At 46.6% G+C, this 144,179-nt stretch overlaps 1 protein-coding gene and 2 non-coding genes across 12 annotated transcripts; all 3 read right to left on the bottom strand.

Moving 5' to 3' along the window:
* Positions 1-30,281: 30,281 nt before the first annotated feature.
* On the bottom strand, positions 30,282-143,427 carry UBAP2 (ubiquitin associated protein 2). 10 transcript variants are annotated; one of them, XM_044276281.1, is made up of 28 exons: positions 143,332-143,427; positions 112,147-112,280; positions 97,269-97,346; positions 95,272-95,382; positions 94,280-94,433; positions 94,125-94,202; positions 93,552-93,609; positions 93,365-93,468; positions 90,200-90,252; positions 77,503-77,570; positions 77,227-77,413; positions 76,907-77,108; positions 74,014-74,339; positions 70,984-71,153; positions 66,466-66,676; positions 63,110-63,149; positions 54,009-54,201; positions 53,766-53,832; positions 49,846-50,047; positions 48,583-48,674; positions 46,230-46,280; positions 45,316-45,394; positions 33,799-34,013; positions 33,367-33,466; positions 33,169-33,291; positions 32,449-32,516; positions 32,165-32,356; positions 30,282-31,028 (listed from the first exon to the last, which is right to left on the bottom strand). In XM_044276281.1, exons 2-28 carry the CDS (start codon positions 112,237-112,239, stop codon positions 30,933-30,935), a joined length of 3,411 nt encoding a protein of 1,136 aa, XP_044132216.1. In that variant the 5' UTR covers positions 112,240-112,280; positions 143,332-143,427; the 3' UTR covers positions 30,282-30,932. The 10 variants fall into 10 exon arrangements, with proteins under 10 accessions (XP_044132216.1, XP_044132215.1, XP_044132214.1 ...); XM_044276280.1 differs by lacking the exon at positions 143,332-143,427 and adding an exon at positions 143,147-143,249; XM_044276279.1 differs by lacking the exon at positions 143,332-143,427 and adding an exon at positions 143,090-143,190.
* On the bottom strand, positions 62,875-62,954 carry LOC122925319. The gene has a single exon (XR_006387622.1). It is a non-coding gene; the product is annotated as a small nucleolar RNA SNORD121A (small nucleolar RNA).
* LOC122925318 lies at positions 73,513-73,593 on the bottom strand. The gene has a single exon (XR_006387621.1). It is a non-coding gene; the product is annotated as a small nucleolar RNA SNORD121A (small nucleolar RNA).
* Positions 143,428-144,179: the final 752 nt, after the last annotated feature.

Here is a 144,179-nt window from a genome sequence, read left to right as displayed (position 1 = left end):
ATTGACGGTTTTAGGGTAGTTTAGGCCCCTTTGTTAGGTAGTTAGCGTCGGTTAGCGCCCAGCCCACCGCACCGCAGTCACTGATTCGCTGATTACATTGGTAACATTGGTTACATTGGTGATATCACTAATCAACATTGGTACTTTTATGGTATCTGTAAGTGATCAGAACTGATCACAATCAGATCTATAATAGTATTAGTGTCACCTTAGCTCGCCCTCCTCCCAAAACGCAGTGTTTGACCAATCAGGCCTGATAGGTCGCCCACACATGCGTTCACCCACGCCCGCCCCGCCGCAGTGACAAATTTTTTTATTTTTTTTATCACTGCACATTCACTTTACAAGCGCTGCGGCGATAAAAAAAAATCGGTTTTGATATTTTTATCAATCGCAGCGGCCTCTGGTACTTCGTTAGCCTCTCATTTGTAAGACAGGCTTGTTTTTTTCTTGGGTAGTCTCAGGGAATACCCCCTAAATTTAGTTGACCAAATGGCAAGTAAGGGGTATTCTTCTGAAGAGGCCTACAGGCTTCTGACCCAGTCAGATGAGGAATGGGAACCCTCATCTGATGAATCCAGCGGGTCAGAATACGAACCTGTAGAAAGCAGTGGCTCTCTGACCCAAAGTTCGGACGATAAGGTTGAGGTCCCTAATACCACCAGGCGTACCCGGCCTCGTGTTGCTAGACCACAGGTTGCGCAGGATCCGCTTCAAGGGCAGCAGAGTGGGGCTGGCGCTGTCGGATTACGTGGTGAGGCATACACCAGCAGCCCATCCTGGACCTAGTACCAGCACTGCCGTACAACATGGTGAAGTGGCGAGCACCAGAAGGGCAGTTGAAGGTGGCACGTGCAGTAGTTCCCCCGTCGCAGCCACCACACAGACAGGCACATAGAGCCCCTAGACTCCCTGAGGTGCTGGCAAACCCTGATTGGCAGCCCCCAACTTCAGCCGCACCAGTAGTTCCCCCTTCCACCGCCCAGTCTGGAGTTCGGGTTGAGACAGCTCAGATCGGATCGGCACTGGGGTTTTTTGAGCTGTTCTTGACTGCGGAGCTCTTGGACTTAGTCGTGGCAGAAACAAATCGGTATGCCATTCAATTTATAGCTGCCAACCCGGGAAGTTTCCGAATTTAAAACTTTTCTGGGCCTTCTCCTCAACATGGGCCTGACAAAAAAGCATGAATTGCGGTCATATTGGTCCACAAACCCAATTAATCACATGCGCATGTTCTTTGCTGCCATGGACACGATTTGAGACCATCCTACGTTTCCTGCACTTTAGTGACAACAGCACCTCTCGTCCCAGAGGCCACCCAGCTTTTGACCGGCTCCACAAAATTCGGCCCCTCATAGACCACCTCAACACCAAATTTGCAGATTTGTATACCCCTGAGTAAAACATCTGCATAGACGAGTCCCTTATACATTTTACCGGGCGCCTTGGCTTCAAACAATACATCCCAAGCAAGCCCGGTATGGGGTCAAATTGCATAAGCTCTGTGAAAGGGCCACAGGCTATACGCACAAATTTTGTGTCTATGAGGGTAAAGATCAGACCCTGGAGCCGGTCGGTTGCCCTGACTACCTGGGGAGCAGTGGGAAGACAGTCTGGGACTTGGTGTCACCCTTATTTGGCAAGGGGTACCATCTTTATGTGGACAATTTCTACACAAGTGTGCCCCTCTTCAGGCATTTGTTTACCTAGTCGCCGGGGCTTCCTCCAACGGCTAGTTACCACCCGTCTTGCAAGGGGGGAGAGGGCTGCCTTGTGTAACGAAGAACTGCACGCGGTGAAATGGAGAGACAAGCGTGACGTTTACATGCTCTCCTCCATTCACACAGACACGACAATTGAAATTGAACGAGCAACTGGAGTTATTGAAAAGCCCCTCTGTGTCCACAACTATAATTCGCTCATGGGAGGGGTGGACTTCAATGACTAGATGTTGGCTCCTTATTTACTTTCCCGCAGGACCAGACGCTGGTATAAGAAGGTGTCTGTATATTTGATTCAATTGGCTCTGTATAATAGTTTTGTTCTCTACAGTAAGGCTGGGAGAACAAGATCGTTCCTCAAATTTCAGGAAGAGATCATCGAGAACCTCCTGTATCCAGGAGGTTCCGTTGCCCCAACCACCAGTGTAGTGAGCCGTCTACACAAGCTACATTTCCCCAATGTCGTTGCTGGTACCTCAAACCAACCGCCACCCCGTAAAAAATGTGTCTGTAGCAGGAGTGGAATAAGGCTTGACACTCGCTATTTCTGTCCTGACTGCCCTGACCACCCTGCCCTATGCTTAGGGGAGTGTTTCCGGAAGTACCACACACAGGTACACTTAGCATAGGGATTGCGTCACACAGGACAGGCACACAGGGCTCTTAGGGCCCTTTCACACAGAGCTGCTGCAAACCTCTCCTTTCACCTGGGACAAAGTGCATAATGTACTTCGGCACATCTCTGGGCGATTTGCGCTTTGCACATTGTCCCATGGGGAAGGAGAGGTTTGTCCTATAAAGGTAAAAAAAGTTATGTTCTGTTCCAAAAGTTCAATAAAGTTTATAAAAGTTAATGTTTTGTTCAAATGTTATATATAAAGTTAATGTTAATAAATGTATTACGTTGCGGCCTGTTTTTTTTTTTTTTTACCTTCTAGGTGGACCAACCAATGAACCAGCTGCAGCACTGTTGTGCATTCTGACAGAAGCATTGCGCTGCTGTCAGATTACACAAAAGTCGGTGTATGCGGCGCTGCAAGACGAGCTGAGGGGGTTAATGTCGAGTAGGTGATCGCCAATAAGTCTCCTCAGTTCACGTCTGGTCTTAACTACATATTGCATACCACAGTGGCAGGTCAATAAATACACAACTCCCACTGATGTGCATCTGATGAAAGATCTGATGGAAAATCTTTCCTTAGTCACTTGGCTAGTAAAGAATGTCCCTTTCATAATATTGCCAGAGATGACACATGCTCCACATGGAAAGGTCCCAGTCAGTGTATTTTTTAGCCATGTATCGGGTGTTGGATGTAGGTAGATGCTATGGACCAGACGGTTGCATATATTTGAACTGCAACGGTATGTAATGGGGGGACGGTCTGACACTAAATTACCAATGTCCGGATCAGACTGTAGGATAGGTCAGTGTCTCTGGAGGAAAATAATTTCAGAACTTTTTCCACCTTTAATGTGACCTATAAACTGTACAACTTAATTTAAAAACAAAATGAATTCTTTTAGGTAGAGGGAAGAAAAAAATATAAAAATAAAATAATATGGTTGCATAAGTGTGCACCCCCCCCAAACTAATGCTTTGTTGAAGCACCTGTTGATTTTATTACAGAACTCAGTCTTTTGGGGTATGAGTCTATCAGCATGGCACATTTTGACTTGGCAAGATTTGCCCACTCTTCTTTGCATAAACACTCCAAATCTGTCAGATTGCGAGGGCATCTCCTGTGCACAGCCCTCTTCAGATCACCCCACAGATTTTCAATCGGATTCAGGTCTGGGCTCTGGCTGGGCCATTCCAAAACTTTAATCTCCTTCTGGTGAAGCCATTCCTTTGTTGATTTGGATGTATGCTTTGGGTCGTTGTCATGCTGAAAGATGGAGTTCCTCTTCATGTTCAGCTTTCTAGCAGAAGCCTGAAGGTTTTGTACCAATATTGACTGGTATTTGGAACTGTTCATAATTACCTCTAGCTTAAAGGGGTTCTGCACTTTCAATTAACTGATGATCTATCCTCTGGATAGATCATCAGCTTCTGATCGGCGGGGGTCCGACACCCGGGATCCCCGCCGATCAGCTGTTTGAGAAGGCAGCGGCGCTCCAGCAGCGCCGCGGCCTTCTCACTGTTTACCGCCGGGCTGCCCGCCCACTGACGTCACGACTTGTATCAACTAGAGTGGGCGCGGCTAAGCTCTGTTCACTTGAATGGAGCTTAGCCGCGCCCACTCTAGTTGATAAAAGTCGTGACGTCAGTGGGCGGGCGGCCCGGCGGTAAACAGTGAGAAGGCCGCGGCACAGCTGGAGCGCCGCTGCCTTCTCAAACAGCTGATCGGCAGGGGTCCCGGGTGTCGGACCCCCGCCGATCAGAAGCTGATGATCTATCCAGAGGATAGATCATCAGTTAATTGAAAGTGCAGAACCCCTTTAACTAAGGCCCCAGTTCCAGCTCAAGAAAAACAGCCCCTTGACATGATGCTGTACCACCACGCTTCACTGTGGGGATGGTGTTCTTTTGGTGATGTGCAGTGTTGTTTTTGCGCCAAACATATCTTTTGGAATTATGTCTAAAAAGTTCAACCCTGGTTTCATCAGACCATAACACCTTTTCCCACATGCTTTTGGGAGACTTCAGATGTGTTTTTGCTAAATGTAGCCTGGCTTGGATGTTTTTCATCGTAAGAAAAGGCTTACGTCTTGCCACTCTACCCGATAGCCCAGACATATGAGGAATACGGGAGATTGTTGTCACATGTACCACACAGCCAGTACTTGCCAGATATTCCTGCAGCTCCTTTAATGTTGATGTAGGCCTCTTGGTAGCCTCCTAGACCAGTTTTCTTCTCGTCTTCTCATACATTTTGGAGGGACGTCCAGTTCTTGGTAATGTCACTGTTGTGCTATATTTTCTCCACTTGATGATGACAGTCTTTACTGTGTTCCATGCTATATCTAATGCCTTGGAAATTCTTTTGTCCCTTTCTCCTGACTGATACCTTTTAACAATGAGATCCCTCTGATGCTTTGGAAGCTCTCTGTGGACCATGGCTTTTGCTGTGGAATGCGACTAAGAAAATTTCAGGAAAGACCAACTAGAGCAGCTGAACTTTATTTGGGGTTAATCAGAGGCACTTTAAATGATGTCAGGTGTATGCTGACTCCTATTTAACATGATTTTGAATGTGATTGCTTAATTGCTTAATTTCTCCAAATGAAAATGATATCATCGATGTAATGTCGCCATAGCACCAGATCTGTTCCCAGCCTGGGCAGGATGCGATCCTCCTCCCATTGAGCCATGAAAAGACCGGACCTGTCTCTGGAAGAATTTTTACGTGACATTAATACAAATAATATAAATGATAGGAACCTACATTTCACTAGCTCTACCAGCAAGACCCAGATAGAATATCTTGATTTACTAGTAATAACGAGTAACAGCAAATTGGTGTGTAGCACATATCACAAAACTGTGATGTGCAAAAGTTACATTCCATATACCAGTTGCCACCTTCCTAGGTGGCTCCTAAACATCCCCATCAGTTTAGGAGAATCAAGATAAACTGTTCGAACACTACACAGTTTGAATATGAAGCTACAGAATTGAGACATCGGTTTGTGATGAAACAATATCCCAACAAGGTGATAGATAGATCCCTAAACAAAGTTAGGGCCATGAATGGAGAGAGTTTTTTCACACCAGATTAGGAGAAAGAAGAAATACAATCTCAGAAGGACACCTGTCGTGTCATTCTACCGTTTAACGCACACTACAAATCAGTGGACAAAATTATCAGGAAACACTGGCATCACCTTTTAGGTGACAAAACCATTGGAGCCACACTAACAGATCCACAGATAGTGTACACCAGGGCACCCAATCTAGGCTTGAAGGTGGCACCCATGGTCAATAATAGGATCATGTGTAATGATTCGAATTGGCTCAGTTTTAAGGGGTTCTTCAGGTGCGGTAGATGCCGCAACTGGCAAATTACATCTTTCCTAAAAAAAAACTACATATATCCAAAACTCTTTCAAACTTGTGATAAAAGATGGCCTGACATGTGCCTCAATGGATGTGATATATCTTCTTGAAAGCCCTTGCCACAAACAGTATAAAGGCAGGACAAAGAGATGTTTAAAAATACGGGTCGCAGAACATATAGCCAATATCAAAAAAGGTTTTGAGTCTCATTCAGTGTCGAATCACTTCAAGAACTTTCAAAATAGTGATCCCTCCTTGTTGAAGTTCGTGGCTTTTGAGAAAGTTAAAAAACCATGGAGAGGCGGTAATCATATCGCAAATATGTCAAACTGAATCAAGGAGGATCTTTGAATTCAACACCATTATTCCATCGGGTCTAAACGAGTTTGAATCATTTGTTTTTTTGTAAGTCCTCTGGGGTGGGTGTCGGGTGGTAACGGGAGATTGAGTGTCAGGCTGTGTTACCAGCACCTCAATCTCCCCTTCCCGTCCGACCACCACCCCTCAACCTCCGATCAAATTGACACCGTCACAATACATTTTTCTATACATCTCTATATCCTACCTTGATATTGTTATACTGTAGTATTACATCTGCACCAGTTCAAGCAAGGAACACTAGGGTTCTTTCCCAGATAATAATGAGGGAAACGCATATAAAACGCACCAGAACGGCACTGCTGCGACACATGCGCATAAAATTTTTTTTTGATTATTCACACTTTTCCTAAACCATATATCTGGGCTAGCGAAGTAGACAAATTTAGACAAGAAGAAATCGCATCAGTGCAAGAAAAAATACTGATACTATATTATACATGCGACTTTCAGACACTGATTTTCCGCATGGTCTCTCCACACTGTATTCGTACTTATCTAGATCAGCGAAGGAACCACTTTCTAGATAGGACACAATAGCATTTATATTAAGGCACTATGGAAAATGCAAGAAACGCATTAGGGATACTTTTTAACCGCAGTAGCGTTTTTTGTCACACCTCTTATGTGATATTTTTTTTTTATATCGATGTGATTTTTTTTATTTATGTGATATATACTATTTTGTATGTATTTGATACATATCACACAGTCTACTTTTTACCTAGATTTTTATTTTGATCCATTGTAATATGTGAATTTGGACCGATGAGGCTCTCGTCCAGCCGTACTACAAACCCTCACGGGATACCGTCCTGAAAATCAACCAGTTTGGATTTTTTTTTTTCCAAAAAGAGAAACCCCCCTCATGATGAAGTCTTCTATAAAATGACACATATGACACTATGCTGCTGACCACTGAGGAAGGGGCAAGTTTAGGCCCCGAAACGCGTATGGTGTATCAGCAGCCACTACCACTATGTACAACTAATGGATTCCGCACAAATGAACCTCTGAATTTAAGCAATATATTTTCAGCTTTTTCACTCGCATTGTTCAAGCTTGCAAGCTAACAAAGGCACGCGCCCTAGCAGTGATATCAATCCGAGGCAGTCCAGCCTCTTCACGTACCTCATCAATCATGTGGATTCACTCCGATCACGTGACCTGGTACCAGGCTCGGACTGGCCCACAGGGGAATCCCCCGGTGGGCCCCTGAGCAAGATGGGCCCCTAGTCTCCCACCCCCTGCACTAGTGGCACATAATACAGTAGACTTACTGTACTACATACATATATTCAATGTACGGCACCTCAACCAGCCTATGTTCATATAAAAAACGTGTTAGATTATTTATTATACTTGAATGTATCCATATGGTGGGCCCCCAAAATAAATTTTACTAATGGGCCCTAGGTACCCCAGTCCGACACTGCCTGGTACGATCACGTGTAACATCGCGGAAGGTCCTAGAGACACAGCGGAAGAGACATCGCACGCCGACTGGGACCTCCAGTGAACCACTACCTGATGGAAGGTTTTCAGGAGGGGTAAAGTACATATGAAAATCTCTATACCTTAGCTGCCATCTAGTGTATACCTCCATGAAATGTCGATGTTGAAACAATGTATCTCCAGGAAACACTGCTGCTAAAATAACACTTGGCAATGCTGTTGGTATATAGCCTGTACTATGCATCTATTTCTTATCCAAGATTCACAGGGCTACCATTTGCAGCTGATGACCTGGATATTTTAGAGCCAATGATTAATCAAGACTCTTGATTCACTCTTATCTACCATCCAAACAGGACCCCAGGATACCTATAATTTGGACACAGCTCTATTGTACCTTCTGTTCAAACATAGGATCGCATAGTGAACATTTGAGGCTGATTTTATTTTATTTTATTTTGTGTGCAATATTTGTGGATTTTATTTGATGGTTCTATTGTATGTTTGTCTTTAAGGGTGACCCACTATTTCATAATTTTATCGTTATAGGGCCACACCGCCACAGTATTTTATCGATTTGCTTAATAAATTTTACATTTCTGTACCATCTGTTACCATTGTGTCCATCTGACACCAGCTAGTTGAGTGCCCCCTACCGTTTTATTCACATATCATTTCCTTTCATCTCGACCAGGGGTAGGTCGTAAGGGTTGTGCATCGAACCACTAGCTGATACAAGAGGCCCTGAGCCGCTGGTATATATTCATTTCCAACCAAGCCCACCTGCAGCTCCACAGATTGGATAACTGTATAATAGCGCTACCATTGGCTGGAGCATTGCTCTGGTGTCCCCTCCCTGACCTAGGAGGTGACATCGGCTGATGTAATCAGCCCCTGCCACCTCTAGCCAAGCCCCCCTGCAGCATCATACGATTGCCGGCGCTGCGATGGGCTGGTCTTCACCAACCAGTCATTCGCAGCGATCGGGGCTGCAGGGGGCGGAAAAATTCCTCCTTGCCTTCAGCTAAGATAGCTGCCTGCCGATTAGCGCAGCCATCTTATTTCGGTCACCGCGCGATGCGGTGCGGTAACTGGAGTTATCCATGACATACTATTACGTCAAGATGCGGGAGCGCACTGACTTTCATGACGTAATAGTACGTCATGTGTCGGGAAGGGGTTAATAATTTAGAAGAAAAGAAATCTACGAAGATGTGAATTCGAACACAAACTTATTTTTTTACGTGCCTGTTCTGGTTTCTTTTTGCGGCCCGTATGCGCGACTATTCACTTCATTGGGGTCGCAAAAAAACTGAAGTGACTCTGTGCATTCCATGTCTGCATGACCGTTCCATGGAAAAATAGAAATGTCTGCATTACGGACAAGGATAGGACTGTCCTGTTATGTGCCGGATGTTCCGTTCCTTAGAACGCACACAGCCAGTATCTGTGTTTTGTGTATCTGCAATTTAGGGACCGCAGAACAGGCAATGGCCGTGTGCATTAGCCCTTACACTTACCTTGCCAATCCCCCAGACATTCCCGATCCGATGCTTCCTTGGTTTCCCTACCAATATGCAGTATAGAAAATATGTAGGGGAGAATTTATCATGAGGGCGATATATGAAGTCAGTTTTGCTTGAGTCTGTGCTGGAATAATTTATCAAACGTCACACACTGTTTGTAAAAATGTTTGCATTTTTAAACACATTGCTATTGTCTAGAATTTTTTTTCAGTTTTCATATGCCCCCCCCCCCCCCTCGCCGAAGTGAAAGTTAAAAAAATAAGTGCCTTTTCTATCTAATTATTCCCACTTTCCCACCCCTTTTAAGAACTGTAGTAAGTGGTGTAAAAATGCAGAAAGTCACAACATTTTGGCACCAGTGACCCCAGGCACCCTGGATTTTAAAGCCAGAATTCTGGGGTGCAGAGCTTGATAAGTTTCTCCCATAGTATTTTTATTATTTTTTTAACATTGAAGTCGATGAACGATGTAGTCATAGGCATTTGTCAGAGGTGTATGTCGGAGGTGTGTAAGACCGTGAACCGGGGAGGGACCCCCAGGATACAGCGAAGTCATGGAATAAGGAAAGCGACACGGACACCAGCTCCTGATGCAAAAAACGGTAACTTTACTGAACAGTAGTATTAACAGAAATAACAATAATACAATGAAAACATCATGTCACATTCCTTTCTCTTGCCCCCAAATGAAACTGTTCATGTGCCCTGAATACGCTCAGCCTAGACGCTGGATTGGCCTTGTAGTGTAGCAACAGTGGAGTGTCCAGAATACCCTATACCCCAGGCTCAGAGTCACGGTACCAGCCCAAATGAAAAACCGTACCCAAAGCGGCGTACACAGCAGAGCCCGCAAGTCGATACTGTGCTGCAGGGTAACGGACCTGACCGATGGCGCACACGGCAGAGCCTATAAGTCAATAACCGTGCCGCTGAGTCACTGACCTGGGTATGTCCTGTGTTTACTGGTGGCTCCAGACTGACAGCAAGTCCTTACCTTTTGGGCTGTACAGCCTACCGGGCCCACAGGAAAGATACAGAAACTTTTCTTAATGTTACCACCCCTCTTCCATGACGATTGATGTTGGAGAAAAACATATTAAAACACAAAGGATTGCGTATTTTAGGTGGTCATTTATCACTGCGCTCTTCCCCTTTAACTGGGGCTGCTATACAGCCATAAGTAAAGGAAAACCAAAAAATAACACATCATAATAGGTCATTTTACATTTCAGCGAGTCACTCAGAAAGTCGAAAAAAGTCCTTTGAGGACATTGTCTCCATATGACTGGTTAGATACGCTTTGCTTTTCCAAAAGAAACCTTATCAGCTGGTAACATAGCTCCACCTAGTGCCCACAAGCTGAAATGTCATGTAAAAGGCATAAGTCAAACATTTAAAACCATATCCTGTAATGGTCACTCTGCCCTATTCACTGGAGGGTAACCAAGGGGAGCTTGTGTGTATAGTTTTCATCTTGTTTGGGCCATTGGGGAACAAGGGAAACCGTGGGTATAGGGAGTTGCCACAAGGAGGCGTTATCTCCTAGTGTGCAGGCACGACCACTGTTACTGAATTGGAGGGAGGTCGTGACCCTTGGATAAGAGCAGTGATGGAAAAATGAATCCAGCCATCAAAGGAAGCAATATGGACAATCACAATACATTAGTAAGTGGCTTGTATTAATCTAATTGCACGATGACTAGGGTAAGATGGTTGCTTTGCCTGGCAGGCAGCCATCTTAACAAAGGGCCTGTCACCACCAGATCTTTGAGACGTTCTGATAGACGTTCTTCAGTACCTCCTGCATGATCTTCTTTTGTTTTGCTTTAGTTTTGACATCTCTCCTCCCTCTCCCAGCTGTCATCTATTAGCAGTGATTGCCTCCATATATATCTCCTCCCCATACTGCCTTACCTTGCGGTTTATATTACATCCTGGATTGTGTTCTCTGCTGGAAGTTGCTACAGCTGGGTTTTCAGATAAGTCTATTTATGTATTTGTTGTTTTCCTGTTGGCTAGGTTCTAGGTGACCCTGACTCCCTCCGTATTAAGTGCAGGGAGCTGGTGGTCGTGTCCCCTCACTATTATAGGGTTTGCAGGTGTCATTCAGTCTAGGTACGTGGACATGCAACCTTCTATCACTGAGATCTTTGCATGGGCTGAGAAGACAGGGAGAGCTTCAGGGCTTTAATAGGGGTCACCCTTTTGTTCCTTAGTTTTGGATCAAGCCAGTCGGATCCTTATTTGTAACTTCTTGTTTTCTGTTACACCATCTGTGACAGGGCCCAGGCTAGGGCTGCAGCCCTTCGACTATTTTTGTAATCGAGTATTCTATTGATTAATCCAACGATTAATCGAGTACTCTAATAACAAAAAACTAATTAAAAGAATGTTTTTCTTTATAAAAACTCATCAGCCCCCCCCCCCCCGTGCCTTCAGCTGCCCCCATGCCATCAGGTTACCCCCTAGTGCCATCAGCTGCCCCCCAGTGTCATTAGCTTCCTCTCAGTGCCATTAGCTGCCCCTTGCCACCAGCTTGCCCCCCAGTGTCACCAGCTCGCCCTCCTAGCCATGTCCCCAGCACCAGTACTTACCTTTCCTGTAGGGGAGCCACTCCACAGCTCCTCCATCTTCTTCTCCGCGCACTGCACTGTCATCCTGACGTCACACAGCGTCGGGTCATAGTGTGCGCTTATGTGTACTATGACCTAACAATGTGTCAGGATACAGTGCAGCGCGGTGCGGGCCGGCGGGTGGCCACGGAGATGTGAGTAACAGCAAGCGCTTCACTACTACTCACTAGTCACATGACACAAACGAATCCTTGATGCAAAAAATTTGCATCGAGGATTTTTTCGTGTCGAGTTACTCGATTCAATCGAGTAATCGTTTCAGCCCTAGCCCAGACCCTAGACCCCCCCGGCAGCCCCAATCAGTGCACACCAGGCAATTGCAGCTCCCACACTGTAAAAACTAGTGACGGGGCTGCAGGAGGGTGTGAGAATAGCACCAATCACCCGTGAGGTTAGACAGCGGACACCGGTATTTGGTGTCCCCTGTGAACCCTGTGATTAGCTGGTATATTATCTCAGCCAATGGCAACTCTGGAGGAGCAGAGGGAACAGGAAGAATCCCTCTACATGACGCCATTTGCAGAGAGGCTTTTTTTTTTGCTCTTTGTGCTGTTGGTTAGCTTGCTGGGACTTGTGGTGCACACCATAGCGATTGTCTAGAACTGCTGCAGTGATCATCGATTTTGTTTGTTTGTTTGTCTGCCGCAGTTATAGATCTCTAATCCATACCGCTGTTGAAGTTGCTTTAATTAAAGCATTTAAGATAAACTCTGATGCTCCAAATCATGGTACTCCAAGGGGTTAATATCCACGCATGGTAGAGACAGACACTGACACACAGGTGGGTCAAAAATTATCTCTCTGTTTATTACAATGAGTAAAGCGGTTTTAAATCTTTAGAGGGGGAGTCCCCCTCTGAGGCTCATGCCATTATTTCATTGGCTAAGAAGGAAAAAATAGATAAGAAGAAGAGAGAACACTTGGAGTCTGCGCTTTGTGCACTATCTTACAAATTTTGGTATGTGAGTTAATGTAAAAATCTGTGCTTCGGCGCCATATTATATTGGTGTCTTACATTAATACTGCTTACGTCATATACAGTTGCAAGAAAAAGTATGTGAACCCTTTGGAATGACATGGATTTCTGCACAAATTGGTCATAAAATGTGATCTGATCTTCATCTAAGTCACAACAATAGACAATCACTGTCTGCTTAAACTAATAACACACAAATAATTAAATGTTACCATGTTTGTATTGAACACACCATGTAAACATTCACAGTGCAGGTGGAAAAAGTATGTGAACCCCTAGACTAATGACATCTCCAAGAGCTAATTGGAGTGAGGTGTCAGCCAACTGGAGTCCAATCAATGAGATGAGATTGGAGGTGTTGGTTACAGCTGCCCTGCCCTATAAAAAACACACACCAGTTCTGGGTTTGCTTTTCACAAGAAGCATTACCTGATGTGAATGATGCCTCGCACAAAAGAGCTCTCAGAAGACCTACAATTAAGAATTGTTGACTTGCATAAAGCAGGAAAGGGTTATAAAAGTATCTCCAAAAGCCTTTGTGTTCGTCAGTCCACGGTTAGACAAATTGTCTATAAATGGAGAACGTACAGCACTGCTGCTACTCTCCCTAGGAGTGGCCTTCCTGTAAAGATGACTGCAAGAGCACAGCGCAGACTGCTCAATGAGGTGAAGAAGAATCCTAGAGTGTCAGCTAAAGACTTACAAAAGTCTCTGGCATATGCTAACATCCCTGTTAGCGAATGTACGATACGTAAAACACTAAACAAGAATGGATTTAATGGGAGGATGCCACAGAGGAAGCCACTACTGTCCAAAAAAAACATTGCTGCATGTTTACAGTTTGCACAAGAGCAAGAGGATGTTCCACAGCAGTACTGGCAAAATATTCTGTGGACAGATGAAACCAAAGATTAGTTGTTTGGAAGAAACACATAACACTATGTGTGAAGAAAAAGAGGCACAGCACACCAACATCAAAACCTCATCCCAACTGTGAAGTATGGTGGTGGTGGCATCATGGTTTGGGACTTCTTTGCTGCGTCAGGGCCTGGACGGATTGCTATCATCGAAGGAAAAATGAATTCCCAAGTTTATCAAGACATTTTGCAGGAGAACTTAAGGCCATCTGTCCACCAGCTGAAGCTCAACATAAGATGGGTGTTGCAACAGGACAACGACCCAAAGCATAGAAGTAAATCAACAACAGAATGGCTTAAACTGTCACAACCAGACAGCTGAGAAGCTCTGACAGAGGCCTTTTAGAACCTCCTCCTTGAGTTTTCTTTGTTGTGGTATTCAGTTCCTCATCTCGTTAGCCTCTCTCAGCTGTCATGTAGTTGGACTGATTGCTTCCCTTTAAATTCCTCCCCATAATGCTTTACTGGGCGGCTTATACTTCTTCCTGGAGTGTGTGTGCATGCTGATCCTGTTTCCCAGTCTGCTACAAAGTTAAGTGCTGTACATTTATCTGTTATTTTCTGTTTGCTGGATCCCAGGTGACCCTGACTCCCTCCGTGTCTGGTGTAGGGAGCCGGTGGTCGTGTCCCCTCACTATTGTAGGGTGTTCAGGGGTTATATAGTCGAGGTACGTGGATATGCAACCATCCACCTTTGGGATCTTTGCATAGGCTGAGCAGCCAGGGAAAGTGCGAGGTCTTGTGCAGGGGTCTCCCTTTTCGTTCCTTAGCTTTAGATCCAGTGGGTCATATATGCATGTTGCTTTGTCTTGTTTCCTGTACACCGTCCGTGACATAAACAGAAGAAAATACGCCTTCTGGAGTGGCCCAGTCAGAGTCCTGACCTCAACCAGATTGAGATGCTGTGGCATGACCTCAAGAAAGCGATTCACAGCAGACATCCCAAGAATATTGCTGAAATTCACGTCTGATCTGCTACTACAGGAAAGGTTTGGTTGAAGTTATTGCTGCCAAAGGAGGTTCAACCAGTTATTAAATCCAAGGGTTCACATACTTTTTCCACCTGCACTGTGAATGCATGGTGTGTTCAATAAAAACATGGTAACATTTAATTATTTGTGTGTTATTAGTTTAGGCAGACTGTGATTGTCTATTGTTGTGACTTAGATGAGGATCAGATCACATTTTATGACCAATTTGTGCAGAAATCCATATCATTCCAAAGGGTTCACATACTTTTTCTTGCAACTGTATGACACTTCAAGGAGGTGCTTTTTTTATAGGCACTGCATATATATGTGAATCATCTAGCTAAATAATTGGCTCAAGCATTCTTCTACAGTCTATACATTCTTCTTCACAGGAACTCCCCCCCTTCCTCACTGCTGAGATACAGACAGCTCGGAGAAAAGGGGGGAGGGGAAGGCACTGCTTAGATAAGGAAGAAGCAGCTTAAAGTAACTACATAAGAAAATCAATCTAGTTACATAAAAAAATGAAAGAAAGATATTCACACTTCTCTATCAGTCCCCCTTGAATCTCATTATTTCCCTAAACCTAAACATCTATCCTAATGCTCCGACTCATCTTCACCAGCTTCCATGATAACCTATTCTTAATGAATAGGCTCCCATGACATTGGACTTAATCATGGGGAAGTCAGATGATCTATCCCTAATTTGCACTGACGTCATATGGGGGAAGACTGGACGTCATCAGTGCTCCAGATTTTTCTGGATCGAAGTCTTCCTACAACTTTCCCATTATCATCTCTGGTGTGGCCTCGTCAACTGCCTTGCTGAAAAATTTCTTTACACAGGGAATAACACAGGAGATAATTAGTACAAGCAAAATTAAAACCACGATGATGATGATGATACCAGTTTGCAAAAACATCTGCTTCCAATTTTTAAACCAGTTCTCTAGCCCTCCTGTCCACGAATTGTCTATACTCTTTTTAGTTCTTCAGATAGGGAGATCAATCCCTTTAAAGCATTCATGACCTGCCCATTGGGCCCTAGATTATCGGGTATGACAGTACAGCAGGATTCTCCTATCATTTTGCAAACTCCTTTTTTCGCCAGCAACATGTCCAAAGCCATCCTGTTCTGGAATGCCATAGTACTGGTGGGACCCAATTGTTCTATTATACCTTTTAGGGCATCCCGAGTGTAATTCACAAAGCGTTACTGGTTATAGTAGATATAATTTATCCAATCTTTACTTTTGTTTACTACGATTATTGGAAATATAGATTCGAATCCTTCTGCAAATTGATTCTGTGCCTTCAATTTATCAGGGACCCCCCTTGGGACTCCAATGGCATCTATATATACATCAGTGTCCAAACTACCACCTGGAATAGTCTCCCGCTTTTTCCTTGTCCCTATCTGCCCTTGGGATTTTGGAGACTGCTGTATATGACTTACGACCTTTTCCCAATCAGGGGTGTCAAAAATATGGGAGGGCATCAATACCATGGCTAATGACCATGGAACACTGACCATGCCATTCTACCTCAATTTTTGTTCTCAATTTCATGTCTGCACATATCCATATTATATCTCCTAGGCAGTGATGGCCTCTATCTCGAAACAAGTGTAGTTGCCCTTGTATATATTAATGCCAGTCATCATGGGGCCTTTATTAAGAAGAGGGTACTGGCTTTTCCATTGTTCGCACGCTATCTCATTAGATATGGAGTTGGTGTATAGGCCAAGGAAAAATGTGAAATGATCCAGAGGGAGATGCAGAGGAACCGTACCCAGGTGGGGCCTGGCTGCAGCACATGTGATGCATGCACTCCTATTGTCTTGGGCTGTAGTATATCTCACCCAGTCAAGCCACACTTTATGATCTGTAAACCCAGTTTCTGTGACTAAGATTTCTTTCACAGTGTAGGGTTTTCTTCCCTGCTGACTGCGAGCAAGGGGTAGCAGGGGATTTCCAGGGGTCAGAGTGGGGCCAGTGAACTTGCTTGCCAAATGCTTTAAGTATAACTGTCCCCAAGGTTTATACCCCCTATAGTTTGGGTATCTTCTGAGTGCATATATGAACAGGTCTGTCCATTGTGGGTTCTGCAATGTTAGGGTCACAGGGTAACATTTTTGGGAACCCTTGCAGGTTATAGCATTTGGATATGGCTGACAACTTCTAAGCCGGGTTTTCCCCCACATTCCAGTCAAATAGATGCATTCTTTGTAGTAGGTTCTTTCCCTGTTTGTCCTTACTTTTTAGGGCCTTCTCAGGCCTATACCCCCAATCTACCCCTGTGTTAGGGATGACATTCGACCAGGAGGAACAGTAAGCGTTACTTGTTTCAGTACCACAAACATAAAACTGGAACCGCTGATAATCCCACATCATCAAATCATAACATCTGCAATCAGCAATATCACAGTAATCAAAGTCATATACTTGGAGCTCTTTGGTAAAATTGACCCAGAAGACCAAAGGCTCTCTATCTGAATATAGTTCCCAATAATGACATTTAAGAGGAGGTTTTGGGCAACCATAATTCCAGAAGCATTTATCTGAGCTTACATCCTCCCCCCCCCCCCATATGATGCATAGAAGGAAGAAGGATATCATCCTTTTTCAGGAGGTGGGTTAGGATTCGTGATTCTTTTGCAGTGGGATGTGTGTATCCAAGTCTTCTTTCCCTCTAGTTTCACTGAGGTGGTGGTAGTGAGAAGCACTTGGTAAGGCCTCTCAAATCTGGGTTCCAGTGTCTTTCTGACATGTTTCTTTACCAGGACCCAGTCTCCGGGCTGCAACTTGTGGCTTCCAGAAATCTGTTCAGGATCTAGAATTAAAGAAAAAACTCGAAAATGTACATGAGTCAAATGTTTACATAGAGCAGTCACATAATCAGCTAGACAGTCATACTGAAATGCAAGCTCTTCTGTAAAATACTGTCCTACCTTAGGGTCACTGGCACATAGGATCTCAAAGGGGGATAGCTTCTCTTTCCCCTTTGGTGTATGATGTACACTGGCCAAGGCAATTGGGAGGGTTTCTGACCATGGTTTGCCAGTCTCTTGGGCCATCTTCAGCTTCTGTAGTTTCAGCGTGCCTCTCTTTCTTTCGACTTTTTCGCTGCTCTGTGGTTTGTATGGTGTATGAAAGGCCAAGTGCGTCTGCAGAGCTGTCCATATTTCCCGTGCGATGTCTGCAGTGAAAGCAGTCTCTTGATCACTCTCAATCACTTCAGGTTCCCATTTGTAAAGTCCCTGTTTTCCACATCCATAGCAGGTGATAGAGGCTCTCTGGGCCGAATCCTGAAATCTTCCTTTTCCCCTGGGCCCTTCCCAGCTAACCATAACAAGGTGAGCTCAAGGGGCTGTCTCAATGCTTTTTGCTATTAGTACGGGTGTTTCCAGGTTGACAGTCCGATACTCTGGGTGGGCAAATTTTAAGGCTTTTTGGATGGGTGGTTTTAACCCATCCATGAAGGCACTAGACAACATTCTTGCTTGCACTGCATCATTACGATTGAATCCTAGATCCCGGAACATCTGTTCCATCCTGTTAGCAAATTTTTCTACAGATTCATTTTTGTCCTGCTTCATGTCTTGTATCTGAGTAGCTTGATCAGCCAATTTTCCCCTTGCCCATTCCTCCTACTTCTGACTAAATTCCTCCCCTGACTCATATGTCCTTAGGTGTTCTTCTGATGCATACACTGGGAGGTTTAATTCTCGCTGCATGGTGGGCCAGAAAGAGTCCCCTGCTTTGATTTGTACCAGCCCAGACAAGTCTCTCCATGCAGCTGAATGTGTCTTCCTTATCTGCTCTATTGCTCTGTAGAAAGGCATAGGGTGCTGCTCTGGGTCCGGGAGTGAGTTCACCAAATTAGTGGCTTGGGTAGGATGAAATGTAACATATCTTCCTCTTGCTTTGTATTCCTCACTGGACTTGGCCGTTGAGGTCTGGACTAGTGTTGAGCAAACCCGAACTGTAAAGGATTTTTGGACCCCGGACCCGAACTTTTCAGTAAAGGTTCGGGTTCAGTGTTCGACGAGTTAATGGTGCTTTTTGCAAGGCTGCAGAGCAGCCAATCAACAAGCGTTTAACTCATGTGCCCTTAGAAGCCATCACAGCCATGCCTACTAATGGCATGGCTGTGATTGGCCAGTGCAGAATGTTACCCAGCCTCTATATAAGTTGGAGTCACGTAGCGCTGCACGTCACTGTTCTTATTAGTGTAGGCATAGGATGCAGATGCTGTGAGAGAGAGAATAAGAAATAATCTTTTATCAGAAGTGCTTGTTTAACTCAGCGATCTACAGCGATTTTGTTTTGGGGGTGCAGTGCACAATTTTTTTTACCCTGCCCTGAGCCCAGTGACACAGAAAAATATATTTTATCCATCTGTTTGTTAGGTGGGCATCGGCGGCCATTTTATGCAAGTTCAGTGCACCAGAACAGCATATGTGCTTCTGTGACAGTTATATACAAGCTTAAAATACTGCAATTATTCTGGGTTTAAAAAAACACCCATTTTTGGCAATACCCTACATCTGGGGCCTTTGATGCATTTGTCAGTGTGAAATACAAGCTTGAAATACTGCCATAATATTCTTAGTTTAAAAAAACACCAATTTTTGGCAATACCCTACATCTGGGGCCTTTGCTGCATTTGTCAGTGTGAAATACAAGCTTAAGATACTGCCATAATATTCTGGGTTTAAAAAAACACCAATTCTTGGCAATACCCTACATCTGAGGCCTTTGCAGCATTTTTTAGTGTGAAATACAAGCTTGAAATATTGCCATAATATTCTGGGTTTTAAAAAAAACACCCATTTTTGGCAATACCCTACATCTGGGGCCTTTGCTGCATCTGTCAGTGTGAAATACAAGCTTGAAATACTACAATAATATTCTGTAAAAAAACCCCACAAATTTTGGGCAAAATACTAAACTAGCGGCCTTTGCTGCATCTGTTAGTGTGAAATACAAGCTTGAAATACTGCAATAATATTATTTTATAAAAAAAACACTCATTTTGGGCAAAATACTAAATTTACGGCCTTTACTGCATCTGTCAGTGTGAAATACAAGCTTGAAATACTGCTGTTATATTCTCTTATTCAAAAAAACACCCATATTTGGAAATAACCTACATCTGGGGCCTTTGCTACTTCTGTCAGTGTGAAATACAAGCTTGAAATACTGCCATAATATTAGGAGTTTAAAAAAACACCCATTTTGGGCAAAATACTAAATTTACGGCCTTTGCTGCATCTGTTAGTGTGAAATACAAGCTTGAAATACTGCAATAATATTATTTTATAAAAAAAACACTCATTTTGGTCAAAATACTAAATTTGCGGCCTTTGCTGCATCTGTCAGTGTGAAATACAAGCGATAGATACTGCTGTTATATTCTGTTATTTAAAAAAAACACCCATTTTAAGCAAAATACTAAATTTTCGGCCTTTGCTGCATCTGTCAGTGTGAAATACAAGCTTGAAATACTGCTGTTATATTCTCTTATTAAAAAAACACCCATATTTGGAAATAACCTACATCTGGGGCCTTTGCTACTTCTGTCAGTGTGAAATACAAGCTTGAAATACTGCAATAATATTCTGTAAATAAAAAAACACCCATTTGGGGCAAAATACTAAATTTGCGGCCTTTTTCTGCATCTGTCAGTGTGAAATACAAGCGTTAGATACTGCTGATATATTCTGTTATTTAAAAAAAACTAAACTATTGTTGGCAAAATACAAATTTTCGGCCTTTGCTGCATCTGTCAGTGTGAAATATAAGCTTGACATACTGCAATAATATTCTGTTATTAAAAAGACACCCATTTTGGGCAAAATACTGAATTTGCCGCATTTGCTGCATCTGTCAGTGTGAAATACAAACTTGAAATACTGCAATAATATTCTGTTATTAAAAAAAACACCCATTTTGGGCAAAATACTACACTTGCAGCCATTGCTGCATCTCAGTGTGAAATACAAGCTTGAAATACTGCCATAATATTCTGGGTTAAAAAAAAAACACCCATTTTGGGCAAAATACTACATCTGAGGCCTTTGCTGCATCTGTCAGTGTGAAATACAAGCGTTAGATACTGTTGTTATATTCTGTTATTTAAAAAAAACACCTATTTTGGGCAACATACTAAATTTGCGGCATTTGCTGCAACTGTCAGTGTGAAATACAAGCTTGAAATACTACAATAATATTCTGTTATTAAAAAGACACCTATTTTGGTCAAAATACTAAATTTGCGCCATTTGCTCCATCTGTCAGTGTGAAATACAAGCTTGAAATACTGCCATAATATTCTGGGTTTAAAAAAACACAAATTTTTGGAAATACCCTACATCTGGGGCTTTTGCTGCATCTGTCAGTGTGAAATACAAGCTTGAGGTACTGCCGAAATATTCTGGGTTTAAAAAAAACACCCATTTTGGGCAAAATACTAAATTTACGGCCACTTCTATGCCTCCTTGAAAAACACTTCGGGCAATGATGGAAGAGGATGTGGCACAAGAGGAGGAAGAGGGAGCATTTCATAGCTTGAAATACTGCCATATTATTCTGCTAAAAAAACAAACCCCCATTTTGTGCAAAATACTAAATTTGCGGCCTTTGCTGTATCTGTCAGTGTGAAATATAAGCGTTAAGATACTGCAATAATATTCTGGGTTTAAAAAGAAAACAACACAAATTTTAGCAAATACCCTACATCTGTGGCCTTTGTTGCATGACCCTGATATGTTAGAGCTTCTGCGGATAGTGCGGGCAGTCTGTGCGCGCTTTCGGCGTTCTCACCCTGCTGATGCTCCCCTGTCAGCGCTGCAGCGTAACTTCAGTCTTCCCGCTCACCGCCTCATATGCGACGTGCCCACAAGGTGGAACTCCACCTTGCACATTCTGGCCAGACTGTGCAAGCAGCAGTAGGCGATAGTGGAGTTTCAGCTGCAGCATGCACGGGTGAGTCGCTCTGCGGAACAGCACCAGTTCACCACCAATGAGTGGCCCTTCATGCGAGACCTGTGTGCCTTGTTTCAAATACTCCACCAACATGGCCAGAGCCGATGACGCCGTTCTCAGCGTTACTATCTCACTTCTATGCCTTCTTGAAAAAACGCTTTTGATGGAAGAGGATGTGGCACAGGAGGAGGAAGAGGGAGCATTTCATAGGGTTTCAGGCCAGTCATTCACAATTGGCTCCGAGGGTGGATTTCTGCATCCACAAACGCCAGGTACACAATTGTCCAGCCAGGGCACAGTTCTGGAGGATGACGAGGATGAGATTGAGGAGGAGGAACAGTGTTCACAGCAGGGTGGCACCCAAACCAGCTCATGGCCATCACTGGTGCGTGGCTGGGGGGGATACAGAGGACACAGATGATGCACCTCCCACAGAGGAAAGCTTTTCGTTGCCTCTGGGCAGCCTGGCACAAATGAGCGATTACATGCTGCAGTGTCTCCGCACTGACAGCCGAGTTGCCCACATTCTAACTTGTGCTGATTACTGGGTGGCTACGCTGCTGGATCCCCGTCACAAGGACAATGTACCGTCCTTAATTCTGTCACTGTAGCGTGATCGTAAGATGTGTGAGTACAAGCGCACACTGGTAGACGCGCTGCTGGTGGCATTCCCACCTGACAGCGGGGGTACAGTGGAAGCAGAAGGCAAAGGAGGAGGAAGAGGTCGCCAACGCAGCTGGGGCACCACCAGCACCTCAGCTTTTCCACATTTCGGCCATGCTAACCCTGCCTTCTTTGTCAGCACGTCACAACAACCAGCACCACCAGCTGATATGGAACGTCTTAGCAGGAGGCAGCATTTTTTTTTTTTTTTTTTTAAAGAGTTTTATCTTTTATTATACTTTATAGTACAAAACTTTATATCAATATTACTTTGCGATGTTATAAAATTCATAAACCCGTCAATTAAATGACATTAATTTCCCTTCGCCAATCCCCCACCCGACCCCACTTTGCAGGAAGAAAAAAAAAAAAAAAAAAAAAAAATCCTTCATGGAGAGCCTACGGGGGAAAGAGGTTCTAATTAATTAACCCTATTCCAATCTTTCCAGAGTTTTTCCCATTTCAAGTAAGATCCTCTTTGTTTGTGCAGAATCATTTCATAAGTTTTCACCTTCTTGACCAGGCCCAACCATTTGTTGTACTCTGGTACAGAAGGGGAAAACCATAATCTAGTGATCAGGAGCCTAGCTAAAAACATAACCTTGATCAGCATTTGGCGTTTTATAGGCTGACAATTAAGCTCCGATAAATCTCCCAGGACCCATATCCTTGGTGACAAAGGGATAGAAATGTTAAGTTTGTGAGCCAGATTGTTTTGGACCAGGCTCCAGTATCTGCTCACCATGGGGCAGTCCCAGAACAGATGTAAATGGTCTGCCCCGGGATCGCCACAGCGTGGGCAATCGGAAGAGGCCCTAAGGCCTCTTTTATATAACCATGTGGGTGTCACATAAATTTTGTGCAAAATATTAAATTGTACAACAATGTGATTGAAATTGTGTGAAACCAACTTTAAACTATCCCCCATGTTCTCCCAACTTGGAGAACCCACCTCTGAAAGTAAGGAAGACCAGGCTCTCTGTCCTGGAGAAAGAACATCCAAACAAAAATTATTCATTAAGTGTTTATAGCAATGTGATATTTTAATTCTCGTGACAGTTTTCTTGCAAATTAAATCGTGTAGAAATAGAGGGGTATCAATAAAAAATTGGCTATCCGGTATGCAAGATAGTGCTGACCTCAGTTGGAAATATGGAAACCAAACCACCTCACCTAAATTTGCCCTTTGTTTTAGTTCCATGAGGGGCAATATTTGTCCCTCACTGACCACTTGGTGTAGATACTGAACATTTTTGTTCCTCCAATACTGGCAGCAATTTAAGTCATTTAAATTAAGGAGCTTAGAGTTGTGCCACAATGGGGTGCAAATAAGTGACGCCTTAACTCCACACCATCTCCTTATGGCCAACCAAGTCCTCATAGCCATTTTGCAGAACAGTGTATACCCACTCAGTATGTTTACTAGATAATCAGACTCCAATACAGTGAAGAAATCCGAGAATCCTGAGTCTTTCACCACTCTGCTGCAGAAAGGGCTATTTTCCCAGTCATTAAAAAGACATAATTGGGAGGAGGCAGCATTTGAGCAACATGGTGGAGCAGTATGTGTGCACACGCCTACACGTACTGAATGATGGGTCTGCCCCCTTCAACTTCTGGGCCTCCAAATTGGGCACATGGACTGAGCTTGCCCTTTACGCCTTGGAGGTGCTAGCCTGCCCTGCAGCCAGTGTATTGTCTGAATAGGTGTTTAGCACTGCAGGGGGCGTTATCACAGTCAAGCGCAGCCGCCTGTCCACAGCCAATGTGGACAAGCTCACGTTCATTAAAATGAACCAGGCATGGATCCCACAAGACTTGTCCGTACCTTGTGCAGAATAGACATGTATACCGGCCATTGTTATACTACAGCGCAATTGCTCATTGTTGTATTTTTGATATTTCCCACTCTTTTGGGGTGTACCCTAATTTAAAAAAATAAATTAAAACCAAAAACCAGTGTTGGCTACCTGGTCTTCCTCCACCGCCGCTTCCACCTACACCGCCACATCCACCGCCTCCTCAACCTCCTACTCCATATGGACCTCGTCCTCCTAGATCAAGATTATTATTTTTAATTTGTGCGTATTTTGTGTTATTTTAAGTCATATCCCTATCCACACTTGCCATGCTCTTAATCACATTTTGATACCATTTGCAGCCCTCTAGCCCTTTCCATGACTTTTTTACAGGCATTTTAGTGCTCCAAAGTTCGGGTCCCCATTGACTTCAGTGGAGTTGGGATTCGGGGTCAAGTTCGGGTCCCGAACTCGAACTTTTTCGTGAATTTCGGTCGAACCCGAACATCCAGGTGTCCGCTCAACTGTAGTCTGGACTTGTTGGGATAGGATATCTATTTGTCCTGACAGTTTGGCTACCATCAGATCCAGTTCCCTCTTTCTCTCTTGTCTTCCTCTCTCTCTCTGCCCTGGACATATCCTCTAATTTAGGTGGTTCATCATTTGTTGCCCCTGTACATTGTCTTCATCTTCTGATTTCTGTTCCTCCACTCTATAGGATTTTGCAGCTCCTGCTTTCTTTACTCCCCCCCCCCCCCCCCTCCTGCCCCCATCATGATTGACACTACTAGTTTCCCTATTTGGGGGAAACCGCATAGCTTGCTGTGCTACGCTATTTCCGTAGCTCTCATGCATGGCAATGAAAGCTGCTGGAGCACTCTGCTGTTTCCTGGCCGGGAGGTGATCAGGACTGTGTCTCATCTCACCACAAACCCCCCACCTTTATGGTGTCTTATTTTGGGTGGATGGCCCTCTTTAGGACACAGGACGTACAGGTACGCCCTGATGTCCTGGTACTTAAGGACACAGGGCATACCTGTACGCCCTGTGCACTTCCGATCACCGACTGCCGTGAGGCAAATCATTGAGCAGGCACCTCGGCTAAATGCGCGCAGGGGGGGGGGGGGGTGTCGTGACCCCCTCATGTCGGTGATCACCCATGTTGCGGGCGGGCGGCGGCATCGGGGCCCCATGGAGCTGTAGGGGGGATCCGATGGCATGGAAGACAGAAGTATTGGAATGCATTGTAAAGGATTAGACCCCCAAAAGTTAAAGTCCCAAAGTGGGACCAAAAATAAAGTGGAAAAAAAAAAGTGGAAAAAATAAAAAAGTTTCCCCCCAAAATATTAAAAGTTTCAAGTAAAAATAAACAAAAACGTCATTTTCCCCAAATAAAGTTAAAAAAAATTGGTAAGAAACAGGGGGGAAAAAAATTGACATATTAGGTATCGCGTAAACATATCACATGACCTAACCCCTCAGATGAACACCACAGAAAAAAAATAAAATGCTAAAGAAAACATTTTTTGTCACCTTACATCACAAAAAGTGTAATAGCAAGCAATCAAAAAGTCATATGCACCCCAAAATAGTGCCAGTCATCTCATCCCGCAAAAAATGAGACCCTACCTAAGATAATCGCCCAAAAACTTTAAAAACTATGGCTCTCAGAATATGGAGACACTAAAACATAATTTTTTGTTTTGTTTCAAAAATATTATTGTATAAAACTTACATAAATAAATAAAAAGTATACATATTAGGTATCGCCGCGTCCGTGACAACCTGCTCTATAAAAATACCACACAATCTAACCTGTCAGATGAATGTTGTAAATGACTAAAAAAACGTGCCAGCTATATCTTGTTACCTTGCCTCACAAAGAGTGTAATATAGAGCAACCAAAAATCATATGTACCCTAAACTAGTACCAACAAAACTTCCACCCTATATCCCGTAGTTTCTAAAATAGGGTCACTTTTTTGGAGTTTCTAATCTAGGGGTGCTTCAAATGGGACATGTTGTCAAAAAACCAGTCCAGCAAAATCTGCCTTCCAAAAACCATAAGGCATTCCTTTCCTTCTGCGCCCTGCCGTGTGCCCGTACGGCAGTTTACGACCACATATGGGGTGTTTCAGTACACTACAGAATCAGTGCCATAAATATTGAGTTTTGTTTGGCTGTTAACCCTTGCTTTGTAACTGGAAAAAAAAAATATAAAAATTGAAAATCTGCCAAAAAAAAGTGACATTTTGAAATTGTATCTCTATTTTCCATTAATTCTTGTGGAACACCTAAAGGGTTAACAACGTTTGTAAAATCTGTTTGGAGGGTGTAGTTTCTAGAATGGGGTCATTTTTAGGTGGTTCCTCTCAAAGAGGATGTTGTCCTTCCTTTTTGCCCTTTTCATGCTCAAGAATGCAGTCTCCATGATCTGGACGCTGTCCAGGTTCACCAGATTTACTTGTCTGTAATGGCATCATTCAATTCTTCCAGATGGCCCATGGATAGATTGGCAACCTCCAAAGCCACTATTACCTGGTGGCTCTGGCAGACTATTTCTGTGGCCCATCGCACCAAGGGCAAGGCAACTCCTCTCCGAGTCACTGCGCACTCCTCCACCAGGGAGGCTGGTGCTTCTTGGGCGATGGAAGCCGAGCATGCAGTTGTACTCACAACTCCCATTGACTCGGGTCTTCAACACCTGGCCCTTCCACAGCACAACACAAATAGATACCATGAGTGAGACAGCAGACCCTCTGTGCCAGTGCCTTGCAGGAGGTTCAGTTCTCTGTGACTTCTGCTTTAGGGTGGTGTAGTGGAAGGCACCTGAGATAAAAGTTAGGTAGTGGACAGTGGGACAAGAATAAGCCTGGCACTGCAATAGAAGAGCAAGATCCTTGTCCTGATCCTAGCTACCATGTGAAGCGCATTGAACTGTATACAGCAAAAGCACAGAGAACCATTGCCCCTCCGCAGTGGTTTCCACATCTGTGAGACACTGAATACAGATTCTAAGACATAAGGAGATTGCAGTAAACATGTAGGGGTTGCAGGAAGAGCTATTCCACCAAGAGCAATATGCACAACATATATTAAGGCCTTTTACACTAAGTGTTCATAGGAACCCTCATTAGCGATCAGGCAGTATAAATGTGCTGGCAATTACCCGATGAGCGAGCAAAATGCTCATTCATCGGATAATTGCATCATTCATGCAGTCACAAATATCACTGTTTGCCAGCAGAAGATGTAAACAGCATTTGCTGCCAGCAGACAAGTCTGTATAGAGATGAGATGGCATTAGCGATTGCTCTTCCCCATACTGTGGAGGAGATCACTGCAAGTAAATGCAGCAAACTCCTCCACTGATGAGCAGGTGCTTGCCAGTAAAGAACACTTCCTGCCTGATAATGGCCTGCAAAATTGGCCTGTGTAAAGGGGCCTTTAGGCAGTTTATGGTGGCGAGCTACCGTAAGGGGTGTACGACATCAACAGTCGACATTACCTGACCAATTTCTGTCATGTACCGTATCCAGTGTTAGGGAGATTACATCACCTGCGGAAGGAGGGTAAGGCTACTGCATGTACAGCATCCAGCGGTAGTGCAATTACTCCACCTGCGGAAAGGATGTGGAGGGTAAGACGCCAGTGTGTACCGTGTCCAGTGGTAGCACGATTACGCTGCCTGAGGAAGGGGGTAATTTGACGGGCTGTACAGTATCCATGGAATTGCAATGACTCAGTCTCTGATTGGGAGCAGGGGCGTACATAGAAATCATTGGGCCCCATAGCAAGAATCTTAATGGGGCCCCACTAACTCCGTCCACTTGCCCATCCCACCACCTGCCCTGGCTTCTCCCCTGCCATACCCCCAGCAGTTGCAGCCGTGTAGACATTAGGAGCTACTTTCACACTTGTGTTTCTATTTTCCGGTATTGAGATCCGTCATAGGGTCTCAATACCGGAAAAAAAAAACGCTTTTGATTGTCCCCATTCATTGTCTTAGGGCACTTTCCACTATAAGCAGCACACAGGCACAGCTATACCAGTGCCACCATAGCCCCCCTTACCTTATGAACAGTCAGAACCTCCTAATGCATACCTCAGCTGCTGCAGAACATAAAAAGCTTCGTTCACATCTGTGTTGGGGCCTCATACGTGGATCAAGTCATAAATGCTAGACACAATTTTATAGCCTGAAAGATGGAAACCTGACAGATCTCATCATAGTCAGCGGGATCCGTCGGGTGTTGTCGTCCATGAAGCGCCAGATCCGGAACTGCAGTGATTTTCGTTGATTTGCTCCTATGACGGCAGAACAGCGAACGTCACCAGCACAGAAGTGAAAGTAATACACACCTCAGCTGCTGCAGAACATTATAATAGTGACAAGGGAACTACAAGTCTCATCATCACCAGATTATTATTGGAAATTAGGGAGCAACACAGGGAGAGGTGAAAGTGGAGAGAACTACAATTTCCAGCATGTCCAGGCTGTTATGATCAGATACAAGTAGATATTACACAGAGTATAAGGCCGGGTTCATATCACCATTTAGTTTTCAGTTCTTCTGATCCGTCAGATGAACAGAAAAATAAAGAAAAAAAATTATCCTATATTTCAAGCATCAGTTCTGCACATTTGGCATCCGTTTATGCCATATCTGTTGGAGATCCGTTATTTTAGACAGAAAAAAGTCCTGCATGCAAAACTGAAAACTAAACTGTGATGAGAATCCAGCCTAAGAAAAGAGATCTACAACTCTCAGCATGTCCAGATTATAGGACATCATCTAGTTGTACCAGGTAAGAGCTTTAAAAAGAAATAACTATAACCCCCAGTATGGCCAGACTTATTATGGGGCATCAGTATACATTTAAAAGAGGTGGTATAGGAGAGAACTACAACTCCCAGCATTACCAGCCTGTACTAGGGCATACGTTTAAATTACATTGAGAAACATATAATACGACAAAACTACAACTCCCAGCTTTTCTAGGATGTTATGGGTTATCCCAGAACACCACTAACCTCTCCTCCAGGCACCACACAGAAGCTCCGCCCCCTCACAGTGATATGCCACAGGTCTTTCACCAGTCCTCTGCACTGGTCACATGATGATGACATCACCAAAGGTCCTTTAGACTTCTGCTGCTCTGCTATTCATTGGCTTCCTGCACTGGTCACATGGTTGATGACATCACCATAGGTCCTTTAGATTTCTGCTGCTCTGCTATTCATTGGCTTCCTGCACTGGTCACATGGTTGATGACATCACCAAAGGTCCTTCTCCACCTCTTACTTTCTCAGGTAGCCATACAAGTGTAATTAGTGGGCGGGGCCTATCCTCCACTGCAGGCCCCCTTCCCCCAGGGGCCCCATAGCAGCTGCGTGGTCTGCCTCTATTGGAGGTACGCCACTGTGTGACGGCACATATAGTATCCGGTGGAAGTGCAATAACAGTCTGTGGAAGGGGCAATGCGACAGGCTGTACAGTATTCTGTGGGAGTGGTATTACCCTGCCTTTGGAAGGGATAATGCACCAGCAGGTACCAAATCTAGTTTTAGTGCAATTACTCCACCTGGAAAGGGTTAACGTGACAGGATAAATATACAGAGGTGGTGTAATTACTCCACCTGTGGAAGGCGTGACCCAGCAGGGGTTCACTGGAACCCCACAGGCTGGAAGGTGCGGCGTAGTAGGCCACAAAGCCGGGACCTCTAGTAGGAGTAGGGCCAACGGGAAGGACTTCCGGCTGGAACGGAGTGCGAGAAGAACACAGGAGCATGGACCTCTGAATGGGGGCCCGAGGGAAGCCCACAGATGTGCCAGCCGGAGGGTGAATGCAGGTGCAATTCTTCTGTCCTATCTACCGGGGATGTTAGTGTGAGTAAAACCAAGGCCTGCAGAGCAGATGTCTGTCTTCTACGGACACTAAACTAAAACTGATTAGCTCAATGTACACTGTAGGTGAATAGCTGAGAGGAAGAGTTAACACTTTTTGTTTAGTGTCTGCCTTCTGTTGGCAGCATACATCTTTGCTGTGTCCCCCCAATAACACAAAGGAGAAATAAAATCTCATCAGACCAAGACTATGTGAAGGGCAATAAAAGGCCCTCAAGGAGACATCAGGAAGACGAGGATGAACTAAGAAGGAGGTGGCGTCCACTGTTCCCAAGTGCATTTCTATGAAAAGACCACGTGCAATGTTCATGTAGTGATCAATACCAGAATTAAACGTACAGAGGACTTGCAGATGATGCTTAGGTTTTATTAAAATAACAAAACAAAAAAAAAATTTATGTCATGATAGTGACGAACAGAACTGTATGGAGTCCACCATTCTTTAATATAAACATTCTGGTTGCAAATGATTATTTTTTTTTTAGTTGAGGAGAGATGAATAATAAAATAACTTGGGTGAAGGAGGGGCTGAAACGCAAATATGAGGCAGAAACTTAGCGATTCATCTTTTCTGTCAGAACAGTAACATTTATCAGACTTAAATAGGAGGGGCTTTTCAGTTTTTTTTTCTTTTAAAATGGCACTTTTCTTACAAACCAATGAGCTTAAAACAAAAAAATATATATTATATATTTTTGCACCGATGAGGATGTTAATTTGAATGCCCCCTAAAAAGAAAGAAAAAAAAAACCCTGCAAAATGCAGAAAAACACATTTAGGCTCTATTACATTTACAAATACATACATAAATATATTACATACACCAGCAAACCAAAAATAAAGCGGGTAAGTGTCGTGCTACGGACATGTTCGCAGACTGCTCCCGCACAGGTATTTTGGCTGATCACAGTTGTCTCTTCTGTAAAGTATTCAAATTAATGGTGGGGTCCAGGAATGCGCAGTAGCATACTCTTCTTCCGGGCTGCCATGAAACGCATCAGTTTGTCCAGTATGGGGAACTGGTGTAGGCTGTCTTGTTTGCCTGAGTCTTCTGCTGCATGGAGTTTGGTTGGCTTCGTTGACCGGATCCACCCTGATAATGAGGATAAAAGCAAAAGAACAGAATAAGATTAGAGGGAAGGTCAACCTTACTGCCTGGGCTTTCCCTACAACTCCTTGGCCCTGATTTGTCATGCCTTCGCTCCAGAATTCTGGCTTCAAAAAGTCGCAAAACTTTTACACCACCCACTCCAGTTTTGAAATATGGGTGGGAAGGTGGGCGTGTTCAGTGAAGTTATTGAGTTTCACTACATTAATCATTACTTTTTTAAATTTATTTTAGAGAAAGTAAATCGAAATATCACTCCAGTAGCAATTTAGAGTAGGAACACTAGACTAGCTTTTCTAGACAAAAGAAAAAAAAAACACTATAAAAAGCGCTCCCATGGTCCCAGCCACCAGAGAGGCCAGCGCTTTTACCTATAGTGTGCAAGCACTGCCACCGCTGCTGGATTGCTTGTAACCCCTGGAAACAAGCAGTGTATAATGTGATGGCAAAATTAATCAGGCCAGGAAAGGAGGCAATATGGACAATCACAATACATTAGCAAGTGCCTTGTAATCCCTGAGGATAGGTAATCAATCTGCAGAGCCTCTCCTGCTCTATAACATGCTGCCTGCAGATTGCAGTTCATTTTATGGCAACAGCTCCTCTTTAGGGCTCAAGCACATGAGCGTGTGCCCCATGCTGCGGATCGCAAATAAAAATCAGCAGTGCACTGGCATGGTGCACTCAGTTTGTGGATGTAGACCCATAGACTTCAATGAATCCATAATCCACAATGTAGAGTCTGCACCGCAAAAAACAAAACCATGTTCTATTTTTATTTTATTTTTTTGCAGTGCGGACAGACCGAAATTCCACAGATTTCGTAGTGCTTCCGATCCGTGCCTCTGCATCGGAAAGAGATAGGTGAAGTCCTAACTTTGGTTGTCTCTTGAGGATGCGCACCCATTTAAGTAAATGGATCTTCATTCATGATAAAGCGTGCACACGGCCAGTGCCCACATATTGGACCAGCCGTTTACGGTCTGCAATACGGGCAAGTACACTTGTGTGCATGAGCCCGTAAAGTGATATTTCTCCAGCAAACAGAAAAGAGATGTGTAGCAAGTACAAAAGCTCCCTGATCATCAGTTTTTTTTTGCAAAGTACTATGAAATTCTCACCTGTCCATCCTGCTGGAGATGGTGATGTAGCAGCTGAGAGTGAGGCTGTTGATGAGCAGGTAGAATATGCAAGAAAGGAGCTGGTGCATAACCTGCAGCAGCCCCAGGATTTAAGGGCCCAGTTGATCCAAGAGCAGAGGGGAGAGTGAAAGGCGGTGGTGTGGCCGCATGGAATCCCTGCTTGTCAAATGTCTGCCAGATACAATGGGATAATGGAATCAGTCTTCTGTTAACAACATGTCAATGGTGCACAGTTATCTACAGATCCCATAACCGATACACACCTGAGTCTTGTTATAGACGGAGCCACTGATATCGGGCACTCCGGTGTTACTGGAGCTCACAGACACACCTGTATCAGAGATAAACATGGTTAGTGCAAAAAAGTTTTGCCTGAAACCCTTCTTGCGCTCTAATCTAATAACTGTCGCAGGCAGCAGTTCCATTTGCTTTTTAATGTGGGTTATAGCAGATACATCAGTAGAAAATGAACTGAGATCTAAGCCATGAGTCAGTGAACAGGAAACCCCTATGATTCCTAGGATGCAGGGGTACTAGTTTTTCTTTATATTAGATCTCCTACATAATATATTACAAAATTAAAAAAACTCCACTCCATTTTGCACTTTGATTGTCACTTAAACATAAAATCCTTTTCTCTTCCGTTAACTAGGGAACACAAAGACCTTGGGACATTCCAAAGCGGTGGCCAGGGTAGGAAAAAGAATGTGCTCTGATAAAAGTGCGGTTAGCGGACTGCTGCCCGGAGAACCCAAGGCTGCATCAGCTGAAGCAAGAGTGTGCACTAGGGCTAAAACGATTACTCAATTGAATTGAGTAATTAGACACCAAAAAATCCTCAATGCAAATTTTTTGCAGCGAGGATTCATTTGTGTCATGTGACCACGGAGCAGGAGTGAAGCACTTGCTATTACTCACCGCTCCGTGGTCACTCGCCAATTTGTACCCCGCTGCACCCGGCTATGGTCACAACAATTACTAACCTTTGCCTGGTCCGGCACCTGCAGACTTGCTTTGTGCTTGCGCTGACGCACTGTAACCACCTTTGCTGTAATCGGCAGCCGTTGTTCCCTGGGCCAAGTCATCATAACCTGCAGGAAAATGGACTAAATCACACACACATGATGTGGAAGGATCTGTAAGAAACTGAAGCCAGGGCCAGATGACTGATAGATTGTTACCTGTACTGTAACTGTGCTGACCATACCCTCCGGCCTGCTGGAAAGGTGTAGATGCTGTGTTTAGATTAACCCCATGTTGCTTGGCTGATGCAGGAGGTACCTAAGTGAGGGGAATTATTTATTTATTTTAAGCAGTAAAATCCCCCCCCAGCAATCTTATTAAGGGGTGCCCTATATCCACAACCGCTGCTTGATTCTAATAAAGCTTTATGCAGTTATATAAACTATGGCAACAAATATGTCAAACTGAACCAGAGTTCGGGAAACAGTTTTTAACAGTAGAAATTAATTTTTGAAGTTATTACCCGAAGTCTCGCGAGACTTCGCGAAGTAACAACTCAGTACAGTATTCCAACAAAGTTTTATGCAAATTAACTTTGGATCTTTCATCAAAAGTCGATTCGCTCATCCCTATTGACAACCCATACTTACAAACATGGTAGGTCCATACTGAAAAGCACTTGGCACTCCTGGTACTCCAGCATAATAAGGTAATCCTGTGTAGCTGTAGCCAGGTGGGAGCGTTGCGTTCAGGAACTGCTGCTGTGCCGTATGGTGTGTTTGCGTCTGATTCTGCTGAGGTTGGGCTAACGTTGTGGCGGGCGCAGGAGAAGCAGAGTCACCACGGCCAAACTTTGCTACATCACCTTCAAAGGAAAAACCAACATCGCAAACAGAAAAAATAAAAATAAAATAAATGTATACTGCAACAGTTACTTGCATTAATACTAATAAAGGGGCATTTATACATTATTGTAAAGCAGCACCATTAGACCAAATGAAACAGTGGTGGACTAACACATTCTAAACAAAAAGACACTGGGAGAGATTTATCAAACTGGCTTAGTTGCCCATAGCAACCAATCAGAATCCACCTTTCATTTTCCAAACAAGCTGTGATAAATGAAATGTGGTATCTGATTGGTTGCTATGGACAACTAAGCCAGATCTCCCCCACTGGGTTGAGCCTCCCACTATCACCTACTAAGGGCTCATGCATCCGCAAAAAGAAAAAAGGGAGTTACTCAGTGTGCATTCCGTTTTCATATGTCCATTCTTTAAAAAATAAATAAATAGAACATGTCCTATACAATGTACAGCGCTGTACTTGGTAAGCTGTGAGAAGGCCGTGGCACTCACAGGAGCACCAGTGCGTTCTTAAACAACTGATCGGCGGGCACCGGTCAGATACAGATTACCTATCCTGAGATTGTTAGTTATAGTCACCCAAGGCGACTTAAAAAAAAAAAAAGTGAAAATAAAATAAAAATAAAGTTCAAATCATCCCCCTTTCCTTCAAATAAAAATACTTTAAAAATAAACATGGGCATCACCACATGCAAAAATGCCCATACAATTTAAATATAACAATATTAATGGCATACGGCAAATGCCGTAACGGTAAATAAAAACAGCCAAGTCGCCATTTTTTTGTCACTTCAACTCACCAATAATTTATTTTTTTTGTAAAAAGTGATCAAAAAGTTGCACACACTTCAAATTGGTATCTCTGAAAAGTACAGATCACCAGCAAAAAATGAGCTCTCACTCAGCCCCGTAAATATAACTACAAAAAAAAAAGTTATAGGGGGTCAGAATATGGTGATAAAGTGGTATTGTTGTGACCGTACTGACCTGGAGAATGAAGGTAACAGGTCAATTTTACCGCATAGTGTAACGTGTAAAAAAATAAATGAATAAATAAATAAAAACCTGTCAGAATTGTGTTTTTTCCCCAATACTACCCCATTTAGAAAAAAAATTCAGCTTCCCACAACATGGTATGCAATCGTAAATGGCGCCATTAGAATGTACAACTTGTCTCGCAAAAAATAAGCCCTCATAAGTTTATGTGAACGGAAAAACAAGATTTTTGTATAACTTACCAGTAAACCTGGTAACTTACCAGGAAACCTTGGGTATAGCTCAACTCCCTAGGAGGCATGACACCAAGTGAAAACTGTTAAGCCCCTCCTCCAGCAGCTATACCCTCAGCCTGGAAAGAGAGACTGCCAGTTGCGTGTCCAAGTAGTGAAAGAATGGCAATGACCAATCATGTAAAACCAAACAAGTCAACTACCCGACAGGGGCAACTAAACCGTAACGGTAAACCAGAACAATGGGTGGGTGCTGTGTCCCCCAAGGAAGAGCGAGAGAGATTTTACTGGCAAGTTATACAAAAATCTTGTTTTCTTGCCCAATTCCTTGGGGGACACAGGAAACCTTGGGACGTTCAAGAGCAGTCCAAGAAGAGAGGGACTACAGCCCAAGGCGAAAACCACCGGAGATATCAAGAAACCGCCACCTGGAAGACCAGGCGGCCCAAAGCAGCATCCGCCGATGCATAGGTGTTCACCCTGTAGAACTTGGTGAAGGTGTTCAAGGAAGACCAGGTGGCCGCCTTACACAGTGGTTCAGCCGAAGCCCGATGCCTCTGAGCCCAAGAGGCACCGACCGCTCTGGTAGAATGAGCGGTAACGCCAAAAGGCGTCTCCTTGCCCTTGACGCGGTAAGCCTCGGCAATAGCCATCTTGATGAAGCGGGCAATAGACACCCTGGATGCTGCCAACCCCTTGCGCGGACCCTTCAGAACCACAGAGTCCGTGCGCCGAAAAGGTCCAGTGACTTCCAGGTAAATCTTCAGGGCCCTAACAACATCAAGGCGGTGAAGCTCCCGTTCTCGAGGATGAGAAGGAGACGGACAAAGGGAAGGAAGGACGATGTCCTCATTGAGGTGAAAAGCGGAGACCACCTTCGGAAGGAAGGAATCGGACGGAGAACCGCCTTATCCTGGTGGAAGACCAAAAGGGGCTCAGTGCAAGAAAGTGCCGCCAATTCAGACACCCGTCGAAGGGAAGTGATGGCCACAAGGAAAATGACCTTGCAGGACAAAAGGCGAAGAGAAACCCTCCGCAAGGGCTCGAAGGGGGTAAACTGGAGTGGGCGAGCACAACATTAAGGTCCCAGGGTGTAATGGGAGGGCGATACGGGGGAACAGAGTGAGCGACTCCTTGGATAAAGTTTTTGACGGGTCCAAGAGGGGCCAGAGGACGCTGGAAGAGGATGGAAAGTGCAGAGACCTGACCCTTCAACGAGCTGAGACCCAGACCCAGGGTATGCCCTCTGACGCGATTTTTCGGAGAACCCGTGGTAGAAGAGGGAGGGGCGGAAACAAGTACAGGAGGGAAAAATCCGTCCACGGAAGAACGAGAGCGTCGGCGCCGTACGCCCTCAGGTCCTTGGACCTGGACAGGAAGGTGGGGAGCTTGTGGTTGAACCTGGAGGCCATGAGATCCACATCCGGATGACCCCAACGGAGGCAAATGGACTTGAACACGTCGGGATGCAGAGACCACTCGCCCGGGTCGATCGTCGTCTGACTGGACACGAACGGGACCGCCCCGAAGCAGGGGAGTCCAATGCCGGAGCGATAGGAGAATCGCCCTCAGTTCCAGAATGTTTATCGGCAGTTTGGACTCCGATGGAGACCAAGTGCCCTGGACGGAACGGGGAGGGAACCCCCTCCCCCCTGCCCAAACCTGCAGACTGGCATCGGCAGTAACCAACCAGGTCATCGGCAGAAGAAAGGATTTTCCCAGGAGGGGAGTCCGTAACCACCAAAGGAGGGAGGTCCGAACATGGGGGGTGGGGCAGACAGAATAGCAGTCTGGAAGATGCGGGAATGATATTGTGCGAAAGGAATTGCTTCCAAACAGGACACCATCTGTCCCAATACTCACATGCTGGACCGGAAGGACAGACAGCGGTGGAGAAGCAGGGTCCAAACCGAACAGTGAAGGAGCAGACGCTTTTCTGGTGGGAGCCGAACCTCCGCCGCTTCTGTATCCAGTAGCATCCCCAGAAAGACGAGGTGTCTGGATGGGGTAAGCGAGAACTTGGGAAGGTTGATTATCCAACCGAACCGCTCCAAGGTTTGCAGCGTGAGGTTCACGCTGGTGGACGTCTGGGAAAAGGAGGGCGCCTTGATGAGCAGATCGTCCAAGTAGGGAAGTAGAAAAACGCCCCTGGAGCGGAGCAAGGCCAGGACAGGGGCAAGGATCTTGGTGAACAGCCGAGGAGCCGTCGCCAGGCCGAAGGGGAGGGCGACAAATTGATAATGGTCGGTGCCCACCACAAAGCGAAGGAAACGCTGGTGACACCGAGCGATCGGGACGTGGAGGTAAGCATCCTGGATGTCGATAGACGACAGAAACTCCCCTTTTGCCAGAGAGGCCACCACAGACCTGAGGGACTCCTGGCGCAGCTCGACCCCGGGAGAAACAGAGGTCCAGGCGTCTGTTGTCCTTGTGAAAAAAATAATGAAAAGAAAAATAAGGAAAAAAGCAGCCCTGCAAGCAGGGAGTGTCTTGCCTCCCTGGACACTAAGCAAAAAACTGGCAGTCTCTCTCTCCAGGCTGAGGGTATAGCTACTGGAGGAGGGGCTTAACAGTTTTCACTTAGTCTCACGCCTCCTAGGGAGTTGAGCTATACCCAAAGCTTCCTGTGTCCCCCAAGGAATTGGGCGGAAAAAAATAAATAAAAAATAAAAAAAATAAAAAAAATGTGTTATGACTATGGGAAGGCGGGGAGTGAAAAACGAAAATGCAAAAATGGAAAATCTCAGGGTCCTTGTGACACACCGAGCACGAGTGCTTGGCTTGTGTTCTGGGGACTCTGAACTTTCCTTTATTCAAACAAATAACTGTCCCTTCTCTCTCATCCCCCACCACCAACCTCCAAACTTCTTAGTCCCTGGCCCCTGACCCAGAGGTGACCAAGATCACTGGCATCCAGGACACTTTATATAAACATGCCTGTATAGTGGACAGCTTCAAAGGGGTTTATTACAGGGGCACGCCAAGTTGCATTCTGGAGGGTGGGCGCAAGCTGCTCTCCACACCTGTCAGCGGGAAAATCCAAAAATCTTACTCCGGTCATAACTTGAAAAAGGAGATTTTTGTATAACTTACCAGTTAAATCTCTTTCTCGCTCTTCCTTGGGGGACACAGACCTTGGGTATAGCTCAGCTCCCTAGGAGGCGTGACACTAAGTAAAACTGTTAAGCCCCTCCTCCATCAGCTATACCCTCAGCCTGGAGATAGAGGCTACCAGTTGCGTGTCCAAGTAGTGAAAGGAAAACAACCAATAACAGGAACAACCAACCAGCAACCCAACGGGGCGCCAAACCATAACCCTGTAACCAAACACAGAAGGGTGGGTGCTGTGTCCCCCAAGGAAGAGCGAGAAAGAGATTTAACTGGTAAGTTATACAAAAATCTCCTTTTCTCGCCCATTTTCCTTGGGGGACACAGACCTTGGGACGTTCAAGAGCAGTCCAAGAAGGGAGGGACCACAAACCCAAGGCGGAACACCACCAGAGCATCAGAAAACCGCTGCCTGCAAAACCAGGCGGCCCAAAGCAGCATCCGCTGATGCATGCGTATGCACTCTATAGAACTTTGTGAAAGTGTGCAGAGAGGACCAAGTGGCTGCCTTGCACAACTGTTCAGCCGAGGCCCGATGCCTCTGCGCCCAGGAAGCACCGACTGCTCTGGTGGAATGAGCAGTGATGCCGAAAGGCGGAGCTCTGCCCTTGGCTCGATAAGCCTCAGACACCGCCAGTTTAATGAAACGGGCAATAGCCACCTTGGAGACCGCCAAACCCTTGCGCGAACCCTCCGGAACCAAAAACAGGGAGTCCGTGCGCCGAAAGGATCCGGTGACCTCCAAGTAAATCCTCAACGCCCTGACCACATCCAGACGGTGCAGTTCCCGTTCTCTGGGGTGGGAAGGAGAGGGACAGAGCGACGGAAGGACGATGTCCTCATTGATGTGAAAGGCGGAAACCACCTTTGGCAGGAAGGTCGGGACAGGCCGAAGCACAACCTTATCCTGGTGGAAGACCAGGAAAGGGTCGGAGCAAGAAAGAGCCGCTAACTCCGACACCCGTCGGAGAGACGTGATGGCCACAAGAAAGATGACCTTGCAGGACAGAAGACGAAGGGAGACTTCCCGTAAAGGCTCGAAGGGGGCGGATTGGAGCGCCGAGAGCACCACATTCAGGTCCCAGGAAGGAACTGGAGGGCGGTACGGCGGAACAGAGTGAGCCACCCCTTGTAAGAAGGTCTTAATGGGCCCTAGAGGGGCCAGGGGACGCTGGAGAAGAATAGACAGCGCCGAAATCTGTCCCTTCAGAGAACTGAGGCTCAGCCCCAGGTCCAGACCCGACTGGAGGAAGGACAGGAGTGTGGGAAGGGAGAATCGGAGAGGAGGGATGCTCCGGGACTCACAGAACCCCAGATAGGACCTCCAAACCCGATAGTAGATCCTAGAGGATACAGGCTTACGAGCACGGATCATGGTGCGGATTACGTCCGCGGAGAAACCCCGTCGCGTTAAGACGGCGGTCTCAATAGCCACGCCGTCAAACGTAGCGAGCCTAAATGCTCGTGGAAGATCGGTCCCTGAGAGAGAAGGTCTTCCCTGGAGGGCAGTGGCCACGGTGCGTCTGCCAACAGCAACATTAGGTCGGCGTACCAAGACCGGCGGGGCCAATCCGGGGCGATTAAAATCGCGGGAACGCCCTCTGCCGCGATCCTCCGAAGAACCCGTGGCAGGAGGGGAAAAGGAGGAAAGACGTACAGAAGGGAGAATTCGCGCCACGGAAGGACGAGCGCGTCGGCGCCGTATGCCTTCGGGTCCCGTGCCCTGGCCAGGTATAGGGGGACCTTGTGGTTGAATTTGGAAGCCATGAGGTCCACGTCGGGGCGACCCCAGCGAAGACAAAGGGCTTCGAACACCTCTGGGTGCAGGGACCATTCTCCCGGGTCGATGGTGGACCGGCTGAGGAAATCCGCCGCCCAGTTGTCCACCCCCGGGATGTAAATCGCAGATAAGGCCGGCACGTGCGTCTCCGCCCAGAGGAGAATGAGGGACACCTCTTGCATCGCTGCGAGTGCCTCCCTGATGGTTTATGTATGCCACAGCCGTGGCATTGTCCGATTGGATCCGAACAGGGTGGCCCTTCAGTAGATGGGTCCAGTGTCTGAGGGACAGAAAAATCGCCCTCAGTTCCAGAATATTGATTGGAAGTCTGGACTCCGATAGAGACCAAACGCCCTGGACGGACCGGGGAGGGAAAACCCCCCCCCACCCCCGTAAGCTGGCATCGGTGGTAATCACCAGCCAGTTCAGTGGGAGGAAGGACTTCCCCCTTAGAGGGATATGCAACCACCAGCTGAGGGAAGCCCGAGCCAGGGGAGGCAGAAGAAAGGTCCTGTCCAGACTCCCCGGTGATTTGTCCCAGGCCGACAGAATTGCCCTCTGAAAGGTGCGGGATCGGAATTGTGCGAACGGCACCGCTTCGAAACAGGCAACCATCTTTCCCAACAACCGCATGCTGGATCTGAGGGAAGGGCGGTGATGACGGAGGAGACTGTGAACCGACCCGCGAAGGGCCAGACGCTTGTCCGACGGGAGGCGGACCTCCGCCAACTCTGTATCCAGGAGCATCCCCAGGAAGATCAGCCGTCTGGAGGGGATAAGGGAAGACTTGGGGTGGTTGATAACCCAATCGAACCGCGTCAGGGTCTCCAGGGTGAGGTCCACACTGCCGGATGCCTGAGAGAAGGAGGGTGCCTTGACCAGGATGTCGTCCAAGTATGGGAGAAGAAAAACACTTCTTGAACGTAGAAGGGCCAAGACAGGGGCCAGGACCTTGGTGAACACCCGAGGAGCCGTCGCCAGACCAAAGGGAAGGGCGACGAATTGGAAGTGATCGTCCCCCACCGCGAAGCGCAGGAAGCGGTGATGACATGGAGCAACCGGAACGTGGAGGTATGCATCCTGAATGTCGATCGAAACCATGAAATCCCCTCTTTCCAGGGAGGCCACTGCGGACCTGAGAGACTCCATCCGGAATCTCTGTAGTCGGAGAAAACGGTTCAGGCGTTTTAGGTCCAAGATCGGTCGCACTGAGCCTTCCTTCTTGGGAACCACAAAGAGGTTCGAGTAGAACCCCCTGAACCTTTCCGTCGGAGGCACGGGGGCGACGACACCCTTGTCCATTAGAGAGCGAATAGCCGCGAAGAAGGCGGCCGCTCGTACGGGATCCCGCGGAGGACGGGATCGGAAGAAACGGTCTGGCGGAATGGACGCAAATTCGATCTTGTATCCGCAAGATACAATCTCGAGCGCCCATGCGTCTGAGATGTGGGCCCGCCATACGTTCCTGAACAGGAGAAGGCGGCCCCCCACCCGGGTGGGTGGGGGCGCACCTTCAGGCAGAGGGCTGCTGGCCTGTGGGAGCCCGTGCAGGCTGGGACTTGCGCCAGGTAGGTTGCGTCCGAAAAAACGGCTTCTTGCGCCTATCTTGGACTGGGCCAGAGGAAGAAGAACTGGCCGCGGGTCTAGACCCGGTGGTCTTGCGAAAGGACCGAAACCGGGACGAACCAGCGCGACCACGGGGGGCGCCCTTTGGCCTGGACTGGGGGAGGAGAGTACTCTTCCCACCCGTGGCCTCTGATATAAGTTCGTCCAGACGGGTCCCGAACAGGCGGGAACCCGTAAATGGTAGGCCGGCCAAAGAGCGTTTGGAAGCGGCGTCCGCCGCCCAAACCTTCAGCCAGAGTTCCCTCCTGACAGAAACTGCCAGGGCAGAGGAACGGGCAATGAGGGCACCCGCATCAAGGGAGGCCTCACAGACGAATTTTCCGGCCTGAACAATTAGTTGGGCTAAGGAGCGGAGGTCCTGAACAGGGACGTCCGACCCTAACTCCCGTTCCAGTTGCAAACCCCATTCAGAGACCGCTTTACCAACCCAGGCGGAGACAAAGACCGGTCTAAGGGCCGAACCAGAGGCAGTAAATATGGCCTTGGAGAGGGATTCCGTACGACGGTCCTCAACAGACTGGAGGGAAGATCCGTCCTGTACCGGAATAGTAGTGCTTTTGGACAGGCGAGCCACGGGAGGATCAACCTTAGGCGGGGATGTCCACGTGGTCACAGAATCCGCTGGAAAGGGATAGCAAATGTCCAGCTTTTTGGGTGTAATAAAGCGGACGTTAGGCCGGGTCCAAGCCTTGGATACCACAGAAGAAAAATCAGCGTGTATGGGAAAAACCTTGGAGGCCTGTCTGGGGCGGAGAAAGGACACGCCGGCCTGTTCGGAGCTGGGGGGGTCATCGTGTATCTGAAAGGTATCACGGATGCTAGCGATAAGATGCCCCACCGCGGACGCCAATTTGGACGGAAGCTCTGAGTCCATGTCCACGTCCGAATCCGCCAGTTCTCCCTCAGAAAGCGTATCCCTTTGAGAGGATAGACTCGACTGAGCTTGCACGCATGGCGGAGAGAGCGAAGCATCTGGAGAAGATGTGCGCTCAACCCTTGAACGTTTCTGAGTATGCCGGGCCCTGGAAGATTCGCTGGGAGGCAGGGAACCAGTGGGGGCGGCAGAAACGGTAGTCCCAGCGGGTGCGACAGGGATTGTGGCAGCCTGCGGGAGAGGCGGTCTATCCACGAGACGGCCCACTACGTGTGTAAGGCTTTCCACTGCCTGAGACAGAGACCTAGCCCAGTCAGGGGGTTCAGAGGCACCGGGGGTCGCAGCGGGAAGCGGGCCCTGCATCGGGGCCTGACATGCAAGGCAATGCGGCTCAGATTGTCCACGCGGAAAAAGTTCCTTACAAGCGGTACAGGCATGGTACCAGGGTTTGGGGGCACCCGTGGGATCTGACATGCTGAAAGGTGGTTGTACTCTAATACAGAGACCACAAAGGGTTATAGCAGCTATGACCAGGAGGGTTAGGAGAGGGTTAACTGTCCTACCAGTGCCTCAGAAGAACGTCAGGAGTAGAGATGGAGCAGATCAGCAGCAGCAGAGAGCAGCAACAGCAGTGAGCCAGCAGATAGCGCCCACAGAAGCCGAGCGATGTACACAGGAGTTTAGAGTCCCCCACCGTGTCTCAGCTTCCTGTCAGGAGTGAGGAAGCGCGGGAAATCTCAGCAGAATCGCGGGGAAAACAAGCTCCGCCCCCTCCAGCGCTTGCTCCGCCCCCAACAGGACGCGTGCGTAAGCCACGCCCCCTGCTGCCGAAAATGCTCTCAGGGCTAAGAAGAAGCCAGATGCCAGAAAATAAAGGGCCCGCAGGCCCCTGGAGTGCGGCGATTTGCCCAGGTGGGTGACCCTCTGCCACCAAGTCCCCTGTTTCGCCGAGAAACAAGCTCCACCGCGATCTGCCCATGTCGGGCATAAGCCCCGCCCCCCGATCGGAATGGAGCGGGCGGCAGCGGGAAGGGAGAGAGAATGCCGGGCTGAAGAAAGCAGCGTGGGGGGAACGGCGTGGAGGAAGGCGGCCCCCCTGCTGAGGATAACCTGAGGGGAGCTGGGGAGGGTCTGCTTGAGCGCTCAGAATAAGCGACCACGGGTGCCCCCCTTACCCAGAGGGGTAGGTGCTGCAAATAGGGACGGGGTATGGGCTGGAATAGCCATCTCACCGAACGACGTCTTCACCCTCAGTTCCTTCCAGCAGGGTCGCCCCTTCAGCCACTGGCACCGCAGTGGCAGGAAGCTGGTAGAGGGGCTTGGCGTGCGGGCGACCCCCTAGCTGGCGGGATGTAGGGGAGCCATTGCTGCCCAGATCCTCCTATTGCTTCTGTGGGGGAGGCAGCAGTGCAGATAAATTGGCACTGGCGCAGCTCAACCCCGGGAGAGCAGAGAGGTCCATGCGTCTCTGGTATCCCTAGGAAAAAGTAAAATAACAAAATTAGAAAAATAAAATATCAAGGAGAAAACAGCCCTGCAGTAGCAGGGAGTGTCTTGCCTCCTTGGACACTAAGCTAAAACTGGTAGCCTCTCTCCAGGCTGAGGGTATAGCTGATGGAGGAGGGGCTTAACAGTTTTACTTAGTGTCACGCCTCCTAGGGAGCTGAGCTATACCCAAGGTCTGTGTCCCCCAAGGAAAATGGGCGAGAAATACAGCTCAATAGATTGAGGTACACCATTTTAACAGACAGGAGGTGACGGTGCCGCACATGCCAAAAACCACCCACTTATGTTAAATCCTGGCTCAGAAAATCAGTTGCTCCGATTGGGGTCAAGTGGACACCCCTTGTTTGGTACCCCTGTGACCCCAATACTGAAAGCTAAAAAACAAGCCCACAATTATCGGGTGGGCATTCTCCTGTGTAGAGTTATGGGCAGAAATCTATTTTAGACCAGATGTCAGCGTGAATGACCGGTCATAAAAGTCACAGCCAACCCATATGGACAGAGCAGATTGCAACGGGTTCCCCATTTTGAGGCAAATCTGATTGAATGAGGATATGTGTCTTTCTGTCTTGCCTCAGGACCCGATAGCTAAAAGTCTCTGAGTAAAGTAGTTTTCTTTCATCCTTTTTATTTTAAAAACTGTTCTGTGTATATTTGCATGCTTCTGTTTTTTTTTTTTTTTTTATTACATCTTTCAATTTTTATTAAAAACAATTATTTAACCTAGCACGGGCAATATTTTGTCCATTAGAACTCTAAGTCCATTAGAGTTCCTAATTTTCAGCTATTTGTTTGCTTTAAAATGCGAATCTCAGAAGTTTAGTCGTTGTTAGAAAGAATCGGCAACAATTTGATCTCCCGTGCAATCTGGTAGATTGTAGGAAGCAGGGTGATCAAAGTCGTGTGTAGTGTCAGTACTTGTCCCGATTGACCGCTGGTACAGGATCCCGGTCTGATCAGGTACTGCGACCTGGGAAAAACGGGCAAGATCGTGACAGTCCTCTAAGGGTTAAAATTATGAGATATTGTTGTCTGCAACCAGGGGTAAAAAAAAAACCCGCTTGACTGGTCTATGCTCAAAGCAGAACCCAATAGTCTACACAACATACATTCTACTAATTGAAAGAATACGTCAGGACCAACAGATTATTCTGTATCTAGGCGTGCTGTCAACCAACCTGAGTATGGGTTGCTTGCAAGTCCTCCATCTCTTCCAGTAAGCGTTGCTGGGGCAGGGAATGTGATTCCATAGTAGTCCTACCAAAAACAAAATAGACAAATATTTAAAAGGGGTGCCAATCCAGTTAGATAACCGCTATTGGAGGTTGCTGGCGCCAAAAACACATTACATGATGTAGTAAACCAGGGGGCCCAGAAAAATCATGTGCTACAAGGTGATGCCAAGCCCGCCACAGTGAGAGCTGCTCTAACCCCTCAGTACTCCAAACTGGTGGAGGGTTCTTGAGGATGTCTATTTTCTATTGGTGCATGTTGAAAAGAGGCCTAACGAGATAACCCTCTGCAATCTTATTTAAAAAAGCAAGTTTTAGGCTACTTTCACACTAGAGTTCGAAGAATCCGGCAGGCAGTTCCGCCAACTGCCTGCCTGATCCAGAAATCCGTATGCAAACGGATATCATTTGTTTCCGGATGCGGATCAGTCTGACAAATGCATTGCAATACCGAATCCGTCTTTCTGGTGTAATCCGGAAAAACTGATCCAGTATTTATTTTTTTCACAGATTTAAAGTTCTGCGCATGCGCAGACTGGGAAACCAGATCCATTTTTCTGGAACACTTGGTACCGGATCCAGCATTAATACATTTCAATGGAAATTAATGCCAGATCCAGCAAATGCTCTGATGTTTTGGCCGGAGAATATACCGCAGCCCGTAAAAGGAACTGAACTGAAGACATCCTGATCAGATTGCTCTCCATTCAGAATGTATTGGGACAAAACTGAAGCCTTTTTTTCCGGTATTGAGCCCCTATGACTGAATTCAATAACGGAAAACTAACGCTAGTGTGAAAGTACCCTTACATAATTGAATTCTATTCTTGGAGTAAACTACACTCTACAACACTACTCACCATTGGCAATCTGGATTGAAGCATTTGGAGATCATCATATCCATAGATCTGCTTAAAAGTAACAAGACAGGGTTATAAATCAGTAATTAAATTTACATGCATTACTTATGACATTTACTAAATCGAGTGCAATGATGCTTTAAAGGCATTTTCTTTTCCCACAAAAAAAAACTAAACTAACAGCATAAATGCCATAAAGAAACCTGTGTATAAATTCAGCCTATAGGCATTCTACAACATGAATAAAATTAGTGGCAAACACTCACTGATCGCCAACTCCCAGTCCTGTCTTGCCATATAGGAGAAATCAAATCCACTTTGTCAGTCATTGGCTACGGCTACTTTCACACTAGTGCTTTTACGGATCCCTCATGGATCTGCAAAAACGCTTCAGTTACAATAATACAACCGCATGCATCTGCCATGAACGGATCCGGTTGTATTATATCTTCTATAGCCATGATGGATCTGTCATGACCACCATTGAAAGTCAAAGGGGACGGATCAGTTTTCTATTGTGTCAGAGAAAATTGATCCGTCGCCATTGATTTACATTGTGTGTCAGACTAATCCGTCTTGCTCCGCACCACATTACTGACAGAAAAACGCTGCTTGCATTTTGGTGCATTCCGTTTCTTCAGTTTAGTTTTGTCCTCCTCATTGACAATGAATGGGGACAAAACTGAAGAGTTTTCTTCCACTATTGAAATCTTATTACGGATCTCAATAGCGGAATAGAAAACACTTGTGTAAAAGTAGCCTAAGCAGGCATTCCTATGTGTTAAAAAAGGACCCGAAAGTAGATATCAAACACAGGCAGCGTTGGAAAAGGAGTGGTGGGGCTTGGTGAGGTGTGCATTTATTTTTTTTTTTTATTAAAAGACTATCAAGCACAGCAATACCTTTCAAACTACAGTAAATAATGTTATTGAGGCTAAATCAAAATCTCTAACTTATCTCTAGACTGAACTCTGCTATCATATTGTGCACTTGCCAAATGGCACTGTACTGCATTGAGAAGATTCGTTCTGCAGTCTTCTCAACCACAGGTCCAGTGTCCAGGTGCATAGAAAAAGACCAGGAGAGAGTATCAAGATAAGAATCTCAGAATTACGGTTTCCGCTTCAGCCTCGCCAACATTATTCACTGTGGACTGTAGTTTGAAATGCACTTCTGTTATGACCGATACCCTTTAAACCAATCTTAGCCCACTGACACGAATTTAGTCTCCGCTAGAAAACTGAAAAGTATATAAGAAATCTTCTGCGTCTCAGGAGCTCAACTAGGTCTCCCCCTTCTCCTCATCGCTGTACTGTGTCTGGTTGGACAAGGAGAACTGTTGCAGTAGAACAAAAAGTTGTGCCCCAGCACCCTCCTCAGTCCAGGATGGTGCAGATCAGCAGGATATAGATGGCAAACTGTCCGAAGGTATGTGTGCCCCAAATCTCCACCAGTACCTGACCGTTCTGGTCAGCTAATCTCCAACTAGGTCATTGTTAACCAAAATAGGTCCTTCATATTATAACTTTGATATCTCCAAGCACTCCATGACTTCAGGGACCTGATTTGCATAGAGTGAAAAGGCAGCAAGTCAAGGTCTCTATAACCAAAGCCAGTCCCTTCTCGCTTGACTGATGTCCCCCAGGACATTCAAGGAACCTCCTCGACTTTGGGGACCTAATTTACATGCAACAAGGAGGCATCAAAGGCAAGCTATTTTTATTTTATTTTATCATAATGAAGCACCATCAGTGAAGACAGTAGAACAGAAGACAATGTAGAACAGTCAGGTACTGGAGGTGGTTTGTTGGTCATATACAGTACTTCGACAGGCTTGAGTTACAGCTGGCCAGACATATTAGATTGTTCAGTCAATAACTCCTTACCCCTTCATGCACACAGGGGCAAGTGTCCTCAGGGGAGAAAGCCGGACACATTTTGCAGCAGATTATCACCCCATAAACAAAAGAACAAGTCAGTTGAAATCCTACTCCCAATTCCTTACCCCCCTGACATCTGCAATCAGTGAAAAAGTAGGGTGATCCAACTGAAAAATCAATCACCTGACATTTAGTTAATGTGTATGGCCAGCTTAACACCTGTCAGCCTGGAGCATTTTCTGGATAACCTGACAAACAGTGGAGGGCAAATATATTTTTTGCATCATTCATTTTTAGGTTTTAATGTTCCTGTCATTCAGGCATAGTAGTCGTAAATGAAAAAAAACTCATGCTCTCACACACAGCTACCACATCCCATAAACACTGTCCTCACTGCCTACATCCAAACCTAAGAGAAAACTCTGCATCCAATGCTTTCATCACCCCTTTCAACACACAACGACTGGGCTTACTGGGTATGCTGGGAGGAGACCACCAGGTCCTACTATGTACTGATTGTGTAACAAAGGGGGGACACCCTGCGGCAGGTTGGGGGGAGCTTTTCCTGGAAAGCAAAAAAAAAAAAAAAAAAAGAAAAGAAAAAAAAAATTAAAATTACAATCATGTATCTGACCCCAATGTAAGGCTACTTTCACACTGGCGTTTTGGCTTTCCATTTGTGAGATTCGTTCAGGGCTCTCACAAGCGGTCCAAAACTGATCAGTTTGCCCTAATGCATTCTGAATAGAACAGGATCCGCTCAGAATGCATCAGTTTGCCTCTGTTCTGTCTCCATTCCGCTTTGCTTGCAGCATTTTGGTGTCCGTCTGACGAAACTGAGCCAAACGGATCCGTTACACACAATGTAAGTCAATGGGGACGGATCCGTTTTCTATGACACAATATAAAACGGATCCGTCCTCCATTGACTTTCAATGGTGTTCAAGACTGATCTGTCTTGGCCATGTTAAAGATAATACAAACTGATCCGTTCTGAAAGGATGGAGATCCGCACCAAACCAGAGTGTGAAAGTAGCCTTACATGTTATGCAACCTCTAGACAAGCACCTAAAACATACTGAAATTTCTACTGACTTTTCAATAATAACCAAACAAGTTGAAAGCTATGATAATAAGCATTACAGGGGTCATCATCTCCATAGCTGATCGGGTCTACTGGTGCTTACACAGATACTTTCCAGTCAACAAGGTCTTGTATCCTCTAATGATAAACAAGTTACATGGCAGCTGCAGAAGGCTGAGCGGGAGATATAGTCTGTTACCAAGACTTTGCATTTATTTGGGTGGGCCGTACACCAGGACTATAAAACATTCTGCACAAAGCTGTATGTACAGCCTGCTCCAACTATGACCCTGACTAAGGCACATGACTGTTTTGCGGTCCGCAAAACTTGGATCCGCAAGAAGTATTTGCTGTCTGCTTCTCTTGCGGGCCCATTGATATGAATGAGTCCGCATCAGTTCCTCAAAAAAAAAAATTTTTAAAAAATGATTGGATGAGGACCGAATCTACGGCTTCGTGCATGAGCACTATTCCTGAAAAAACGGTCTTGTTAGCTGCCGGACAAGGATCATCAGATAGCAAAGGTGTGGCAGTTGACAAGGCATTTTATATTTATATTGGCTATGCTGGTGGAAGTATGAAACATGGACATGGTAAGCGACTGTTAGCAGAAACGTAACCATAACATTTGTTCATAGCCATTGCCTCTTACCGGAAGAAACCAGAGGAGCAGTTCGTGTGGAAGCAGCAGCTACTGGCACGCTAACACTGGGAACGCTCAGGCCCAAGCTGTTTGTAGTGTTCATACTGCTGGCCAGGCTGATGACAGAAGAGGTGGTGCTCGTTGCCGATGTGGGGGCTGTAGAGAAGGTTGTGCTGGGCTGGAGGGATACTGTGTTTTCCACACTGGTATGCTACAGAAAATAAAAAGGTTTACATTATTGGAAAATAACTTGGCTATAATAGCCATGCCCTTAAAGAGTTACTAAACCGTTGAGTAAAAATTTTAATAAGAGGCCCCTAATGCCCTAACAAAAAAGTTTTTCTAATATACTTACTTTTGAAATTTGGTATTTTTATTAGACTTTTCCCTACCTAAAGCGCACTATTCCTTGTGCGCTTAAAATTCAGCTTTCTGTACAGCGCTGACAGCTCAGCGGTGTACGAACTGTGAGGTTTGAGAATGGAGCCTGTTGTGCCTTATAAGTATATAATAAGATATTTGATATAGTTATTAAAGTGGATTTGATATATAATAAGCTGCGTGTGTGTTATATTCACCATTATGTCATGTATTTTAAAGATAGCCGAAAAAAGTTCATGGAAAGGACACTGTTCATAAGGTTTATTCTCTTAGATGTACCAGTCTGAGAAAAGTAATTCTGGTCTCCTTTAAGATATACAGGGAGTGCAGAATTATTAGGCAAGTTGTATTTTTGAGGATTAATTTTATTATTGAACAACAACCATGTTCTCAATGAACCCAAAAAACTCATTAATATCAAAGCTGAATATTTTTGGAAGTAGTTTTTAGTTTGTTTTTAGTTTTAGCTATTTTAGGGGGATATCTGTGTGTGCAGGTGTCTATTACTGTGCATAATTATTAGGCAACTTAACAAAAAACAAATATATACCCATTTCAATTATTTATTTTTACCAGTGAAACCAATATAACATCTCAACATTCACAAATATACATTTCTGACATTCAAAAACAAAACAAAAACAAATCAGTGACCAATATAGCCACCTTTCTTTGCAAGGACACTCAAAAGCCTGCCATCCATGGATTCTGTCAGTGTTTTGATCTGTTCACCATCAACATTGCGTGCAGCAGCAACCACAGCCTCCCAGACACTGTTCAGAGAGGTGTACTGTTTTCCCTCCTTGTAAATCTCACATTTGATGATGGACCACAGGTTCTCAATGGGGTTCAGATCAGGTGAACAAGGGGGCCATGTCATTAGATTTTCTTCTTTTATACCCTTTCTTGCCAGCCACGTTGTGGGGTACTTGGACGCGTGTGATGGAGCATTGTCCTGCATGAAAATCATGTTTTTCTTACCTTGCAGACTTCTTCCTGTACCACTGCTTGAAGAAGGTGTCTTCCAGAAACTGGCAGTAGGACTGGGAGTTGAGCTTGACTCCATCCTCAACCCAAAAAGGCCCCACAAGCTCATCTTTGATGATACCAGCCCAAACCAGTACTCCACCTCCACCTTGCTGGCGTCTGAGTCGGACTGGAGCTCTCTGCCCTTTACCAATCCAGCCATCTGGCCCATCAAGACTCACTCTCATTTCATCAGTCCATAAAACCTTAGAAAAATCAGTCTTGAGATATTTCTTGGCCCAGTCTTGACGTTTCAGCTTGTGTGTCTTGTTCAGTGGTGGTCGTCTTTCAGCCTTTCTTACCTTGGCCATGTCTCTGAGTATTGCACACCTTGTGCTTTTGGGCACTCCAGTGATGTTGCAGCTCTGAAATATGGCCAGACTGGTGGCAAGTGGCATCTTGGCAGCTGCACGCTTGACTTTTCTCAGTTCATGGGCAGTTATTTTGCGCCTTGGTTTTTCCACACGCTTCTTGCGACCCTGTTGACTATTTTGAATGAAACGCTTGATTGTTCGATGATCATGCTTCAGAAGCTTTGCAATTTTAAGAGTGCTGCGTCCCTCTGCAAGATATCTCACTATTTTTGACTTTTCTGAGCCTGTCAAGTCCTTCTTTTGACCCATTTTGCCAAAGGAAAGGAAGTTGCCTAATAATTATGCACACCTGATATAGGGTGTTGATGTCATTAGACCACACCCCTTCTCATTACAGAGATGCACATCACCTAATATGCTTAATTGGTAGTAGGCTTTCGAGCCTATACAGCTTGGAGTAAGACAACATGCATAAAGAGGATGATGTGGTCAAAATACTCATTTGCCTAATAATTCTGCACGTAGTGTATGAATGAGATAAGGATAGACACAGCTGGTGCTAGTTACCTCTACAGTTTGGTATCCATTAATGACGCAGAAAATCAGTAAAATCTATATACACTTATGATCAACCTTAGTTTTTGTATAAGAAAATCAATAGGACCTATGAATTGTTTTATACTGAATATTATGAAGGACATTTATGTATCTATTATCTTATATATTTCTTACTAGGAACGCATATACTCCTGAAGCATGGTGAGAAGAATTTAAAAGTGTAGACCGTGTTAATGAGTCCTCGTTCAGGGAAGGTGTGTTATTTTAACTAACCATCAATCACCCATTGGAGTAACCAAGGAGAGAGAGACATCTGTGAGTACAATGTTCATTATATCATCTGTAACATAAATCAGAGTATGGGAAAGTCTAAATGGTACACAAACGTCTGTTTTAATTTGTATACGTGTCAAAATTAATCCCTCAGCTCTAATTTAAGGTTCCAAAGGTCATGTGTATAGAATGTAAGATAAAGTCAGGATTGGATATTTACCCCTTACTAGAATGATACTAATAGCTTGGGTAATAGTGTCATCTAGGGGTAAATGAGTAACATTACACTAACAGCAGAAATGCATTTTGGGTAATACAATGATATCAGTCATTATCATATGTACACGCCTAACCAACAATGATTGGAAAATTCCTAGTTAGGAAGGTGTGTCTGATGAGTTTGTGATCATAAACCACACACACACACGAAAAAAAAAACGAACAGCAACAGGAAAGAACAGGGAGCAACAGATGACACAGAAACAAAGAAAGGAAGCACACCCTAGGATACAAATCCAATGATGAGAACAGACTTTAGAGCTGACTCCCCTTAGACTATTCATATCAACTGCACTCTCGGGTAACGTATAATTTTATTATATGTAGTATTGATTGAATTTCCCTGCTTTATTGCAGATGTATGTTAGATGTACTACATCAATATTATAGCTATTCAGTAAAGATGCATATTACTGAATAAGAGACCTAATATTGATATCAGAGGGCATCTCTGATTGGAATATTCATTCCATAGCCATATCTGGCTTGATAATTTATAAGTTGTGTTGCAATACTACCGGTCCGAGATTTGTCATAGTTTTAGCAGAGCAAGGGTTCGTATCTGCCCGTATCATTGTTTTATATCTAACAATTGTCGTTAAGACGGTTGCATTACATTTTTATGTTTGAGAGGTATTGTGTATACGTTGGTCTTCGTGTTAAAGCCATCTAGTGGCAAATTTTAGGTACTGCATATCACTGTGTTATTGCATATTATTGACTTGTAAAATCCCAAAGCTTAATCAGTATATTATTGTATAATAAATCATTTATATTTTTGCATAGACACTTGTACCGTATTTACCGATTGCACAACATAATTCAATTAACAACAATCTCTTTTTAGGTGGATCGAGGATCAACTTTTAATTTTTCCTTTGATCCTATATTTTTTATATAAAGCCTTTATATCCCCTGCATAAGCAGTGAGTACGGGAAGGAGCGCATATTGCGTTTTTTGGTAGGGAAAGTCTAATAAACATACAAAATAAATTAGAAAAACTTTTATAAGGGCATTAGGAACATCTTATTAAAATTTTACACAAAGGTTTAGAACTCTTTAAAAATGTCAGGTAAACCAGGAATGGAAGAACTTACTGTGTGGGAAACTGCTGAGGACAATACAGATGCTGCAGGAAGGCTGCTCTGGTGCCCAGACAAAGTGCTAGGAGGAGAATAGACACTACATTAGAAGGACAATTTGCAGCAGTAAGACAAGTGAACTGGCTGCACAAGAATAGACTGAGCAAAAGAGATCTCCACATATAAATTCAGATATGTGTTTGGTTTACCATCACTGTCTGATGCGCTTACTGCGAGACGAGCTTCATGGTTTCATACCTGCTAAGTTGGGATAAAGAGCTGTTTGAGAGGTCGTTGGGCTGTGGCAAGCTGGAGAGTGACACCGCAGATGTGTGCTGCTGCGAGACTGCTGGAAGGAGAGAAGAGGCGGTGGAGGCCGGACTGGACAGGGACACTACAGAAGACAGGTTCTGCGAGCTCTCAGACTTCACTGATTGTACGGAGGAAGCAGCTGGAACCAGAGGACACTCATAAGACAACCTTACCCACAGACAGCAATTCATTTCCATGTTAATTTTTAGTTAGCACTCCATTCAGCCATATCCAGGAGCGGAATCGCTACTATCTACATCTCCTTCACTCTTGGCCAAGAACGAGGTCCCGGGACGGGACCGAAATGTTGGCCATGTTTCAAATTATGCTGGATGGAATAATAAAGAGAGAGGAAATATTATAACTTTCTAAGTGCTGTGGTGTTATATACAAGTGACTTTGGGAAAATACCTACCACTGAGCAAAGTGACTAAGGGAGTGTAGACCACATATCTTAAGTTTTCAAGTTATACAAAGAGCTGCCGCAGAAAGGACACACCCACTAAGCAGTCAGCTTGAAATTAATTAAAAATAGAGCAATGAATGTGGAGATCTCTGGATCCATGTGAGGTGCAGGGCTGGTTCTAGCCTTCTTTGAAATATTGTCATTTACTATATGATGTCTGATTTCCATTTTTTATATTAATCATTGAATAACCCTGTAAAGGGGGGGGGGGCTGGTGGATAAAATAAAATTTGTACTGAATATTCTTAAAGGGGTTGTTCAAGGTATTTTTATTGATAACCTATTTATATCCTCAGTATAGGTCATCAATATAAGATGGACAGGGGTACAACACCCAGCACCCCCACCGATCAGCTGACTGAAGAGAATGTGAGTGCGCTGCCTCTTCACTGTTTACCTGCTCGCTGTCGCAACAGTAGCGGTAAGCAGGTGTAATTACAAGAAGTCATCCCAGTCACTTCAATGAGACCGCTCGTTCCTATACACTTGAAGAGGAAGGAGCTGTCCCATTGAAGTGAATTAAAGTACACCTGTTCATGCCTGCTGTTGCGATGGCGAGCAGGTAAACAAGGAGGAGGAGGCAGCACTAGCACAAGCGCACGCACTCTTTCAAAAACAACAACTCCTAAACAAGTCCTTTAACCTCTTCAGGGCACATGACGTACCAGTACGTCATGTGTATTTCCGATCACCATCGCCGCCCGGTGATCGGAACCCAGTGCCTGCTCAAATCATTAAGCAGGCACTTTGGCTAAATGCGCGGTTTGATCGGGTCCCCATGCGGCTGTAGGGGGGACCCGATGGCATGGAAGGCAGCGCGATGCCTAAGGAAGGCATTGCGCTGCCTTCCGTTGACGAGCCTGTGAGATCCAGGCTGGAAGCTGTATGAGTAATACTCACTGTATTACTCATACAGCCAATGCATTCCAATACAGAAGTATTGGAATGCACTGTAAAGGGATTAGACCCCCAAAAGTTCAAGTCCCAAAGTGTTGGAAAAAAAAAGTTGAAAAAAAAAAAAAGTTTTCCCCCCAAAAAATTAAGTTTCAAGTAAAAACAAACAAAAACGTAATTTTCCCCAAATAAAGTAAAAAAAAAAAAATTTGGGAAAAAAAATAGAAAAAAAAAAAAAAAAAGAAAGAAAAAAGTATACATATTAGGTATCGCCGCGTACGTATCGACCGGCTCTACCGGTCAATAAACATATCACATGACCTAACCCCTCAGATGAACACTGTAAAAGATAAAAACTGCTAAATAAACCTTTTTTTGTCACCTTACATCACAAAAAGTACAACAGCAAGCGATCAAAAAGGCATAAGCCCACCAAAATAGTACCAATCTAAATAGTCACCTCATCCCGCAAAAAATGAGCCCCTACCTGAGAATCGCCCCAAAAAAAAAAAAAAAAAAAAAAAAAAAAAAAAAAAAACTATGGCTCAGAATATGGAGACACTAAAACATCATATTTTTTTTTTTTTTAAAAAGCTGTTATTGTGTAAAACTTACATAAATAAAAAAAAAAGTATACATATTAGGCATCGCCACGTCCGTATCAATCGGCTCAATAAAAATCACATGAACTAACCCCTCAGATGAACACCATAAAAACTGCTAAAAAAAAAAAAAAAACATTTTGTCACCTTACATCAGTGTTTCCCAACCAGTGTGCCTCCAGCTGTGGCAAAACTACAACTCCCAGCATGTCCGGACAGCCTTTGGCTGTGCAGGCATGCTGGGAGTTGTAGTTTTGCAACAGCTGGAGGCACACTGGTTGGGAAACGCTGCCTTATAGCAAGCGATCAAAAAGTCACAAGCACCCCAAAATAGTGCCAATAAAACAGTCATTTCATCCCGCAAAAATCATACCCTACCCAAGGTAATCGCCCAAAAACTGAAAAAAAAAATATGGCTCTCAGACTATAGAAACACTAAAAACATTTTTTTTGCTTCAAAAATGAAATCAGTGTAAAACTTACATAAATAAAACAATATTAGGTATCACCGCGTCCGTGACAACCTGCTCTAAAAAAAAATACCACATGATCTAACCTGTCAGATGAATGTTGTAAACAAAAAATAAAAACGGTGCCAAATCAGCTATTTCTTGTTGCCTTGCCTCACAAAAAGTGTAATATAGAGCAACCAAAAATCATATGTACCCTAAACTAGTACCAAAAAAACTTCCACCCTATCCCGTAGTTTCTAAAATGGGGTCACTTTTTTTGGAGTTTCTACTCTAGGGGTGCATCAGGGGGGCTTCAAATGGGACATGGTGTTAAATAAAAAAAAAAAAAAAAAAAATCCAGCAAAACCTGCCTTCCAAAAAACGTATGGCATTCCTTTCCTTCTGTACCCTGCCGTGTGCCCGTACAGCGGTTTACGACCACATATGGGGTGTTTCTGTAAGCTACAGAATCAGAGCCATAAATATTGAGTTTGGTTTGGCTGTTAACCCTTGCTTTGTAACTGGAAAAAAAATTATTAAAATGGAAAATCTGCCAAAAAAGTTACATTTTGAAATGGTATCTCAATATTCCATTAATTCTTGTGGAAGACCTAAAGGGTTAACAACGTTTGTTAAATCAGTTTAGAAAACCTTGAGGGGTGTAGTTTCTAGAATGGGGTCATTTTTGGGTGGTTTCTATTATGCAAGCCTTGCAAAGTGACTTCAGACCTGAACTGGTCCCTAAAAATTGGGTTTTTGAAAATTTCAGAAAAATGTCAAGATTTGCTTCTAAACTTCTAAGCCTTGTAACATCCCCAAAAAATAAAATCATTCCCAAAATGATCCAAACAGTCTGAAAATGGCAGAACTGATTGGATAGCGAGTCTGTGAAGGTATACACTCCCAACTGGTTACCCTCTGTACCCTTACTGAAGGCTAATAGCAATTTATTCATAACTTATAGTAGAAATAACAGAGGAATGGCACAACAGACATAAGAACAGATTCTCCAAAATTGTTATTACATCGGAAATGCATGTAGCTATCAAAACAGACATGTCAGGAGGGGTGACAGGTCGTCTTTAAATCATTTTCAATGATTTTAACATTTTCCATGTCACCATTTATAGTTGAACGAAAACAAAAAATCCTGCAGTTTTCGCACTAGCCACCATGTCTAATAATTGGCACGACTTCTTGGTTTACAGATTACTTTACTGCAGTTAACTCATTCTAATCCTGCCTGAAAATGTATAGATAAAACAGGATTCACCATTCGCAATGGCCGATTGTCAGAGCTTATCTATATTTTTCCTTGTACAATGACCACTGTGCAGGGCACAGAGCATACCCTCCTGACCATTGTGTCTATGGCCCATCGGGCTGCTGTAAAGAAATTTTTGTTTTAATGCTTTGTAAATGCTGAGGCAAGATGGCCACCCACATAATAATGTTAAAGAAATAACAATAATAAATAAAAAAATAAAAAAGACTTGTTACCATCAGGTTTTAACTGGCAGATAAAAATTTTGGCGACACATTTCCTTGGTTGGCTTTTCCCAGAAGCATTTCAAAAGTAGGAAATTCACATGATGGTTAGGTGGACACGTGCCAGCTGTCTGCCATAGTAACTTCTATGTACATATAAAGATGAGGCAGATATGATTATGACGACAACATGGAAGACTGATCTAAAGCCAAGTATATGCTAAAAAGGAGAAGGCAAAACAAAAAATGGCTGGGTACGGGCCTGAACAAATTTCCTGCTCACGGTTCCTACAATAGCAGGGCTCCAGATGGCGACCATTCCATGGTCACCAAAGCGACTTAGAATTGCAAAATGAATCACGGGTGAATAAATAGAGGAGCTAAAACAGCAAAGTTTATTGATATGCACTAAAAAAGATGAGACGGGGATACAAATCCTATTAAAATTCCCAGAAACTAAACTCAAAAGGACTTAAATACATAGGTCTCAAGTGTATCAGGTGAACTATATGTGCCTATTATGTCACCACCCACCTATTAGTGCCACAGGGGGAATATGTATTGTAGGCTATTGACTTTTCAAACCACTGAGCCTGGAGTGTATCATAATTTAAACACTCTATATGCCGGTACAGTGAATGAAAGAATAGACAGTCAATTGGCGCACTTAGCCGAGACCCAAGCTGCTCACAGGAGAGGCACGCAACGGTGTATAAATACACCAGTCCACTTATGGTCTCAAAGCTAAGAGCGACACAGACCTATTAGTATAGATCGCAAGGGTATCTGCTAAAAGATTCATGCAGATCCCAAGTGTAGAGATTGCGGAGGTGACCCTCATTCATCTGTGTGATAACCGATTTGTATAACAGATGAGGGGACTGCTCCGCTATACTAATAGGGCTACCAACTACGTCAAGGCTCTAAATCTACTGACTAAAACAGCGCGTCATGGCTCAACGAGTTTCCTCTAATAATAGTTCATCAGGAGCTATCTTAGCTGCTTAACCACCTCCCGTCCGCACGTTTACTATAAACGTCCGGGAGGTGGTTCTTTATTTCTGAAGGACGTTCCAGGACTTCCATTCAGAAACTGCAGCTGCACGCTAATCGTGCAGCTGCTGATCGGGTTGCCCGCTGTCAGTGACAGCAGGACAACCCAGAGAGAAGGCAGGGACAGTGCCCAGGTGTCCCTGCCTTCTGGATCGCTGCATACACAGCGCTCACCGAGCGCCGTGTATGCAGAGCAGGAAGCGCTATGAGCTTCCTGTTCCGGCCCGATGGTCATGAGAGTGCAGGAGCTGTATGAGGTCTTTCAGAGATCAGCCCTGCTCTGAGGCTGTACAGCGCTGCACAGCCTCTCTGGGGGGTGCATTTCTCCTGTAACTAGGTCTACTATGTCAGCCCCAGTTATAGGAGAAATCAACAGTAAAAAAAAAAAAAAAGTGAAGTAAATGTCCCCAAGAGGTCTTGTATGACCTTATGGGGGCCAAAAAGTTAAAAAAAAAAAAAAAAAAAAAAAAAAAAAAAAGGTACTGGATTTATCAATGAATGGCACTGCGCTTTTACAGGGTCACCTGACCGAATGGGGGAAGGCATATGTTACCTCTACGTCCCCACTGTATGAAGCGGCGGTGGCCCCTGATTGGCTGTAGGTGGAGCGCGTGGTCATCTCTGAGCGGCGTGCGCTTTATCTACCTACTTCCGGTGACGCATGACGGAGGACTAATGGGGCTCTGTCCCCATTGGTTGGAGGTGGAACGCACGGCCATTTTACCTCTCGGCGTGCGTTCCATCTGTATCTTTGACGGCCCGATCGTTTTTCATCGTAGTGGCTGCGTAGATTGACAATAATTATGCGGCTCACCAGTAGCCCTGTCCTACATTTAAGGAGGTAGATCTGATTTGGTTATGTCCCCTTATTTAGGGGGACATTTAGCAGGATTACTGTAACCTAGATTGGCCCCTCCCTATGGCAGGATCACATGATTAACACCAGCATCCCTGAGTGATCCCTTTACTTGGGACAAGCCCCTTCTGGCTATTTAGGGTCGGTGGGAACTCCAAAGAAATTGGAGCTACAACATATCTTGCCCCCTGGAGGCCCTTACAAGATGTTCACCTAGAACCGCTGACTTAAATATCCTTCCAGTGGACCAGCTAAGTATACTCTTTACTGGTGGGGAGTCGGTTTATCTTAACATAACCGCGTGCGGACTCTTGTACAGTCAGTTAATTGGTTTTGGTTGTGGCCTCCAGACTTAAGATCCATCTTCATTGATATCTGTTGAACACTGTGTTTGATTGACATTGTTTTTTGTCCCCTGATGAACCCCTTCAATGAGAGGAAGGGGGGAAACGCGTCGGGACACGTGATTATACAACCGATATCTTCTTCTATATATACACTATTACCCAGATATCCATATGGGATAGTATATAAAGGGCACCATAAGGATAGACAGCATAGGTACGTGGACGGAGTGTGCCTACCATCAAGACATCTCTGGGCTGAAGAGGAGTTATAAAGGGATATCGTAGGGACAGATACTGTTGTGGCACGGGTTGCCCTGATGCGTTCCTCCCCTTTTTCCCTCTCATATTGATCCGCTTGTCTGATCCTGCTCGTCCGTGTGTTAATTGTACTGTATTTGTGTTGTGTTTTGTTGCACTAGTCGTTCCTCTTCCAGGGAATTTTAATTGACCAAAATAAAAGGTTAAATTTTAGGTAGTCGTACCTCAGTGATATTCACTTGACCGAAACCCTCAGGTTAATACTGCAAAAATAAATAAATAAATAAAAACTGTGCTAAAACAACCAGTTTTTGGGTCACCTTGCCCCATAAAGTGTTATAATGAATAATCAAAAAAATCATATGTACCCAAAAATAGTACCAATAAAACTGGCACCTTATCCCATAGTTTCCAAAATGGGGTCACTTCTTGGGAGTTTCTACTGTAAGGGTGCATCAGGGGGGCTTCAAATGGGACATGGCATCTAAAAACCATGTGGAGTTTCTTTTCTTCTGCGCCCTGCCGTGTGCCCATACAGCAGTTTATGACCACATGTGGGGTGTTGTAAACCGCAGAATCTGGGTAATAAATATAAAGTTTTGTTTGGCTGTTAACCATCGATGTGTTAGTTTCTACAATGGGGTCATTTATGGGGGGAATCCACTATGTAGGCCCTACAAAGTGACTTCAGACCTGAACTGGTGATTTTAGCAATTCTCTTAAAAATTTGAAGAATTGTTTCTAAACTTCTAAGCCTTCTAACGTCCTAAAAAAATGAAATGACGCTTCCAAAATGATGCCAACATAAAAGTAGACATGTTAAGTATGTTATGTCTACTTTATGTTGGCATTATTTGGAAATGTCATTTTATTTTTTTAGGACGTTAGAAGGCTTAGAAGTTTAGAAGCAATTCTTCAAATTTTTAAGAAATGTTAAGTAATAAATATTTTATAAGGTATCACTGGTTTAAAAGCAGAGAAATTTAAATGTAAAAAAATTGCGAATTTTTCAAAATTTTTGGTAAATTTGGGATTTTTTCATGAATAAAAGGTGAAATATTTTGACGCAAATTTATGACCATCAAATGTGTCACGAGAAAACAATCTATGAATGACTTGGATAAGTAAAAACGTTCCAAAGTTATTACCACATAAAGTGAGATGTGTCAGATTTGCAAAATTAGGCCTGGTCAGGAAAGGGGCAAATGGCCCAAATGGGAAGTGGTTAAAAAAGTACAGCGCATCAGCTGTCCCACCAGCGTGCATATCAAACGTTGCAGTTTTAGCGCCTCTATTTATTGACCAGTGATTAGTTTTATATCAGAGACGTAATATCCTTATCAATTATATAGTCTGTGAATTGAGAATATCAAAATGGCGACAAGACTTTGTAGTCTTGTTGCCATTTGCACCTAGACCCTTCGCTGGGCTTTCATCCAGGAGACACAGGCGAGTTGCACCGACATGGAACGTGCCGCTCTCAGCGCGCGCCATGTTCTCCTCAGCAGCACAGGGGAGAAGGAGACAGTGCCTCCTCCCTGTGCCCCAGCCACCAATGGACTGATATCAGGGAGGAAGAGGGGCTATGGCTACCGCACCACCAACGAATATAGTTTATGTCGGCCATATCCCATACCCGGCCGGCGACTGCGCGCTGCGATTTGCTGCAATTAACCCCATCAGGTGCAGTACCTGAAAGGTTAATTGCGGCAGATCACAGAGGGCAGTCATTGAGGCTGGGTATGGGATATGGCAGGCACCCGCAGCCTGCGTTTGTATTCAGGCATAAACTATATTCACCTAAATTAATGTGTTAATTATATTCATTGGTTATTCATTATAACTATAATCATTGGTGGCGTCCCCTCCCCTCCTCCTCATTGTTGGAGCAGTGGCAGCTTCTGATCTGAGCCCCACCAGTGTAAACATGGGGCTCAGATTGGGCACCATGGCAGCCAGGACACTGTAACCCTGGCTGCCATGGTAATCTCCCTGGTGCAGTGTGCACTATGCCCAGGGCAGCAGGGAGTGTGAGATCCTATTCACCCTAATAGAGCTCTTTTAGGGTGAATAGGACAAGGGATGAAAAGATCCCAGGTTCTAGCTTCTAAGGGGGCTAATAGTAAGTAAAAACAGAATACTAAAAAGTTTAAAACCCCCTTTCCCATTTTTACATTAAAATATATTTAAAAAAATTAAACATATTACATATCGCTGCGCCCCAAAAAGTGAGAACTATTAAAATATTTAAAAATCTCCTATGCGGTGAGCGCCTTAACAGGAAAAAAAAATAACAAAAAAAACACAATTTGCCATTTTTTTTGTCACCTTGTGCTAAAGAGGATTCTAATAGAAAGACAGTTTGTTATGGATTAAGAGATGACGTCAATCTGAGACTGGCACAAGACTCAGCAAGTTGTTGTCCACACAATAATTAGGATATGTGCTTGGAATGAAACATCATTGTCTTGTTCAGTAGCTCTGCCCTCGCAACAGGGGCACGATTCTGGGGAAAGTTAATATCCATAATAAAGGCTACAGTAATAGAGAAAACTTCTTAACGACTTATGTTACTGCTGCATACGTCAGGAGAACGCAAACAATGGTAATGTTCACAAAAACTGTACTTACTGTTCAAAGACACTTGTGCCCGAATTCCATTGTGTCCGTTCTAGAATCAAAATAAATGAAAGCTTAATACAATAAAGGGTTTGTGAACCCTTGCCTTAAGTCATCGGCTAGAAGATTTAAAAAAAATCTGAAGCTCATTTATACATTAGACAGTGCCAGAAAACATCAAATCACGATACAATTATTAGGGGTGCACCGAAATGAAAATTCTGGTCCGAAACCGAAACTTCAGGATACCCCTTGACCGAAACCGAAACTGCCTTTTTGCCCAAATACTTTTAAAAGACCCCCCACCCCATAACAGTGCCATCCACAGACCCCCACCCACCCTAACAGTGCCATCCAACCCCAGTGCCATCCACAGACCCCCACCCACCCCATAACAGTGCCATCCACAGACCCCCACCCACCCCATAACAGTGCCATCCACAGACCCCCACCCACCCCATAACAGTGCCATCCACAGACCCCCACCCACCCCATAACAGTGCCATCCACAGACCCCCACCCACCCCATAACAGTGCCATCCACAGACCCCCACCCACCCCATAACAGTGCCATCCACAGACCCCCACCCACCCCATAACAGTGCCATCCACCCCATAACAGTGCCATCCACAGACCCCCACCCACCCCATAACAGTGCCATCCACAGACCCCCACCCACCCCATAACAGTGCCATCCACAGACCCCCACCCACCCCATAACAGTGCCATCCACAGACCCCCACCCACCCCATAACAGTGCCATCCACAGCCCCCATTGTACAATTAATAGATTAATAGAAAATAGCGGGGAGGGACTGGGAGGAGGAGCTGGGGGCCGGTGCGTTCACTGTGCTCCGGCCCCCAGCTCCAGTAGTTATAAAATGTTGTACAATTAATAAGCATTCTATTCATGAGGCCCCCTCTGCAGTATTACATTCAATACAGCCACATCCTACTCACAGGGCTGTCATCTTAATGCTGGCCGGCCGGGCAGAGGAGCTGCAGCGTCACAACTGACGTCATGTGCCCGGCCTACTTTCTGAATGAAGGAGGCGGCGCAGGCATGTGACGTCAGTCGTGACGCTGCCGCTCGTCTGCCCGGCCGGCCAGCACAGCCCTGTGAGTAGGATGTGGCTGTATTGAATGTAATACTGCAGAGGGGGGCCAAATTAATAGAATGCTTATTAATTGTACAACATTTTATAACTACTGGAGCTGGGGGCCGGAGCACAGTGAACGCACCAGCCCCCAGCTCCTCCTCCCAGTCCCTCCCCGCTATTTCCGGCCGATATGTAAAAATATCGGCAGAAACAGATTAGGTGCATTCTCGGCCGATATTTTTGGCCGCCGAAATTTCGGTGCACCCCTAACAATTATAATACAACTAGCAGAAGGACCCGTTTTCGCACGGGTATAATTAATCTATTTCACTAAATGTTTGAATGTTTGTGTGTCGTTAAAAGATACAGTATGCACTATACCAGTGACATCTACAGCACCCCGCCCCTTAACACTGACCCCCCCCCCACAGTGCACCATCTCGATAAAATGGGACATCCACAGCAGCCAAACCCCTTAACTTTGACCTTTACAGCAGCCTGCCCCTTTAACAGAGTTCCACAGAACCACACCCCCTTGACAGTGACCTCCACAGAGGCCCGCCCCCTTATGTGACCTCTACAGCACATGCCTTTTAACACTGACCATAGGTTACAGTCACCTTAACTGACCTCCACCATTCCCAACCCCCTTAACAGAGACCTCCACAGTCCCCTCCTCCCTTAACAGTGACCTCCCCATTGGCCGCACCTTTTTTAGTGACCTCAACAGTACCCCGTCTCTATAATAACGATTTCTACAATAACCCACCCTCTTAACAGTGACCTCTACAGAGCTCTGTTCCCTTAAAATGTGACCTCCACCCCCCCTTAACAGTTACCGCCATAGCGGACCGTCCCCTTAAGTGCTTCTTCCCTCGAAAGCGCCATGTTTTGCGGTCCACAAATTGTGGATCTGCAAAAAAGTCAACGGGTCTGCATCTAAGCCGCAAAAATGCAGCTCTGATGCGGAACCAAACCACAGTTCTGTGAATAAGTCAGAACTGTGACCTCTACCGTTCCCTGCCCCCTTAACAGAGATCTACACAGCTCCCGCCCCTTAAACAATGATCTTCACAGCATTCTGCCCCCTTAACAGTGACCTTCACAGCGGCCGTCCCTTTATTAGTGACCTCCACAGTAACCCATCTCCTTAAGGGTCCATTCACACGTCCGTTGTTTCTTTCCTGATCTGTTCCGTTTTTTGCGGAACAGATCTGGACCCATTCATTTTCAATGGGTCCTGAAAAAAAAAAAAAAAAAAAAAAAAAAAAAAAAAAAAAAAAAAATCGGACAGCACAAAGTCTGATTGTTTTTCAGGACCTATTGAAAATGAATGGGTACAGATCTGGTCCAGATCTGTTCCGCAAAAAACTGAACAGATCAGGAAAGAAACAACGGACGTGTGAATGGACCCTAACAGTGATTTCCACAATAGCCCGCCCCCTTAACAGTGGCCTCTACAGCAATCTGCCCCTTAACACTAACCTCCATAGTGGACAGTCGCTCTTAACTGTGACCTCCACAGAAGCCTGCCCCTAGGGTGGCCAGAGGTCCAGTTTTAGGCCGGACAGTCAGGCTTTCATACTCCCTTGTCCTCCGTCTGGCGCAGAGCCTGGATGGACAAAGGAATGTCCTTCTGAACAGCTCACTCTCAGACAGCAGCACTGTACTGTCTAAACATGAGCTGCAGGGAGAATGTCACCCTCCCTCCCCAGCAGCTGACAGAAGTAGATTTTTACCCTTATTTCTTCAATCCCCGTCGGCTACAGAGTGGGAGACTAAGGGCCTGCGAGCTTCTATTGGCTGATAGGAACGGTACATCCTAGAGAGCAGAGACCCGGTTTAAAACCTTTCCGGACACCTAACATGATTGTAAATGCGGCGGTGCGGATGCCTTTAGTGGACATAAACACATACATAAACGCCGCTTTGTATATTCTTTACATAAGGCAGTAGGAAAAAAAAAATAATCATACAAAAAGGAAGAGAGGTTGGGAGGTATATAGTAACTGCACCACATTCTTTGTTAAAGGTGTTGTCGGATTCAGAGCTTAACCTTGAAATATCCACATCCCCTCAGATATGAGCATCGGAGGATTTCATGCTTTGATGCTCTCTTGCCCTGCATCGCGCCAGGAAAGGGCTCTTTTGTTTACATCGGCACACTGCTGGGCAGAGGTGAAGATGGGGATATATTCGGGGGTCAGCTGTAAACCCGGACAACCCCTTTAAAAAACATAAAACTGCAATTTGAATAAGGAGCTTACAGTGACAGGTACCACTTCGGGGGTCGAAATGGAGCTTTGGTATCCTATTCTGTTGTGCACAGATGTCTGGTCGTAAGAGGAGGAAGAGGAGATTGTGACTGGACTACTGCTCTGTGTAGAGTTACTGTGGCTGGAAGTTGTGATTACTGGCGAGGTGTAGCTAGGCTCCGGCACAGAACTTGATATTGGCAAAGAGGTATTCAGGGAGTCACTAGGAAGAGAAACATGGAAGAGTATTAAATACGATGACCACATTTAGTAATAGCACAACTTAATTTGTATTTAATGTGCTTCCTTCAAGGAGAGAAAGAAAACAAACTTCAGTTTTAATAGGCTTAATGGACAAGATGTTTACAGTGGTGGTACTAGAGCCACTGGGTATAAACAGTTGTCTCAATTAGATTTCTATGGGGAACCCATTGACAAAACTGGATTGGAGGGGCTCGTCATATTATCATTAGTGATGGTGCCAGCTCACTGACCCAAAAAGATATTTCAAAGCGAGCACTGACATTAAAGGGTAGCTGTAATGTTTTCAATCAAAAAATCTATTTTAGCATGTGTTACTGCTGCAGCAGCATTATGCATAAAGCAATCTTTAGTTTCTTCACATACCACTGTTTTCCTCAAGTTTTTCCCTTAGTTACGGCTGTTTAAACATTTACAATAGGAGGACCTTCTCAAGATGGCTCCTCTGCCAGTTCTGAGGCCAAAACTGCTTTCCCTCACTTCCCATACACACTTGCTGTAGCCTTCAGCTCCCTGCCAATCAGATTGCATTACTGAGAGACACGCCTGACGCCTAATGCAGGCATGCAGCGTGAAGGACTGCCCCTCAGTCTTCCTGTCTTCTTAGCCAGAGACAGACAATCCCTAGTAACGGTCTTTTAAGGGAGCAGTGGAAAGGGACACAGGACATTAATGTTATTGTAAGGTAATTACTGATCTTTCGACAATCATTGACAGACTAACTCAGGTATACATGCCTAGGTCTAATAAACTAGCAAATAAAAACAAAAATATGACAGTTACCCTTTAACCCTTTCAGGGCCGGGCCATTTTTCACCTTCTGCCCAGGCCAATTTTAGCAAATGAAGACACCCTGAGTTGGCCCTACAGTGAAAATCCCCAAAAAGTGACCCCATTCCAGAAACTACACCTCTCAAGGAATATTTTTTTTCCAGAAAAAGTTGCTTTACACCCACATTTTTCACTTTCACAAGGGTTAACAGGACAAAATGCACCACACATTTGGTTTCCCGTTTCCCACCGAATACGCCAACACTCCATATGTGCTTAAAAAAAATGATGTATGGGCGCATGGCAGGGTTCAAAAGGGAAGTAGCGCTATAGGGCTTTTGCAGGATTGGCTTTTGGGAGCTATGTCGCATATAAAGACACCCGGAGGTATCGCTAGAGTGGAAACTCCCAAAAAGTGACCTCATTCTGGAAACCACCTCTCAAGGAATATTTCAAGATGTGTAGTGAGAACTTTGTCCACAGTGATTCATGGAATTGGCTGTGAAAATGAAAAATTACAATTCGTTTCAAGAAATTTACTTTAGGCCCAAATTTTTCACTTTTACGAGGGGTAATGGGACAAAATGCACCCCACATTTTGTTCCCCATTTCCCCCTGAATATGCCAACACCCCGCGCTCAGAAAATGATGTATGGGCGCATGGCAGGGCTCTAGTCAAACACCTAAATATGTATTTTGCTGACCTTAATTGGCAGACATGTATTTTAGGTGCATTTCGCATTAAATAAATTCCTGAGGTCCCCAGATATAAAAAACACCAAGAAGTGACCCCATTTGAGAAAGAGCAAACCGGTGTCTCACATAAGGCAGAACTACTAGGGAAGGATTTCAAAGCACACATTTGTAAAAATTACTAGCAGACCCTAATTTTTCACTTTCACAAAGGGGTTAAAGGAGAAAATGCACCCCAGTATATGTTCCCCCCTTTTTGCAAACACCCCATATGTGCTTGTAGCCTGCTGTATGGGCGCACAGCAGGGCTCTAGATGCAAAGTGCAATATATGGTTTTTGCAGGTCTGAATAAACAGACATTGATTTTAGGTGCCATGTCGCATAAAAAAAATCCAAGGTCCCCAGAAAAAAAAACCAAAAAAAAAAAAAAAAGAAGAAGTGACCCTTTTTGGAAAGTGCGCCCCTGTACGAACATTTTAAGGGGTGGAAAGGGCACGGTTGTTTCACAGAAAAAAATATTTTGTTGGAAAGTGGATATGCAAGCAAGGTGGACTAAATCAGAGATATAAAGTGGAAATATTACAGGGATCATAAAAGATGGAATTAAATTAATAAATGCATGCGTGGTAGATTCTGAAACACTCCTGCATGCACTGGCCAGGTTTTTCAGGGAAGGTTTCGCAGTGGTAAATGGTGTCTTTCCTTATCCCCCTTTTGGAACACATCCTGCATCTTTTTTGGGTCCTTCCCTTCCTTGCTTGCTTTCTGGGGGACTTGACCTGGAAAATGTTGCCCTGGTACGACACCATGACTTCCTGAAGTACTGGGACCCTCCCCGGCCTGGGTTTGAAAAATTAGAGCCTTGATTACCACCTTTTGGAACTGAAGGAACGTTCCTATGTGGTCTGCAGACTGAAATAGTATGTACGCATTTCACATTGCCAACTGTACAATGTGTACGGCCAGCTTTTTGTACCACACTTGTTTTTCGTGTGGCACTGTAGGGCTTCAGAAGTTGATCTGAAAGATCCACCCCTCCCATGTACCTGTTCTAGTCCAGGATGCACACTGGTTTGGGGGTTAGTGGTTGTGGTACCACGTACAGGGGCAGGGGAGCTGGTGTTAGTGTGAATGGTTATCACGACCGGCATGCCGATCACATATGGGAGGGAAAAGGGAAGGCCCTGTCCAAGGGAGAGATGGTGACCCCTAACTCGCCTTGAGGCTGGCACCTGGCGTCCCTAGACGGGTTTCTCACCCGTACGCCGATCACGTGCCTAAAACCTGGCTTTCCTTAAGATGAGCCCTAAGTACTGAATAGGGCGGTGGGAACACTAGTCCACACCACAAGGAAAACACCAGGGAGAGGACAGACAACAGCGGACAACAAAAGACCAACAGGGATCCGGTGGGAAATGCTCTGGTACGACAACCAGGAATAACAGCTACACAGATCCAATGGGTCAGTATAGAAGTCCAGGCAGGAAGCTCTATATCTGGCAACCAAAGAAGTGGGAGAGGGGAATATAAGGAGGTTGGGAGTGCTGGACATGAAACAGCTGAGTAGAAGAAGCTACAGATCCCTGAGTGAGACAAAAAGGATTGCAAGGCAAACACAGAAAGCTACCATTAAGAAAGAGCGTGATCTTTAAACATAGAGGGGGCAACCACCCGCTGTGACTTCCTGACCCCAGGTATAACAGAGTCAGACATGGCTCTTGACACCCTCGTGACAATGGTGGTCAGTACAAGAATGTCCCTCTTGTCCTTGTACTTAACCACCAGCATGTTCTCATGGAGGAGATCCCTACTTTCACCCATTCTCAGTGGTTGCCCTACCAGGGATCTAGGGAGGCCTCAGATTTTTGCACACTATGCCACAAGCCACAGTACCTCTAGCAGTTAGGGACATTAATAGGGGTATGCTGGTATAATAGTTATCCACATAGAGGTGGTAACCCTTATCCAGCAGTGGGTGCAGTAACTCCCACACAATCTTCCTACTAACTCCTAGGATGGGGGGCATTCTGGGGGGGTTCTATCCGGGAATCTCTCCCTTCATAAACACAGAATTTGTGTGTGCATGCGGAGCTGCTCTCAGAGTTTGTATATTTTTATGCCATACCTTGCCCGTTTCCTAGGCAGGTACTGGCGGAATCTAATCCTCCCTTTGAACAGTAATAGGGACTCATCTACACATACATTTTTTATCAGGGTTGTACACCTCAGCAAACTCAGTGCTGAAGTGGTCAATTATATATTGAGGGACAGGGACGGAGAATGGTTAGGGATCTGGAACAGCTGCAAAAAAATATAAAAAATCCAGATGTTTTTCTTTTCAGCAGGAAAGGGGTTAAATCCCTGTGATGTGCACCACAAGTCCCAGCAAGCGAACAAGCAGCACATAACCTCATTGCATGCAGTCACCAGCTAGAATGGCTGCATGCAGGGAAGTTCTGCCTCTTCCTGTGCAGCTATAGCGCTGCCATTGGCTGGAGCGTTGTTCCATCCAAGAGCAGCGCTGGCAGGGGACCCAAAACACTGGTGTCCCCTCTGTCTCACCTCAGAGGTGACCGGTGCTGACTTGTTCAGCACCTGCCACCCCCCGACGCCTCTGACAGCTTCCTGCGATGCGATGTGCCGGTCTCATGGCTGCCTGCCGGTAAGAGCAGGCATGGTGACACGACTGCCCCCCGATTGTTCCCCAGAGCCCCGCGGACCTCAAGTCCGTGGGCGTTAAGGGGTTAAAGCTTTTATGTCGGAAGAATAATGGCTCACAATGGAAATTAAGACAACTTCCTCACCTTATGCTTTTTGAATATAGGTTGGTTGTTGTCTGACTTGCATTATCCGGACTTGTGTTTGATCCAAACTCCGGCAAGGAGGGCTCAGATCCAAACTCTAGGGCTCCAAACTGAACATTTAATCCTGTGACGTCGGCTGATCCTGGCATCTCTACTGCAGATGAGGGGATCTGAGGGGAAATTACAAGGTTTCACACATTAATCCTAAGGGCAACAGGAGGTTTGCACCAGCTGTAGCCACAAGGAATTCAATCCTCAATATCATTGGCTTAAAAATGTACCCTTTGTTCCAGAAGACTTCTCAGAATAAGCTGGCGTGTGCACATGGGTAATATCACTCTATCAAATCACTATATAACTTGTGGCATGCTGAATCTCTAATCCTCAGTTACTTCTGAGTGGAGGGTGGACACTAGCTGCTCCCCATAAAAAACAGCTGATAACTCCATAACAGGGCACGTCTCTAATAAGATAGATTACAAAGTTTCTTCTAATAATTGCCTGTACTACTGATTTATGCTAAGCTGAAAGTATAGTGACAATTTAAAAGATCTTCCTTATTTCCCCCATCTCTATGCCATTTCATTATACAACAGACAATATGTGCCCAATTTTAAAACCACCTAGATATCAGGGAGATGTGAAAGTGTATTATATATACACAAACACGTACACACAGGAACTTGATTGCCCTAGTGGACATACTGAACCACAGTTCATAGCAGTGATGAGAGCTTGGGGACTATACAGGGATATTCCAATTAAAAGTTATCCCTTGGGGTCCACCTGCTGGAACCCCCACCAACCTCAGATACACCCTGTCACGTCATTCATTCTCACTGCTGGCAACAGTACAGGACTCCGCTACCTCTGGCAGTCCCATAGAGAATAGCCTGCCAGATATGGCAAACGACAGGGAGAGGGGAACAGGCTAAGGGTTCATTCACACATCTGTAGTGTATTGCGGATCTGCAATATACCTGCTCAGCACCCCCATAGAACTGCCTATTCTTGTCTGCAATTGTGTACAAGAATAGGACATGTTCTATTTTTTTTTCCTGAGCCTGGGACCAGAAGATCAGGGGCACGTTCCAGAAATGCGGATAGCACACTGTGTGCTGTCCGCATCTATTCCTGCCCCATAGAGAACGAATGGCTCTGCACCCGTTCCGCAATTTGCGGAACGGATGCGGACCCATTCTGCGGACGTGTGAATGGACCCTTAAAGGGGTTGTACAGCTCTATAAAATTCTTGACCCATCGTCAAGATAGGTCAGCAATATCAAATCGGCAGGAGTGTCCGGAGCCCATAGGATATTGATGACCTTTCCTGAGGACAGATGAGCATTGTAGTGCTGCACACCTAGTGCTGGTCTGTGAAAACTGCAAACATCTCATCCACACTGGGGCATAACAGTGAAGATGAAAGAAAATGCTCTATTTTATATTGCTGGACCTAAAAGAAAACTTGTCACTAAGTAAGTGGTTGCTGAGAACCAGCATCATAATCATTGCAGCCCAGGCCTTGAAAAGAGTCAAATCTACCCGAGAAGAGTCCTGGTTATTCCTAATCTCCTGTCTCCCGCCCATCTGCTGATTGGCAGTTCTACCTAGTTTTCCCCCTTTCTCTATAGGAGAGACGACTGTCAGTCATCAGCAGGTGGGCAGGGAGAGCAAGAATTTATGAATAACCAATAGTCTTCTCAGGAGGCAGAGACTCTTTTCCAGGCCCCGTCTGCAATGATTGTGATGTTGGTTTTTAACTTATAAAAAGGTGAAATCATCTCACCTGTCTCTACATTATTCTGCTGTTAGTATGGGCAGCAAAAAGGTGATGACAGGTTCCCTTTAATATACAGCGCTGTAGGCAGAGACTCTGTACTTTCACACAATTGAATTTAATTGAGAATGGTGTTCTGCGCAAATCACTTAAATTTAAAAAATCAGCCTGCATCTACCGCGAAAAAAAAAAAAAAAAAAAAAAAAAGCTGCAAAGTCATGGCCACTAGATGTCTCGCTCCCACCAAATTTGCAGTCTACTGCCTGTTAGGTTAGATACATCTCCAACAACAGAAAGATGAGGGGGGGGGGGGGGGCTCTCAAAAAATTGGGCCGTGCCAGTTATCAGAGCACCTGAGCCTGATTTTAGTCCTGTCAATTCACAGCTTTTCAGTAGCAGAGGCGCATCCTGTCTGTTTTCCCTCGCTCATCTGCTGTGTGAGCTCCCTAAATGAAAACATACATACATGTGAAGTAATGGTATAGAAGTCACTGCCAGTATAGTACTGGCAGACTTCCACAGACTGAAGACACCCACTGCTTCTGAGTGAAATACATTTTGCAGTACAGGTGAAGAGGGGAATTATTTAGCTGAGGAAGACATTAGGGAAACCCCAAAAAAGGCCTATTGCTTCACAGTTATGATTGCACAGCCATTATGAAACTTTTTTTTTTTTTAACTCAGGTACACTTTAACTAAGCTAGATGCCACAAAGTATACAGTGTATTCCTATAATAAAAAATGGAGTCAACCAGATCACTCAGAATTATTGTTCTCCACACATAATTCAGATATGTGCTTGGAAAGAAAAACATCATTGTGCTCTGATAGCTCTTAAAGGTGTTTTCTGGGAATCATTTAAAATGGCCACAAGCAACCTGTCCTAGAATGTGAGGACTGGTTATCAGCTTTACCAGGGCTGCTTGGGGGAAGGTGAGAGGATAGAACCACCCTACACTGCTCTAAAACCGATGATAATGCTATTCAGCCTTTGATATGCCATCACGCCCGACAGGAACACTAACCAATAAACCCCCCAGGGCAGTATTGCAAGTGGTGGCAACCAGTCCTGCTCAACCATTTTAAATCATTCCCAAAAAAATTCAATGTGATAACCTGGCATGGTGAAAATGAAGGAACAGAAAATTGAGGGCTTTATTTATCTTACTTGAGATCTCTTTATAGTACATTAAAAGTGATAGAGAAAAAAAATAATTAAAAAAAAACTCGAACACAAACCATGCACTGACCAATAAATTGTAGCTTGCGGAATAAAAAGGACTGCTCTCCAGGATGCTGACCTTTGAAGTGGGAGGTATCCTCCGTTTCTGGGGTTTTAAGTGCTTCTGATGCTGAGTCTGTTGTACAGACATTGCTTGGGAATCCAGGGACAAGTTGGGAAGCTGAATCATTTTGTTGATGTTGGAGGAGCTTTCCACTGGAGAAGTCTCCCTCAGTTTGACCTGTGATGAGAAGGTCTCCAAACCTGGAGGTGGCGCTGTGACAGTCTGTATCTGATGCTGCCGTTGTGCGAGCTGACTCAGCACTGGTGACGGCTCTGGCTGTGATTTGAAGTCTGAATAAACAAAGAAAGATTAAAGAATTTGGCCTATTGACACTTTGGTATTAACCTGATGCGTGTTTGAACAAGTCGGTTTAGCCGAAACGCGTCACATTTGCACCTGTTTATGGCGATACAGTGAAGATTTATGAGCTTAAAAGGGCGAGTACTGATCCACTTCTACTTTACTAATAACCTGTTATGGAAAAAAATAAAATCAAAAAAATCTGAATTGCAATAGGCAAAGGATGCAAGCTCCTGCCTAGCGCCCGCTCAGTTCGCTCCCCGCTGGGCAGGAGTAAGCATGTTACACTAGACATTGCTCTTCTGCCTGCATCCGCTCTGTTAAAAGGCCGACATAGCCAAGGTATGCCAGTCTTTAGCGAAGCAGCGATGCTGCCGTCTGTACATCCATACACAGCGCCGTATAGGAGTATGGATCCTAGAACACAACAGACATCTGAACTTCAGGCGCCTATAGCATATGTATACATACAGAGGGAGAGGAGTGCATGACACAGATATACTTTAAATTTTGTTTAAATCCCCGTGTTACATGCCACCTGAATCAGATCCTGTGCTGGCTTTAAAGGGAACCTGTCACCAGGATTTTGTGTTTAGAGCTGAGGACATGAGTTGCTAGATGGCCGCTAGCACATCCACAATACCCAGTCCCCATAGCTCTGTGTGCTTTTATTGTGTAAAAAAAAAACGATTTGATACATATGCAAATGAACCTGAGATGAGTCCTGTCCCTGACTCATCTCACATACAGGACTCATCTCAGGTTAATTTGCATAAGTATCGAATCAGTTTTTTTACACAATAAAAGCACACAGAGCTATGAGGACTGGGAATTGCGGATGTGCTAGCGGCCATCTAGCAACCCATGTCCGCAGCTCTATACACAAAATCCTGGTGACGGGTTCCCTTTAATACAACAGTTTTGCCAGGAGATTTGGTCTGTGTTATAGGCTTCTAGTTATATAATATGGATAACATTACATCTACCATAAACATACTGGAACACCCAGAGGTAGCAAGTGGTTGTGCGATGGGGGCATTAGCACCATAAAGCATATGCAAGGATACAAATAGAAGAACACAAGTCAGCTCAGTATGAACATTGGACTACACTTTCCTTGCACTGTAGTGTACAGGAAGAACGGACGAAAGCAATGTGCATTTCCACCTCTACTTACTGTAAACTGCTGGAAAGTGGAATGGAAGACATTTATTATCTTCAATCTTCCTGCAAAGCTACAAGCTAAAGTCCATGTATTATGTGGAGGCACAATACAAGTGCTTCACAGTTTACCTGCTCACCATCCATATTGCAGCAGTGTAATTACAGCTGGTCTGTCCCATTTACTTGAATGGGAAGGAGTGTAACTACAGCTGCTCTCTATTGAAGTAAATGAGATGCAGAAGCTGTGTCGACACTGAACAGGTAAACCGTGAAGAGAATGCAGTGCTTGCAAGAGCGCTGCAGTCTCTTCATACAGCCGATTATGGGGGTGCCAGGAGTCGGACTTCAGCCAACCTGATATTGATGATCTATCCTCAGGATAGGTCAATAATCGTAAAATAGAGGTAAACTGCTTTAAAGTCTAGAGCAGGGATAAGCAACCTCAGGCACTCCATCTTTTCATAAACTACAAGTCCCAGAATGCTTCTTTCACTTCTATGGGAGTTAAAGGAACAGCCAAACATGTTTGCATGATGGGAGTTGTAGTTCCACAGCAGCTGGTCTCCAGTAAAAGGAATGCTTGTCATACCTGAATAGTTCAGCCATAGGAAACAATGCAGGCAGTATGACAAGAGTCTATAACAGCAGCCATCAGGCTTGGTATAAGAACAGTCCTGCATTTACAATGCCCATTTCTGTCACTGTACTGGACAGAAGACACAATGCCCTCGCAGGATTATAACAAGTTATAAAATAAACTATACACTGGATAGAAGTCCGAATGAAGTGACCCTAAAAGACGACAATAGGGGCCCTGTGTCCCTGTATGAATGGAGAGGCAAGTCAAAACAGCCCATTCCATCTCTAGAAGTGATGGAGATGGCCAGGCCAGCTGAATGGAGCAGTAGTGTGCATGCTCAACCTGCCACGCCACTCATAACGAGGCACAGGATGCCAGTTCTCAAACTGTGGGGGATATCCCTTTAAAGAATTGCCTGTGCCAGCAGTACAAAATGAAATCACTGCTTAATATAGCGAAGCTACAACTGCAGCTGTCATTAACAGATGGGGAGGGCTCATTGCATCCTCAAGTAATATGAACTAAACAAGTAACATACTGAACCCCGAGGTTTAAACCGAAAGGATTAATTTGTTGCAAATTTAGGACAGCATCTTAAGCCATGAAAAAGGCTCATGAAAATTATCAACATTTTTGAGGACTGATATCCACTGTCGATCATTTGTATACAAAACCTAAACTTCTGGGGGTATAATTACAGGGCCAAAAAATTTAGCAGGGAGGAACAACATGACAGTGACTATGTGAAATACCCATTTAAGCTTGAGATAATACTTATTAAAATAAACCTATGATGTAAGAGGTGGTTCTTACCAAACTGAGCAAGGACCGACGCCTGCGGCACAGGCTTTGTGTCCCATGAAGAAGCGGTGGAGGTACTGCCACTCTGTTGAGAGTTTGGAGTTGTGAATTGCCCCAGACTCGGGTTTTTCAGTTGTTCCAGTATCTGGGAGCCAGCAGAATTTGTAAGTTTTGAAGACCCAATCTCTCCAAACCCAGATCCAAGCACAGAGGACTACACAAAAAAAAAAAAAAAAAAAAACTCAAAAAGGGTCAGCAAAGCTAACAAATATCTATACCTTTAGTGGTCAAACAACTGGATTAAAGACAGGAAAAAATAAAAAAAGACCTACCAGACTTGGTTGAGTGAAGCTGTTGACAGCATTGGTGCCAGTGGTTGCAGATGGACTCTGAGAGCTGTGCTGAGAATTTGTGAACACCAGCGCCTGACCAAAATTCTGCTGTTGAGAAGACTCAAAGCCTACAGAACCAGTCTCAGTGTTTTGCTGTGGTTTCTGGAGCAGGGCCACCAGGTCGATGCTAAAAACAAAAGGAAATAAGTCAAACACTACTAAAAAACAAGATAAGTATATAAGGAAGCTAATATTATGTAGACGTATAATACATACCTTTGCCCAGCTGTAATCTGATTTTCTGGTGGAACAGAAGATGCAGTGAAGACCTTTGTTTCAGAAAGCTGCAAGGGAGCAGCCAAAAGGGGATGAAACTGATACATCACTTAAATACTTAATCCAAAATTGAATCAATATGTAAATACATTTGTTTGTACTGATCCTGTGTTACAGCCTGTATTCTACTCTAGAGCTGCATTTATAATTCTACTTGTTGCCAACAGACACAGTTAACATGAGGAGAGAAGAGTTGTTTTCTCGCTAGTATCATTGGGGGACACAGACCGTGGGTATAGCTGCTTGCTGCCACTAGGAGGCGACACTAGGCTAAGAAGTGATAACTCCTCCCCCGCAGGCTATACCCCCTCCAGCCTGGAGAGAGCATATCAGTTTTTAGCTTAGTGTCGTAGGAGGCAGACCTCCCTGCTTTTGCAGGGCGGCTTACTTTTATTATTTTATCTTTTTCCTCTTTTAGGTTGGGGAAACAGAGTCGCCTAGCCACTCTGTCTACCCCGGGAGCAAGGCCGGTGTCGGAATCCCCTCACCGCTCGCCCTCCCCAAGAAACGGAAGTGGACCAGGGCAGCCCAGCTTCCCTGCTTCCCGCCAGCCAAGGGGTCACCTGAATCCGGCGAGACCCTCCGCCATTCCAGTCTCCTGCCACTTCGTGTGCCAGCGGCTGAAGAGGTGACCCTGCTGGTACTCTGAGAGAGGGTGAAGAGAAGAGGATGAAGATGGGGTGAGTAGTCCGTATTGGGTAAGTACCTCGGCCCTTCCCCTCCCCCTTCTCCCTTCCCCCCCGGTCACCTCATCATAAGATGGAGGACCTTTTTCCTCAGGGCCATTCATGGTGAGGGCCCCACATTACCTCAGGCCCAATGTAGGTTTGGGCTTCTGTCCATACGGGGGGCCTGGGTTCTCCTCAGATTCTGGTCCAGTTGTACGGCCTGCGGGGTGAGCTCCCGCGGCCGATGTTCAGCCAGGGCACTTGCAGAGCGCCGCTCCGGTCACTCCACTCCCGGCCGGCTATTCGTTTGGCCGGCGCCAAAAATTTAGCCCCCGGCTCCTCTTCGGGCCTACCGGGACTCAGCCCGTGCAGTTGTTTTAGCGGCACTGGATGGGTTCCCGCAGCGAGAGTGGACACTCCCCCTCCAAATCAGTGGGCAGACATCGGCGGTTGCTCTTCAGGCCCCGCTGTGGTAACCGCCCGGCAGTACCGCCCGGTCGGCTGTGCGCCGAACTTTATGTCCCGGCTTTTGCGGCCTACTAGGCCGCAACTTTCATTCCAGTTATGGAGGGGGCGGGTTTGTCCTTTTGGCGCGGATTCTCCCCGACTAGCTGTCGCTCCTCCCCCAGGTGCCCCGCTGAGCTCCGCATCTGGTCCTCTGAGCTGGGTTAACCCTTTGTGGCAAGTCGTTTGTTTGCAGCCGGCACTGCATTATCTGAGTGTCCCCTTTCGGCAGGCCAATTACCTTAGATTAGGAAGTTAACCCTAACCCCTTCCTGCCGGCATGTCCACCCTGGTGGTGGGGTATGGGGCTGGGCCCATGTCCTATCTGGACAGGGGAAGATTGCTCACAGTTTCCCAATCCGCCCTCCGGGGCTGTTTAGTTGAGAATGCACACATGAAGAATTCCCAGACCACCTTCTGGGTCGTCTGGTGCATAGGCCACCACACGTGAAATCCAGGGGAGCACATCGGAGGGATTCCCAATCCGCCATACGGGCCGTTTGGTTGATAATGCTCCACCTGCACAAATACAGGGGAGCACATCTGAAGGATTCCCAATCCGCCCGCTGGGCCGTTTGGTTGATATTACTCCACCTGCACACATACAGGGGAGCACATCTGGAGGATTCCCAATCCGCCCGCTGGGGCCGTTTGGTTGATAATACTCCACCTACAAAAATACAGGGAAGCGCATCTGAAGGATTCCCAATCCGCCCTACGGGGCCGTTTGGTTGATTAATGCTCCACCTGCACAAATCCAGGGGAGCACATCTGAGGATTCCCAATCCGCCCGCTGAGGCCGTTGGTTGATAATACTCCACCTGCACGGATCCGGGGGAGCACATCTGAAGGATTCCCAATCCGCCCTACGGGGCCGTTTGGTTGATAATGCTCCACCTGCACGAGCCAGGGGAGCACAGCTGCTGGATTCCCAATCCACCCTCTTGGGTCATTTGGTTGTTAATCCACATGCGCAATCCAATGGAGGACCTCTGGCAGTTCCCAATCCACCCTCCTGGATTGTGGGTCGATTGAGTACCGCCCACACAATCCTGTGAGCGGTCAGGTAGGGATGCCGATTCCACCTCCTGGGTGTTTTGATGGTTATATCACCGCTGTCACAGCCTGCAACTGCCATGGCTGGATGCTAAGAGGTAGAGCTGCGCACGAGCAGGACATTCCTCCTCGGTCTCCTCCGCACCTCCATCCTTCCTCATTAGGGTGATATTCAGAACCCTCCCTTCTGACAGGGGTTGGTTCTGAGGGAACAGGGAACAGTTCTGCGGACTCTGATATGAACCTTCTAGACTGCATCAATGCTACCGGCAGTACTGATTGCCTGCATTGCCCCTTCCTTAGGCGGCATTTGCTTCGCTACTGGATACAGTACTTACCCTTTGTATTCCCTCCTTCCACAGGTGGACTGACGGCACTTGCACTGGTAAGTGCCAGCCATTTGCGTCTCCCCTTTCGGTTGTTGACGGATTGCTGTTCCACTGGGTACAGTACTGGCGTTATGCATTAGCCTCTCTTATAGGAGGCGTTATGGCTTTATCGCGGGTGGCAATGTTTGCTGTAAGTATTACCACCTTGCTTAGGTGGAGGAATTCTCTACCCACCGGGAACAGGACTATTCGTATGCATTATCCTCTTCGATAGGGGTGTAATTCTCTGCCATAGGGGTCAATTCCTACTGGGTGCATTACCCCCTGCCATAGGTTAGGTACTGGCGCTAACCTCAGGATACAGTACTCCCTATATATTTTTCTCCCCTTCATAGGTGGAGTAGTTGCACTTCCATCCAGGGAGGGGGTTATTACACTACCGTTGGATGTGGTTCTGTTTATCTCTCTACCTTCCTTCCTTGACGGAGGGTTGCGCTACCACTGAATACTATTCAACAGTCGTGGCATTACCCCCTTCTACATCTAACAGGAAATCACTGAGCATCTATGCATGCTTTAATTCAACTAAGCCTCCGCACTAGATGCCGTGGCTTCCTTCACGGGTGGGCCGCGGCAACAGTCGTTGCCATTGGTGCCTGGTACTCTTCATCTAGGAGGTATATGGATACTGGGACTGCTCCCATACTGTATCCTCCCGTCTCTTCTGGTACTGGTGGTTGGCGCAGATAGGTCGTTCCTTGTTCTCTTAAGGGAGTCGCTCAGCAGCTCTTCAGGTGCCCTAGATTCCCATCCCTATGGGCCTCCACCGTTCAGGTCGGTCAGAACTTGGTCCTCTACAGCGTGTGGGTGCACGCCATTATACAAATGTTGGGATTTCGACCCAGCGAGCCCAAGGTTGCACTGACTCTGTATTCTGGGCCACCACTCTTCCTCATTAGGTGAGGGTGTTTTGCTGGCATTCTGCATTGACTACTACAGCGTGTTCTCTAAGTCAGGATGGCCGAGTGGTCTAATGTGCCAGACTCAAGAGTTAATCTCTTCCGTGTATGGGTGTTCGGGTCTCCAAATGGAGGCGTGGGTTCAGATCCCACTTCTGACAAAAAAGCAAGGGTAGTTCTCACAAGGGCCGGAGATCGAACTCATGGCAGTGGGTCAGCCCCCTCAGATAGGGGTTCTACCCCGACACTGCTTCGGCGGTTGCTCTGGTTTTGCCCCCTTTTTAGATGGAATGCCTCAGAATGGCTCTGGTTGACTGAGTTAGCTTGGTTCCATGCTACTTCTGGGTGTCCTTAGGCCTCTCCCTCAGTTCTACGCTGGGAGGAGCAGGCGGTAGCTATTACTGTACAAAGGGTATTTGCATCTCCTCTACATGCTAGGGTTCCTACTGAACATTCCTATTGCACAGTTCCTTCGTCAGACGGCGGTTTCTTCCGACTCTGGGATTGGTATCCTGTACGGTGTGGCATCCTCCTCAGCTGGAGTGTGGCCTTTGCGTTACTCTGGCAGCTTCCTTTGTATGGGCTCCTCCTCAAGGGTGTATTTCATTACCAAGAGATCTGTACAGTGCCAGTCCCTGATGGCAATGGGCTTTGCCCTGACCTCTCAATGGTCTTCATTACTGTTAACTGTCCGTTGCTCTGACGACTATTGTTCTTGTGTCGTCAACTCGGGTTTTGCATTGGCGTCAGTGCCATAGCTATCAGCACCTTACTTGGGCGCGCTCGACTGGGTAGCTTAGTCCCTGTGGCACTCTTCTACCACTACGGTGATACTGTCCGTCAGATATGTTTACTTAGTCCCTGTGGCACTCGTCTACCACTACAGTGATTCCTTCCTTCAGTTATGGTTACTTCTGTGTCACATCAAGCGATGGTGGTCATTCCTTTCACTGCTCCTTCCGGGGGTGGACTACGGTCCCCCCAAGCCAGGCTGAGCGGGTGACTGTCACACCTTGTCACCACTGGTAGGGATTTCGTTCCTTGAACGGAACACCCCTATTTTTCTTTCCTGTCCTTCCTCTAGCTGGACTGCTGACCACCTTTTCCCTTCGGTCTCCTCGACCGGTGGCAATGGGTTGTATAGCTATGGAATCCGGGATCTATTTTTTTCCACGGAGAGTATTCTCTTATCTTGGTCTCTGCCCGGAAGTCAATATATGTCAATTATGGAGTTTTTTCCATTACCGGTTTCTTTTAACCAGAGGAGGATCCTGCGAACCTGGATTTTGGTTCCGCTCCCACAGTTGTGGTCTACAACCGGCTTCGCCCCGACGATCGGTAGATCGCTGGGGGCGTTTCAGGAACAAACAAGCCCCCCCCCTCTGGGACTTCTTCTTTTTGTACGTCCATTTGTCCTTTGTCATTTGCATCAGGCAGTGCTCCGCCAGAAATTTTCTTTCTGGCGGAAGGTCACCGCTTTTCGGGTCTTCTCGGACATGGTTTTTCTCTTCTTTCTCCCTCGTATTTTAAGGGCGGGCTCTCCATCAGCCATCTATTTTGGCCTCGGAGATTTGCTGGTCCATATCTGGCGCGTTCCGCTGTATGGGTTTTCTGCCTGATTTTCTTGGAGGTCCTTGTCATAGCTGGCATCTTCCAACGGGATGCTTTTTTTCCTGGGATGTCTGCCTGTCGGTTGCTTCCTAGCGGAGTGATGGCCTGGCCGTCCAGCGGTCGTCATTTCTCGGGTTCATCTACTCCAGGCATCGCTTCTAGAGGGCAGCGTCTTGGTCTTCCGGCAAGTTCACCGAGTTTTTCGGGGGTCTTTTCTAGCCATCATCTGTTGCTGCTCCAGGCAGCAAGATCTTGCAGGCGGCAGCGGATGCCGCATCCTCGAGGGCGTTTTCTCTCCAGGGGCGTGTGATTTTTTTCCCTCCCCGTGGACTGCTTTAGGACGTCCCACGGTCTGTGTCCCCCAATGATACTAGCGAGAAAACGAGATTTTTGTGAACTCACCTGTAAAATCTCTCTCTCGCGTAGTTCATTGGGGGACACAGCTCCCACCCAGTGTTCTGTTTGCCGCACATATTGGCGGTTGGTGGGCCAGTATGGTCCTCAGTTCTGGTGCATTCCGACTGATGTTTGTCAGTTGTGGGTTGTGTACTGTATTTTCCTTATTGATTTTTTTCTCCTACTCCTATTGCTTGGGCACAAACTGATATGCTCTCTCCAGGCTGGAGGGGGTATAGCCTGCGGGGGAGGAGTTATCACTTCTTAGCCTAGTGTCGCCTCCTAGTGGCAGCAAGCAGCTATACCCACGGTCTGTGTCCCCCAATGAACTACGCGAGAAAGAGATTTTACAGGTGAGTTCACAAAAACGAGATTTTTGTATAACTTACCAGTAAAATCTCTTTCTCGCTCTTTCCTTGGGGGACACAGAAGACCTTGGTATAGCTCATCTCCATAGGAGGCGTGACACTAAGTGAAAACTGTTAAGCCCCTCCTCCACAGCTATACCCTCAGCCTGGAGAGAGAGGCTGCCAGTTGCGTGTCCAAGCAGTGAGAAAAGGCAAAGACCAACAAGGAACCAAAAAGCCAACTACCCAACGGGTAACAAAAACTCGGAAAACGCACAGAGAAAAAACAATGAATGGGTGGGTGCTGTGTCCCCCAAGGAAAGAGCGAGAAAGAGATTTTACTGGTAAGTTATACAAAAATCTCGTTTTCTCGCCCAGTTTCCTTGGGGGACACAGAAGACCTTGGGACGTTCAAAAGCAGTCCAAAAGGGGGAGGGACCACAGCACCAAGGTGAAGCACCCGAAAGGCATCAATGAACCGCCGCCTGTAAACCCAGGCGGGGTAAGGCAGCATCCGCCAGAGTATGCACCCTGTAAAACTCAGTAAGGCGTGCAAGGCAGACCTGTGGCCGCCGTGCCCAAATGCACGGCCGAAGCCCAATGCCTCCGCCCAGGAGGCACCGACCGCTCTGGTGAAAGGAACGGTGACACCAAAGACAGAATCCTGCCCTAGGTGCGGTAACCTCAGCAACAGCCAATCTGATCAAGCGGAGGAAAAACACCCTGGAGTCTGTCAACCCTATGCACAGACCTCCTGGAAACCCAAGAGGCCGAACGTCTGCAAGAGTTGGAGATCTCCAAGTAAAAACGGCAAGGCCCAAACAACGTCCAAATAGGTGAGGTGTTGAAGCGAAAGGCAAACGCCACCTTCAGAAGGAAGGAAGGAAGAAACGGGATGCAGAACAGCCCTGTCCTGGAAAAGACAGAAAGCTCGTAACAAAAAAAGGGGCCATTCCGGCACCCGTCAGAGACACGACTGATACGGAACACAACCGTACAGGACAGAAGGGATAGAGAGAACTCCTGTAACGGCTCCAAGGACAAGATTGGAGCGCCGAGAGCTCAGAATACAGTCCCCAGGGCGGTACCGAAGGACAGTACAGAGGAACCAAGAGCCACTCCGAGGAAGAAGGTCTTGGCAGGCCAGAGGGCCGGGAACGCTGGAAGAGGAAGAACAGCGCCGACACTTGACACCTCAAGGAAAAGACAGAACCTTGGGGAAAGAACTTCAGAGTGGGGAATGCACAGCTTCCCACAGAACCCCAGACAAAAAAAACCTAAGTCTTACGACAGATCCTGGACGAAACCCAGCCAGGAGTGGACAGTCGCCTGGCAAGCAGGCGAAAACCCAATGTGATCAGGCGCAGACCAGTAACACGGGCACAAGGGTCGACAAAACTAGCCCCGTCGGCCCTCGAACAACGTTGTCCCGTATCCACCCGAGTGGAGGAGCAGAGGACAGAGGGAAAGAACCCAAAGGATCCGCCAGACGCGAGGGGAAGGCAGGCTAAAGTCCATGCTGATGCAACCACGTTGTACAGTCCCGGTGAGGGAGATCAAAGGACAATCTGGACCGAGGTAGTCCCCCCAAGTTATCGAGAAAAGCAAGTCTACATCAGGACCATCGTCTTAGAACGGGCCACGCAATCTGCACTCAGTGGGGGGACAGAACGCGGTAGACTCGGTAAATAGGCACACAGCTAATACAGCCAGCGTGAACAAGGGAGACGGTACGAGGCCAAAAGGAACACCGGAACCATCCACATGAACAATCATGCTCTCCCCAGAGGGGAGGACAGTGAAAATACAGCCCCCGAAGGCTGGCGAGAAGCCACATCGGAGTGATTCGTATAGAGCGGGAGCCGAACAAAGCCGGCGAGATAAGGCCGTCGAGACAGAGGCCGACAAAACACCCTCCAACCGAAAGGAGGAGGAGTGGGCAACAGGGAAGCCATAGGACTCAAAAGCAGAACCCGCTACACTGTGAGACGCCCGGTCCACCGTCTCGCAGAAGGCGAATACCTTGAAGAACCCAAGGCGGAGGTCCCCGGACCTGGGCAATCCAGCACCCAAGAGAAGTCGGGTGACCTTCCCGAGAAGAGCAGCCCGAACCCGGTAGCAGATCAGACAGAAGCGTAGAGGCGCCAAGAGGACGGACTCATACCACACTGCATCCGAAGAGGAGGAAATTGCAGCAGGCAAGGGAACCGCAGTCCTGCCAGAGCCAACGAAGAATTCGAGAGGCGCTGCAGACAACAGCACTCTCGACCATGTGACCACTAGCGCAGGGAAGTAATGCCGCAGAAGGACGCATGGGCATGCATCTAGGACCCACGAACACTCCCTGGCAGCTCGGTGCAGCAGAGAGCAAAAGAGCCTGTCCGGTCAGGAGGACAGAATGAACTCCCTAGGGACGAGTGCAAGGCTGGCGGCAAGCATCGTCTCCCAAGAAACAAAGGTATGCCGCAGGAAGCAGGTGAGGCATACGTACGAGCAGCCCCGTAAGCAGCGAGAGGGCCAACCCACCTAGAAAAAAGGGGGGGCTCGTCCCAGAGTGCCACAGCATGTACGGAATTGCAAAGTGCAACCTGAAAGGGAGTTATGCACAAACCTAGCATAGCATGCGAAGGAACGCAATCAGTCCACCCTGAAAGGGGGGAAATTGTACCTGGCCAACAGCAGTCGGCAAGAGTGCAAAGACCCGTCCCAAAAGGGAGTGATGCCTAAGGCCGTACCTACTTCAGAGAAGCAGGACATTACCCTATAAACCAGCAGGAACGCAGGAGGTCCACCTAGCGAAAGGGGAACATGCACAGGGATATCCTAGCATTAAATGAGTGTGCAATAATACACCCAACACTGAACTCAGCGAGAGTGCAACTACTCTGCCAACGAAGGGGGACATGTACAAGTCCAGCACAGCCATATAAGGACAGCCGTGAATCTCATGAGCGTGCCAAATTCTGCCCTTGAAGTGAGAGGTGGTCACGCACAAGGCCAGCACCGTAACCAATGGAAGTGCAAGCGTTCCACCCATGTTAGAGGGCCATTCTCATGGCCAGCAATGTATCCGGTGAGAGTGTAGCACAACGCCCAGAAAAAGGGAGGGTAAAGCACATGGCCAGCATCTCATCCAGGGAGAGTGCGAGCACACCGCCATGCATGGGAGTCATACACATGGCCAGCAATGTACCGGCAAGAGACAAACACAGTCACTAAGGATGTGTGCATGTCGCCTGAGGAAGGAAGGCATGCCCCGGGCTGGCAGAGAATCCAGCAAGAGTGCGTACACCGCCTACGGAAGAGGGCCATGCATATGGCCGACAGCGGATCCAGCGAGAGTGCAAGCACCCTGCCATGTATGGGGTACATGCACGTGGCCAGCAACGTACCTGCGAGGAAACAACCAACGACAGAGGGATGTATGTATGCTGCCTGAGGGAAGGAGGCATACCTAAGGCCGGCAGGGAATCCAACAAGGGTGCAGCATACCGCCCAAGAAATGGCCGGCAGCGAAACCAGTGAGAGTGCAGCACAATAACATAGTACATAAGTACATCATAGCACATCAGCGAGAGTGCAGCATTCCGCCAATGGAAGGGGGACGTGCACATAGCCAGTACCGTATCCGGTGAGAGTGCAGTATTCCGCCTAAAAAAGGGGGTCATGCACATGATCGGCAACAGATCCAGTGAGAGTGCTGCGTTCCGCCCAGGAAGGGGGTCACGCACATGGCCGGCAGCGAATCCAGTGAGTGCTGCGTTCCGCCCAGGAAGGGGGTCCCGCACATGGCCGGCAGCAAATCCAGAGAGTGCAGCGTTCCGCTTATGGAAGGGGGTCGTGCACATGGCCAGCACCGTATCCGGTGAAGGTGCAGTATTCCGCCTAAGAAGGGGGTCATGCACATGGCCAGCCAGGGAGAGTGCAGTAGCCCGCCTAGGAGGGGGGGGAATGCACATGGCAGGCACCATAACTGGAGAGACGATGAATGCTGCCTACAGAAGGTCCGAATGCACTTGGCCAGCGCCGTATCCTGGAAGAGGCAAGAAAAAACCGCCTAAAAGGGGAAATGCCCTAGCAGCGACGCAGGCTGGGAGCGCAACACCATGCCGCCTGAGGAAAGAGGTCATGCAGACATGCAGCATTACTGATGAGGCTGCAGCGTCCTGCGCAGCCCAATAGAAATCATGATCTATTATTAATTATTGCATCATTATAAAAAAAAATTATTTTTTTTTTTTTTAAATTTCATTTAAACCCAGCTTCTGAGGCTAAAGGGGAGCCACTATATAGGGGCCCTGAGAGAGGAGAAAAAAAAGGGGGGCCAACTATACAGACCCATTTGTGGGAGCCGGCCTGCACCCAAAGGGTTAACAGGGATCCGGCCTGGAGGGCGGCGTGCGATCCCCTGAGGGCGGAGGAACCTCCAGGCGGGAAAAAATCGCGCCTGGAGAAGTTCCCGCCCCCTCCACCAGAGACCGGAAAAGTGCGGCCTAGTAGGCCGCAAAGCCGGGGGCTAAATTTGCGGAGTCCGGCCCGTCATACCGCCGGGACCTGAGGCGGAATGGCGGTTCAAACCGGCCGCGGGAGCCCACCCCGCGGGCCGGTCGGGATTGCGGCCCAGCAGGCCGCGAAGCCTGGGACCAATTAGCGGAGCCCCGCCGACCGGCACCTGCTGGGGCATAGTCAAGCCCAATGCCGGCCGCGGGAGCCCACCCCGCCGGCCGAAAGAGACAGGGGCCCGGAGTGGCGGTTCTGCCGGCCGCGGAGCCCACCCGGCCGGCCGGAGAAGACAGGGGCCGGAACGTGGCATTGCCGGTCGCGGGAGCCCACCCCGCCACCAGAAGAGACAGGAGGGCCGGAATGGCGGCTCGCTGGCCGCGGGAGCCCACCCCGCCGGCCGGAAGAGTAAGGGGTCCTCCTTACTCCACTGCAGCGTCCTGCCCCTCCGGTAAGCCCAATGTGATTAGGCGAGATGGGGGGAAGCGCAGATGCCAGGGGGGGACCCAGAGACGGAGAGGTCAGGATATAGTCCCCTCACTAGCAGCATGTCCTATGAGGCCAGGAGAAAAGGGGAGCAGATTGCCGCACAGCAGCACCCCATGCCTATGTCCAGCAGGGGAAGGGTCCAGAGGCCCAGTATGGGGGTCAGGCACGCAGGAGACCATTGGGTGGGGGACGTAGGGCTGGAGAAGCCACTCTCTTACCACAGCCGTCTTCACCCTCGGTCCATTCCAGCAGGGTCGCCCCTTCAGCTACTGGCACCGTAGTGGCAGGACGCTGGAAGAGGGGCTTGGCGTGCGGGCGACCCTTGCGCTGGCGGGATGTAAGGGAGCTAGGCTGCCCTGATCCACCTTGCCTTCTGTGGGGGAGGCAGCAGTGCGGTGACCGGCACTGGCGCAGCTCAACCCCGGGAGAAACAGAGAGGTCTAGTGCGTCTCTGTTGTCCCTGATGATCTGGAACAAAAAAGAAAGAAAAAAGTAAAAATCTAAAATTTAAACAAGGAGAAAACAGCCCTGCAGAGCAGGGAGTGTCTTGCCTCCTTGGACACTAAGCTAAGAACTGGCAGCCTCTCTCTCCAGGCTGAGGGTATAGCTGTGGAGGAGGGGCTTAACAGTTTTCACTTAGTGTCACGCCTCCTATGGAGATGAGCTATACCAAGGTCTTCTGTCTCCCCCAAGGAAACTGGGCGAGAAAATCTCGTTTTTATCCCCTACACCAGATGACTACAGTGCCTGGTGTAAAGATGACACTTCTCAGAATGCAAATCAGCAGTGCTACTTTTGTGCACACGTTGCAAAAGCAAGGAACGCTTAAAGATTTTGGATCTGGAGCCTGCAGAATTTTCAAGACTGCTCTGGATTGTACCTCAGGATCAGAATTAGATACATTCTATAAAACGGCATGGATTTACTTCAGTTCTAATAATAAAAGGTAGGACTTTAAAGGGGTTATCCCATCTGTGCTCTTCACTAACCTTCCACAGGTCCCCTCTTCCTGTATCTGCCAGGGGCGGTATCATCACGCTTGATTGACAGTACAGGAAAGCCGCACTCTGGTGATCTCATCGCGCCACTTACTTATACGCGCTCCCAGTGCTGCTGCTAGCAGTGTCTAATAGCAGCTTCTTCAGTGAGGGAGTTTTACAGTATTCTGAGCACCAGCCATGGTAAGTGCAGTTGCTGAAAGCGAATATGCACGCTCCGGCCAGCACAGTTCAAGGCAGGCAGAGGAGGACACCGAGCAAGCATAGCCACAGCTACAGTATCTCAGCGATGGCCATAACCAATGACAACCAGCTAACTACACAAAAATGACAGATTATGATGATTAAATGCACAGGGCAAGTCTGTTATTATGCTTAAAGGAACACAATGAATGCCACTTTACAAGATGGGACAACCCTTTTAAAAGGCTTAGTTCAGCCACTTAAATTTTTTCCTAAATCTTATAATGGTACAAAATGACAAACTGAGTAATACTTACCAATTACTCACTCCTCCCGTGCAGTATCTTTCCAGGTCACTCGTCAATCTCTGTATCTTGACCACCAGTGATGACGTTTTGACATGGACATGCGATCGCTGCAGCAGTAACCTCAGGGGTGACCACTGCAGCCACTAATTGGCTGCAGGGTTTATATGTCCATATAAAAATGTCATCACTTCGAAGCCAAGATATAGAGGTCAGTGAGGGATATGCAGCAGCACGGTAACAGCAGGCAAGACACACAATTGCTCTCTGAAAAGCAACAAGAAGCACTCACATCTTCATTCCAGTCTTCTGCTGTCCACTCTTCAATAGAATTTCTCCAAGCTCCTGGTAAAAAGCAGGAAATGAAAAGCCTAAACATGGTATATACACAAGAGCCGAACTATAACTTTTACCTAAAAGGTGGACGGTAAGTATAGGATGCTCCTCAGAAAATAAAAGTTACAAACAGAATGATGCAAGCCAGCACATGGCAGACAGAATTGCCACCTCCTGCTAAACATCAAAGTCAAAAGGAAAAATTAACATGTAAAATGTCTTTGTGGTAAGAATCAGTAGAGGAGTCAAATTAATCGATTCCGATGGCAAAAAGAAATTAAAGGGGTTGCCTCACTTCGGCAAGTGGCATTTATCCTGTAGAGAAAGTTAATACAAGCCACTTACTAATATATTGCGATTGTCCGTATTGCCTCCTTTGATGGCTTGATTCATTTTTCCATTAAATTATACACTGCTCATATACAGGGGGTTACGACCACCCTGCAAACCAGCAGCGGTGGTCGTGCTTGCACAATATAGGAAAAAGCACTGGCCACTCTGGTGGCCAGGACCATGAGAGCTCACACAGTATGGCGCTTTTTTTCTAGTGTGCAAAAACGACAACCACGGCAGGATTGCAGGGTGGTCGTGACCAAGGGATCCAACGCTGGGTCTCTTCCCCTACTTACCCTGAGCTAAATTGTAGGGCGGAATTACTATTTAACGGCAGCTTCTACCACCAGCTCAGGCGCAATGCGATAGGGAGTCCTTGTGCCCCATTGTTTGCTAATTTGTTACTGGGCTGGTGGGAGAGGACTAGGGGTGGGTGATATAGACTATATGCGATATAAACTATATAAATTTGGCCAACGATCGAGATTTTGTTTATATCATGGTAGGACATGGCATGCGCCGCTCTCGGCATGCACCATGTTCTAAGCCGGCACAGTGGAGAAGGAGGGAGTCCATCCCTCCCCACTGTGTGCAGCTGCCGCTGACCACCAATGAGAACAGAGTAGGAAGAGGAGGGGAGGGACTGTGGCCACTGCGCCACCAATGAATATAGTTATTATGCCCGAATATAAACGTAGCCTGCATGTGCCGGCCATATCCTATACCTGGCCTCTATTACTGTGCGCAGTGATCCTGAGGGGTTAATTGTGGCGGATCATGGCACACAGTAAGAGGCCAGGTATGGGATATGGCCGGCACATGCAGGCTACGTTTGTATTCAGGCATATTAACTATATTCATTGGTGGCGCAGTGGCCACAGCCCCTCCCTTCTATTACCCCTCTTTTAAGTATTATATTAATTGTGCCCCCTCCACATGATTAAATCATTGGTGGAAGTGGCCCCAGGGTGGCAGCTTCTGATCGGAGCCCCAGCAGTGTAAATCGCGGGGCTCTGATCGGTTACCATGGCAGCCAGGACGCTACTGAAGCCCTGGCGGCCATAGTCAACTCCCTGCTGCTGTGTGTACTAGCACAGGGCAGCAGGGAGAGTGTGAAGTCCTATTTACCCTAATAGAGCTAGCTCTGTTAGGTTGAACACGACAAGCGTTCTAGCCACTAAGGAGGCTAATTGTTATTATTAATAGCTGTTATTAAATAAAAAGTAAAAAAAAAAAACAAAAAAAAAAAAAAAAAAAAAAAAAACACATGTTTACTCAGTATATGCTCAGTATTTGTTATGTAACATATAATATACTGACTGTCACCAGTTGGTTTTGTGAGCCTGTAGCTTTAAGCCCTAACTCGCACTGTTCGAAGTCACCAAACTGCACAGGTGTATGCAAATTGGCATGTTGAGCTACCACATTAAACCATAGTGAGAGCTCCAGAGGGCATAGCTAATTTGCCCAGGGCCTCTCCGTGACAGCTCACCTAACCACACCTCCTTAGAGCCTTAACTGGAGGGGCGCGTGCGCAGTACAGGACACGTAACTGGGTCTGATCACATTACCAGTCACGTGTCTACAGGGGGTGGGATTATCGGCGGTCCAGACAAGTTAAATTGGGCTCCCTGGAACGCCGACCAGTTTGCTGCCACACGCACCATGATGGAGGTCAAACCGCATGTTTACCAGGATCTTCCGCTACATGCTTACTGGTAGTAAGGGCACACTATTACGACCGGACTGGAGCAAATGACCAGCACTCGGTCCCTGTTCTTATTGTATGGACTCTAGCTTATGAATACTGCTGAGTCCATCTACACTAGGTTCCCCTGATAATTTGGCCCTAAGCCAATGAAACGCGTTGGAACGTTGACATATATTCATACTAGCATATGGTAGAAAGAATAACGATAGCGGCACTCACCCAATGTTGCAAAAACTAGTTTTTGCAACATTGGGCGAGTGCCGCTATCGTTATTCTTTCTACCATATGCACATTACATTGTGGACTTCTTTGATAGCACAGCACCACTGAAAATTTGCCATTGACCTGATTTGAGTTGCACCGGACGCTACTGGATTTACCAGCAGTGCCGCCTTACACCTCTTTGTCTTTACATATATTCATACTAGGATTTATCAGTTTGTCCCCTGATGAAGCTGGGCAGTCACAAAGCTGCATAGGGACAACCAGGGACACCTAGGTAGTCAGGCACGGCTCAATGGAGTCGCCTTTTTAGAGTGAGCATATTACTCCCTGTGCACTACAATTTAGCTCAGGCTAAGTAGGGAAATATAGGGAAGAGACCCAGTATTGGAAATCTCTCCCCCTCCTCACCCTCGCATTCCTTCAGCTACCACTAGACTTCAGGATGACCCTTGGTAAGACCTTTGCTTTTTATTCTGAGCACTGATAATTACTGCACATCAGGCAACACTTATTTTATTTGATACCGTATTATGGGCTACTATTTTATATCAAGTATTTAATAAAAGTTATGTATTAAGAAGGTTAACCATTATTTTGGATTATCTAATTTTCAACAGCTCAGGTACCATTTATACCATGGTTGTGTTTATAACATGGTTGTGACCAAGGAAACGAGCAGTGTATAATGCGATAAAAAAAAATAAAAAATCTGGCCAGCAAACAAAGAAATATGGACAATCACAATACATTAGTAAGTGCCTTGTATTAACTTTCTCTACATGATAAATGCTATTTGCTGAAGTGACAACCTCTATAACTGAAAAGGAATTGCTGAGATTGAACAACGCTTACCATTCCCATCATCGCCGTCACTCTGACCCGTCTCCCATACCTCTGGTTTTACACCAAACCCATCATTAGTGCTGGGCTCAGTGTAGTCTGCAGGATTAAATGTCCTATAACAAAGAACACAATCATGTTAGCTGATGGAACAACAATGAAAGCTGTTCACGTGACCAGGTGCGTGCTGAAGACCTACCCCATGCCCTGTGCTGAAAACCTTCCTGCTCCCCTACCTCGTCCGCGCCCTCCAAATCCTGTTGGAAAATGAATATTGCTTATGTCAAAGAGAAGTGTACATATTTCTGTGTGTGCACACAACAGACCTGTGAATCAAAAGGTTCCAAAGTTACACAGTAGTTTGCCATAAAAATACGTAGAATCTCCTATTACATAAAAGTGACACCAAGACACTGAAGCTAAAAAATAGCCACGGAGAGGTCATAAGCCAAGAATTAACGGTATTATTAAATACTGATGTCCAAATCAAGGGAAGGGGAAAAGGGTTAAAAAAGCAAGAAAAACATTTGTACTAAGATCTAACCACTACATGACAAGTGTCAAAGTGAGAAGGCAAATGATAACAGTAGAAGCAGTCCACTGCCAATCCAGAGCATTGCACCCAGTAAACCGATGCTCCATTTGGGAGTTTAACAAATCCAAATCCAAGAAGTAAAATGCATATACACTGAATTTAATAAGGTGCAAAATGCCCAAGATAATTATAAAAATCTGACAAACAGGAGAGTGACAAGAGAGAAAAATACGGTACCTCTGCCACGCCCACGTCTGCCACGGTCAGCAGGTCTGTCTCCAGGGCCATTGTCTACTCCATTTTCTTCTGCTCTAACTGCATGAAAGAAACCATATTAGACCCCCCCATCTACTAGGCCACCCTACAATACAGGATGATAACTGGCAGCATACACTCTCTACCACGACTTCCTCCTCGGCCACGCCTGCTGGATGTTCCACGGCCACGGCTTGCTTCTCTGTCTCCTCTCTTCTCCCTGTTTTCTTTGTTTTCAGAGCTCTCTTTTCCAATGCTCTTCTTTTTGCAACCAACAGTCTCCCAGGAGGTCTACAAGGACAAAAACGGGACAAGTCCAATAAATAACTCTCTGGTCACAAGGGAAGGTTCTAACACTGACCCCAGATAAATATCTGAAGGTGATCTAACCAGAGTTTCTACAATAATTCTTTTCCCAGAGAAACAGAGCTACAAATCTTATCCGTATCCACTGGTCCTTTAATATTTTCTCATATGATAAAATCTGTTATGACCTATGGAACAAGCCTCCACCGATTTAGGCTACTTTCACACTTGCAGCAGAGTGAATTGGCAAGCTGTTCAGTCGCCCGAACTGCCTGCCAGATTCGGCAATCTGCATGCAAACGGACAGCATTTTGTAGACAGATCCGTATGCGGACAAGTCTCACAAATGCATTGCAAGAACGGATCAGTCTCTCCGTTTGCCATACGGACAAACTGTTTCGTTTCTATTTTTTATTTTTTTTTACATTTTTACCTGCGCATGCGCAGACCGGAAGGACGAACCCGGCATTCCAGTATTTTTAATGCTGGATCCGGTACTAATACATTTCAATGTAAATCTGATCTGGCATCTGATCTGATCTGGCATCTGATCTGGAATTTTGGACAGAGAATACCACAGCATGCTGTGGCATTTCCTCCGTGCAAAACGCCTTTCAGTGACTGAATTGAAGACATCCTGAACGGATTTCTGTCCATTCAGAATGCATTGGGATGAAACTGATCAGTTATTTTCCGGCATTGAGCCCCTGTGACGGAACGCCGTGCCGGAAAAGTGTATATGTATATGTATGTATATAGCAGACAGACAGAGAGAGACAGACAGACAGAAAGAGAAAGCATGCAATAATGCAGCCAGTCTCACCGTGTCAGAGTTTCCTTCCAGAAGTATATTAATCGCCCTGTTCACATCTCCGTTGCAGTCATGAAGCGCCACTATACACTCATCCTGGTTCTTTCCTGTCACTTCCATTAGCTACACATAAAAAAATATATATATATAAATGCTAGCAGCAACTGCATCTTTTTTCTAATGTATAGATTATTTTTATTTATTTTTTACAGTTTTCCACATGGCTATTTCTAAAATAAAATTAAGGTAATTTCCATCTAAAAATAATTCCTTTCTGATCCTTCATGACAAATCAAAGACACTCAGAGTGGATGGCATCACTCCCACAAAAAAAAAAAAAAAACAGACATATGGTGACTAGAGTAGGAAGTTGGCACCAGAAATGGAGACTCTAGGCTCTCAAACGGGTAAATTAACTTCAGCAAACGCCATTTATTATGTAGAGAAAGTTAATAACAGGCACTTACTAATGTATTGTCATTGTCCATATTGCCTCCTTTGCTGGCTGGATTTTTTTTTCCATCACATTATACACAGCTCGTATCCAGAAGTTACAGCCACACTGTAATCCAGCAGTGGTGGTCGTGCCACCAGGGAGGCTAGAGCATTTTCCTATAATATACAAACATGGCCACCGCTGCTCGATTGCAGGGTGGTCGTAACTCCTGGACACAGGCAGTGTTTAATGTGATAGAAAAATGAATGAAGCCAGTAAAGGAGGAAATATGGACAATCACAATACATTAGTAAGTGCCTGGTATTAACTTTCTCTACATCATGAATGACATTTGCTGAAGTGAGACAACCCCGTTAAGGGAGTTTGCCTACTGATGGTTCATATACACAACCACTTCTTGTTTGGCAGTGCTTAGACTCCCGTGGTTCTCACCAGTCTTCAGAATGATGGTGCTCCCTCAGTTTTTACCTGGACAGCACCGATCCCAGCCAGCTGCTGTGCATGGAACTGCAGCATAGCCCAAACACCTGAGGACAGAGGCCTAGTCACCTTAATTAAACATTATGCTGTAAGGGTACCTGCAGAGATAATTGCAGAGAAGGGATCTCCACAGAACATAAGTCTAGACCTAATGAGAGGCTTAATAGCCAGTGTAAAAACTGAAAGATGACCAAAACGTTAAAAAAAAAAAAAAAAAAGGTGGTTCAATTACTGCAGATCTACGGTGGGGGGTCATCCATTTATTGCACAGAAAGGCATGTGAAAGAGGGAGGAACAGGGGCAACATGTACAAACCCAGCCCCCATGCAATATTTACATGCCGAGTATATATCTAAAGAATAAATCAAGGCAACTGGACGTACTGTAGATTTCTTGAAAACGTTTCACTCGTTCTTCCAACGAGCTCTCAATTCTGAGTGATTGTACAAAAATTCTGGGAATAAATATGTAACTGAATCCACATCTGGTAATTATACCCAGCATTGGGTCAAAGGTGTTGATTCCATTGTGCTAATTGGAGTCAGTAGGTGATAAAGACTTCCCAGAAAAAGGTGTCAAGACAGCATTGTATGTGGCAGACAAAAGAAATGAGCAGCATCCAAAATGGGGAATCACGCTCACACACACAATGCGATTCCCACACCGGACACACTTGTCTGAAAGAGGACTAATGCTTTCTCTTTTTTATGACCCATATCTTATTTTTGCATAAAAAAAATAAAATAAAATAAAATAAACCTGTGGCAGCACCCTTAGGCCCCTTTCAGACCAGCGAGTGTCACGTTACTGACCGCAGCGCAGGTTGCATCCCGATCTTCCCGCACTGCCAGGGTTGCATAGCATTTTATTGATTTATGATGCTATGTAAACCTTAGAGGTGTGGAATGTACTGGCCAACACTGACATAATGCTGTCTGTGTTATCCAATACATTCGGGAACTGTAAGGGTTACATCGCATCATAAACCAATATAATGCTATGCGACCACGGCAGTGCTGGAAGTTCAAACTCTTCCTAAAATGGCCTACAACTGAAGAAGCCTTCAACTTACTTGTTTCACTTTATCCTCAAAGTCTGCATCATTTTTGTCGTAGATCATCTGTGCGAGGCGGATCTGCTCAGCTGTTGCCTGGAAAACAGGACTGTCAAAATTTACCCAAGGCGAATTAAGATTAGCAGCCTCTCCACAAGCATGGATGACACCATAGCAGGCTGTAAATATCTCAGCTGTCGGAGTGAGAAGTCAACTGGTAGTGTTTACGCCATGTTATAGAGCGTCCGTATAGAGCACACTCTAAAGATAGAAAACTGTAGAACGTGAGGCAAACAGCCATACGGCAGTTGCTGCCAGACAACAGCTTGTGAATATAACATTTGTCTAAGCGCACAATGTCCACGTGGGACGGAAAAACTGTACCACAAATTCCATCGCAAAATCTGTACAATTTTGCTGGATTTTTTTTTTATGGATGTATTTCTATCTATTTATTGCAGGTTATTAAAATACCATCCACTTTGCGCAGCATTTCCAGAACCAAAAGACAGAAAGTGTTGAAGTATTTAACACTCTGGATTATTAAACAGCTATAGAAACACACGTGAATGAGTTGTGTGGTTAGAGAACCTCCGGGAGGACCAGAAGTCCAAGATTTGAAGCATCTCCTCATTTATTCTCATACTTTTGCTTCAAGTCTTACACCACACTACTGCTTGTTACACTTTAGTCTAGAAAACAATATCTAAATTATCAGATACCCTGGATTACTGCACTGGAGATAGACAAGATAATGATATTTTGCTTAAAGAGGAGCTGTCCCCTCTCTAGACATGTCTAGGGCTGCAGCTAACGATTATTTGAATAATCGATTAGTTGCCGATTAATTTCTACGATTAATCGAGAAAAACGACAAAATTACAAAACAGAGGTTTATATGATCTTACTTGAAAAATGATGTTCAAAGGCCATATTAAAACAATATGGACGACACTAGTGGACGACACTATTATGGGGGGGATCTGTGGGCGGCGCAGTTATGGAGAGGGGGATCTGTGGATGGCGCTGTTATGGAGAGGGGGAACTGTGGATGGCGCTGTTATGGAGAGGGAGATATGTGCACTGTTATGGGCATAACAGTGCACAGATCCCTTTCCTCATAACAGTGCACAGATCCCCCTTCCCATAGCAGTGCCATACACAGACCCCCCCTCCTCCCCATAGCAGTGCTATACACAGACCCCCCTCCCCATAGCAGTGCCATAGACAGACCCCCCTCCCCATAGCAGTGCCATAGACAGATCCTCCCCCCTCCCCATAGCAGTGCTATACACAGACCCCCCTCCCCATAGCAGTGCCATAGACAGATCCTCCCCCCTCCCCATAGCAGTGCTATACACAGACCCCCCTCCCCATAGCAGTGCCATAGACAGATCCTCCCCCCTCCCCATAACAGCCCCGGCCCCAATGCTTATAAGTCTGACTAATCACTGCATCTTTAGTTTACCTTTTTACAATGACGCTCCTGTAACAGCCAGGCAGAGCGGACGGCGGCGTAACGTCACTCACTCACGTGACGCACCTGCTCCGCCCACTTCATGAATGAAGGAGGCGGAGCAGGCGTGTCACGTGAGTGAGTGACGTTACGCCGCCGTCCGCTCTGCCTGGCTGTTACAGGAGAGTCATTGTAAAAAGGTAAAATAAAGATGCAGCGACCGCCCGCCCGCCCGCATAGCAACGAATCGGCGATTATTCGATAACTGGATTCGTCGACAACGAATCCAGTTATCGAATATAATCGATTACATCGATTAATCGTTGCAGCCCTAGGCATGTCTGTTGAGCATCTATTCTTATGGCTCTATGTTGCGTCATTCCTTTATCTTTCCTACTAGAAGTTCTGAATGAATTGCCTGCAGCTTACAGTAAATGTACAGATGGGTGTGTCCCTGTACAGTCTAGTGTATGATGTTTACAATAATAGTTAGATGACGTCCCTTTACACGTGCTCTACCTTATTAGGAGTGTGTAATACACTAACAGCCAATGCATTACAATACAGAAGTGCATTGTAAAGGGGAACAGACCCCCAAAAGGAGTCCCAGAGTGGGACAAAAAAAAATAAAAAAAAAATAAATAAAAAAATGAAAAAGTGTAATAGCAAGCAATCAAAAAGTCATATGCACCCCAAAATAGTGTCAAACAAACCTTCATCTCATCCTGCAAAAATGAGACCCTAAGACAATTGCCCAAAAAAACAACAACTATGGCTCTCAAAATATGGAGACACTAAAACATGATTTTTGTTTCAAAAATGCTGTTATTGTGTAAAACTTCAAAAAAGTTGACATTAGATATTGCTGCGTCCGTAATAACCTGCTGTATAAAAATATCACATGACCTAACCCCTCAGGTGAACACCGTAAAAAAGGAAAAAAATGCCATTTTTTGTCACCTTACATCACAAAAAGTATAATACCAAGCGATCAAAAAGTCATATGCGCACCAAAATTATACCAAACAGTTCTCATACCGAAAGGACAGTCGCACCAAAAAAAATAAACAATACATATTTTTTTTATAAATATGGCGTTCATAATATGGAGAACTTTAACACCTTAGGGACCAGGCCATTGTTTGCAAATCTGACCAGTGTTAACTTAAACGCTTTGACTTATCCAGGCCATTCTGAGATTGTTTTTTCGTCATATATTGTACTTCATGACACTGGTTAAATGAAGTAAAAACAAAAAAAACTTTTTTATTTATAAAAAAAATACCAAATTTACAAACATTTTAGGAACATTTTCAAATTTCAAAGTTTCAATTTCTCTACTTCTATAATACATAGTAATACCTACAAATATAGTTATTACTTTACATTCCCCATATGTCCTACTTCATGTTTGGATCATTTTGGGTATGACATTTTAGTTTTTGGGGACGTTACAAGGCTTAGAAGTTTAGACGCAAATCTTACAATTTTTCAGAAATTTTCAAAAACCCAATTTTTTGTGACCAGTTCAGGTCTGAAGTCACTTTGTGAGGCTTACATAATACAAAACCACCCAAAAATGACCCCATTCTAGAAACTACACCCCTCAAGGTATTCAAAACTGATATTACAAACTTCATTAACCCTTTAGGTGTTCCACAAGAGTTAATGGCAAATGGATATAATATTTCAGATTTTTTGGAAATTTGAATCCATTTTTTCCCAGTAACAAAGCAAGGGTTAACAGCCAAACAAAATGCTATGTTTATTGCCCTGATTCTGTAGTTTGCAGAAACACCCCATATGTGGCCGTAAACTACTGTACGGGCACACGGTAGGGCATAGAGGGAAAGGTGCGCTGTGTGGTTTTTGGGAGGCAGATTTTGCTGGACTGGTTTATTTACACCATGTCCCATTTGAAGCCCCCCTGATGCACCCCTAGAGTAGAAACTCCATAAAAGTGACCCCATTTTTTTTTATACTGAAGGCTGTCCGTGCCGTTCCGCAAATTGCACCATATTGCATTAGTGAAAATGGAGCTGTCCCCATTGACTTACATTTTAAGTCAGGACGGATCAGTTTTTGACTTAGACTTTTTTTTTTTTAAAGAATAATGCAAATGGTTCCTTTCTGAAGGGATACAAGCGTTTGCATTATCGGTGCGGATCAGTCTGCGCAGATACAAGACAGATCCGCACCGAACGCAGGTATGAAAGTAGCCTAATTCTTGTGGAACACCTAAAGGGTTAAGAAAGCTTGTAAAATCAGTTTTGAATACCTTGAGGGGTGTAGTTTTTCAAAATGGGGCCATTTATGGGTGCTTTCTATTATGTAAGCCCCACAAAGTGACTTCAGACCTGAACTGGTCCTTGAAAAGTGGGTGTTGGAAATTTTCAAAAAAATTTAAAGATTTGCTTCTAAACTTCTAAGCCTTCTAACGTCCCAAAAAAAAGAAAAATGTAATTTACAAAATGGTCCAAACATGAAGTAGACATGGGAAATGTAAAGTAATACCTTTAGCAAAGAAATAAAAATTTTGAAAATTCAGAATTTTTTAATTTTTTGGGTCAATTTGGTATTTCTTTATAAATGAAATATATTGACTCAAATTTCCCACTGTCAATAAGTACAATATGTGAGGAGAAAACAACCTCAGAATGGCCTGGACAAGTAAAAGTGCTTTAAAGTTAATCACCACATAAAGTGACACCGGTCAGATTTAAAAAAAATGGCCTGGTCCTTAACCCCTTAAGGACCAGGCTCATTTTCACCTTAAGGACTATGCTATTTTTTGCAAATCTGACCAGTGTCACTTTAAGTGCTGATAACTTTAAAGGGAACCTGTCACCGGGATTTTGTGTATAGAGCTGAGGACATGGGTTGCTAGATGGCCGCTAGCACATCCGCAATACACAGTCCCCATAGCTCTGTGTGCTTTTATTGTGTTAAAAAAATGATTTAATACATATGCAAATTAACCTGAGATGAGTCCTGTATGTGAGATGAGTCAGGGACAGGACTCATGTCAGGTTAATTTGCATATGTATCAAATCTGTTTTTTGACACAATAAAGGCACACAGAGCTATGGGGACTGGGTATTGCGGATGTGCTAGCGGCCATCTAGCAACCCATGTCCTCAGCTCTATACACAAAATCCCGGTGACAGGTTCCCTTTAAAACACTGACTTATCCAGGCCATTCTGAGATTGTTTTTTCGTCACATATTGTACTTCATGACACTGGTAAAATAAAGTCCAAAAAATTAATTTTTGTGCATAATAAAATACCTAATTTACCAAAAATTTTGAAAAATTAGCAAATTTCAAAGTTTCAGTTTCTCTACTTCTGTAATACATAGTAATACCCCCAAAAATTGTGATGACTTAACATTCCCCATATGTCTACTTCATGTTTGAATTATTTTGGGAATGATATTTTATTTTTTGGGGATGTTACAAGGCTTAGAAGTTTAGAAGCAAATCTTGACATTTTTCAGAAATTTACAAAAACCCAATTTTTAGGGACCACTACAGGTCTGAAGTCACTTTGCGAGGCTTACATAATAGAAACCGCCCAAAAATGACCCCATTCTATAAACTACACCCCTCAAGGTATTCAAAACTGATTTTACAAACTCTGTTAACCCTTTAGGTGTTGCACAAGAGTTATTGGCAAATGGGGATGAAATTTGAGAATCATTTTTTTGCCTAATTTTCCATTTTAACCCATTTTTTCCACTAACAAAGCAAGGGTTAACAGCCAAACAAGACTGTATCTTTATTGCCCTGACTCTGCTGTTTACAGAAACACCCAATATGTGTCTAAACTACTGTACGGCCAGACAGCGGGGCGTAGAGTGAAAGGTGCGCCGTATGGTTTTTGGAAGCCAGATTTTGCTGGACAGTTTTTTAGACACCATGTCCCATTTGAAGCCCCCTGATGCACCCCTAGAGTAGAAACTCCATAAAAGTGACCCCATCTAAGAAACTACACCCCTCAAGGTATTCAAAACTGATTTTAAAAACTTCGTTAACCCTTTAGGTGTTGCACAAGATTTAATGGAAAATAGAGATACAATTTCAAAATTTCACTTTTTTGGCAGATTTTCCATTTAAATTTTTTTTTTTAGTTACAAAGCAAGGGTTAACAGCCAAACAAAACTCATTATTTATGGCCCTGATTCGGTAGTTTACAGAAACACCCCATATGTGGTCGTAAACTGCTGTACGGGCACACGGCTGGGCGCAGAAGGAAAGGAATGCCATACGGTTTTTGGAAGGCAGATTTTGCTGGACTGTTTTTTCGACACCATGTCCCATTTGAAGCCCCCCTGATGCACCCCTAGAGTAGAAACTCCAAAAAAGTGACCCCATTTTAGAAAGTACGGAATAGGGTGGCAGTATTGTTGGTACTAGTTTAGGGTACATATGATTTTTTATTGCTCTATATTACACTTTTTGTGCGGCAAGGTAACAAGAAATAGCTTTTTTGGCACTTTTTTTGTTATTTACAACATTCATCTGACAGGTTAGATCATGTGGTAATTTTATAGAGCAGGTTGCCACGGACGCGGCGATACCTAATATGTATACAATTTTTTTTTATTTATGTAAGTTTTATACAATAACTTTTTTAAAACCAAAAAATTGTTTAGTGTCTCCATAGTCTAAGAGCCATAGTTTTTTCAGTTTTTGGGCGATTATCTTGAGTAGGGTCTAATTTTTTGCGGGATGAGATGACGGTTTGATTGGCACTATTTTGGGGTGCATATGACTTTTTGCTCGGTTGTTATTACACTTTTTGTGACGTAAGATGGCAAAAACGAGATTTTTGTATAACTTACCAGTAAAATCTCTTTCTCGCTCTTTCCTTGGGGGACACAGAAGACCTTGGGTATAGCTCATCTCCCTAGGAGGCGTGACACTAAGAACTGTTAAGCCCCTCCTCCACAGCTATACCCTCAGCCTGGAGAGAGAGACTGCCAGTTGCGTGTCCAAGTAGTGAGAAAAGGCAAAGTCCAAAAGTGGAGCCAACAAGCCAACTACCCAACGGGTAAAACAAACTCGGAAACAAAGAATGGGTGGGTGCTGTGTCCCCCAAGGAAAGAGCGAGAAAGAGATTTTACTGGTAAGTTATACAAAAATCTCGTTTTCTCGCCCAATTTCCTTGGGGGACACAGAAGACCTTGGGACGTTCAATAGCAGTCCAAGAGGGGAGGGACCACAGCACCAGGGCAAAGCACCCGAAGGCATCAAGAAACCGCCGCCTGCAGACCAGGCGGCCCAAGGCAGCAGACGCCGAAGCCCCAGTGCGCACCCTGTAGAACCCAGTAAGGTGTGCAAGGAAGACCAGCGACCGCCTTGCACAAAAGCATGGCCGAAGCCTTATGCCTCCGGCCCAGGAGGCACCGACCGCTCCGGCTGAAATGAACGGTGACACCAAAAGCAGAACCCTGCCCTTGGTGCGGTAACCACAGCAATAGACACAGAGAGCGAAGGAAAGCCACCCTGGAGGCCGTCAACTCTTTGCGCGGACATCCTGGAAACACAAGAGACCGAACGCAGACAAGAGCCGGAGATCTCCAAGTAACAACTGCAAAACCAAACAATCTCCAAGCGGTGAAGCGCCCGTTCCCGGAGACGGGAAGGGGATGACCAAAGCCTCGTAGATAAGAAGGCAGATACCACCCTCAGAAGGAAGGGACGGGATGGAGAAACAGCCCCGTCCTGGAAAAGGACAGAGGGCACAGAACACGAAGGGCCACCCATCAGACATGATGGCAACAGAAAACACAACTGTACAGGACAGCAGGAGTAGGGAGAACTTCTACAACGGCACCAAGGGAAAGAGTGGAGCGCCAAGAGCTCAGTGTGTAGTTCCCAGGGCGGTACCAGGGAACGGTACAGAGGAACCAAGAGCCACTCTGTGGAAGAAGGTCATGACAGGCCCAGGAGGGCCAGAAAACGCTGCAAGGGAAAGGACAGCGCCGACACTTGACACTTCAGTAACAGAGTCCCAGTCCCAGGGTCAGGCCGGACTAGAGAAAGACAGAACCAAGGGAGAGAAAGCAGAGTGGGGGAATGCCCCACTTACCACAAAACCTAGTCAAGAACCCTAAGTCCGACAACCGAACCCGGACGAAGCACAGTCGGGAGCGAACACCAGCGCGCTCGCAGGAATCGCCTGGCAAGCGGGAAAAAAAAAACCCAATGTGATCAGGCGCAGACCAGTAACACGGCCCAAGGGTCGGAAGAAAACTCCCGTCGGCCCCCGAACAACATAGTCCCGTATCCAACCGGAGTGGGTGAGCAGAAGGACAGACGGAAGAAACCGGAAGGGTCCGCCCAGCAGCCGACAGATGCCAGGACAAGACAGGCCAAAGTCCAAGTCGACGTAGCCACCACAGGAAGGAGTTCTACAGTCCTGGTGAGGGAAAGTCAAGGACAACCGTGACCGAAGGGTAGTCCTCCCAAGTTACCGAAAAGGTAAGTCCAGCAGGACCATATGCCCAGAATGGAAAGGCAATCTGCACCCAGCGGGAGGACAGAACGCAATAGGCCTGGCAAACAGGCACACAGCTAGTACTGCCAGCGAAAACGAGGGAGACGGTACGAGACCACAAGTAACCCCCGGAACCATCCAAATGAACAACCATGCTCACCCCCGAAGGGGAGGGGGCAATGACGAAAACAGCCTCTGAGGCCTGGCCGGTGCAGAAGCCACCTCGGAGTGACAAACTCAGAGAGGAAGCCAAAACAACCGAGCCAGCGAGGAAAAGCAGTCGAGACAGAGGCCGGCATAACACCCTCCAAACCGAAAGGAGGAATGGCAAACAGGGAAGCCACAGGACAGTTCAAAAGCCGAATACCTGCTACTCTGTGAGACGACCTGCAGATCGCCTCGCAGAAGGCGAAAACCCTGAAGAACCCAAAAGTGGAGGTCCCTCAGACCTGGATAGACGAGCACCCAAGAGAAGTTGGGTGACCCTACCCGAGAGGAGCGGTCTGTTCCTGGTAGCAGATCAGACTGAAGTGCAGAAGGCGCCAAGACAACGCTCTTGACCCGACGGCTTGCGCGGGGAAGCAATGTCACGGGAGGACGAACGGGTACGCATCAAGGTACCCCGAACACCCCCCAGGTGGAAGGGCCAATGAACATGGCTGGTGCAGTCACAACGGGACCACACCAGAGAATGAGTGCCACCCAGCTCGGTGCAGTAGCGAGCCAGCAGAGCCCGTCTACATATATACAAGTTATACAGCGGTGAATACATTGGGCATTCATTTGTTGTGTGTTGGACAACACCTTAGGCTCATACAGGTGGACAGAATGACCTCTTCAGAAAAGAGTGCAAAGCTAGCGACAAGCAGCCTCACCCCAAGAGAAAAAAGTATGTCGCAGGAGGAAGGGAGGCATACGTACTAGCAAACCGCAGGCAGCGAGAAGGCCAACCCACCCACGGGAGGAGAAGGCAAACACGGCCCAAACAACGCACAGAGCGCACAGCCAAGCATCCCACAGTATCCATGGAAGTACAAGTGCAACCCGAAAGGGAGTTATGCACAAGGCTAGTACAGGGGGCATGCTATGGAACGCAAGCAGTCCGCCCAGAAAAGGGGGGAGAAAAGCACCTGGCAAACTCTGCAGACGGCAAGAGTGCAAAGGCCCGCACCAAAGGACCTAGTGAAGGGGGAAGGGCATGCACAGGATTATCCGGGCATTAAATTATTGTGCAATAATCCACCCAACACCGAATTTTGTGAGAGTGCAACGAGTAGTTCGCCAATGAAAGGGGAACGTCCAGTACAGCATATAGAAGGACAGCCGTGAATCTCATGAGCGCGCAAATTACCGCCCACGGAACGAGAAGTGGTCATGCACAAGGCCAGCACCGTTTCTAAAGGGAGTGCAAGCAGCGCACCCATGTTTAGAGGGCCATGCTCCTGGCCAGCAACGTATTCGGTGAGGGTGCAATGAACCGCACACGGCAGCATCGCATCCCAGGAGAGCGCGAGCACCCCGCCACGGACGGGGCCATGCACATGGCCAGCAACGTACTGGCGCAAGAACAAACACCGTCAGTGAAGGTGCATGTATGTCGCCTGAGGAGAGGAGGCATGCCCATGCCGGCAGCAAAGCCAGCGAGAGTGCGGTACACCGCCCAAGGAAGGGGGGGGGGGCCATGCCTATGACTGGCAGCGGATCCGGTGAGAGTGCAAGCACCCCGCCATGGAAGGGGGTCAAGCACGTGGCCAGCAACCTACCGCGAGAGAACAACCCCAGCCAGGAAGAGTATGTATGCCGCCCGAGAGAAGGAGGCATGCTCAAGGCTGGCAGCGAAACCAATGAGAGTGCAGCCTACCGCTTATGGAAGGGAGTCATGCACAAGGCCGGCAGCGAATCCATTGAGAGTGCAGCGTTCCGCTTATGGAAGGGGGACGTGCACATGGCCGGCAGTGAACCCAATGAGTGCAGTGTTCCGCATATGGAAGGGGGACGTGCACATGTTTTATACCCATGGCCGACAGCGAACCCAGTGAGAGTGCAGCGTACCGCCATAGAAGGGGGATACACACATGGCCGGCAGGAATCCAGTGAGAGTGCCGTGCTCCTTGAGGGGTCATGTACATGGCCAGCACCGTATCTGGTGAGAGTGCAATTCTTCTGCCCCAGAAGGGGGTCATGCACCTGTCCGGCATTAAATCCAGTGAGAGTGATGCACATGGCCAACCTGTAACTGGAGAGGCGACGTTCTGCCTATAGACGGGGCGCCTGCCTTTGGTCAGCGCCGCATCCCGGGAGATGGCAAGGGTCCGCCTAGAAGGGGAACATGTAGCTGGCCAGAACCGCAGCAGAGGAGCGCAACATGCCGCCTACGGAAGGGGGGCATAGCGTGCGGCCAGCACTACTGCATCAGGCTGCAGCGTCCTGCGCAACCATTCCGTTATTTATTAACTTTTTTTTTTTTAAAAACACAGCCACTCTGAGGCAAAAAAGGGGCCACCATACAGGGGCACAATCTCACACAGGCCCACCAGGAAGCCCAGAACATAGAGGGTGTCCTCTAGATGGGAGCCGGCCCCTGGTGGCCGGTACCCAACAGGTTAACAAAACATCCGGCCTAGGGGGCGGCGCTGCGATCCCCTGGGGGCGGGGGACCTCCAGGCGGGAAGAATTCGCGCCGCGAGAAGTTCCCGCCCCCTCCAACTGAGGCTGGAAGTTTGTGGCCTAGTAGGCCGAGAAGCCGGGGCCTAGATTTTCGCGGCGCCCGGCCGACCGGGAGTACCGGCGGTCGGCCGGGACCGGGAGGGAGCCGGCTGACGCATGCACTAACGGCCCGCGGGTGCCCACCCCGCGGGCCGGCAGAGACAAAGGGCCGGATTGCGGCCGTGCAGGCCGAAGCCTGGGTCAAAGGTTTGCGGCACCCGGCCGGGAGCCGGCAGACGCATGCACTAACGGCCGCGGGTGCCCACCCCGCGGGCCGGCCGAGCAGGCCGAAGCCTGGGTCAAAAGTTTGCGGCTCCTGGCCGACCAAAAGCCTCAACAGTCAGCCGGGGCCTGCTGGAGCATCGCGCTCAGTACATGCAGGCAGTGAGGGCCTTGCGTCCGGCAGCTTCTGGAGCCGGCAGCTTCTGGAGCGGGCCCTTGGCCCTAGACACCGGTAAGGAGGGCGGGGGGGGGGGACCCTGAAGTCCAGCACTGCACCCCCTGCCCTAACGGCGCCCGTGGAGGAGGGACAGGGCAGTCAGCGAGGGCCCCCTGTACTGAATCTGCGACCGGTAAGGGGGAGGGCCGGCATAACCCCTGTGTCAGAGGCAGCTAGGAGCGGGTCTCCGGTCCTAAAGCAGAATTCCTCCACAGCCATCCATTGCTCACCCCTGTGCAATGCCCTATGAAGGGGCAGTGTATAGTCGCCCCGCGGTCACCAGTATGGTGGTGGTGTGGGGCTATATGATTATTGGGCAACAGCTGGATATGAGAGACAGCCCTGGAGCCAGAAAATGGCTGTTCCCAACGACACCTCAGGGTCCAGCAGGGACCAGTATGGGGGTCCAGCACGCAGGAGACCGGGGAGGGAATGAGGGGAACGTAGGGCTGGAGAAGCCTCTCTCTTACCACAGCCGTCTTCACCCTCGGTCCGTTCCAGCAGGGTCGCCCCTTCAGCTACTGGCACCGTAGTGGCAGGACGCTGGAAGAGGGACTTGGCGTGCGGGCGACCCTTGCGCTGGCGGGATGCAGGGGAGCTGGGCTGCCCTGGTCCACCTTGCCTTCTGTGGGGGAGGCAGCAGTGCGGATGACCGGCACTGGCGCAGCTCGACCCCGGGAGAAACAGAGAGGTCTAGTGCGACTCTGTTGTCCCTGATGATCTGAAGAAAAAGACAAAAGCAAAAAGCAAAAATCAAAACTAAAAACCAAACAGGAGAAAAACAGCCCTGCAGTAGCAGGGAGTGTCTTGCCTCCTTGGACACTAAGCAAAAACTGGCAGTCTCTCTCTCCAGGCTGAGGGTATAGCTGTGGAGGAGGGGCTTAACAGTTCTTACTTAGTGTCACGCCTCCTAGGGAGATGAGCTATACCCAAGGTCTTCTGTGTCCCCCAAGGAAATTGGGCGAGAAAAATTGCTTTTTTTACACTTTTTTTTTTTATTTTTTATTTTTTTTACGGTGGTCATCTGAGAGGTTAGGTCATGTGATATTTTTATAGAGCCGGTCGATACGGACGTGGCGATACCTAATATGTATACTTTATTTTTATTTATGTAAGTTTTACACAATGATTTTATTTTTGAAACAAAAAAAAAAAATCATGTTTTAGTGTTTCCATAGTCTAAGAGCCATAGTTTTTTCAGTTTTTGGGCGATTATCTTGAGTAGGGTCTCATTTTTTGTGGGATGAGATGACGGTTTGATTGGTACTATTTTGGCGTACATGCGACTTTTTTGATCACTTTTATTACCTTTTTTGGGACGTAAGGTGGGCAAAATTTCAATTTTCTCATAGTTATTTTTTTATTTTTATGGCGTTCACCGTGCGGGGAAAGTAACATGACCGTTTTATAGATCAGGTTGTTACGGACGCGGCGATACCTAATATGTGTAGTGTATTTTATTTTTTTAATTTTTATTCAGTGATAAATGTTTTTTTTTCCTCTTAACTTTTTTCACATTTTTTTTTTGACCCAGACCCACTTGGTTCTTGAAGATCCAGTGGGTCTGATGTCTGTATAATACAGTACAGAACCTATATAGGGTTCTGCACTGTATTTTACTTACACTGAACAGATCTATGCTTTCAGCATAGATCTGTTCAGCACCATGGACAGCAGGACGCCTGAGCAGGCGTCCTGTTGCCATGGGAACCTTCCCCGTCTGCCACAACTTCGCAGACGGGGAAGGGTGAGGACGGGGCTTCGGGGGGCTGCCTGGGGGCTCTCTCCCTCTCCATCGGGGGGGGGGGGGGGGGGCTGCAAAGGCACAGCAGCCCCCCGATCGGAGAGGGAGGGAGCTCCCTGCACTGTTAACCTTTTCCATACAGCGGTCCATACGGACCGCTGTATGGAAAGGGTTAAACGGCTGACATCGCATCAACGATGTCAGCCGTTTATACCAGGGTGCCAGCAATGTGCTGGCACCCTGGTATACCCACTGTACACCAACGATTATGCAATGGGAGGCGGGCGGGGGATCGTGATCCCGCCTGCCGCACCGCCCACCTCCCGCAACACCCCCACCGCCTGCGACACCCCCCCTGCACCACCCGCCATCAAATCGTGCAGGGGGAAGGTGAAATCTTGATTTTAGGCACTCTGAAGTTTCTGATCCCCGCGGTCAGGGACCGCGGGGATCAGAAACTGCAAAAAGCGCAGCAAACCGCAGGTCTGAATTGACCTGCGGTTTGCTGCGATCGCCGACACGGGGGGGTCAAATGACCCCCCCTGCGTTGTTACGGGATGCCGGCTGAATGATTTCAGCCGAAATCCCGTTCCGATTAACCCCCGCGGCGCCGGAATTCAGATTTTAAGTCAGGACGTACCGGTACGTCCTCGGTCCTTAAGGGGTTAAAGAGAACCTGTCACCTGGATTTTGTGTATAGAGCTGAGGACATGGGCTGATAGATCGCAGCTAGCACATCCGCAATACCCAGTCCCCATAGCTGTGTGTGCTTTTATGGTGTAAAAAAACGAAGATTTTACAGATCTATAAATGAACCTTAGAAGAGTCCCGTCTCCCCCATGCTTGAGAGATGAGTGCAGAGTTCTGACCCTGAGCCCAGCACCACCCCAGATCCTCCGAATCTCCTCCTTGTTCCGCGACGTCACAAAGCTAGAGAGCCGTAATCTCACGACGCGCGAGCTAGCGCATGCGCAGTTCGTTCCCTGAGGCTGATGCCAGCACTGAGAAGGAACACTATGCCGACACTGCGCATGCACTAGCTCGCGCATTGCGAGTTTACAGCGCTCTAGCTTTGTGACGTCGGGGAGCAAGGAGGAGATTCGGAGTATGCGGGGCGGCGCTGGGCTCCTTCACTGTGGGCGTGGCTGGGCTCCAGAAAAGTTAGTAGCCTCATTTACATATGACACAATAAAAGCACATACAGCTTTGGGGACCGGATATTGTGGATGTGCTAGCGGCAATCTAGCAACCCACGTCCTCAGATTTATACCCCAAATCCAGGTGACAGGTTCCCTTTAAGGTGAAAAATGGCAGGGTCCTGAAGGGGTTAAAGACACCTGGCACCCCTGCCAATCAGCTGTGAAACGAGGAGATGCTGCTCCATGTGAGCAATGCTGCAGTTTTTGCCTGCTCGATTTCCAGCATATTTGCCAGGCAACGGCGGGATCTCCACTGGACCCCGTTATAGTTAATGGGGTTCAGTGGGCAAGCCGCAGTATACGGCAATGACAGATGTGGAGAACTCCAGTAGGCTGTCCCTGCAGAGAACAAAGAGGTAGCCGCAGGTTTTAAACTAGTCTAAAATGTTCTGTACTAATTTTTAAATTTTTAATTTTTTTAATGTGATAGTGACAGATCAAAGACATTGACTGTTGTGGGTCCAAGTGTTGGGGCACCACGGATTGCTAGAAAGAGGCGCTCAAGCAGGACACTGTACTTGCTGCAGAAGAGGGGCTCAACAGAAACTTTGAGCCCATCCCCTGCTGCAAGGAGAAGGCCCTCTTCTGCCTTGTTCTAGTGATCATTGGCAGTCTCAGCACTTCAATGCCCATTAATCAAAACCTAATAGGGACAAGAGAACGAATAAGGAAATTCTTCAAAAGATCTTTGGATCCTGGTCTACCTGAAGGTTCACATTGACATGTAATTTCTATAATGCTTTCATATCCCAGAATACTCAATAGCCCCACTCATACCAGATAATATAATGTTACTACTAAGAATAAAACAGAACTCATGCATAGCAACAACCTGTCGGTGGAAGCTTACCTGTACCTGTTTCTGTGGTTGCGTCTGTGGAGTTGAAATCTGTGTTTTTTCCCGAGTGCCCCGGGTACGTTCATTTCCCACCGAAGTCATCATATACAGTATATACAAAACAATGTATGTACAAAATAGAAAATCTGCAAAAAGAAAAGGATAAAAGAGGATATTATCCTAAGGTCCAGTAACTAAACCAGCTCAAAACCAAACATTTATACAAGAAAGTACTAATAGGAATGAAACCTATTGTCCCCTATTTGCCATTCCACACCGGGAACAGACCAACCATTGGATCACGCTTAACAGTTTTTCTTTGTTCATATTGGACTTTTGTGCAACTGTTGCGATGCAGTAGGACACGATTGACTGCCAGTGTAGTTGTACCTTTTTTTGCAGATATTGTAGGAGTACTTTATAGTGCCATCTACAGTTTCAATTTAACAGGTGCTCTGTGTCCACTACAGGGGGACTCACATACTTAAAGGGTTCTGCACTTTCATTTAACTGATGATCTATCCTCTGGATAGATCATCATCTTCTGATCGGCGGGGGTCCGACACCCGGGACCCCTGCCGATCAGCTGTTTCAGAAGGCAGCGGCGCTCCAGCAGCGACGTGGCCTTCTCACTGTTTACCGCCGGCCCACTGACGTCACGACTAGTATCAACTAGCGTGGGCGGGGCTAAGCGCCATTCAAGTGAACAGAACTTAGCCGCTCCCACGCTAGTTGATACTAGTCGTGATGTCAGTGGGCCGCCGGTAAACAGTGAGAAGGCCGCGGCGCTGCTGGAGCGCCGCTGCCTTCTTAAACAGCTTATCGGCGGGAGTCCCGTGTGTAGGACCCCCGCCGATCAGAAGCTGATGATCTATCCAGAGGATACATCATCAGTTAAATGAAAGTGCAGAACCCCTTTAAAACACCCATTAAAAACAAATAGACTCGTGTTTCATGGCCATTTTGCATTAATGCGTGCATCCTTTTTACTGGCTGTTTATCCGTTTTTAGCTGCCATAAGAAAAACTAATAAATTTCATAGGATTTTGGTTATAAATTCCAACCCATGCAGTTCCCTCATTGTGCCTCTTGCACATCCAAATGGCACTATTGATTTTAATTAGGTCCATCTACCAGTGAAAACTATGGACTATTTGACGACTGCTATTCAACGTTGTTATAAAAAAAAAAAAAAAAAACGCTCAGTGAATAGCCCCATAGACTGCAATTGCTTCAGAAAACACCAGTTTTTTACAGTCTTGTAAATAAGCCCTTAAGGTACCTGCCCAAGTTGCTGATTACGCATGGCTTTTCGTGCAGAAAAAGCGTAGTATAATACAATAGCAGAAAACTGTACAACAGACAAATCTCATGTACTTTGTAGTTTCCTTTCGTGCAGAAATTGCCCTGCTGTGCGGATAATGGTAACGATTTCTGCTGAGGATTTTACCATTTCCACCAATGACGTGTACATTCCGTGCCCGTATGGCCGCTACGAACATGTCCTATTCTATACTGTTACAATGGATTTACAAAAAAAACTAACACAGATGTCATCCATATATTTTTGCAGACCGCAAAATATATACAGTCATGTGCATGAGCCCTTACTTAAAAAAGAAGTGTCCACCACTTTCTCAGGAGCCAGTGCCATAGACTGCAGCTATGCGGCCAATGGCACAATATCACCTGCCTGAAATCCATACAATGCAAATCACGACTGCAGCACTCACCTGCAATGAACTTTTTTTTTTTTTTTTTTTTTTACAGCTTTTATAAGAAAAACAAGCCCTCAGCACTGCAATGAAAAACACACCAAAGAGCACATTGGAAAACCCTATGTGGGTTTACTGGGATTTGGCACTTGTTTGCAATGTAGCAAATGGTTATGCAGTTTATATATCTGCTATTGATATAGGTCATAGTATCTCAATAGCGGAGGAAACTGCTTCCATTTTGTCCCCATTCATTGTCAAAGAAGAAAAAAACGAATGGAACGCACCAGAATGCTTTCCGTTCCGGTTGCGTCCCCATCGCGGACAGAATAACGCTGCAAGCAGTGTTTTTCTGTCCGCGATGTGGTGCGGAGCAAGACGGATCAGTCATGACTCACAATTTAAGTCAATGGGGACGGATCAGTTTTCTCAGACAATAGAAAACGGATCCATCCCCCATTGACTTTCAACTGTGTTCGTCATGGCCATTTTAAAGATAATACAACGCTTTCCGTTCATACCCGTTGTATTATCAGAACAGAAGAGTTTTTGCTGATCTATGACGGATCCACGTTTTTACTTAAATGTCTGACTCAATCCCCCCTCCTCCCCAGGGTCTTCCTACTAATCAGAGGCAGAGAAACCAGGTGAGCGATCAGATCTCAGTCAGCTGCTATCGGAGGGAAGCAGAAATTTAGAGACAATTGGAGACTACGGCTGATCAGTACACAAAGACAAATGGATGCACCACGAGTGCAGGGAAAAAACAGCAGCACGTAAGACTGAGGTACTGCTGCCTCGGCTAATGCTCGAAGCGTAAGGGTGCTCACACTAGGGCTGCAGCTAACGATTATTTGAATAATCGATTAGTTGCCGATTAATTTCTACGATTAATCGATTAATCGGGAAAAACGACAAAATTACAAAACAGAGAGGTTTATATGATCTTACTTGAAAAATTATGTTCAAAGGCCATATAAAACAAATTGTGGACGGCGCAGTTATGGAGAGGGGGATCTGTGGACGGCGCAGTTATGGAGAGGGGGATCTGTGGACGGCGCAGTTATGGAGAGGGGGATCTGTGGACGGCGCAGTTATGGAGAGGGGGATCTGTGGACGGCGCAGTTATGGAGAGGGGGATCTGTGGACGGCGCAGTTATGGAGAGGGGGATCTGTGGACGGCGCAGTTATGGAGAGGGGGATCTGTGGACGGCGCAGTTATGGAGAGGGGGATCTGTGGACGGCGCAGTTATGGAGAGGGGGATCTGTGGACGGCGCAGTTATGGAGAGGGGGATCTGTGGACGGCGCAGTTATGGAGAGGGGGATCTGTGGACGGCGCAGTTATGGAGAGGGGGATCTGTGGACGGCGCAGTTATGGAGAGGGGGATCTGTGGACGGCGCAGTTATGGAGAGGGGGATCTGTGGACGGCGCAGTTATGGAGAGGGGGATCTGTGGACGGCGCAGTTATGGAGAGGGGGATCTGTGGACGGCGCAGTTATGGAGAGGGGGATCTGTGGACGGCGCAGTTATGGAGAGGGGGATCTGTGGACGGCGCAGTTATGGAGAGGGGGATCTGTGGACGGCGCAGTTATGGAGAGGGGGATCTGTGGACGGCGCAGTTATGGAGAGGGGGATCTGTGGACGGCGCAGTTATGGAGAGGGGGATCTGTGGACGGCGCAGTTATGGAGAGGGGGATCTGTGGACGGCGCAGTTATGGAGAGGGGGATCTGTGGACGGCGCAGTTATGGAGAGGGGGATCTGTGGACGGCGCAGTTATGGAGAGGGGGATCTGTGGACGGCGCAGTTATGGAGAGGGGGATCTGTGGACGGCGCAGTTATGGAGAGGGGGATCTGTGGACGGCGCAGTTATGGAGAGGGGGATCTGTGGACGGCGCAGTTATGGAGAGGGGGATCTGTGGACGGCGCAGTTATGGAGAGGGGGATCTGTGGACGGCGCAGTTATGGAGAGGGGGATCTGTGGACGGCGCAGTTATGGAGAGGGGGATCTGTGGACGGCGCAGTTATGGAGAGGGGGATCTGTGGACGGCGCAGTTATGGAGAGGGGGATCTGTGGACGGCGCAGTTATGGAGAGGGGGATCTGTGGACGGCGCAGTTATGGAGAGGGGATCTGTGGACGGCGCAGTTATGGAGAGGGGGATCTGTGGACGGCGCAGTTATGGAGAGGGGATCTGTGGACGGCGCAGTTATGGAGAGGGGGATCTGTGGACGGCGCAGTTATGGAGAGGGGGATCTGTGGACGGCGCAGTTATGGAGAGGGGGATCTGTGGACGGCGCAGTTATGGAGAGGGGGATCTGTGGACGGCGCAGTTATGGAGAGGGGATCTGTGGACGGCGCAGTTATGGAGAGGGGATCTGTGGACGGCGCAGTTATGGAGAGGGGGATCTGTGGACGGCGCAGTTATGGAGAGGGGATCTGTGGACGGCGCAGTTAGTTATGAGAGGGGGATCTGTGGACGGCGCAGTTATGGAGAGGGGGATCTGTGGACGGCAGCAGTTATGGACGAGGGGGATCTGTGGACGGCGCAGTTAGGAGGGGGGGATCTGTGGACGGCGCAGTTATGGAGAGGGGGATCTGTGGAGGCGCAGTTATGGAGAGGGGGATCTGTGGACGGCGCAGTTATGGAGAGGGGATCTGTGGACGGCGCAGTTATGGAGAGGGGGATCTGTGGATGGCGCAGTTATGGAGAGGGGGATCTGTGGACGGCGTAGTTATGGAGAGGGGGATCTGTGGATGGCGTAGTTATGGAGAGGGGGATCTTGTGGATGGCGTAGTTATGGAGAGGGGGGATCTGTGGATGGCGTAGTTATGGAGAGGGGGGATCTGTGGATGGCGTAGTTATGGAGAGGGGGGATCTGTGGATGGCGTAGTTATGGAGAGGGGGGATCTGTGGATGGCGTAGTTATGGAGAGGGGGATCTGTGGGTGGCGCAGTTATGGAGAGGGGGATCTGTGGGTGGCGCAGTTATGGAGAGGGGGATCTGTGGGTGGCGCAGTTATGGAGAGGGGGATATGTGCACTGTTAAGATCCCTTTCCTCATAACAGTGCACAGATCCCCCTTCCCATAGCAGTGCCATACACAGACCCCCCCTCCTCCCCATAGCAGTGCTATACACAGACCCCCCTCCCCATAGCAGTGCCATAGACAGATCCTCCCCCCCCTCCCCTCCCCATAACAGCCCCGGCCCCGATGCTTGCATCTTTATTTTACCTTTTTACAATGACGCTCCCGCTCCTGTAACAGCCAGGCAGAGCGGACGGCGGCGTAACGTCACTCAATCACGTGACGCACCTGCTCCGCCCACTTCATGAATGAAGGAGGCGGAGCAGGCGTGTCACGTGAGTGACGTTACGCCGCCGTCCGCTGTACCTGGCTGTTACAGGAGCGGGAGAGTCATTGTAAAAAGGTAAAATAAAGATGCAGCGACCGCCCGCCCGCCCGAATAGCAACGAATCGGCGATTATTCGATAACTGGATTCGTCGACAACAAATCCAGTTATCGAATATAATCGATTACATCGATTAATCGTTGCAGCCCTAGCTCACACAAGGTTTTTTTTCATGCTATCCCTGGCACCACCAGAAGATGCGCTAAATATATGACAAAGCATACACCTAGTCATAAATTACCGTAAGTACATCCTTAAGCAGTTCGTCCGCCTAGAATGAAATCTATACCAGCTTGTAGCTAGAAAACTGGTGTAAAAGATCTGCTGGGGCACCTTGGCACAGCCCACGCCACCCTCTTCAGAAAGCGGCGAGGGCAGTGTAGTAACTGCATTTGCGCAAAAACTCTTGCATAAATTGAGTTGGAGTTAAGAGTTGGAAATCCAGGATCTGTGGCACTGCACCGCGCATTTTACCAATTTCTCCGCAATGGATCAGTGAAAAATGAACCACACACAAATGGTATCTGCTGCCCATCTGCTCACAGACCCTGCTGCCGCATTCTGTTGACACAACGATAGGCTAATACCAGCTGGTCGGTGGGGGTCACTCACCGATCAGCTGCTCTGTGTAGCTTTGTCGACCACAGTCAGTGCTGGAGCTACAGAGCTCTGCCAATACTGCAGTGGACAGCACTGGTCTCTGCAGTACTGCTGCCCTTGAAGCTAAAGGGATTGTCTCACTTCAGCAAATGACATTTATCATGTAGAGAAAATTAATACAAGGCACTTAACTAATGTATTGTAATTGTCCTTATCTTCTCCTTTGCTGGCTGGATTCATTTTTTCTTTGTATTATACACTTTTAGTTTCTATGGTTACGACAACCCAGCAGTGGTGGCCGTGCTTGCACACTATAGGAAAAAGCACCGCTCTATGCGCGCTCCCACAGTCCTAGCCACTAGAGCAGTGACGGCTAACCTTGGCACTCCAGCTGTGGTAAAACTACAACTCCCAAGATGCCCCCCTTGCTTGGCTGCTCTCAGAACTCTAAAGAAATAAATGTAGCATGCTGGGAGTCGTAGTTTCACCACAGCTGGAGTGCCAAGGTTAGCCATCACTGCACTAGAGGCACCGGCGTTTGCTGGATTGCAGTGTGGTCGTAACCATGGAAATAAACTGTGTATAATGTGATGGAAAAATAATCAGATCAGCAAAGGAAGAAATATGGATAATAACCAAATATCACAAAGTGGCTTTATATATAAACTTTCTTTACGTGATACATGCCACTGGCTGAAGTTAGACAAGCCCTTTAAGGGTCTAGTCACACGTCCGTATGTGTTTTGCGGATCTGCAAAACACGGACACCGGCAATGTGCATTCCACATTTTGCAGACCCCACATTGCCGGCACTCTCATAGAAAATGCCTTTTCTTGTCCGCAATTGCAGATAAGAATAGGACATGTTCTATTTTTTGCAGAACGGAAGTGCGGATCCGCAAAATGCAGATAGCATATTCCTGCCCCATTGAAAATGAATGGGTCCGCACCTGTTCTGCAAAATTGCGGAACGGATGTGGACCAATTTGCGAACATGTGAATGGACCCTTAAAGGTGTTGTATCATCATAGAAAATGGGGGCATATCGCTAGGATATGCCCCCATTGTCTTATAGGTGTGGGTCCCACCGCTGGGATCCGCACCTATGTAAAGAACGGAGCCCCGAAAGCAATGGAGGGCGCACTGCACAATCTGCTCAGCTCCTCCTGTAGTTCAGACACCATATTTAACAGCCCTAAAGTGCTGAAGTGAATAGTGGGGTCCAGATGGCCCCCAGCAGGTCCTCTAAGGCAGTAATTCTGCAAAGTTGGGTGATGCAACTTTACAGGCAAAAGGGGCAGCTTTTCTACTTTGAAACATTGTATGAAACAACCTATGAGTTGAGAAGAATCTGGACACGAGAAATCAGATGTTTAGAGGGTATTCAAGTGTTGTAACTATAAGGCCTAATTCACACGGGAGTTGCGGGTGAGGGCCGGATGCGTTCAGAGTGCATTGCGGGAAACCCAAGCGAGTCCAGGTTGGGGTCTGGGTACCACATTCAGTTTTTTATCACGCGCGTGCAAAACGCATTGCACTCGCGCAGAAAAAACTGACTGAAATTGCGTACCTACTCGCGTGGGTTTCCTGCAATGCACCCTGAACGCATCCGGCCCTCACTCACAGCGCCCGTGTGATAGAGGCCTATAGAAAATGCTGCAATTTTCACGCAACGCAAGTGAGCATGCATGGTGCCCTCTCCTTCACTTTGGGAACCCTGATCTAGAGACAGGTTTGGGTCCCAAGGGTGGTGGCATATGCTAGCAATATGTCACAAATGTTTAAGGCAAGACAACCCCTTTAAGCCTGGATCCACATCATACCAGCAGAACAAGGGGCCCCTAACCCTTGAACCAACGGTCCACACATACACAAATACTGATTTATGGACACGCTGCAGATTTCAGCAATCATGTTAGACATGGTAAACCCAGCAAATCACATTCATACAGTACAGCTTTAAAAACCACATTACACACTCCTCTCTGTGGTGACACATGAGTGCAGGCCGCTCAGCTCCCCCGTCCTCACCCAAGCAGGAAATAAAATGCTTGGCACATACAGGCAACATCCCAAAATAACCTACCCAATGGCTTCCTACACCCAGCACTGACAAGCTAATGCATACGTAATTTCCATCCAGGCAAAACAAATGTTTCTCATTAGACGTCAGTACAGAAGTAGGGCTGATATCTGACTGATAAAACAGCCATCATCCATGACGGTGGCTCTTGACTGCCTCCGCACAGGTGCCGGCAGACCGCCTCCGATATTCATAGCATTTAAGGGAGAGTATCCCTTCATTTCCTATGGGACTGCCGGAGAAGGCAGAGTGCAGCGCTCAGCTATTTCCGGCTGTCCCATAGAGATGCATAAAGCAACAGTCCACGTGCTTATTCTGCTGCTGCATTCATAGAGCCCCATTCTTGCGATCAGCTGGGGTCCCAGTGTTCATACCCCACCAATCTACTCGTTATTTTGTGCAATGGGCATAACTTGAATATCCTTTACGGCTCCATAGAAAACCAACAATATGACCATGCACATATGCCGTAGGTGTGTCCAAATAATTTGGGTGGTATATTCCTCACTGTCGATTCTGCCCAGCTCACAACAACCCAGGGGGGATTTGATTTAAATCACTAGTCACTAAGGCTTGATTTAAATCATAGTTTTCTACATAAAGACTAATTCTTGCTGGTATAACTTATAATATGCAAGTAGATGAAGATTTTTAGAACAACTTTTCATATTAGTTTGATTAGGTTGATTCTGCATTCATAGGTTTGTAGAAGTTAGGATTAAGGTCTTTTTCTCAACTCTGTTCATGTTATAATATTTTTGCTGTGAAAAAGAGGCATGTGACCTCTGCTGAGTCAAATTCAGTTTTGAGAACTGCAAAAGTAAACCAAGCATCTGTGATAATGTCTTGTAGGCAGAGAAACTGCCCAATAATCTTACAAAAACCTCTGGAGCATGACATTGTGAAGGGATTAATGGAATTTATTTACCCAAAAAAAAAATTAAACATATACAGCCTTATTCTACATAATTAAAAAACTAATCTTTATTTCATGATGGAATAACCTTTGGATGGTAATATATTTTCCTCAAAAAGGATTTTATATATATATAAAAAAAACTGATAAATAAATAAAAATGTTTATTTTTTATTGATTTTTATCCACCCTGCAACAACCCAAAAGCTTTAAAAGGAATTGTTTACATAGGCCAAACACCTTTTAGGAGCCTACACGGGTATTCGCTGTGCCCTTCTCGCAGCTTTTCCTAGGTCCAGTGACGACACATTCAGTCAGTCAGTCATCTGGCCTACAAGTGAATGGGGCCGAGAGCGATACCAGCACAACCGCCATACAATGTACAGCAAGAATGCCGTGGCGCTCACAGGAGCTTCAATGCCCTTTTAAACAGCTGATCACAGGGGTCCACGGTGTCTAACCCCCTACCAATTAGATACTGATGATCTATCCGGTGATGTGGCTTTTCCAGTAATTTTCATAAGGATATATGCACATGTCCTGGTTAAAGAGGGTTTAAGAGATTTTTATACTGATGACCTCTCCTCCGGAAAGGTTGTCAATATCTGATAGGTAAGGGTCCGACACCCCCGCCAATCAGCTATTTGAAGAGGAGGTGGCACTCCATGCGAGCGCTGCTTCCTCTCCATTACACTGCCCGTTGTCTTCTGCGCTGCGGTGGCGCAGAGTACTTGTAATCACACTCGCTTCTGAGATTACGTACAGTGTAATGAAAGAAGCAGCAGCGCTTGCACGGAGCAATGCCTCCTCTTTAAACTGCTGATCGGCAGTCGTGTCGGACCCCTGCGGATCAGATATTGACGATCCATCCTGAGAATAGGTCAACAATATAAAAGCTCTGCACAAGCCCTTTAAGAGCAATTTGCACTAATTCAAGGGTCAGCTTGTCTGTCATTTACTAAAGCACAGGGTGCAATAAAAGAAAAATCCTGCTCGTCATAGGACAGTCAGTTCTGGCCTCCTTTTTGAAGGGCCTTGTTCAGTGTGGGGGTAAAAATATACCTCACAGAACATGGGATTGCAGCTCCTCAAATAGGAAGGGAATAACCCCACCCCCACATCTCAGAAGGCCGAAATCTGAGCATGGGTTTCATAAGTGACTGTTCACATATGTTTAAGAGGAAAAATCCTTCTCCTGGTTGCTGCCGCTCAGCTCCAATTTCTCAGCAGCTGTTACCCCACCCAGGCTGACTTCACTCCCAGACAGAGACCCCCACAGCCACACCGTGTGAGCAATGCCTGCCACATGTGCAGGTTATGTGCACTCATTATCAGTAACTGGGGTGGTGGACAGATTCCAGGGATCTGGGGCCCTCACAGCAGTCACTTCCTGGAATTCCCAGTTTGGGAGCTGGCTGCAATAGACATTAGCCGTCCTGTAACTCAGGACACAAGGCAAGAGTCTGGACCTAATGCACATTAACAGGGGGCACTATAAAGGAGATTCTGACTCTACACAGCCAGTATATAAGGGTGTTCTATACATTGTAATATTTAGGCACATGACTATAGAGAGGCGCACACCGAGGATAGGGAGTGGTGAGGACTACTGTACGCTGGGCATTGTATTGCTTATTCATGTATAGTTCATTGGACATATCGAGATCACTGCTCCAACTATAAGGGTATGGGCACACAGACAGGCTATGGTTAGGGCGCAGTACCTTGCAGCTCAACACCACATCGCCATACAAGCTGCACCAGGATGAAATTAAAGGGCATCTGTCAGCAGATTTGAACCCATGAGGGTCCATTCACACGTCCGCAATTCTGCTCCGCATTTTGCGGAACCATTCATTTCTATGTGGCCAAACTATGTGCTGTCCGAATACGCACTTCCGTTCCCGAAATAGAACATGTCCTATTTTTGTCCGCAATTGCGGACAAGATTAGGCATTTTCTAGTATAGTGCCGGCGATGTGCGGTTCGCAAAATGCGGAACACATATTGCTGGTGTCCGTATTTTGCGAATCCGCAAAACACATACGGACATGTGACTGGAGCCTGACACCGGCTGAACTATTACATGTGCGCTTGGCAGCTGAAGGCATCTGTGTTGGCCCCATGTTCATATGTGTCTGCATTGCTCTTTCTGTAATTGCTGCGTCCTCTATGCTCTGACTGACAGGGCCAGGCGTTATGATGCAGTAGTTGGAGAGAGCAGAGCCTCTAGGTGTAACAGCAACTCCCCCATTGCTCCTAGAGGCTCATTTGCATATATTAAAACATAATTTTTTTTCCGCAATGCGGGCACATACGAACATGGGACCAACACAGATGCCTTCAGCTGCCAAGTGCACATGTAACAGATCAGCCAGTGTCATAGGTACAAATCTGCTGACAGATGTCCTTTAAGTAGAACCGATTTATTCGGTGGTCATTGTAAATGGCAGCGCAGATCTGCAGATTATCATGCAGTCATTAACAATTGATGGCAAATAAACAATTTGATTCTAATCAGTTGATGTGATCCTGCAGCGGCTTGTACAGCCACGTGGTACTCTGCTGTGTCACAACCACACCGAAGGGTATATAGTCACATGTAGCAGTTGAGATTGAATGGTTAAAACCACATAAAAAGTGCCCCAGTGAAAAGAACATGACAGTTTTTAAAGCAGTTGACATTTTTATGACCAAAGACTATGAAATAAATGAGCCTCATTTATAAAAACTGCAGCAAAAAACATGCTTTTAAAAAAAAAAAAATATTACAGACGCGATTTTCACATCTCACCCACTACATGTCATCTCGCAACGCCCTGCTAAGAATATATATCTGTCGCCAGACCAAACCCAACACATAATTATGATTGAAAGTCGATATGAAGTGAACTAGGGTCTGCCACCTTCTCTGTGAACACTTGGATCAGATGAAGTCACATTGCCCATGAGGGTGGGTGAGACATCTGCCCATGGAATGACAACCAGAAGCAGCAAACACAAAGGATGCCCAACAGCTACAGCCAGGGAATTAATGGGACCTAACAACTGCTGGATTATCAAATATTCTAGATTACTGGACAGTCACTGGAAAGTACATAAATCAGATCAAAAGCTAAAACACTAAGGCTACTTTCACACTTGTGTTGTTGTTTTCCGGTACTGAGATCTGACGGAGAGAGATCCGTTCAGGATGCAACGGGACGTCTTCTGTGAAAGCTGCGGATTTATGTCCGGTCATAAAAACTGATCTGGCACTGAAAACAATGTCAGTCAATGGTGACGGATCAATTTTTTAGGAGCCAAAAAAAAAAGCCATCTGTCATCCATTGACTTTCAATGTATTTAGTGACGGATCCATTTTTTCTGTTTTGACTTCACACAACCGCATCCTAAGGGTCCATTCACACGTCCGTATGCGTTCTGCATTCCACATTTTGCGGACCGCACATCGCCGGCACTGTCATAGAAAATACCTTTTCTTGTCCCCAATTGCAGGCAAGAGGTTCTTTTTTTTTTTTTTTTTGCGGAACGGAAGTGCGTATCCGCAAATGCGGATTTGGACAGCACATTCCGGCCCGATTAAAAATGAATGGGTCCACAAAATTGCGGAACGGATGTGGACCCATTTTGCAGACGTGTGAATGGAGCCTAATGGAACGGATGCCTCCTGATGTGCAAAATCAAAACAGATCCTTTTAATTACGGCATAAAGATCTTCTATCCGATCTTCAATACCGGAATTAACAGCGCAAGTGTGAAAGTAGCCTAAGGGAGAGATTTATCAAGAATGGCGCTTTCGAACATTTATCTTATCTTTATTTGTGATAGAAAAATGGCGTAAAGAAGATAAATTTGTTAGGGTGTCTGGTAAAGCCCCCTTTAGTGGAAATAGCGAGGTGGCGTAAAAAGACGATAGTTGTGACACTTTTTTTTTTTAAAGTCGTCGTACCTGCAACTTTTTAAAGCCACCTTACAGGAGCAAAGAAGATAAATCTCCCCCTAGAAGCCTACTAAACTAAGGGTACTTTCACACATGCGGCAGGACGGATCCGACAGGCTGTTCACCATGTCGGATCCGTCCTGCGGCTATTTTGCTCTGAAAAACACTAAATCTGATGGTCAGCAATATATACATTATCTATGCAAGTGTTACGGATGAAATATATACCTATATATTTACTTATTTACCTAGTTCTGTTCTAGCCCCTTTGTTTACATGCAGTTGCAGAGCTTCCCTCCCTCTGCTCTGAAAAGAGAGTGAATAAAAGTGTGCCCTGTTTGCAGTCTGACTGCTGGGAAATTAATGTTCTCTGTGGGACTAAGGCCTCTTTCACACTTGTGTTGTCCGGATCCGGCGTGTACTCCACTTGCCGGAATTACACGCCAGATCCGGAAAAACGCAAGTGAACTGAAAGCATTTGAAGACGGATCCGTCTTCAAAATGCGTTCAGTGTTACTATGGCAGCCAGGACGCTATTAAAGTCCTGGTTGCCATAGTAGTAGTGGGGAGCGGGGGAGCAGTATACTTCCAGTCCGTGCGGCTCCCGGGGCGCTCCAGAATGACGTCAGAGCGCCCCATGCGCATGGATGACGTGCCATGCGATCACTTCATCCATGCGCGTGGGGCGCCCTGACGTCACTCTGAAGCACCCCGGAAGCCGCACGGACTTTACCATGGCTGCCAGGACTTTAGCGTCTTGGCAGCCATGGTAACCGTTCAGAAAAAGCCAAACGTCGGATCCGGAAATGCGCCGAAACGACGTTTAGCTTAAGGCCGGATCCGGATCAATGCCTTTCAATGGGCATTCATTCCGGATCCGGCCTTGTGGCAAGTGTTCAGGATTTTTAGCCGGAGCAAAAAGCGCTGTATGCTGCAGTATTTTCTCCGGCCAAAAAACGTTCCGGTCCGGAACTGAAGACATCCTGATGCATCCTGAACGGATTTCTCTCCATTCAGAATGCATTAGGATAAAACTGATCAGGATTCTTCCGGCATAGAGCCCTGACGACGGAACTCTATGCCGGAAGAAAAGAACGCAAGTGTGAAAGAGCCCTAACAAGCAGCGTTTTGGTGTCCGCATGCAGAGCGGATTGGAGGAGGAACGGAGCCAAACTGATGCATTCTGAACGGATCCTTATCCATTCAGAATGCATTGGGGCTAAACTGATCCGTTTTGAACAGTTTGTGAGATCCCTGTAAAGGATGTCACAAACTGAATTCAAAACGCCAGTGTGAAAGTAGCCTTACTTCTACGGGAGTTAGAACAGCCAAGCAAGTGTGCATGCTGGTAGTATTCGTTTCACGGCAGCTGGAGTGCCGAAGGCTGCTGATCCCCGATTCACACCAGAGGTGAAACCTTCATCAATACGCCAGATCATGAGAATGAAGGCTCTGTGCACCCAGTCTGAATGGATCAATGATCACACATGCTGAGACAGTCAAGCACTGTACGACAGGAAGCCACAGTTCAGCATGTGTATTCAAAAGGGGACCAAGGGACTCTAATTCTCATGTTCCTACAGTTGGGACCCCCACCAATAAGGTTGCACCAGCTATCAAATTATCAATACTTTTGTACCGGTATCGTTACCAGGATTTGCCTTTTACCGATACTAGGCTGCTCTACTGCACAGCCTAGTATCACAGGACATGACATGCGCTGCTCTCAGCGCACACGTGTCCTGTGATACTAGGCTGTGCAGCAGAGCAGCCCGTTTCCTCAGCAGCACAGGGGAGAAGGAAGCAGCCCCCCCGTGCTGCTGCCACCAATGAGGAGAGACAAGGGACGAGGAGGGGGAGCGGCTTCACCAATAAAGAGAACCAACGTTCTATTTAAATACAGGAGGCGGGTGCCGGCATCAGAATCACATAGTCGGCACCTGACCTCTATGATAGGGCACCTGAGGGGTTAAACGCTGCTGATCGCAGCCCCCTGTCAGAGGTCGGGTGCCGACTATGCAATTCTGTTGCCAGCACCCATCTCCTGTATTTGAATTACAAGTTCGTTATCTTCATTGGTGGCACAGTGAGCTATAACTCTTACTGTGGCTTCCTCCTCTCTGATCTATTTCAGGACCCTGGGTAGCAATTTTAGCGAGGGAAAGGCATACAGAAGGCCCGCCTCCAGGATTGGGCAAGTGCCACTGCTCTCGGATGCTCCTCCAGTGAAAGAGAAAAGAAAACCTCTACTTTATTGTTCGCTCTGGTGGCAAAGAGATCTATCTCCGGAGTTCTACACAAAGCTGCTACTTGATTGAAAACCCCCTGATCTAGGGACCACTCTCCCTGGTATAGTTGATGACTGAAGAAGTCCGCTTTGACATTTTCTGAACCCCTTAGATGTACTGCAGAAAGGGACAATAGAGAAGCTTCTGCGAGGCTGAAAATCTGCCGAGTGAGAGACATTAGGTCCCAAAGCCCCTGTACCTCCCTGCCGGTTGATATAGGCCACTGCTGTCGTGTTGTCTGAAAAGAGTAGACCCTTACGTCACTGCCTCTGATGACCGGGAGAGACTGTAGCAAGGGTATTCCAATTGCATCCAATTCCCTGAAATTGTGCGAATGGGACAGAGATTTGCTGTCCCAATTCCCCTGCAATAGTAGTGACCATATATGGGTTTGCATCCGTGGTTAAGAGGAGAACCGCCTCCCTGGTCAAAGGAACACCTCTTTCTAGGATTTTTAGGTCTATCCACCACCCCAAGTAATCTAGGGTCTGGGGAGATAGACACATCACTGAGTCCAGAGAGGGAAGACTTCCATCCCAATCATGCAGGATCTGAAGCAGCCTTGACACACCCGGAATAGTGGCTGTCATGACAAGTACCGACATGTCCTCTTATGGCGAGTAAAGGAGATGAGAGAAGCTGCAGAACTCATGATCTGATTAGTAAAGCTTTTTGCAGGGGTAGGAGGCACTTTTGGGAACTGGAGTCCAAAATCATTCCTAGGATTCTGCATCTCTGGCTTGGGCATAAACTGGATTTTTCTAGGTTTACCTCCTATCCCAGCTTCGCTAGAACCTCCCTGAACCAGGCAATCTGACCCGACTGGCGACTGGGCCACCGGCAGAAAATCGTCCAGGTATGGTAATATGATGATTATCTCCTCCTCCCTGACATGGGCCATCATTTCCCACTTAATCTTTGTGAAAACCCTCGGAGCTTGAGCGAGGCCGAAGGGTAACGCCTGGAATTGAATATGCAGAATCTCTTTCTCTAACCGGACTGCTACCCTCAGAAACCTCTGGTGGCTGGGATGAATGGAGACATGATAATATGCATCCGTCAAGTCTACTGTGGCCATAAAGCATTCCGGGAACAGACTGTTCACCGCAGACCTGATGGACTCAATACGAAATCTCTCTTACTGCAGGAATTGGTTCAAACACTAAGTTTATTATAGTCCGAAATGAGCCATTTTATTTTATTTTTTAAACCAGAAAAGGAATTGAATAAAACCCGTGTCAATTTCTTCTCTGGAATTATACCAACACCCTTTTTTCTATCAGGGAAAAAAAAAACTCTGAGATGATGGCAGTCCATCTTGCGGGATCTGTACGAAAATCTCCAATTACAAATCTCCCTACTGGGAGACTAAAAAGCCGGAATTAGACTTACCGGTAATTCAGTTTCCACGAGATCACCACGACGGCTACAAGGAGATTGACCCCTGACCTCTGTAGGGGCAGGAACAGAGAGAGGGTTTAAATCCCCCCCTCCCACCACCAGCACCAGTGTGTCCAAAATTACAGAGACAGAAATAAGTGGTGAGAACAGAAAATTAATGAACCGAGAGGGTATTACTTCATAACCTCCCAGGTAAGACTAAGGAAGGGTAGGGAATATATGTGCCGTCGTGGTGATCTCGTGGAAACTGAATTACCGGTAAGTCTAATTCCGGCTTTCCACCTCATCACCACGACGGCTACAAGGAGATATAAAAAATTATAGCTTAGGGGGGGGACGACCGCCTGAAGGACCTTACGTCCAAAAGACAAGTCTGAAGTAGATAGGTCTAACCTATAGTGTTTAGTAAAGGTGTGGATGTTAGACCAAGTAGCAGCTTTACAGATATCCTCAAGAGAAGCTCCGGCCCGCTCGGCCTGGGAGGAGGACATAGCCCGGGTAGAGTGAGCTCTCAAATTTGGGGGGCACGACAGACCTTGGGACTCATAGGAGATGGAAATAGAATCCTTTATCCACCGTGCTAAGGAGGACCTGGAGGCTTTTTGACCCTTATTCTTACTTGAGAATAAGACAAACAGGTTGCTGGATTTACGGAAACCTTTTGATACCTCAAGATACCGTAAGACAGAACGTCTTACATCTAGAGAGTGGAAGCTAGATTCCCTAGTATTAGAGGGATTACTGCAAAAGGAGGGTAAGACTATCTCCTGGTTACGGTGGAAATCTGATACCACTTTAGGCAAAAAACCTGGATCTAACTTAAGAATGATTCTGTCATCGGTGATACGGAGATAGGGTTCCTGTATCGATAGTGCTTGGATCTCGCCTAGCCTTCTTGCGGACGTGATGGCCACCAAGAATGCAGTCTTAAGCGATAGATGTTTGGTGGAACAACTAGATAGGGGCTCAAACGGAGCAAGAGTCAAGCCAGTGAGTACCGTATTGAGGTCCCAGTTGGGGATCCTAGATTTTAGAGAGGGACGTAGTCGGGAGGCAGCTCTCATGAATCTTTTAATCCAGCGATGACTGGCTAGATCTTGATCAAAGAAGCAGGCAAGTGCCGAGACCTGTACCCTCAGGGTAGAGGGTCTAAGACCTAATTCAAGCCCCTGCTGGAGGAAGTCCAAGATTTTCAAAAAATTGGGCGGCTCTAAATTTGGGGCAGGGTTGCCCATCCAGGTACAGAATCTCTTCCAGATCTTTAAGTAAATTGAGAAGGTAACCTTCTTTCTACTCGCTTTTAGGGTGGCTATCACTCGGTCTGAGAGCCCCTGGGACCTCAACCACTGGACCTCAGGATCCATGCTGATAACCTGAGGAAGCTCGGATCTGGGTGTAGGATTGGCCCCTGGTGAAGCAGGTCCCTCCTGGAGGGAAGAGGCCATGGATCCTCTACTGATAGATTTTTTAAAGAAGAGAACCAGCTCCTTTTCGGCCAGTAGGGGGCTATCAGGATTAGTGTCGTATCTTCTAGGTAGAGTTTCTGGATTATCCTGGGAAGTAGAGGCAAAGGTGGGAATGCATAACTGAGATCCCAGTCCCAATGAATCGTCAGCGCATCCAGCGCCCAGGGATTGTCCCGTGGGTTTAGCGAACAGAACGTTGGTACCTTCGCGTTCTTTTTGGAGGCGAACAGATCCACTTGTGGGGTGCCCCATCTTTCTGCCAAAACCTGAAATACTTCTTGATTCAGGGACCACTCGGTATGATCTATTGACTGGCGACTGAGATAGTCTGCTTCTACGTTCAGTATTCCTTTTAGGTGAATTGCGGAGATAGAACTCACATGGGATTCTGCCCAGTTGAAGATCTTTCTTGCAATAGACATCAGTTTCTCCGATCTCGTGCCTCCCTGGTGAGAGAGATAAGCCACCGTCGTCGTGTTGTCTGAAAGGATCTTTACGTGCTGACCCACCAGAAGAGTCTCTGCAGCCTTCAGGGCTTTCCAGACTGCTTCCAGCTCTCTGAAATTGGAGGACTGAGAGCGGATTGTTGGACTCCAGGAACCTTGGAACAAATGATCTCCTACTTTCGCTCCCCATCCTTTTCCGCTTGCATCCGTAAGTACTTGAATGTAGGGAACCTTCTCCCAGGCAACTCCCAAGGACAGATTGCTTGTGCTTCTCCACCAATTCAGGGAGGTCTTCACCGCTAGGGGAATCAGAACTTTGTGATCCAAGGAGGACTGTTGTTTGTTCCAAGTTCTGAGGATCCATGCTTGGAGGGATCGGAAGTGGGCCTGACTCCATGGGACGGACATGATACAAGACGAGAGCAGACCCAGGAGGCTCATAGCTTCCCTTATGGGACATGACCTCCTGTTCTGGAAACGTCGAACCTGTAATTGAAGGTTTTTGACCTTGTCTGGTGGAAGGAAGGTATGCTGGGTTCGGGAATCCAGGATGACGCCCAAGAACTGGATAGTGCTGGAGGGCACCAGGTTCGATTTTTTCATGTTCACCAACCAACCCAGATCTTGAGTGAGAGACAGGAAGGTTTGTAGGTCTGTTCTGAGTTTGTTCTCCGAATTCCCAATTAGTAGGAAATCGTCCAGGTACGGTATAATCACCAGACCTTTGTGTCTCAGGAAGGCCACCATCTCGACTACCAGCTTTGTAAACACTCTGGGTGCAGATGATATCCCAAAGGGGAGGGCCGTAAACTGGAAGTGATGAGTTACTCCCTTGAGGTCCTGGATGGCGAACCTCAAGAACCTTTGTGACTCTGGATGAATTGGGACGTGATAGTAGGCGTCCTGAAGGTCTACTGAGCACATCAGGGCGTTCCTCCCTATTAACGGAATCAGGGACTTCAGGGATTCCATCCTGAACTTCCGATAAATGACAAACTTGTTCAGGGCTTTCAAGTTTATAATTGTGCGGAATGAGCCCTCTTTTTTCTCTACCAAAAACAGGTTCGAATAGAACCCTTGCTTTTGCTGTGTTGACGGGACTTGTACTATCACGTTCGTCGCCAGAAGACCTTGGACCCCTTGCAGAATCTTTTTGCGCACTTTGGGGGAACTTGGGTTGGTGACAATAAAGCGGTTTGGGGGAGATGAAGAAAGTTCGATGTGGTACCCGGATTTTATTATGTCCCGAACCCAAGGGTTCCGGGTAGTGGACTCCCAAGGAGTCAGAAAATTCTTCAATCTCCCCCCAACTCTGGCGTCACTGCTTGTCCGAGGGCTTATTCTGGGAGGAGGAGGGGTTGCTTCTACCCCTGCCCCCTTTTGGGTAACTCCAGCGTCCTGACTTCCCTTTATCCTTAAAGGGTCTATTCTGGCTGGTGGGGGCCCGAAAAGGATATCTCCTTTTATAGGGTCTCTCCTCTGGGAACCCCTTTTTTTGTCCGCCGCTTTCTCCAGGATACGGTCTAGGACAGGCCCAAAGACAAATTCCCCCGAGAACGGGATGGAGCATAGTTTCATCTTTGATATGTTGTCGCCTGACCAGCTCTTCATCCACAAGGCCCGGCGGGCCGCATTAGAGAGCCCTGCATCCTTTGCCGCAAATCTGACAGACTCGGCTGAGGTGTCTGCCATAAATGCTGTGGCGGATTTCAATAGGGGGAGGGACCTTAGGATCTCATCCCTGGAAGTATTATCTCTGATGTGAGATTCCAGTTCCTCTAGCCACAGCCTCATGGATCTTGCCACTGAGGTAGCTGCGATGTTTGTTTTTAAAGTGAACATCGCCGCTTCCCACGATTTTTTTAGGAGGCTATCTGCCTTCCTATCCATGGGATCGCGCAGCTGAGAAGTGTCTTCGAACGGCAAGGCAGTCTTCTTATTGACCTTTGCGACTTGAATGTCGACCTTTGGTGTTTCACTGAAAATTTTTGCTTCGCTTGAGTCAAACAATAGCCGGTTCTTAAAGGACCTGGACACCCCCAACCTCTTTTCCGGGTTGGACCACTCGTCAAGTACCATATCTCGTATGTTCTCGTTTATAAGAAACACCCGGGTCTTTTTAACCCTGAGTCTCCCAAACATCTCATCCTGGACCGAGTGGGCTCTAGGAGTTTCTTCAACCCCCATAGTGGCCCGGACCGCCTTTAGAAGATCTGGCATCTCATCCAATGAAAAGCAGAATCTTCTATCTGATTCCGAAGTATCAATATCAGAGGAGGCCCCCTCGTCCTCCCAGGCTCTAGATGATGAGGCATCTTCCTCTATCATCTCCGGGTCTGATAAGGAAGGAGATGGACCCCTACGTCTTTTTGGTGGAGGTGCATCCCTGGGTGAAGGCATCTGGGATAAGGAGGTTCTTACTTCCTCATGGATCATGGACCTTAATTCGTTAAAGAAGGAAGGCTGTTCTTCAGCGATAACGCTAGAGATGCAGTCTTTGCAAAGCTTTTTGCGATAGTCGTCCGGAAGCCGTTTAAGGCAGGACACACACTGACTGTTTTCTGATTTTTTTCTGGGCCTCCTTAGCGACCTGGGAAGAATAACCCCCATTAGCCATCTAGGTATACATGGAACTAACAGACAGAAGCCCCAAGCCAGAGAAGTGGAGGAGGAGGAACAGGCAACCTGGTACAGTGTCTAGGAACAAGTAACAGGGTGGAACAAAGCGCTTCCCCACAGGGGAACTTACTGCAGGCGGCACAGAAGGGTCTCCAGGGGAGCGGGGTTCGGTCGACATGACTGCACGCTGCTCCGATGTACGCCGGTACACTGAGACATTCGGCACCGCTGGCGCCGAAAATTTGAATGTGAGACGCCTCTGAATGACGTCACTTCCCTCGTCCACCGGAAGTGACGTCTGCCGCTTTCCTGAAGCGCTTAGGCACGCACCCGGCGATAGCCAAGCAGGCCCGGCGGGAGAACGCGACCCGGGAGCAGGCTCACATATCGTAATGGAGCGAGTCCCCCTCCTTCACCCCTGCCCAGCGTTAGTACGAGGACCGCAGGAGGGCAGGGGGAACACCCGGTAGGTGTCAGGACGTTACATTCTCTTCATCTCCCCGCAGGGAGACTCTCTCTGCCCCTGTCCTCTGTAGGGACAGGAAACACTGGTGCTGGTGGTGGGAGGGGGGGATTTAAACCCTCTCTCTGTTCCTGCCCCTACAGAGGTCAGGGGTCAATCTCCTTGTAGCCGTCGTGGTGATGAGGTGGAAATTTTGCTTTAGGCCTTTCCCGATCACAGAATTTCTCCAGGGGCTGTTGCTCTTCTGCCGCTGAGGAGCAAAAAGAGACAGACGAGCCCCAACAGGCACTCTGGCGTCATTGGGACTGCTTTTTTGAGGCATCTGACCCGGAAAAAAGAAATCCTTTACTATTACCCAGACCTGCAAACAGTTTTGCCCTTTCTTTATCTTTAACCACTTCACATCCACCCATAGGATATAAACGTCCTATGGGTGGATGTTTATCTCTGAATGGACGTTCTGGAATGTCCATTCAGAGATGGCACTTGCCGGGCGAGGAACCCGCCACTGTCAGTGACAAATCCCAGGAGTCCCTGCCTTCTAGATCGCTCTATACACAGCGCTCAATAAGCTATGTGTATACAGAGCAAGAAGTGCTATACGCTTCCTGTCCCAGCCCAGTGGTCATGTGATCGCCTGCGCAGTGCAAGAGCTGTCGGGTTATCCACAGACCTCAATCAGCCCTGCGCTGTATTATGCTGTACAGCCTCTCGGTGGAGGGTGTATTTCCCCTGTAACTTGGGCTAATATGTCAGCCCCAGTTACAGGAGAAATAAATAGTGAGAAAAAGAAAAAAATAAAGAAGACGTGAAGTTAAAAATGTCTTCTATGAGTAAGGGGGTGGTATATCTTTTTCAATGTACTTGTCCTAAGGATTACGTGGGGAAAAACCTATAGGGAATTCCGTAGACGTATCCTTGAACATATCAATGATATTAAGAAAAAGGATACCCCTGTAGCGAACCATATGTGGGAATTTCATGGTGGCGATCTGAAGTTCTTGAAATTCTCAGCCTTGGAATTGGTAAGACCCTCTCCCAGGAAAGGTGACTGGGATCGAAGAAAAAAAATGGATCTATAGGTTCCGCTCCCAGTCACCAGGAGGGCTGAATGAGAAATTAACACTCATGTTTTCTATAACTCCCTCCATTCTCTATTTCATTAGGGTTAGCGCCTTTCGATTTATAACCTTTATCCTCATTTACTGATAGAAAATAGTATCGACACATGAAGTGTCAGTTGATTATTGAAGGGTTAGCCCCACATCTGAGCGCCCATTATTGTATTTAACGTATCCATGTCATTGTAAGGACAGCAAGTGGTCCCTGGCATACTCACAGAAATGTACCCCTATATACTGTAATGTTGCCCCCAGTAAGCGTGGCCAAATAATTTGTATAATCGCCTGTGTTTAACGGCACGGTGGGATATACAGCAGGCACTAATAGGGTTAACATGCAGTCCTTCCCTGGTCTCAGCGCTCGACTTTGGTAAGGTGCGCTCTACTGAGCGGGGAGACGCCCGGCCCTCTTCCGCACCATGTGACACAGGTGCGTCATGTGATTCTGACGGCGTGTGTTCCACGTGCCGTATGGGTGGAACGCGCGGCCATCTTCACGGAACACATGATCGGAAGCTTGTAGCGTCCTCTAATACATTGGGACAGGAATACAAGATGTCCCAATGTACTCTAGCTGTGCGATCTGTTAGATGTACCTACAGGGGATGATGGCCAGCCTCTATGGTGAATTAGGCATGATGGGTGGAGTAATACCCTCACAGGTCCGGTCACATAACTGTATGCACGGCCCAGGATTGGCCTGTGCCGATTAGGCCCGCCTCTGTTTAAGGTTTAATAGTGAGTGTGTTTGTGTGGACAAGTTGGAGCTATATCTTTTTGCCCCCTGGAGCCCCTCAAGCCATGCACCACCGGCCTGTGAGTGTAAACTGAATTGCATCATCAGATAAGTACCACTTTGGTGGCCTTTATTTCAGTACTCTTTATGTTATCTATATCCAAACGGCCACACAAATTGTGTGTCTTATCACTCTCATAGACCAGTGCTGGTTTGGGGGTGTCCCAGTTTTTGGTTTTGTTTTTGCTGTGGAATTGTGATACACGTGCTATGGTATCTGACTAGCATCATTTGATACTTGTGTCCCCTGATGAACCTTTAACATTATAAGGGGAAACGCGTTGGGACTATTAATTTAATATCAATTCACTATTGATCGGGACAGTAAATTGATACTGTTCTCAATATGTACGAAGTGTGTATCACACTAAGTGAAAACTAAGAACCATGTATCCTGTCTATGGGATTATGTATTGTACGTTTTATCATTAGTAAGGGCTTTAAGGACAGGAAGCCAAGGCACGTGGACAGTGTGCTCCTACCATTCAGGTGCATCTCTGGGCTGAGGATAGTTTGAGGGCAATTTAGGGACAGACATCAGGAACATAGACGTGTTGTCCCATGCCTCTATCCTATAGCAGTGACCGTCTGCCTAGCCGGTAATAGCTCTCTCTGTGTTTGTCCATGTGTTTATTGGTCCCCTGTAAGGGATCCATATTTAAATCATCTTTAATAAAAGTTACGTTTTAGGTAGTTGCTTCCAGTGATAGCGGTTTTTTTATGCAACTACCCGTTAAATATTTTTCTTTGGTGAAATAAAATGTCTTCTATGACCTTACGGTGGACGCAAAGTGTAAAAGAAAAAAGAAAAAGTATTGCCGCGTCCGTAATGTCCGGCTCTATAAATACATATGATCCACCCCGTCCAATAAACACCACAAAAATAAAAACTGTCAAGCCATTTTTGTCACCTTAAATTACAAAAAGTCCAACTCCAAGTGATCAAAAAGGCGTATGTACCACAAAATAATACCAATAAAACAGTCACCTCATCCTGCAAGAAATGAGCTCCTACATAAGGAAAAAATAAATAAAAAAAATGTCACATGATCTAACCCTTCAAGTGAACGCTGTGAAAATAAATAAAAACTGTGCTAAAACAACCAATTGTTTGGTCACCTTGCCCCATAAAGTGTAATAAAAAAATAAAATAAAAAAAGTACTCAAAAATGGTACCAATAAAAACGCCAACTCTTCCCGCAAAAAACAAGCCCTTGCACAAGACGATCGGCAGAAAAAAAAAATATATGGCGTTCAGAAAATGGAGACTTTTCTTAAAAATGCTTTATTATGTAAAACTGAAACAAAGAAAGAAAGTAGCCATATTTGATATAATTGCATCTGTAACAACCTGCTCTATAAAAAATAGCACATGATCTACCCTGTCAGATGAATGTTGTAAAGTGCCATAACAGCCATTTTTGGGTTATCTTGCCTCACAAAAAAAAAAAAAAATAGAGCAATTAAAGATTATATGTAATAGTATCAATAAAAACTGGCACCTTATCCCCTAGTTTCCAAAATAGGCTCACTTTTTAGGAGTTTCTACTGTAAGGGTGCATTAGGGGGGGGGGGGCTTTAAATGGGACATGGCATCTAAAAACTAGTTCAGGTAAATCTGCCTTCCAAAAACCATATGGCATTTCTTCTGTTCTGCGCCCTGCCGTGTGCCCGTACAGCAGTTTACGACCACATGTGGGGCGTTTCTGTAAACCGCAGAATCAGGGTAATAAATATTGTTTTGTTTGGCTGCTAACCCTCGATATGTTAAAGAAAAAAAATGGATTAAAATGGAAAATCTGCCAAAAGTGTGAAATTTAGAAATGTCATCTCCATTTTCCTTGAATTATTGTGGAACACCTAAATGGTTAACAAAGTTTGTAAAATTAGTCTGAGTAACTTGAGGGGTGTAGGTCATTTATGGAGGGGGGTGGCGGTTTCCACTATGTAAGCCCCACAAAGTGACTTCAAACCTGAAATGGCCCTTAAAAAGTGGGTTTTGGAAATTCTGAAATATAATTGCTTCTAAAATTCTAAACCTTCTAACATCCCCAAAAAATAATGACATTTACAAAATGACGCCAACATAAAAGTAGACATATGGGGAATGTTAATATTTTATGAGGTATCACTTTCGGCTTTAAATGCAGAGAAATTGAAGTTTTGAAAATTGCAAATTTTTCAAAATGTTTGGAAAAATTTGGGATTATTTAATAAATAAAAGGTGAAATATATTTACTCAAATTAACCACTGTCATGAAGTACAATGTTTCACGAGAAAATATCTCTGAATGGCTTGGATAAGTAAAAGCGTTCCAAATTTATTACCACATAAAGTGACACATGTCAGATTTGCAAAATTAGGCTGTCAGGAAGGAGGTAAATGGCCTGGATGTGAAGTGGTTAAAGACTCCCTCTAGGACGGAAAGACTTTCTTCCGAGGCCTTTTCTAGTAAATCATCAAGTACAGGCCCAAACAAAAATTCTTTCTGACAAGGGATAGCACGTTTTGCCTTGGAACCAGCATCCCCACTCCAGCCTTTTAACCAAATAGCCCGCCAGGCAGAGTTGGATAAAGTAGAAGCCCTAGCAGAAATTTTTAAAAAAGGTACCCCGCAGAGGCGTCAGCTAAGAAATCCAAGGCATTTTTTATAGTGGGGAAGGAGAAAAGTAACTGCTCCCTACCCCCTTTAGGCCTCATGCACACTGCCGTGTTTCACGGCCGTATGCGGGCCGTGGAACCGCGGCCTGGATCCCTCCTGAGAGCAGGAGCGCACGGCGTCACTGGTTGCTATGACGCCGTGCGCTCCCTGCTGCCGGCACAGTACAGTAATACACTGGTATAGATCATACCAGTGTATCACTGTATTGCGGCGGCAGCAGGGAGCGCACGGCGTCATAGCAACCAGTGACGCCGTGCGCTCCTGCTCTCAGGAGGGATCCAGGCCGCGGTTCCACGGCCCGCATACGGCCGTGAAACACGGCAGTGTGCATGAGGCCTTAATGTGATCTTCTAGCTCTCCCATCCAAACTTTTACCCTAAGTTCAGACCTGAGCGTTTTACAGCGCGTTCCTACACGCTGTAAAACGCTCAACACGGAGAAACCAATGATTCCCTATGGGAATGGTTCTCACCTGGGCGTTTTACAGCGTGTACGATCGCACTGTAAAACGCCCGACGCTCAAACAAGTACAGGAGCTTTTTTGGCGCGTTTGACGCGCGTTTGGGCCATAGACTCTTTGGACAACACTGCTGTCAATCACCCAAACGCGCGTTCACTTAAAAAAACGCGCATAGAAACGCGCGTTTGAGAAACGCCTAGGTGTGAAACCAGGGTTAGGGACCTGGCCACAGATGTAGCGGCAATAGCAGGTTTAAAAACCTCTGCCCTCTTGTCTATTAGGTGCTTGAGTGAACCCATATCCTCAAAGGGGAGAGCGTTTTTTTTCTGGACATTTTTGCTATCGGGGCATCAAGTTTTGGGGTCTTATCCCAAGGAGCAGATAATCCCCCATCAAACGAATACTTTCGCTTCACCGAAGGAGGAACGAAAAAAAAAAAATGTACATCAAACACTTCTCTTTTTGGGGCCTAAACCCTGGACAGAATGCTGTGGCTTCTGCTCCTCCAACTCCATAGTAGCCCTAACGCCTTTACTAGGGTGTTGGTATTCTTCACATGAAATAATGGTCTCTCTGCGGCCTCGTTCGCAAAACACTCTTCAGATGACCCCCATTCTCCTTCCTCCAAACCGGAAAGTATATCACTGTCACTGGAGGGGGAGTCCTTAGTAGCGGCAGCAAAAGAAGTACTGGGACAATGCTTTATCAAACCGCTAACGGACTCGCTGACCTCTTCACGTATCATCTGTTTAATGCTGCCCATAAAAGATGGGGCTTCCTCCTCCATCTGATACACCCTTGACATAAGGGCTTTGCCCAGGCAGAAGGAAGTTTCTTCTTAAACACAGCACATCCCTTCTCTTTTACTCTGGAGGTCTTCCTAGAAGACTCCTTTGAAGCCTAAGCCACAAGAAATGACCCCATGAAGACATAAGATAAAAATGTCATGCTGGGGTATAACCCCTCTTACCCCACCCTGGTACTGATGTATCATTGGTGGTCTCAGTGGGTTCAACGCGCTGAGTCTGCTCCACGTTTCATACGGCACACACCAGCCTAATGGAGGAATTGCCTTGTTTGTTTTACCCAGCACGGCAGTGAGCCGGCTGGGCTTTTCTCCTCAGTGCGCTAGCAGGCATTCCTCCCCTTCTGGTCTGCAGCGTAAGCTTCCTCCCACGACCGCAACCCGGCAGCAGCAATTTCTTCGCGCGGATCGGCGGCCGAACATGCAAACACGACTGCAGAGGTTTGCAGGAGCCCCAGAAAGACAGGCCTCTCTCAGGAACAGGGAAGGAGGACGGAAGGAGTAAGGATAGAGAAGGGAGCCCAGACTTCTGCAGCGGCTCCCAGAGGAAGCTTAAACCGCACGAGGTAACACTACACACTATTTACAATAGCCGGGGCTCTAAACCTAATCTAACGGCAGATCCAATTCCCTCCTGCCTCTTAGGAAACAGAACTGGAGATAGAGGGGATGATCCCTCCTTTAAAAGGCGGTTCTGGTTCCTGTCCTGAGGAGGCGGCGGTCTCTCCAGGGGTGCTGTCATAGGCAAGAAAGAAAAACAAACAAATAAAAACTTTCCGATTATGGGCGGGACGTTCCAAAAATGTGGAGTGAAAATTTTTTTGCGTGGTATTGAGTATCAATACTTATGGTATCGAAATCAAAACATATGAAGATACCGGAGGCTATACCGGGAGAACGGAGCAGCACCCAGGTATAACAGTAAGTGCAGGGAGATCCCTGGGCGCCACTCTCCATGTCTGTATAGTTAGTTTAGATTTTTTATTCTAGTGAAAGGTCCTCTTTAAAGGGATTGTCCGAGACTTATATGCTGATGACTTATCCTCTGTATGTGTCATCAGTATCTTATCAGTGGGAATCTGACACCCGGGACGCCCGCCAATCTGCGAAGGCGCCGTAGCACCACATCCTTCTAGAAGCTCTCGCCCCCCTCAGTCACATGGCCTAAGCGCAGCTCAGTACAGAACAGCGCTTGGTGAGCTGAGAGAAGGCCATGGCACTACTGTGAGCACCGATGACATCTAAAACAGGAGATCGGCAGGGTCCTGGGACATCCAGCAATCAGATACTGATGACCTATCCATTAGCATAAAAGTCTTGGAAAACCCCTTTAAGGTAATGGCTTATGCCACAGTTGTGGCTCATGCACACGGCAGTGTTTTTTGTCCGAATCTGATCCGCATTTTTTGGACCCATTCATTTCAATTGGGCCACAAAAGATGCAGACTGCACATCATGTCCTGCCCGCATCTGTATGTCCGTTCCACGACATAGCATGCACTCGGCCGGTATCCGTGTTTTGCGGACCACAAAACACTGACAATCCAACTGCATGAGCCCTTAGGGGCAGATCTGCCAAACAAACCAGCAGGATGGTGCACCTCATTTCCCCCTGGATGTTTGATTATACCTGAATGCTGGAGCGGCGGCACCAGAATAAACGATTCGTCAACTGGCGCTGGTCTCCAAGACCACCAGTTCTAATACCATGTTACTTCCTTCTGTGAGGCTACATGAAGAACCCCCATTCCCCAGCCCCAGGATCTAAACCACCTGAGACATCATTCCAGAAAAGGAGTCCATATCCGTGGATATGCTGGCTCGAGCCTGGACAGAGATGGACTACCGCCTAGACATCCGCCGTGTCACCGCAGGAGCTCACATCGAACATTTTTAGTGTTTAGATAAAACGCAGAGTCAGTAAATCTGTGTTATGTTCTCTCAGCTATGAACACAAAGGGTATCATTTTGCGCCATTCTTTTTGATTTACCTTGTAAAATAATTGACGTTAAAGTTTGTGAAACGTGAATGCTTGCTGTACCACTTCCAGTTACCTTCAGCTATTTAGAGGCCAAAGCCAAATTATACCTGTAAAATGCACATGTATCTATGACACAGGAAAGGGGATCACTATTAGGCCTCATGCACACGACCGTTCCTGATTGCGCAGGCACCTTCTGTTCTGCTGTCAGACGGATCCATGATATGGGCGCATGGCAGAAAAAGTAGAACATGTAGCGCTTCTGTGGGTTTTTCATGCCTCTGTTCCGCAACGCTCCCTTCGGATTGCGGACCCATTCCAGGGGCCCGTATATTGCAAACAGCAGGCCACAATACAGGCACCAGCCTACATCGTCCATGTGCATGAGGCCTTAGATCGGTGGAGGTCCTTCTGCTGGGACCCCCACCAATCGATCACAAGAGCCCGGTACACCCTGCAGCCCCACCAGAAATAAACAGAGCAGCCGGTTGGGCATGCGTGCGGCCGCTCCATTCATTTCTATGGAAATTCTGGACACAGTTGACGCTGTACTCCGCTATCTTCGGAATTCCCATAGAAATGAATAAAGCAAACAAGCACATGTTCATTTCAAGGGGGCCGCAGGGGGTAAGGGGCCCCTTCTCGTGATCAGTGGGGGGCCACAATCTAATATTTATCTCCTATCCTGTGGGTAGGGGAAAACTTCAAACAACCGGAATACCCCTTTATGTTGCCCTTGATGGTCGTGATGGAAGCATTCTTTCCCAACAATCGCATGCTCGTCAGTGGAGGGGACACCGTTACATGCAGCTAGTATGGGGGGCTGTGACACTAATGCCATCGCTCGTCCCCATACTGAACCATTATTTCCAGGCAGCAGAGGCTGTTTGCCGATTTAGGTGTCTGTACCAGCAATACTATTACCGATCATTTGGCTCGTTCATCAGGTAATCGGCGGCACCTTTACACCGACATTTTCGGTAACGATCGTTCATACAAACAGTCATTATCAATAATCAGCCCGGATATCAGGCAGTGTAAAGGGGCCTTTAGCGTTGCGTTCCCTTTTACGTTTAACCTACCAGCTACGCTCCTAATGGTCAGCTTCATGGAAATCCCACACAAGACTAAAAAACTGTGGACCCAATGTAAAATAAAGCCAATAAAAAAATGGGCCCCATAGACATTTAGCACAGTGACTCCTGTAGATCACAACTGCAACAGTGGCCCCTTACCTAGCAGCCACACAATGTTTCTGGGGCCCCTCTATGTCGGCTAGATGGTAACAGAGGCCTCTTTATAAAAGGAGAGGCACGGGGCCACTGGACTTAGACTGGAGGATTACCAGAGGCTCAATATAGTGTAGGATGGTGGCCCTCGGCGGGTGTAGGGGCCCCTGCAGTGCAGCAGTCGCATCACACCCGGGGCACCGCTGAAGGGCTTCTTCCTCCTGACTGACCTCTAAGAAGAGGCAGAGAGGATGGCAGGGCCCGGCGGGCAGGAATGCGGCACAATGCGGGGCGCCCCCACCCTCCGGCGCCCACACTGCGCCGCCCCGGCCTGCTCCCTTTGTCCAGAGACCGGGGGAGGGACGAGCAGCCGCCATCACTAGGCCGCAGACAGACCACCCACCCTAATGCGGGCCTCACGCTCCCCCCACCACCACCAGCCCCACGCCCGGTGTGACCCCCCTCCCCCACCGATGGGAAGACGAGCGGGTGAGCGCGGAAACGATAATTACAGCGCCCGGCGGGTGATAAAAACCGACCACTAACCCTGTGCACTACGCCCCCGGTGACTTGTCGACTTCCTCCACCGCCGCCGCCTCTTACCTGCAGCACAATGCGCCTCACAAAGCAGCAGCACTAGCAGCAGCAACGGGTGCCGTCACCTGACTCCTCCCCCAGCGTCACCCGGCTGCGACGACATCTTCCCGGCCGTGACAGGCATCCGCAGGCGACAACCGCCTCACAGCCTTCGGATACATTTACCCCCCCCCCCATATGTTAATACTCACCGAGCCGGTCCCTCCGCGTCCTCAGCCTTCTCTCGTCAACACTAAAAGTCGCGGCAATGCTCCGCCCCCTTTTTTCTCTCAGTCTGTCTCGTTTGAGGAAAAGGGGGAGGCGCGTCCTGATGACGTCAGCGACTGCGCTGTGCTGGTTGCTAGGGGTGATTGTGCGGGGAGCCGGCCAATGCGTGTCCCTGCACAACACAGTAACGTGCTCAGCAGTGGGTTGTGGAACTAGAAGTCTCAGCATGGTGTGGCTGGGCGTGCTGGGACTTATAGTTCCCAAAATAGTCACTTGTTTAAAGTCTTTATTTTTATTTTTCTGACCTCATATTCATAAAATAGTCCATTAGTACCAGAAAAAATAATAAATATCCTACATCTGTTTAATTCTTGTGAAGTATAACAAACTTCCTCTTATATACCTGTTTGGTGGCTATGGTGAAGGGATATAGAATATCCTATATTATAAAGGCCCTCTGTGCCTGCGACGTGTCCATGCATGTGTGCCAAAGTTAAAAGCGCATACGCGATGGGCCGATTTAAATGCATGCTTGCCGGCCAATAGGATCGCAGTGCACCACACAGCTGTCCGGACCTCCTCCTACAAGCGCCACCATTACAGTCCTGTCAGATACAGCAGCTGCTGCTGCCAGCAGTATTAGCCAGTTGCTCCCATGGTCTCAGCACCACCAGTCAGTGCCAGCCATCAGTGATTGCCACCAGTCACAGTGCCAGCCATCTCAGCCACCAGTCACAGTGCCAGCCGTCTGAGCACCACCAGTCAGTGCCAGCTGTCTCAGCCAACAGTCACAGTGCCCCCAGTCTCAGCCACCAGTCAGCGTCAGTCGTCT

Source organism: Bufo gargarizans, chromosome 1 (assembly GCF_014858855.1).
Source record: "Bufo gargarizans isolate SCDJY-AF-19 chromosome 1, ASM1485885v1, whole genome shotgun sequence".
NCBI classification, from domain to species: domain Eukaryota; kingdom Metazoa; phylum Chordata; class Amphibia; order Anura; family Bufonidae; genus Bufo; species Bufo gargarizans.
The sequence above is the reverse complement of the archived record's forward strand: the minus strand, read 5'-3'. Positions and strand labels throughout refer to the sequence as shown.

What these genes read in the sequence shown, in the direction of transcription:
- UBAP2 (XM_044276281.1), bottom strand. Translation starts at nt 112,239, where the DNA reads ATGATGACTTCGGTGGGAAATGAACGTACCCGGGGCACTCGGGAAAAA. An exon ending in GTCGGTCCTTGCTCAGTTTG is followed by an intron (nt 74,340 to 76,906) that starts GTAAGAACCACC and finishes TTGTTTATTCAG; the next exon opens with ACTTCAAATCACAGCCAGAG. An exon ending in GGCACAAGTGTCTTTGAACA is followed by an intron (nt 54,202 to 63,109) that starts GTAAGTACAGTT and finishes CTCTGGTTCCAG; the next exon opens with CTGCTTCCTCCGTACAATCA.